The sequence below is a fragment of the Canis lupus genome, chromosome 25, assembly GCF_048164855.1.
Source record: "Canis lupus baileyi chromosome 25, mCanLup2.hap1, whole genome shotgun sequence".
In the NCBI taxonomy this organism is placed as follows: Eukaryota; Metazoa; Chordata; class Mammalia; order Carnivora; family Canidae; genus Canis; species Canis lupus.
The window spans coordinates 36229585-36373763 of NC_132862.1; the positions used below are offsets into that span (position 1 = coordinate 36229585).

Consider the following 144179-nt stretch of genomic DNA (forward strand, 5'->3'; position numbering starts at 1 on the left):
CCTGACTTCCAGTTAAATGTGTAATTGTTCATGATTATGGTCTACCAAATGTGCTATAAAATGTTAAATTGAGTTCATATACTGTAAGAAGAAAGATAATTGAATTGACAACAGGAGAACACTTTAATAAAATCAGTGTAGTTAACATACAGTATTACATTACTTTCAGGATTACAATACAGTGATTCTACACTTCCATATATTACTCAGGGCTTATCAAACCGCGTACTCTTTATCTCCTTCACCCATACCCCATCTTCCCTCCCACCCCCTCTGGTAATCATTTATCTGTTCTCTGTAGTTGAGAGTCTGTTTCTGGTTTGTCTCTTTTTTCCTCTGTTCATTTTTTCCCCATTAAATTCCACATATGAATGAAATCCTATTTGTATTTGTCTTTCTCTGACTGGCTTATTTCACTTAGCATTATACTCTCTAGCTCTATTCATGTCATTGTAAATGCAAGATTTCATTCTTTTTGAATTGCTGAATAATATTCTTATATCTATCTATATCTAATCACCTAACTTCTTTATTGATTCATCTTTTGGTGGGTACTTGGGTTGCTTTCATAATTTGCCTATTGTAAATAAAGCTACAATAAATATAAGGGTGCATGTATCCCCTTGAATTAGTTTTGTATTCTTTTTTTTTTTTTAAGATTTTATTTATTCATTCATGAGAAACACAGATAGAGAGGCAGAGACACAGGTAGAGGGAGAAGCAGGCCCCAAGCAGGGAGCCAGATGTGGGACTCGATCCTGGGTCTCCAGGATCAGGCCCTGGGCTGAAGGCGGCGCTAAACCGCTGAGCCACTTGGGCTGCCCATGTTTGTGTATTCTTTGGGTAAATACCTAGTAGTGTGATTACAGGATCCTAGGACATTTTCATTTAGTTTCATTTTTAATTTTTTGAAGAAGCTTCATATTGTCTTCCATAGTGGCTGCAACAGTTCCATTCCCACTAACAGTGCAAGAAGGTTCCTTTTTCTCCACATCTTTGCCAACACTTGTTTCTGGAGTTTTTGATTTTAGCTATTTTGATAGGTGTGAGGTGATATCTCATTGCTGTTTTGATTTGCATTTCCCTGACGATGATTGTTATTGAGCATTTTTTTCATGTATCTATTGGCCCTCTGAATGTTTTCTTTGGATAAATGACTGTTTATGTCTTCTGCCAAATTTTTAATTGGATTACTTATTTTTTTGTTGTTGTTTGTTGAGGTGTATCATTTCGATCTATATTTTGGATACAACTCTTTGTTGGATATGTCATTTGCAGATATATTTTCCCATGTAGTAGGTTGTCTTTTAGTTTTGTTGATTGTTTCTTTTCTTTTCTGTGCAGAAGCTTTTTATTTTGATGTAGTCTCAATAGTTTATTTTTACTTTTGTTTCTTTTCCCTAAAGAGAAGTATTTAGAAAGACATTGTTATGGCCAGTGTCAGAGAAATTACTGCCTATAATATTTTCTAGACTTTTTGTGGTTCCAGGTTTCACATTTAGGTCCTTCATCCATTTTGAGTTTATTTTTGCGTATGGTGTAAGAAAGTGGTCCAGTTTCATTCTTTTGCATGTAGCTGTCTAGTTTTCCCAGCACCATTTATTGAAGAGACTGTCATTTTCCCATTGTGTATACTTGCTTCCTTTGTCAAAGATTAATTGATCATATCATTGTGGGTTCATTGGGGTTTTCTATTCTAATCTATTGATCAATGTGTATTTTTGTGCCAGTATCATACTGTTTTGATCACAGCTTTATAATGCAACTTGAAGTCTGGGATTGTGATGCCTCTAGTTTTGTTGTTCTTTTTCAATATTACATTGACTATTCAGGGGCTTTTGTGGTTCCATACAAATTTTAAGATTGTTTTTTCTAGTTCTATGAAAAATGGTATTGGGATTTTGATAGGGATTGTATTAAAGCTATAGATTGCTTTGAATAGTATAGAGATTTTAACAATATTTGTTCTTCTAATCCATGAACATGGAATGTCTTTCCATTTGTTTTTGTTTATAGTTTTCAGAGTACATATCTTTCACCTCTTTGGTTAATTTTATTCCTAGGTATTTTATTATTTTTGGTGCAATTGTAAATGGAATTTCTTTTTAATTATCTTTCTGGGGGTGCCGAGGTGTCTTAGTTGGTTAAGCATCTGCCTTCAGCTCAGGTCATGATCCCAGGGTCCTGGGATTGAACCCACATTGGGCTCTCTGATCAGCAGGGAGCCTGCTTCTCCCTCTCCCTCTTCCTGCTGCTCCTCCTGCTTGTGTTCTCAGTCTCTCTCTGTCAAATAAATAAAATCTTTGAAAAAATATTTATCTTTCTACTTCTTCATTTATTATATAGAAATGCAAAAAATTTCTGTACATTTTGTATCTTGCACCTCTTGAATTCATTTATCAGTTCTAGTAGTATGTTGGTGGAGTCTTTAGAATTTTCTTTTTTTTAAGTTTTAAAAAACTTTAAGTTTAAGTTTTTTAAAGATTTTATTTATTTATTCATGAGAGAGGGAGAGAGAGAGAGAGAGAGAGAAGCAGAGACATAGGCAGAGGGAGAAGCAGGCTCCCTGTGGGCAGTCCAAGGTGGGACTCAATCCCAGGACCCGGGGATCACAACCTGAGCTGAAGGCAGTTGCTCAACCACTGAGCCACCCAGGCAACCCAGGGTTTTCTATATACAGTATCATGTCATGTATAAATAGTGAAAGTTTTATTTCTTCCTCACCTATTTTGATGCCTTTTATTTTTTTCTGTTGTTTGATTGCTGTGGCTAGGACTTCCAGTACTATGTTGAATAAAAGTAGAGAGAACGAACATCCTTGTCTTGTTCCTGACCTTAGGAGAAAAATTCTGTTTTTTACCACTGATTATGATGTTTGCTATGGGTTTTTCATATAAGACCTTTATAATGTTGATGTATGTTCCCTCTAAACTTTGTTGAGTATTTTGTTTGTTTGTTTTGTTTTTTAAGATTTATTTTGAAATAGAGAGAAACTATGAGAGAGAGAGAGAGAGAGAGAGAGAGAGAGTCAGAAGTTGGGCAGGGAAAGAATCTTTCAAGCTGACTCCCCACTGAGCATGGGGCCCGATGCAGAGCTCTATCCCATGACCCATGAGATCTGGACCGGAGATGAAACCAAGAGTTGGACACTTAGCCAACTGAGCCACTAAGGTGCCCTTGTTGAGGGTTTTTATCATGAATGGATTCTGTACTTTGTCAAATGCTTTTTCTACATCTATCAAAAAAAAAATAGTATGCTTTTTATCCTTTCTCTTATTGGGGTGATGTATAATGCTGATTAATTTGCAAATATAGAGCCACCCTTGCATCCCAGGAATAAATCCACTTTATCATGGTGAATGATTTTTTAAATGTATTGTTGGATTTGGTTTGCTAATATTTTGTTGAAGATGTTTGTATTTATATTTATCAGAGAAAATGACCTGTAGTTCTCTTTTTTAGTGATGTCTTCATCTGATTTTGGTATCAGGGAATGCTGGCCTTGCAGAATGAATTTGGGAGTTTTCATTCCTCTTCTATTTTTAGGAAAAGTTTGAGAAGAATAGATATTAACTATTCTTTAAATATTTAGTAGAGGGATGCCCGGGGAGCTCAGTGGCTGAGTGTCTGCCTTCAGCTTAGGGCACGATCCTGGAGTCCTGGGTCCAGTCCCACATCAGGCTCCCCAGTGGCAGCCTGCTTCTCCCTCTGCCTATGTCTCTGCCTCTCTCTCTCTCTCTCTCTTTTTCTATGTCTCATGAATAAATAAATAAAATCTATAAAAAAAAATGCTCAGTAGAATTCACCTGTGAAGATAGCTAGTCCTGGACTTTTGTTTGTTGGGTATTTTTTGATTACTGATTCAATTTTAATGATGGTAATTGGTCTGTTCAAATTCTGTATTTCTTCCTGCTTCAGTTTTGGAAGGTTATATGTTTCTAGGAATTTATCCACTTCTTCTAGGTTGTCAAATCTGTTGGCACACAATTTATCATAATGTTCTCTTATAATCTTTTGTATTTCTGTGGTGTCAGTTGTTATTTCTCTTCCTTCATTTCTGATTTTATTCAAGGCCTCTTTCTATCTCTCTATCCTTTCTTTTTTCTTTTTTCTTTTTTTTTTTGAGTCTGGCTAGAGGTTTATCAATTTTGTCTATCTTTTCAAAGAACCAGCACCTGGTTTCATTGATCCATTCTATTGTGGTTTTTTAGTTTCCATATCATTTATTTCTGGTCTAATCTTTATTATTTTCTTCTTTCCACTGGTTTGGGGGTTTTGTTTGTTCTTCCTTCTCTAGCTCCTTTAGGCATAAGTTTATCTTAGGTTGTTTGAAATTTTTATTGTTTCTTGTGGTAAGGCCTGTATTACTATAAACTTCCCTCTTCAAATCATGTTTGCTGCACCCCAAAGAGTTTGGATTGCTGTGTTTTCAGTTGTTTCTTTCCATGTAATTTTCTATTTCTTTTTTCCAAATTGACTTATTCATTTTTTAGTAGCATACTATTTAACCTCCATGTATTTGTAGGTTTTCCATATTTTTTCTGGTGATTGATCTCTAGCTTCATTGCCTTCTGATAAGAAAAGATGTATGGTATGACTTTGATCTTTTTGAATTTTCTGAGATTTGTTTTGTGGCCTAATATGTGATCTATTCTGAGAATATTCTATGTGCACTTGCAAAGAATGTGTATTCTCCTGTTTTATGATGGAATGCTTATGAATATATCAGTTAAATCCATCTGGTACAGTACGTTATTTAAATCCAAGGTTTCCTGTTGATTTTCTGTTAAAACATCTGTCCATTGATGTAAGTGGGGTCTTAAAGTCTCCTACTATTATTGTATTGTATTATTGTATTGCTTTATGTTTCTTATTACCTGTTTTATGTGTTTGGGTGCTCCCATGTTGGATGCATAAATATTTATAGTTGTTATCTCTTCTTTTTTTTTTTATGATAGTCACACAGAGAGAGAGAGAGGCAGAGACACAGGCAGAGGGAGAAGCAGGCAGAGGGAGAAGCAGACTCCATGCACCAGGAGCCCGACGTGGGATTCGATCCCGGGTCTCCAGGATCGTGCCCTGGGCCAAAGGCAGGCGCCAAACCGCTGCGCCACCCAGGGATCCCGTTGTTATCTCTTCTTGTTGGATTGCCGCCTCAATGATTATTTGGTGTTCTTCTTTATCTCTTGCTATAGTCTCTGTTTTATTTTTATTTTTAGATTTTATTTATTTATTCATGAGAGAGAGAGAGAGGCAGAGACGTAGGCAGAGGGAGAAGCAGGCTCCATGTAGGGAGCCTGACGTGGGACTTGATCCCGGGTCTGCAGGATCATGCCCTGGGCGGAAGGCTGGGCTAAACAGCTGAGCTACCAGGCTGCCCCAGTCTCTGTTTTAAAGTCTATTTTGTCTGATAAAAATATTGCTAGCTTTCTTTATACATCCATTTACATGATCAATGTTTCTCCATTCCCTCATTTTCAATCTGCATGTTGTCTTTACGTCTGAAATGAATCTCTTATAGGCAGCATATAGATAAGTCTTGTTTTTTATCCATTTCATCACTCTTTGTCTCTTGATTGGAGCACTTAGTCCATTTACATTCAAAGCAATTATTATAAGCAGGGATTTATTGCAATTTTGTTACTCATTTTGTGGTTATTTTTGTAGCTTTTTTCTAATTATTTTTCTACTCTTGCTCTCTTCTCACACAGTTTGCTCATTTACCTCAGTGATATACTTAGATTCCTTTCCCTTTATTTTTTGCTGATCTATTGCTGGTTTTTAAATTTGTGGTTGTCATTAGGCTTGTATAAAGCATCTTCCTGCTTTATGGCAGTCTATATAAAATTGATGATCAATTGACCTTGAACCCATGCTTTACTTCTCTCCTCCCTGCGTTTTAGGTATATATTGTCATATTTTATGTCCTTTTATTTTATGAGTCCCTTGACTGCGTTTTACAGATATACTTATTTTTACTACCTCTGTGCTTCCTACTTTTCTTGCTCTTACTTATGGTGTTTTTTCCACTCAGAGTCCTCATCAATATTCCCTATAGGGCTGATTTAGTGGTCATGGACTCCTTTAGCTTTTTGTTTGGGAAATTCTTTATCTCTCTTTCTGTTCTGAAATATAGCCTTGCTGGATAGAATATTCTTGGCTGCAGATTTTTTCTTTCCTTTCAGCACTTTGAATATATCTTGCCATTCTCTTCTGGCCTGCAAAGTTTCTGATGAAAATTTCACTTATAGCCTTATGGGGTTTCCCCTTTATGTAAGTGTCTTCTTTTCTCTTTCTGTTCTTAAAATTCTCTTTTCCACTACTTTTTGCCATTTTAATTACTATGCATCCTTGGGTTGATTTTGTTGTAGGTTCTCTCTGTATCCTGGATCTGAATATTTTTTCCTTCCCCGGGTTTAGAAAGTTTTCAGCTATTAAGTTTTCAACTGAATTTTCTCTTCTTTTCTTTCTTTTTCCCTATAATGTGAGTGTTATCACATTTGATGGAATTGCTGAGTTCCATAAGTCTGTTCTCATTTTGCATATTTTTTTCTCTCTCATCTGCTCAGCTTGATTACTTTCCATTGTTCAGTACTCTAGGTCTCTAATTCATCTTTCTGTTTCCTCTAGCCTGCTATTTATTCCATCTAGTGTATTCTTAATCTCATTTGTTGTGTTCTTCATCTCTGATTGGTTCTTTTTAAACTCATTATTAAGGGTCTTGCTGATGTTTTCCACTCTTTTCTCAAGTTCTGTGAGTAAAGTTATGATAAATACTTTAAATTCTCTATAAGATATATTATTTATATCTGTTTTGGCTAGGTTTCTTGTTATGGTTTTGTTCTGTTCTTTATTTTTGGGACATATTCCTCTGTCTCCTCATTTTTTCTAACTCTCCGTGTCTGTTTCTCAGTGTTAAGGAAGTCAGCTACATCTCTTGCTCTTAAAAGTATGGCCTAGTGCTTCAGAGGTGTCTCCTATGTGTGTTGTGTGGGCCTTGCTTTTGAGTTTTGACTGCTTTTCCTTCAGTCCAGTCATTTGGCTCTTTTTCTTTGTTGTGGACAGTGTTTGGCCTTTGAGGTGTTATTAGGGGTCCACCTTGGGTTTGACTTGAGTCAAACCAGGCATTTGCCAAGATTCAATAGCAGAAAATTGCAGGGTACTTTCTCTGTATTATCCCCTGAGAAGTTTTCATTCGTGAGAAGGGCCTACAATCAAACCCACAGTCTGCCCCCAGCCACTGCTGGGGCAGCTCTCTGACTGATATATGTGCTTGTCTCCTTTTATTCCAGGGCAGGTATCATTTTAGAGTGATATTGGCCTATATTTGGGGCTGTTTGCACACTGCCAGCCTTGTGGCTGCAGTTTGAATGGACTCTGCCCAAGAGTGTATTGGAGCAGACATGCCACTGGTTCTGGCACTGGCCAGAGTGGAGTCCAAAGTTTTAGCAATGTGCATACTGGCCTCCTTGCAAAATGATCTGTCTTAACTAAGGCATATCTGTAAAGCATATATGGGCAGGGCACAAAATTTTAACAAAGTGTGTGTTGGTCTTTATGGGACCCACTGCCACCACCAAAGCTGGCCCAGGGTCCTAAAAGTGTGTGGGAGCAAAAGACTGAATGTTGGCCAGGTTTGTGTTGGTCTTCTCAGAGATGCCACCTGTGGTGCTGAGACTGAGACAAGATTACCTGGAAAGGGCAAATCTTCTGAAGCAGTGTGGATGGGTGGATTGCTGTGGGTTAGGGGTATGTGTATTAGCAAATTAGGCACCACACTGGTTCCTGCTGGTGGTCATTCTTTATGCTGAGGGAAAATGGCACCTGCCAGCTACTCTGTTCCTGGGGAAGTCCAACAGGAGAACACTTTTAAAGCTAATACTGCCACTGACCAGCTATGTGACTTTAAAACAACCTCTTCATCTAACTGGATTTCAATCTCCTTTTTATGTAAAATGAGAAAAAGTACAATCAATAGATATTCCCAAAAAGACTGTGCTGACATTCCATGTATATGATGCTTTATACTATGCCTTTGGAGAAAGGAAGAGACTGGTTCTATGATCTCTTCTTTTTTTCATGAAGGCACAGAAGTTAAACCTCATCTACTTGACTGAAGGAATATCTGGTAGATAAGAGACTAGGTGATATATATATATTTTGTCTGATTATTGCTCTGCAGAGCCTCAAGGAATCTCTGTGTGATTATATGAGCTTGCCTTTTTTACACTGTACTTACACAGGAATTACAAATAAATGAACAAAGGAGATTTGAGAAGGGCAACCCTTCAATAATTGTTCAGACAGAGACCGCCCAAATAGAAAACACATGCTATTTCCCCTCTGCCTGACCAATTTGGCCTTCAGAGTACAAGTTCCCAGGAGAGGGGCTGGGCCTCTCCAGGCAGGAACTGGAATCAGAGGCTCCCCCTGCTACTCGCTGGGAGCGAAGAACATTAGGAATGACTTTCAACGCCATAGTTCCTGTACTGTCTCACAGTAGCCACGCAGCTTGGGGACAATCAAACTGCTGCTTAGCCTCACCTCAGCAGGAATCCAGATGCAGGCCAAGTACAGCAGCACGAGGGATATGCTGGATGCTGATGGGGACACCATCATGAGTGTGCAATCTCGAGCCTCTTCTACAACCCAGCAGCCAGAGCTCAGGCACACAGGTACTCTGTCTCTGGGAGTCCAAATTGGTCGGACTCTTGAGCAATCTGTGAGATAAACTATCTTTCTGAAGAATGTGCGAAGTGAGGGAAAGAGAAAGTGTTTTCATGACTTACATTTATGTGTAGCTGTGGACTTCGCACAACTCATGTGCCTGTGTATGAACATCTGAAAATTTAAACTCAGTATATACACAGATGTTTGTTTTTTCTAAGATTCAATTGCTGGCACAGTGGTTTTCTTTTCACTAGCTTTGAATTTATAGCTTTGGAGGAAGGTTTCTAAGCAGACACATCAGCTCTGGTATTTTGTTGTCAGAATTCTGCATCTTAAAGTTGCAAGGCCTTAGGAGAGTCATATTAGGCTTTATCATCTGTGAAATGAGGGAAGGATTAAAGTAAACACTTTTTAAGTGTCCCTTTAGCTCTAAAATTCTGTGATTTGATGATCTAAATAGTGGTCTCAGCTGCAATTATATCCCACCCCACTCCCTTTTATTATTTTTCAGTCCATAGAAGAGAGAATTCCCATATATAGAGAAAGATCTTATTTCCTGGGAAACTCAGCATATATATGTAAAACATAACTTATTAACCTTATACTCCAACCATTTATAAGAAAAGTGTTTGATATATATGTGTTTAGAATAATTCCAGGTACATAATTCTCGGTATATACATGTTTACTATCAGTTATATTTTATAAGTAAAGAAACCGAGGCCCCAAAATACTTGAGTAACTAGTCCGATATCAGTTTGTAAGCGGCACACCTGGTATTAGAACCTAGTCCTGTCTGTGTTCCACTGTGAGGTTTTTCCATTAAAACTCAAGTGACAGGGGATCCCTGGGTGGCTCGGCTGCCTTTGGCCCAGGGCCCGATCCTGGAGTCCCGGGATCGAGTCCCGCGTCGGGCTCCCGGCATGGAGCCTGCTTTTCCCTCTGCCTGTGTCTCTGCCTCTCTCTCTCTCTCTCTCCCCCTATGTCTATCATAAATAAATAAATCTAAAAAAAATAATAATAACATTAAAACTCAAGTGACATTTCTGCCTTACATTGACTGAGTTGCCCAGGAAATAAGATCCTTCTCCATGTATATGAATTCTCTCGTCTAGGGACTGAAAAATATATTTTTAGTACTATGTCAGAGGTGAATTCCTAGAAATAAAAGTATAAGTTGCAAGCTAAGTAACAAATTGAATATATTTTTAAAATATTTTATTTACTTATCTATTTATTTATGAGAAAGAGAAAGAGAGCACAAGCTGGGGGAGAGGCAGAGGGAGAAGCAGACATCTCGCCAAGCAGAGAGCTCAACATGAGGCTCCATCCCACGACTCTGAGATCATGACCTGAGCCAAAAGCAGATGCTTAATCAACTGAGTCACTCAGGCCGTCCACAAATTAAATATTTTTATAATTCAATTCAAATATCTCTCTTATAAGGTGGTTAGAGTAAAAGGTTGATAAGTCCTTGGCATATTGCAGACACACCAGAAATGTGCATTACCTTTCAATATTTCATTCCTCGTGAATTCTTAAGTGTTCTGTGTCAGTTGGCATCATAGAGATGCCTGTTCAGTGACTGTATGTCCTTTCTCTTTTGACCACATTCAGGTGTTCTTCACCTGTATAAATCTGGGCACATATCTTTTCATTGTTCTCTTCCACTTCTTTATCACATAGCTTTTAGGTTTTCTTCATTTTCCCCTGTTAAACCTTTCCATTCCCATTCTATTCATTGAATGATCACCACCTGAGACTCACTGATATGATTTTATTTTATTTTTTGCTTTTTCCTAAACTATGTACTCAGTTGTAAGAAGATACTGGAGATTTCCAGCTTCCTTGATGTGAAGCAAAATGACAATTTTGGGATATCAGTTTCTGTAGGCACCAGATACGTGTAATAAGATATGTTTTCCTCCAGCAAATCCTGTGAAGAATCAGCTCTCAGGGCTGTGGTTTTAAGTGGCTTGTGTATAACTTCATATTTCACCTTTGACTAGAGCCAGGAACTCTCACAAGGATTGGTGATTAGCATAATAAGGAACAGGGTGTACAAATAAGTTCTACTGAGCTCAAGGGTGAAGAAGTAGGTGGGGCAGGATAAAACACTTGCTGAAAGATCTGGCAATCTTTCCATAAGAAGTCAAAACTGAAGAAACAGTAGGAGTAGAGGTTACAAAGAAGTGTCTTGAAGGCCAGCCTCTGAAAATAGTTATCTTCCCTTACACGTATGATACCTTGTTTTTATCTTGTAATAATGCAAATATGTAGAGGAATGCCACAGAAGTTTAATTATTTTTTAGGAAAATGATTTGATATAATTTTGCTGTTTAAAATAACTGAGCAAAAATCACTGCAGGAATATTTTGGCAATGCATAGGATTTAAATTCAACATAATATTGTTGAATAACTTATAATAACCTCATGAATGGAAATTTTTTTTTCTTTAGAATTAGTAAAAACAAATTATGTACACTCATTTGTCTTCTAGATTTTCATTTTTTAAATATAAAAGTTATGTTCATCTTTAAAAATGCTAAACAATTTAGAAGATAAAAGGAAAAGTGAATGACAATGTCCTCATACCTAATTCTGTATTTTTGGAGAACTATAAGCAATGTGTTTTGGCGGGGGTGTAGAATTGGAGAGAGAGGAAGCTGGCAAGAAGGAAGTATGGGAAGTTATGAAGGGCCTATTATGTTATACTCAGGTATTTTGATTCTAATTCAGTAAAATTAACTCATGTAGGGATTTAAGCAGGGAGTAACATAATGACTTTTGTGTTTTTAGAAGACCATCTAGGCTGTAATGAGGAGGATGAGTTGAAGGAGTAGGAAACTGGATGAGCTAATAGCTAGGTATTTTACATTAGTCTAAGCATGAGATTAGAGGAATCTGAACTGAAGTAGTATAGGAATGAAGAGGAGGAATCAGATGCCAAGGAGGTGGAGTTGATATTTTGGTAAGAATTACACTTTCTGAGAATGAGCAAGATCACTGAAGATGACAGTGTAAAACAAAAAGACAAAAAACCCCAAAGGAATAGAGTACCTAGGAGAGAATCTACCAAATGAAGGGAAGGATGAGTGAGAGATTCCAAGAAAAGCTACAAAGAATGATTGGTAGTGATAGAAGCCGACCAGGAGAGAGAGACATTAAGGAAGCCAAGAAATAATAACTTCATGAGAAACAGAAAAGTCAATGATAATAAATGGTGAATTTTAAAAATAATAAACAGTAAATACTGCAGAAATTTCAAGTAAAAGAAAGGCTAAAAACAATTTTTTGTTTTAGCAATAAGGAGAAAATGGATTATTGGTAATTCTTAATAGCAAGGGTTTGAAAGGAACATAGTCAAATAGGAAAATAAATAATTTGTCATTTTCTTTTTTAAAAAAATCTCTCTTTGAGGAACCAGCTATAAAAAGAAAATATAAAGTGTTAAATCTGAGGTAGAATGAGTTTTTGTGAGCGCATTTTAGATTATTTCTTTCTTTATTTGACACAGAGAGAGCTAGAGCATAAGAGAGGGAGAGGGAGAAGCAGGCTTCCTGCGGAGCAGAGAGCCTAATATGAGACTCAATCCTAGGACCTTGGGATCATGACCTGAGCCGAAGGCAGATGCTTAACCAACTGAGCCACCCAGGTGTACCTAAAATTATTATTATTATTATTTTTAAAGATTTTATTTATTTATTCATGAAAGTCACAGAGAGAGAGAGAGAGAGAGAGAGAGAGAGAGGCAGAGACACAGTCTCCATGCAGGGAGCCCAATGTGGGACTTGACCCCAGGTCTCCAGGATCACACCCTGGGCCGAAGGCAGCACTAAACTGCTGAGCCACCGGGGCTGCCCAAATTATTTTTTAAGATGTGAGATTCTAACTCAATTGAAAAGAAGTGCAGCAAGAGCATGTCACAGTAATAATGTACTAGGGAGACAGAGAATAAAATCACTGATAGGCTAAAATTTCTACTGAAGACTAAATATAGACCTATCAAAAGAATATGAAAATCTATTTGGGTTTACAAAAAAAATTAAAACCTTTTAATGATAAATTCAAGTTCTATTTTTCTCTACCTATATTAATTATAATATTCTCAAATTTTTCTAGCTTCATTTCCCCAACTAAAGCATTAACTCTTCTTTGAAGTGTCATGGCATAAATCACATCTAATTGATTCAACAAATCTTTAATGTATGCCTACTTAATATCAAGTGGTACTGCAGGCATAGGAGATCCTTCTCTTTTATTGAAGTATAGTTGACACGAGATGTTAAATTAGTTTCAGACGTGCAACATAGTGATTTGACACCACAGGTGTAGCTACCATCTATCACCATACAGCGCTATTACAATACCATCCATTATATTTCCTATGCTGTACCTTCTATCCCTGACTTATTCATTCCATGGCTTGAAACCTATACCTCCTACTACCCTTCATTCATTTTGTCCATCCTCCCACCTGCTCCCTCTCTTGCAATCATCCATTTGCCTTCTGTATTTATGGGAAGATCCTACTTTTAGGTGTTTGGAGAAATGGAAGGAATAATTTGAATTAGTTCTAAGAAAATGCATTTAATGTTATTGAATATATGTAGGAGACCAAGAAGCAAGTAGAGATGAATAAGTTACCGACTGTGTTTTACTCATGTGGGTATCTTTGAATGAAATGACATTCGCTCTTGTCGGTAAGCCTGAGTCCAAGTTTTTCAGGCAGAGCAAGATGGGCACTAGTTATCAGGCCTATATGTACAGAGATAAAGGTAGATAGGTAGGAGCTAGCTTGGTGCAATGTATTTATTGGTAAAATTAAGAAAGACAAGAGTTCAGAGGGAAAAAATGAGGTGCGAATTTAGAACAGGATAAGATCATTTGGTGAATCATTAGCAGATGATTCAAACACAATGGCAAGGTAGATTATTGGCAGAAAGAATGGTTAGCCATCAAAGGAAGGGGTATACGAGGGGGCATGTGGGCAGATGAGGCTAAAAAGTGGGACTTAATCCTACTATGCAGGCTCTTTTATAGCATGCTAAGAAACATTTTTTCCTTAAGGAAGAAATTAAATTTACACCCTAGAAAGTTCACCTTGGGGATAGAGTGGAGAATGTATAATTGTAGGTGGCTATTCCTGAGATATTTCACAATAAAGAAGTGAAAAGTAGTAAGCAGTTAAAACACCAGAGTCTTTCTACAATTTCATAAGGAACTGGCATGTAAGGGCAAATATTAATGTGGGATTTGTTGGGAGGATGGGAAAATTATTTAAAATATTCAGATCTGGAAGGACAGAATTAGTACTTCTGGCTCCATCATTTACCAGGTGTGCAAACCAAAGGAGACTAAGCAACTCCTAGGTACAGTAGTTTTCAAAAATCCAAACAAAAGTGAAAAATAGGGCTCTCTTAAATATTTTTTGGATGAACCCAATGAAACACTACTGCATCCATAACACTCAGGAGTTGTTATCAGGATCTGTGTGTCCTTGGGTAAGCTCAGCCCCCTAAGACTTGGTTAACTACCTGTAAAATGGTGATCATAGTGGTATCTATTCATGGGGTGTTGTAAGATATGAGATAATGCATATAAATCATTTATCTTAGTAACTCAAGGAGTGTTAGCAATTGTTATTAATAGTCATGTTATTTTTGAATCTTTCATAAATGAAACTCCTTAATTGGAATATAAAATTGACTCACCTAAATTTTACTCTTTTTCTCTCTCTCTACATATATATTTGACTACATACCTATATTTTCACGAACACCAGAAAATACCCTCAACTCATGGAACCTTGAATATTCTCCCATGAGATTTATTATGTGCCATAAGTGAGGATCACGGAAATAAAGAGAAGTTGCTAAACAGACAACATTTAAAAATTTAAAATATATCCCAAAGTCAGATATGCAATCTGCAATATCTCATGATTAAAAAATATTAAAAGTAATTTCCGAAATATTATGAACTTCATCACCAGTCTAGTCCTGATTTGTCTGTGAGTTCTGGTCAAGAGGAAAAATACAAAGTGTGGTGTTAAGCATGACAGTTTAATCCTGGTTCTGCCCCTAGTTTTTGATGTGGCTTTCTGCAAATTATTTAAATTTTCTTGCTTTTCCAGCTTTTATTATGCTTTCTATTTCAAAGTCATACTAACAGACCACGTCTGGTAATACATGCTTCATTTCTCATAGGCCCTGGGAATGGAAGTCTATAAAATTTCCTCTCTCTGATGCCTGATGAAGACTAACTGCTCGTGTATGACAACTCTTCATCTACAAAGTTTCTTATTCTTACAAAGGAATTTGTGTTCAAAACTTAACCTTAGCACTGTAGCCTTTTATAGAATAGTTATAGTAAAAGGATACAGGAATTTTTTTTCTATATATATCTTATTATTCCTAAGGATGTTTATATCATTCCTTGCCCTGTCCACACCTTTTTCTAAACATGCCTCAGGAGACAGCATAGGGGTTCTCTTCTAAACACTAAAACCACAATAAAGCCAAGCCAAACTGAAGCACCTCCCAGGCAGCTTATTTTTTCTTATTTTAGGGTGGGGATGGTCCCTAGAGAGAGACCTCATTATGATCAAGGCACTTGGAATAAAGCTTAGGGATATTAAATCTATAGTTAAAAAATAGTATCATCATCAAAAAAAAAAAAAAGACGTGAAACATTTTTGGGGGGTTTTGTAGCTTCAGATATAGAATTTAGTGATTCATCACTGCCATACAACACCACACAATGCTCATTATTTCAAGTGCCCTCCTTAATCCCTAACACCTACTTAACCCATTCCCCCTCCTACCTCTCCTAGAGCAATCCTCAATTTGTTCTCTGTTTTTTTCTTTCTTCTTCTTTTTTTTTTTTTTAAATGAAACTTTCAACTTCATAGTCTTTCCAACATAGAAGCTGGATTTCCTAGGAAATGACCATATCTGCTATAGAAATTCCTTAGGGTTGTGTTTTTCTGGGTTTTGAGATAGAAAGAGATTGTGAATATTGAGAGAGGGAGGCAGGGAGGGAAAAAAAGGAAGAAGGGAGGAAGGGAGAGAGAGAAGAGAGTCAAAATAGAAAAATTTCCAAATGACCAGGGAAAGATGATTCACTAGAATGGAATTTTTAAAACTTTGTTTCTTAGCAGAAGATATCGTATACTTTTTTCATCTCCTGTCCTAGAGATAACCTTAGGAAGGATAATGTATTTATTCTTTACATGGATAGAATTATTATTAAATAATATTCTAATTCCTTAAATCTGTACCCTCACTTCACAGTAAGGTTTTACGATTATTCTTTTTGATTCTCTGGGCAGAAGATCAGCACTTCTCTTGCCCCAGTATTACACAAGGAAAAGCAGGTTTCTTAAGGGATAATTTGGTTGATTTCTACAGCTGTTCTTTTTCTTTTTCCTCTTATTATTTATAACTTTGGGAAGGGAAATATCAATTATAAAAACGAACAATATTTTAAAAATAGTTTATGCCTGGGGCACCTGGGTGGCTTAGTTGGGTAAGTGCCCAACTCTTGGTTTCTGCTCAGGTCATGATCTCAGAGTCATGAAATCATGCCCTGTTTCCAGCTCTGCTCAGCACAGAGTCTGCTAGAGATTTTTCTCTCCCCTCTGCCCTAAAGAGAGGATTTGTTCTCTCTTTCAAATAAATAAATAAATAAATAAATAAATAAATAAATAAATAAATAAAATCTTAAAAAATAGTTTATGCCTTTCAGATGTGTAATAATATAAATAGGTTTGCGCAGGAGTAGATAGGCATATAACAGATATTTATATATAGGCAACACATTCATTCAACATTAATTGAGTTTTTTTCATCTGATGTTCTAGGTGCTAGAATTGATATTCTTCTAGTGACTAAGCAGACTATAATAATTAAGACAGCTATAAACCAAAAGAAATGAATAAGATATATAATATATTTGATAGTAATAAGATATATGGAGAAAAATAAAGCCATCTTGGTGGTTGGTCCACATATGCACTTGTACTTCTGGAATCTAGAGCCATCCACCTACTTAAGTTTCTTGGGCTATACAGAACTCTCAGGAGACTGGGGATTTAGAAGGGATGTTCAGCTTAAGCTATATTCTTGTTCTTTTCTGTGCTTCTGATTTGAGATACTCTTAAGTATCCTTGAGAAACCAACAGTTTCCAGGAAAAATTTAGACCAAACCATATAGGTCAGCTAATTGAAGGGAGAAAGCAAATCTCTCCAATATCTGTTCATGGTTCAGAATCTTACACAAGTCAGTGAATAGAGACCAGTATGGTTAGAAGATGAATTTAGTTGAGTCCCCCTTCTGCTGTCGGAAATACTGCTGAAAGATCAAAAGATTTTTATAAAAATCAACAGTTTAGATAATCCTCTGTGCCTCTGTAAAAATTATATAATTTAAGTAATATTAACTTTTCACAATTTCATTCTTCATTCATATCTGCATTCAAATATGTATTTGGCCCTCATGTGCCAGGCACTACTTTCCGTACTGGAAATATACTGGTGAACAAGACAGACAAGATCACTGTTTTCATGGAATGTACCTTCAAGGAGGGGGAGGATAGAGATGAAAGAAACAAATGAAAGCCATGAAAATATTAATAATCTTATTTTTACAAAACATATGTAGTGGCTTATATATTAGAAATGAACTCATGGAGCACTCCCAAGGATGGACATTTAAATGGAAAACTGAGTAGCAGAGTGTAACCTACCAACAGCTGCTCTGAGGATTAATTAATGCAGGGCAGAGGCAGAGCTAATGGAAAGGTACTAGGACTGGGACAAGCTTGTTTGTTTCAAGGATAAACAGAGGCCACTGTGTGTAGAGCATTTGAGTGAGGGGAGAATAGTTCAAAAAAAGGATGAAAGAACTAGGTAGGGTCCAGAAGAAAAAGACTCATAGAATTTTAAGTGCAAAAAAAGCTATTTGAAGTTTTTAAATTGAGAAATAATCAAATTTTAATTTTGTTAAAGAGAGAAATCTGAGTCTCCATGAAAAGTGGTTTGAATTTTATTCTATCTTTAATGCAATCCACTGAAAGTTTTTAACGGTGATGATTATTAAGAGAAATTAAGATTCAAATTTTAAAATTTATCAATCTCAATGTCTCCATGATTTTTCCTTATTTTCCTGCTGGATTGTAAATTCCAAAGGATAGTAATCACATTCTCCGTTTCCATACTACCTTTCCCACTTATCATTCCCCATTGGGAAATAATATGTAACACAAATCTCTATACCTAGAATACATTATGTAGAGGACTTTGCTAAAGAGGAGATGAATTTATATGTTTTTAATCTTTTTGTTTTAGAACATGACTTCAATTCCCAAGGAAGTAAAACGCAGGTCTTGGAGACATCAAAATTTTTTTTAGGGTGTTGCTCTCCTTTGTTTCATTTTAATCACAATGCTAGATGCAACAAGTACCTGAGAGGATGAGGGTGGAAGGTTCTCCCTTTCCTCATTGTCATTTAGATTGACAGCTAAACGCACTAGGTGATGGGTTCATTGTTGACTCAGTAGAGCCTCCGCAATTAGCACAAGGCAAACTCGTGGGGGTGTGGCATTTATTATTTAACTTCAAAATTGAGATAGCTTAATTCCACCCTTGAGAAATTGATGATCATGTCTCTCTATAATCCATTTTTGCTGAGATATAAATCAAATGAGTGAATAAAATCCTCACAAAAGAGGAACTTTCAACAAAGAAATCCCAAAAAAAGGAAACAGTAAAATGATCATTTCTCTTTACTGACATGCAATTTTCTTACTGACAGCACATACGGAACTCATTGGGGAGGTGTTTTGCAAAACTAACAACGAACTCATTTCATCTCTTTGATGATGTGAAAAATTGTTCCCCGTTCAGGGATTTCCACGTCTTTTATAACTTAAATTTTGACAAAAAGATGGTTATGCAAGCAACTTTATAAAGATAAGCGCAATGCATAACTTGATTCCATGTGAAGTAGAACTGAGGCTTGTGGGGCTCCGGCAATGGGCAGGGCTTGTGAGGGAATACGGCTGTGGAAGTGAGGATGGCCATTGGACCTTTTGATAGTGCTTCTGAGGCCAGAGGGAGTGTTATCTAGCCCCTGGTTGCTGTTGTTCTTTCCCAGAACCAGGTCTTCTGGCTTACTGGTGGCATAGATCCAAGAGAAAGAAAAAAAGTGAAATCTTGCCGTTTCCTTTGTTCCCTGCAGGGCACCGGTCTCCCTCTTCAGTGTGGCGTCCAGTGGCCCTGACCTTGCTGTCTTTGTGTTTGGTGCTGCTGATTGGCCTGTTAGCCCTGGGGCTTGTGTGTAAGTCTGCACTCTGACTTGGGGGAGAATTCTGGTTCTAAGTTGTATCTAGGATGAAGAATATTTGTTACGGATTTTTTAAACTTTAATTCTGGAGCCTGTGAATAATTCAATGTACCTTATTCTAAAGCACTCATTGAAATGAGTAGTGAAAGAAGCATTAAAATACAGCAATCACTTGCCAGCTAGACTTTTACATTGTGTTTGAGATAGGCAGGTTTTGTCTGTTTGTTTACATGTTGGTATTTAAAATCAGCAATTTTTTTGAGGAGGGCAGAGGGAAGGTCTATGGTGAGGGAGTGGCATGGGGTGTGGGAGAGAATCTTAAGCAAGTTCCATGTTAATCGCACTAGGTTGTCCATCTGAAAACTCTGAGATTCCTGACCTAAGCTGAAATCAAGAGTCAGATGCTCAAAGGACTGAGACCCTAAAATCAGCAATTTTTATGAATTTAGCCCTCTTTCATTCTACAAAAGAGTACAGGAAATGGTTTTTGCTCTTAGTATGCATGACCCAGCAGCTCATACAAAGGGAAGAGATTTCATTTATATCTACTCCCTCAATATAAGAACAGATTAGGTCCTTAATTTCTACAGTATTTTTCCAAAAAGTCCAGGAAATAATAGAATCATTTTGCAAAATCTTGTGAAAACCAAACAAGGAAAAATGCATGTGAAAAAGTCTTTAAATTTCACACCAGTAAAGACAAGTTCAAAAACTAAAAAAGGAAGTGGGTGGATTTGCCTCATGGCATTGACACTACAGTAATATTGCCTGAGCAGGTGAAAAAGGTGGCTTAAGGTAAAAGGTTACATTGAAGAGCAGGTCATTTGTTTTCTCTAGGAAATGTTAGAAATTTTCCTTTGTTATTATAATTTTTTAATTAAAAAATATATTTCTTAGTGTTTCTACCATGGCCCCCCAATTTTTACTTCATTTTGATATAAATTGTTTTATAACCACCATTTTTATGGTACATAAAGCAACTATAAAGCAACTTTCATAAAGGATTTCTCAACTTAGATTTAGAAATCTGGAATTTAAACCTAAATGTTGAAATTTTCCAGTCAAGTGATATTAAGGAAATTGCTTGTTCTCACTGAGCCAAATTGGAAGCTATAAAACCATGGAAATGATAATATGACTATTTTAATGAATGAATAACAATATATAGTACATTGTCAATAATATGTTAATAGATCAATGGATTTGTGGTTTTAGGTTAAGCAGCAGTTTAAGAGCGCACACAAAATATTTATTGAGCAGTAAATATGGTTAAGGAATTTAGTCCTGAAGTTAGAAAGCATTACTATGATTCTACATATTCCGATAAAAAGACAGATGTAAAACATTAATTTGCCTGAGACAATGCAATTTACTATGTGCTACAGTTGAAACTTGAACACAGACAATATGAAATCTCAGAGTATGAGATCTTAAACAATATGAGGTTTTGTCTTCTCTATATGTGAAAAGTAGAAAGACAAATGAAGAAATCAGCTGTCCAGTCTGACTTGGTAACCTGGGTTAGTTTTTCAGATCTACCAGCTTTCCAATACTCAGCAAGACAGCATTTCTCACAAGGAAGAAAGATTGGGGAATCTCTCCCGACAGCTGCAATCCCTCCAAACCAAGAACAGGAAGCTTGCAGAAATCCTGCAGCGTGTGGCTGAAAAACTGTGTCGTGAACTCTATAACAAAAGTGGAGGTGAGTCGTGTGTGATCACCTCTTTCTGCCCTCTGGCTAGCTGTCATTGTAGAGCTGACTTTCCCATCTGTGTGCCTGGGCATCACATGTCATTTAGTTAGTTGTCTGGCAAACTTCATGAAGAATTTGGACACTTAGGTCATCCCCAGTTATTGGAACTGTTTAGTTCGGATATGTCTGTGTTGTAATACATAAAAGGATTCTTCAAATTCAGACATTTTAAATAATAAAAACAACTAACTGCAAATAACCAAAATAACACCGCAAGTGAATAAAATACAGGGTTATTTCTCAATTTATCTTGGCACATAAAGACCTAACAGTAGTATACATTTCATAATGTGTTCATAAATCTTTTCCCCTTAAGAAGTTAATGAGCTCATAACTATAGTTCTCACATTTTAAGAATCATACAGGGATCAGGTTAAAAATGCTCCAGGGGGAGATGAACCATGCTTTGGTAACCACAGCTGGACAAGGCTGAAAACATCATCTCATTCCTGTGCCTTTTCCTCCCGTCGGTTTTGGGTTTCATAATGTCTAACTCTATTCAAGTTAGCCTTTCTCTTCTGTTCTGGTCATCTTGCATGGAGAGGAAGCAACATTCATTCTAAGTTGCCACTTTTTATTTTTCTTTCCAGGACTTTAAATTAGGATAAAGTCTTCCTCTTCCACTTCCCACACTAACCAGACAGCCAGATTGTGTGGTTACCCAGTAAAATAACACCCGCAGGCACACTTCCACTTCTCTAAGTGATTCTTTTCCACATGACTAGTGATCTCACTTGTTACAATTTTCTTTCTTTTCTTTTTTTTTAATTTATTGAGGAATAATTGACGCATGGAGTTGTATATATTTAAAGTGTACAACACGATGATTTGATATACCCATACATTATACAGTGATTATACACTGGATTGTTTTTAAAATATAGACATTTTTATGAAATGATTGAGTTCCCATCTGACCATAAGGGACTTGATAACAAGTCACAAATCTCAAAGGCCCAATGCTGTGTATCCTCATCAGTGTAAAGACCATGGCTCTCAGGGACTAGTTCCTATACTTACAGCCTCTATTCATGTAGTCTACCTCACCCTTCACCTGTGCACTTACTTCTCTGACTTTGGTGCCCATCTTAATTTCTGACACATGGAAATTTACCATTCTAAATCATACTTTACTTAGCATTTATGTCTTTTTTTCTCAAATTTTATTTACTTGTCTTTAGAATGAGAAAAGAGTCCATATCTTATTGGTATACATATACTGCATTTTAAAAATCCTTTGCAATTATATAAGAAGATTTTGATGAAGAAAATTGTGGAAGCTTCAATTGTTTTTTAAAGAAAAGACATAATGAGTTTTTGAACATATGAAAGTTCTTTATGAAATTGAATATGCTCTGTGTGCTGAATTATATAGGGCAAGAAACAAGGAAGTTCCAATCATTCATTGCTAGATTCCAAATTCCATGAAAGCTGTAGTGTCTGCTTTAACTTTCACCATATACTCAGTACCAATTAGTTTCTGGCATATAGAGTGTTTAGTAAACATTTGTAGTTATCATTTGTGGGCAATTAAATATCTAAGAGAAAGGAAATTGATTCTTTTTTGAGTCATCAAGTACCATATAATTTCAGGAGAGGAAAGATCGCACACCTGGATAAAAAATAACACTAAAATTGGTTTCTTTCCAAGAAAACAGATGCAGCCCTTGTCCAGAAGAATGGAAGTGGCATGGGGACAAATGCTACCGGTTCTATAGAGAAAGCAAGAGTTGGCAAGGCTGTGAATATTTCTGCATTGCTGAGAACGCGACCATGCTGAAGATAAACACACAAGAAGTGTTGGTAAGATGCTGATCAGTGTTTGAATTTTTCTCAAAAAGAGATTCTTAAAAGACCTGTACAAAAGAGTCAAAGGAGTCAATGTCCCTAGACTTTTGTACTTACTGCAATCAAGACCTAAGCCTTATTCTTATTGTTTTGAGTGATTCCCTGAGGTACGTACGTAAAAGGAGTTCTCCTCACTACAAAAGGCGTTCTCTCCATACCTTAGAAACATGAGAGGAAACTCTCCAAAATCCCCATCAGTCAGAAATGAAAAAAAAAAAAAAATTCCCTAATTTCTTACCTCTTTTAGTTTGGGAAAGAAGGGCCCAATACTGAGGTAATGTCAGAAAGATGAAAATAACATTTCCTATTCTTCCATTATAAAAGGACAAGTTTTTAATTGAAAAAAATTTAATTAAATCATTACTATAACCTGCAAATAAACATATTGTCCTTCAGAAGTTTAAACCTAACATAGACTAGTCGAGGCAAATGTGAAAGTAAAATTATAAATTGGCATGTATTAAGTATACGTAATTAAGATAAACTTCTAAAATCATGTCATTGTTCTCACCCTTTTAAAAAATATTTATTATTCCTTTGAATTTAATCTCTTAAGCAGTGTAACTGTTATTTATTTATCATTGTTTTAGCAGAAGTCTTGGCACAAAGTAGTTTATCAATAAGGGATTATTTAATCGAAGTAAGTGCCCAACTCACTATGTAAATTCTTAACATCCTTCTAGTTACTCTTAATTCCTACCCACTTTTCTGAAATCTGTGATGAATGCAACTCTGCAATATTTCTCATCTACTAAAATAACATTCTTTATACTTTCTTAATGGCTCAATTTAGGCAGAAAAGGAGGTAATTTATTTAAGACAATGTGTCCCTACCATAAGCCCACCTAGTTTTTCTTATTCTCTTTGTTTCCTCCACTTTTAGCGTAAAAGAGGACTCAGATATATAACTGAATTGTATTACATATAATGGTAGGAAATATTGTGAAAGTTATACAGTGGTTTTGTCTCATGCACTTCAAAGATTTGTATATATTTAAGTAATTTTCATATGATTTATTTTTAAAAACTTTTAATTTGAAGTGTCTACCATACAATTGGAAATATTTTCAACTATACTTTTTTTTGATATACCTACTAGATGACTGTTGCTAAGTGATAGTTTCATATCTATTTCCAATAATCTTTTATTGAACCATATGTCATATGTCATTAATTATCTAAAGGGTTGAGGACATAAAACAAAGTATGTATCCTTAAGGAACTCATAGTATAATGGAAAGGAAGGACATTAAAATTGATAATTATAATAAATTTAAATAATTTCTATGTTAAAGGGTAAGGCTGGATAGAAGGAAGAAGGTAACTTAAAAAATATTCAATATAGAGGGGTGCTTGGATGGCTCAGTCTGTTAAGCATTCGACTCTTGATTTCAGCTCAGGTCATGATCTCAGGGTCATGAGATCAAGACCCAAGTCAGGCACTCCCCTGAGCATGGAGTCTGCTTGTCCCTCTCCCTCTGTTGCTCCCCTCACATCGAATAAATAAATAAAATCTTTTAAAAAATTCAGGATAGATATATATGAGTATAAATGTATATATGAATACTATACAAAAATATAAATGCACACACACATATATATATATGAAAAATTTCCCTTTCTCCCTTTCCTTTTCTGAGACATAAATCATCTTTCCAAATTTTCTCTTACCTCTTTTTACATTAAAGTATAATTCATTATTCTTTCCCCCTTTCTGGCCAGTCCCTTTTGCATATGTTTATAAAGAATACTTTCCCCATTTTTACCCTCTTCTTTCCATATTCTTCCATTCACCCCATGAGTAAATCTGCCCCCATGTTTTTAATATAAATCTTAGTGTTTACTCTGTGACTTGAAAATAATGGGTTATTTATATATTTTGATTGATGTGATTTTGGTTTTAGAATATCAGTATATCTTCCATACTTACAAGATAAATTCTTTAACTTGGACAAACTGACCTCCGCACACACACTTTTTCTCTCAAGTGTACTATGACCTATATGGGGCAGGACTCATGTGTTGTTCTCAAAGTAAAAGTGCTGGCTGGCCCTACACATCTCTGTGTATATATAGTATAACATCTCTAAAGCTAAAGATCTTCTTGTGTGCCTTTCACAGGACTTTGCCATGCCTCAGAGCTACTCTGAGTTTTTCTACTCTTATTGGACAGGGCTATCCCGCAACGGCAGTGGCAAGGCCTGGCTGTGGATGGATGGAGCCCCTTACTCCTCTGAACTGTAAGCCTTCAGAACATTTGATGAGAAAGGCATTTAACAGAGAGCTTTCACTTGAGGGACTGAGTTCAGCAATTTGCTTCAATAAGCATTAATCAAACATCTGCTTTGTATTGGATACTGTGTTTATAAGAGGATGTACAAAGGTGTATAAAAATAAAACACAGTGCTTGCTTTTGAATGGCTTGTGAACCAGTGAAGGAGACATACAAAATGTTAGTAAAATAGTAGGGGCAGTTCTCTGTCTGGGTGCTTTCAGAGTTTTTATTTCAGGGTCTGAAGTCCTTTAGAGCATTAGTAATTAAGTGTCTGGGCTCTGCTGAGGGAGGATGACAGAGACAGAGATAAAGAGAGAGAGAGAAGAAGAAGGAAGAGGAAGAGGAGGAGGAGAAAGATGAGGGAAGAGATGTTTTATGGATGAATAAACTGAAACCTAGATCGGGATGGTAACTGACCTAAGACCACATAACTTCACAACTTATCAATACCCAGAGGTAATATAAGACCTCAGATTTCAAGACACCTGGGTGGCTCAGTGGTTGAGCATCTGCTTTTGGCTCAGGGAGTGATCCCGGGGTCCTGGGATTGAGTTTATATCAGGCTTCCCACAGGGAGCCGGATTCTCCCGCTGCCTATGTCTCTGCCTCTCTCTGTGTGTCTCCCATGAATCAATAGATAAAATCTAAAAACAAAAAACAAAAACAAACCTCAGATTTCTTGGCTTTCTGAGCAGTATGATAGGGCACACATTTTTCAGAATATAGTTTCTGAGGGACCCTGGGGTGGTGTAGGCAGTTAAGCATCCAACTTATGTGAGCGTTTACTTATCTGAGCACTAGATAAGATTGTGTGTGATATCTTTTCAAATAGCTAAATGTATACTTAAATATATTACAATTTGAAGCCATGTTTGGCCAGATACCTTTCTTCCCTATATATCATACGGGATTTATTATCCCAGCAGATGCGACATTCTTAATGTAATCCTTTTTATTTTATATTTAATTAAACTGAATCACAGAGAAAGTAGATGACCTTTCAAATGATGGCAAATCATATGATAAATTTATATTATAGCATGCATCTTAGTTTTATTTAGAAACAATTTTTGTTGTTTTAGATGAACTGATGCTTGCTTCTAGGGAAAAGTATGGACATTAAGGGGTTGAAAAGGAAGAGCGTGGTGACCCCATCTCTCCAGTAAATTCATTCTGCATATCTATTCTATAATTTTATCAATCTAGGAGTACTCCCAATGTACTTTCTGGATATTTAACATTTCATTTTAGAAGTTACCAGTGATCTGATTAAACTTTCTTTTTTTTTTTTTCCTTAAGGTTTGAGATTATAATAGATTTTACCAGTCTGAGAAACAGGGACTGTGTGACCATCCTCAATGGAAAAGCTTTCTCAAAGGACTGCAAAGAGTTGAGGCGGTGTGCATGTGAAAGAAGGGCGGCCACAGTGAAGCCTGAGAGCCTCCATTAGTTTCCCTGCACCATTACATGGAAGTGATTGACTCTCCCATCATAATTACAATATCAAGCTCTCTTCAGGGAGATTGAAGATCAGAACAGAAGTTAGTCTATTTATGTGTACCTGTACTAGTTTGGTTTCAGTTCCTATCTTCTCTCATATGATCCATGTTTATACAAAAATTGAGCAAAAAGGTTGAGCCAAGCAAAGTCAATGCAAAGGATATTTAAGCCATTGGAAGATGGGAGAAAAATAGGAAAGGCAATTTTTCTGACTGGTGGAGGAAGGATTTTCATGTTTCTTGTTCAGGATCACCAGCATTTCTGAGCTTCATGCATATATTTACCAGTCACAGAGAAGTCCTATCTATGTACCAACCAGTCCCAGAATCTCATAAAGTTGTCATCCACCTTCTTGACTCAGAGATAACTTTCCAGTGTTTTTCCTTCTTAGCATCTAATATCATCTCCCTATTTCCATGTCTTCCTTCATATTGAAGGAAGTGAGAAACTTACTGAAATAGAGGAAATAAATGTGTGTGACATCCTTTGTGGCTCAGTCAGTTTAGCATCTGACTCTTGATTTCAGCTCAGGTCATGATCTTAGGGTCCTGGAATTGAGCCCTGCATTGAGCTTTCTGCTGAGTGGAGCCTGCTTAAGATTCTATCTATCCCCTCCTCTATCCACCTTCCTCCAACTCACAACCTCAATCTCTCTCTCTCTTTCTCTCAAAGAAACTCCAATGATTGTGTCCTCTCTCTAGGAATTTCTTCCAGGAAAGAAATATTCTCAGCTCAGTTCCATATCCAAATTACTGTCCTCGATGCTCCTTCAGAAAGACTGAAGACGAGAGCAAAAGTCAGTCTCTTCATGAAGGTCTATAATAAGTTTCAGCTCCTATTCCATCTGATTCATGTTTATGCCTTCCAGGTACTAAAGATTTAATAATAATAATAATAATAAATGTAAATAATGTGAAATGTGTGTGATTTGAGAATAGATTCTGGGAAAATTTCTGTGTAGAGATGTTCTTCAAAAGGCAAGTTTGTCATCAGCACATACCGAAAGATGAGTAAATAAAATTTTAATAGGATGAGTTATCCAATCAGGTCATGGAAAGTGGAAGAGAGACTGTGATACCTGCGCACATCACTGGCTCCTTTTTATAGGTACCTCCTTTCTCAGGATACCCATATGCACAGTCATCACAGGGGGCACTCACTGCAAATAACACCATCACAACCAGTGACTTTGTTGATTTATAGAGAAATCAATTTTAGAGGTTTAATGCTAGTGATGATAATCTACCATAAACCTTTATTTTTCAGCAATGAAAACTAGGGTGCTTCAGTTTTATTTTCAGAAAACATCCATCACATGGTGAAATGACATTAAATTAGCAAACATGATAAAGAGAACATTTCTGTATTCATTTTCATAAGACTGCATTATGTAGCAATCACTGCTTGTGGATTTCTTCCTTATGAATTTTCCTTTCAATTTTCTGTTGATTAATTATGAAATTTCTTCAGTGTTGAACAAATTTTGTATTGATTTATTGTGTCATGCAAAAAAGAATTGTGGTCATAAAATGAGAGTTTTAGGTCCCATAATCTGATCTATTATTGGGCAAATCACTTTACTTCATGAAGCTTATTTCATTAAGTATAAAATAGTGGAAATGTTTATAATTTTCTCATGGTGCTATTGTTAGCTGAAATGAAGCAAATATGAAATTAGTTTTATAATCCAAATTGAAATATATAATGTAAAAATATTAAAAATACGTAAAATAAAGGATTTAGTAATTTTTTTTTTATATAGAGGAGCACACACAAACATAAATAACCCTTTTTGGAGACCTGTATTCTTCAGTTAATTATAGAAAGTCACTTACATTGGGAAGCTGTGGATATTGTCAAATATTTTCTATGATGAGAGCAGATATTTAATGAATGCAGTTTATATAATAAGCATGTAACAAGAAAGGTGGATTAGGACTTCAGCTAAGAAATTAAGTGTAATTTAAGTCTTGTTACTACAGGAAGAAAATGTGGTTCACATAAGCAAAGTCAAATGACTTTGTGGACTAAGTTGTAAATAGGGACAAGGCACATTTGTTGACTCCTGGCAACCTACATAACTGCAGTCTAGTTCAGGTTTGGATGACAAGTTTCTCTTTAAATGCCATTGCTTTAAAGAGTCTAGGTGCCAGGAGAGTGGATGTTGTATAGTATTTAAAGTATTCCCACAAATCTGCCACCTGAGGAAGTGTCACTTTAGATAGTGAAGAGGAAAAAAATAGCATTTATTTGACATTTTTGCTATTCTTGACCTTATTTCTCTCCATCTTTACCCTCAATCCCATCATCTGTATAACAAAACTCACAACACTAATTACAATATGAGCAAATATCTCAAGGTGCAGAAGAATAGTATGGCACATTTTCTCCACAAACTTTTTTAAATTTAAGAATAGGAAATAATCATGACGTGATTTGCTGAGAATATTTTTCCATGGAGAATCAGAGAGTAGTGTCCCATGAATTAATTTTTGGCTTGAGAAGAATTTTTCTCTTCCAGGCTCTTGTGTGTTTAGGTAATTCTGAAGAAATTTCAGGAAAAGTCAAATGAGGCTTTCCTGGTAGATCGGAGTTCCCTACGGTACACAGTGAGCTATTTCTTTTCCTGAGGATACTGAACCAGCTCTTAAAACTTATCAACAGGAAACAGGTCATGAGTTCTTTAATAGCAGGAAGAGTGTGAAGAATAAGGGGAGCTTTTTCTTTGGGGACAGAAGCAATTATGAAATAAGTGGAAGAGTCTAGCAGATTGCCTCAGTTTTGGCCTTAATATTGAGGGGGTCAAATACTTTGCAAAGGAATTCTTGTCCTTTTTGAAGAATACAAAAAAATCATAATCTGATTTAAAGCATACATTTTTACAAGGTTCATTGGATGAATAAATTTTTAGGATCTAGTAATTTTATTATTCTATCAATAATACTATTCTAATTTGTTTTCTTTTTTACACACTTAATGCACTTTGGCCATAGCATATAACACAGCTTCTTTACATTTGTAGAATAGATTTTTCTGTTTCCTTCCCACCCCCTTTTTTAAAAGTTAACTTTGATCTCAATGAGATGGATCAAAGATATCCAATTAATTCTTAGTGAGACCAAGATCTAAAACATGTTAGCCCAGTGCCAAGGCCCAAACTCTTACCAGCGCCTGGAAAAAGAACCTGATAGTTTGGACCCAAGTAACTTGTAAGAAAAAAATCTTCCATCCATATTCGCTATATGAAAAGCAGCATTGCCACTGAGGAAATTTGTAGGAGTTTATGCCAGCTGCGCTGTTGATAAGATTCTGACTTGAGAATACTGCATCATATATTGCTGGGATGACATCAGCCAAAGGATGTTTGCCTTTTGCTTCATTGTACTTTTTCTTAAAAGAGTTATTAAATGCTTCCTATCCTTTCTCTAAACATACTCCCATGACAATGCTCTGAAGGATCTTGAAGACAAACAGTTTCTACTACTAAAAATTTTTATTGTTTCTCCTTCATTCCAAGTTATTATATTCAGCTGCCAGCTGTCAGCTGTGAAAGCCAAACACAAGACTCAACTTATACTGTGTTTTCTGTGCTATTTTCTTTTCCTAGGTTCAGCAGAAAATTAGAGAAGAATCCCTTTTACTGAAAGGTCCACCATTTCAACTCCAGGTCAAGGATGAATTAAAAAAGAAAAAAGAAAAGAAAAAAAGAATTTTTTTTTAAAAATTTATGATAGTCACACACACACACACACAGAGAGAGAGAGAGAGAGAGAGGCAGAGACATAGGCAGAGAGAGAAGCAGGCTCCATACACCAGGAGCCTGACGTGGGATTCGATCCCAGGTCTCCAGGATCGCGCCCTGGGCCAAAGGCAGGCGCTAAACCACTGCGCCACCCAGGGATCCCGAAAAAAAAAAAAAGAATTTAAAAAGAAAAAGAAAAAAAATCATGCCTTTCCCTTCCATAAAGGACCTTAGCCTTTAGAGGTCACCCTTTACAATAGACTTCTAGGTTCATTTAAATGATTTCCACTGCCTCAGTGAATTAGGTTTTGTTTTACTTTATTTTAACAGTATCCTTATTGTAAAGAAAGATGAGAATCTAATGTAGCTTAACTACTCCTTGTGAAAAATGAGATTACTTAAAATTATATTGAATTTAGCTGCTATTTGATGAGAATTTACTGTGTAGTAAGTTATTCTAAGGATGGTAAGTGGTAGAAAAGTAATACAGTAATAATTAGTGATTTTTTCCTTCCTATAAATTGCAAGACACTTTCGTATCTCCTATCTCTTGGGAGCAAGCTAATCTATGTCCAAGGAGCCTGCTGACCTAGGATATAGATCATCTATGGATTTGTCTGAGGAGATTCATTAACTTTAAAACAGATACTCTGTCCTGACAGCTGCTAACATTTCACATATAAACTTTATCTTCTCAATATTCCTATAATATGAGTAGGGAAAAGAGTCATTTTTATCTGGATTACACAAATAAGGTTGATGCCTAGAGATGACTGGTGATTTACTCCAGATAATGGTATTGATAAAGTGTCAAACTCTAGGAAAGGCACTAACATACATTCATAATTTAATCTTCAAATAATAATTTGACATAAGTCCTATAATTATTTTACAGTGAAGAAATTGGAGAACAGGAGATGCACTTGAAAGTGCCTGAGTGTTACTTCTTCAAAAAAGGCATCCAGATGGCCAACAGACACCTGAAAGGATGCTCAACACCACTTATCGTCAGGGAAATGTAACCGAACCACAGTGAGATATCCTCTCATACCTGTCAGAATGGCTAAAATAAAAAACTCAAGAAACAACAAGCATTAGTGAGGATGTGGAGAAAAAGGAATCCCTGTGTGTATTATTGTTGGAAAGGCACACTAGTGCAGCCATGTGGAAAACAGTATAGCTGCCTGTCTTCCTTTTAATTTGAAAATCCATCTCTCTGTCCTACCATCCTACTGGTTTAAAAGAGAAAATGCATAGAAATCTGGCAGGTAGAGACTTTAAATAAAAGGCCACATTTATTTATTTGTTTATTTGTTTAAAAAAATGGCTAGAAATGTATCATCTCCCCAGTGGCTTATAGATTTTTGAGTGGAGTTTATAGTCACTATAGGCTATAAAATTTAAAAAGTACAAAGAAATTATTTTTCTTCATTTTGTTCTCCCCTTTCAGGATTTTGTCCTCTATAGGCTATAAATTGATTTTATTCTTGGCAAATTAAACAATATCAAATAAAGGCCTGGAAAGTATTGAAGAAAACTACCAAGTGTAAATGTAGAGATAGGTTTTGAGTCCCAGGTAGTGAGTTTAGTAGCCCACACATAAGTTTACTTCTGCACTTGCTCTTAGAATTTTGTGGCAGGTTTTCCAATGGCCTATTCAACATACTATCATAATAGATCTCTTCAAGTACAATTTTTTTTCAGTTAGAGGATCTCAATGCATACTTCTCACAGATAAAATATTTCCAAATGCTGCAGTTAGCAGAAGAAAGGAACTTGTCCTTTAGATATCCACAGAGCTGGTTAGTTGATTGCAATGTCTGTACTGGCGACCTGGAGAAGCAAGTCAGTGGATTTGACGTTAGGGTAACTGGTGAGAGGTGGGTAGCTTTTATGTTTTGCTTTGTTTTAATATGGTACCCTCCTGTAGCACTCTCTTTCTTCAGTAATAGAACTGTTTTCTCTCAATAAAAAATATGTTAACATAATATCAAAAAACCTTATAAAAACAAATACACAAAAATAAGCTGTAATGTAGGATCTCTTTCCTGACTCTTAATTCTCAGAATACTAAAGCACCTAATCCTGTTCACCAATCTTCCTAGTTCTATCTAAAAAAATTAATAGGGAAAAATAAATCAAAGTAAAAAGTTTAACAGGGAAATCTCTTAATAGTTCCTATAACTTTTTTCTCCTAGCATTCTCTAGCCATTAAATGATATACGTGAAAATTATATTGTTCATTCAGCATCTCAAATTTTGTTGTGAATGTGCTAGAGCATCATGGCAGCAGGACCGAAAGGAGGAAGATTTGGAAACCATGAAGCTACTCTTAAATTACCTCAGTTTTGATTCCAATCAAAAGCCTGTGGAATGATCATGCTGGCTATGTCTTCTGGAGAATATTTGAGGTGTAAAATAAAATGAACTTTGGAATCCCCTCATGTTCCTAATTTTTCTTGTCACATTTCCCTCAGACACTTACAGGTCAGGGGAGGGAGAGGAACCATCTTGCCAAAGCCAAGGTTTGCTGAGTCCGTCTTGAGACAGTCCCACCCAGTAATCAAAGCCACTTTTGACCTTCTTCAGGCTGCCAGTGATAAAGTCCTAGAAGAAACAAGACCTCAACAGTGAGCTGAGGGGAAAACAATAAACTATCATGAAATACAAAGTTTGGCATTTTGCCTAGACAGACATTAATGGGGACTTGAGAGCTAAAGAATAGGAGAAAGGGTTTTATTTATTTATTTCTTAAAGATTTTATTTATTTAAATTTATTTATTTATTTATGAGAGACACAGAGTGAGAGGTAGAGACACAAGCAGAGGGAGAAGCAGGCTCCCTGCAGGGAGCCCAATGCAGGACTCGATCCCAGGACCCCAGGGATCATGCCCTGAGCCAAAGGCAAATGCTCAACCACCGAGCCACCCAGGTGTCTCAAGAGGGAGGGTTTTAAAGAAGGAATATATCTTATATATTTTTTTTATTGCCATATGATAGATGGTGTGTTAAGGACTATGGGGAAAATAGGTGTCTGGTATTAAAATAAACCTAACAGATCCAGAGTTGGGCAGATAATATATGTCAAAACAGGATGTTATACTGAACCTTCATTACCAGGAAAAATAAAAATATCCTTGACATCATAGACCATGTAGATCACTCTTTCCCAGTAGTCTTCAATATGAGAAATAGTTTGGGAGATTCCAGAGGCAACTTAACTACAGGCATATTTTGTCAGAAAAAAACATTTAACTTTTGTCACCAAATTTGCACAGAATAGTGTAAACCTATCATTGCTATAAGTCCAAGTTGCCTTAGTTTATTTACTCCATATCTTTAACATATCCTTAAATTGTTCTCTCATTATTTTTGGAAAAATGAACTTTAACTAATTATTGAGTATAACAAGTGTACATTTTAATAAGGTCAGAAATGTGTAACTGTATTCTACTTCATACATATTTATGGGTAAAAATGATTTCAGGAAAGCACCGTTTGTTAGGATATTAGTAAACTAAGCTTAATGTCAACTAAACATTTCATTTAGCAAATGCTTATTTTTATAGACCTCGCCATTTCATTACACCATCTCCCTTTTTATACTGCTTTCTCTTTTAATTACAAAATTGCTATTGGCAGTTTACTTCCTTACATCATTGAAAATAACAAATTTGTAACAAATATACAATTATAATGGATGTATATCTAGGGATGGATTAACAAGTGACAAAAGGATATTTCCTTTATTCCCTCTCCTTTCTGATAAACAAAGGACATATCACTAACATATTCCCCTGGATTTCTGGATCACGTCTTGGTTTTCTTGTTGTTATTGTTTGTTCAATTAAAAGGAAAACAAACCTCGGTCATTCCTACTTTGTCTCTTTTAAACCCTTATTATATACAATAAATATACTACTGTTATAAAATATTAAGAAATCCTATCTAATTAGAATCAGTCCTTTCTTTTAATCGGTATCAGGGTATTTTCAGAATGATATGAAACTATGAGATGGTGTTTACCATTTCTTCTTTGCTGTCTATTTGTAGAAGATTAGAGCCCTCCTTCAAACAGTCCTCCTTACTGGTGTGCCAAATTTTCCAGTTTTCAAAGACATGGTAACAACTTTCTCCATTCTGAATCCAGTTGTCAGGACAAGGGCTGCAGTTGTGGGCTTTGAATATAAACATTTTACTTTGTTAAAGTTATTATAATAATATCAGCAGCACATTTCCTCAAAAGAAACCCTTGTCTCACCCCCAGCGAAGCTGAACATTGCAACCAAATGGTTCAGATGAGGCAATACTTACCACAATAAGAATTATATAATTATTTCCAAATGCACTAGGTCTGTAAGAATTAGTTTAAGACAGAATTAATTTCAGAATATTTTCCCCAAACTGTTCCTTTTCTATAATAGTGGAACTGATTACTCTATTTTTATAACTCTTCATCTTTTTAAGTTTACAACACATATAGTCTTTATTGTTAGCTTATTGTTCCATATCTGTAAATCTTACTGGCCCACTTTAGTTGGAATATATACTGGGCCATCAGGCAAGATAATAATAAGTTTCAAGTTGATGTATACATTCTGAGAGTTAAATATGAAAATGTTTCCTATAGGATGCATAGAACAAACAGTGCACTTTGAGAAGTGATTTGAAATATGTGGATGAAGAAAACTGAAGAAAAACATAAGTGACCAATAAGCTTATTTCAGGACTCAGGTATAACTTATTTGTAAGCCATATTGTTTAATCAGTTCTATGAAATCTGTCTTAAGAAAGAATGTATTCACAAAAGAATTGTGCTCAAGAGTATAAAAGGGGAACCAAAAAGCAAGAATTTGACCAAGTGTTTCTTGCACAGAGGGAAAGACAATGAAATTTCCAGAATCCTAATTTCTAGAGAGAGGCCTTCTATCTAAGGTCACAAATAGTTCATTATCGGTGTTCAGGGTTGGCTGTTGAGTTATTTAAAGCTCTTCAATTTCTTTTTTTTAAACTTTTTTTTTTTATTGGAGTTCAATTTGCCAACATATAGCATAACACCCAGTGCTCATCCCACCAAGTGCCTCCCTCAATGCCCATCACCCAGTCACCCCAACCCCCTGCCCACTTCACCCTCACTGATATTTTCGCTCATTTTCTCTCCTTTCCCTTTATTCCCTTTCACTGATTTTTATATTCCCCCAAATGAATGAGACCATATAATGTTTGTCCTTTTCCAAAGCTTTTCAATTTATTTTGTTTGGAATCTATGCTAATTAGTGTCTTAACTATTGTTAAAATTATAGCAAGAGTGGTGTTGACAAAAGCAGCTGAAAGATTGGAGATATATTATTTGTAGATCTCCAAAATGGATTATTGCCAGTGTCTCAAGGTTAATGGCTCAGAGGTGGGCCTAACTTATGCTTGCAAAAATCTATTATATTTAAAAACACTGTTGGGCACACATTGATTCTGTAAACTTTTTTTTTTTTTTTTTTTTTGGCTAAATTTCAACTAGAAGGTAGGTTTTCAACCTCTTTCATTGGTAATTATTTAAATGGTATCCTACAGGGATGATTAATATCAATTAAGCAACCATAAAATACTTGACAAAGTATTTCTATGCAACACATAGAAATAAGGCTGTTTTAGGTTTAAAATTCTAGTAAAAAATGTAAAAGATAAATTTGAAGTAATTTCATAGAATTTTTAAAAAGAGTTAAACTCTGCTTTGTTATAATTTCATGATAGATACTCTGATTTTTAAAATTATTTTTCTGCTGAAAGAGATATCTAAATTTGAATCTAAAGCATTGTTTAAACTAAATATATTGAAGAATTTAAAGCTGTAAAGATATACTTCTAAATTTGAATGATTGGATAAAACAAAATGCTACTTTAAAAAAATCTGATCTACTAATGCTACACATTTCCCTTTGCAATTTAACTGTATGTTTTTTAAATCTGCATTTCTTGAGATCTCAGTATTCTCCACATACTATTGAAGTATATAAACATATAAATAACATTGAACTGGAGTGTGGATGAAAAGATGACTCTCCTAATTTAAAATTCTGTCTGCAATTTTGTAGACAGTAAGATGAGTGCCACTGTTTCTTTTGAGGAATTGGTGCCCATATTTGTATCTGCACCATGGAAACTGATTTTGTATCAATTACCTGAACTGAAAGAGTTTTGCATCAAGGTTTGGCAATATTTCATCTGAAGGTTATGGTTTCTCTCCCATTGTGTGAAATTCAACAGTGCTCTGTCCTGAAGGATGAGCTTTTCTCGCTGTTTCATTGCAATGGTAGATACCTGGAACACTTCAGACAATAACAATAATTCTTAATTAAAAATACTGACAAATTACAACACAATGGTTCTTCCATACAGAGTAAGGACAACTATAGATTACTGATTATTTTGTGACTTTAGTTTGCACCAAGTTTTTGTTTAAAGTTTACACTGTTCAGGGATCCCTGGGTGGCTCAGCGGTTTAGCGCCTGCCTTTGGCCCAGGGTGTGATCCTGGAGTCCCAGGATCGAGTCCTGCATCAGGCTTCCTGCATTGAAGCCTGTTTCTCCCTCTGCCTATGTCTCTGCCTCTCTCTCTCTCTGTGTCTCTTATGAATAAATAAATAAAAATCTTTTAAAAAATATAAAAAAATAAAGTTGACACTGTTCAAGAATCAAAAACTTCAAAGGATACAGAGGAAAAATCCCCTTTGCCACATGGATGGATGTACCCAACTCCACTCCCCAGAGCAGTCAGGCTTATGAATTTCTTTTTTATTCTTCCATACATATTTCGAATTTTATCAACCAATGAATATAAAATGCTTCCTCTTCTCTTTAAACAAATAGTAACAATCTACTTATATGGTTTTTCATCTTTTATCTTACCACTTAAAATATATTTTGGGCATAATTCTGTATCAGTATACAAAGAGCTTTCTCGTTCTTTTATTTTAACATTATCAGATTCCATTATAAGGGTAAATCATGATTTATGTTAGTCATTCTCTACTAACTTTTAGACTATTTGTAATCTTTTGGTATTCTGGAAATAAATACTGTAATAAAGGACCTTAATCATACATAATTTCACACATATGCAAGTATATTTTTAAGAGAAGTTGCTAGGTCAAAGTTTATGTGCATTTAAATTGTATATAGATATTTTCAAATTACCTTCGTGTAGGTTGTTGCAAGTGGTATTTCAATATCATTTGAATTTGCATTTCCATTTTTACTCTTGGTGTTGAAACTTTATTTCATACATATAAGGGTAGTTACATTTCTTTTTCTATGAAGTGTATAATTATATATGGCTTATATAATCACATGCTGTAATTTTTTTCATTGGGTTTCTAGTCTTTTCGTTATTGTTTTATATGAGGTCCTTATTGTGCTATGAGAATTCATTCCACACAGGTCCGGGATCAGCTTGAACAGTGTTTCTAAAGTTCCTGCCTGGCACTGTCGTCTGGACAAAGTATGAGACATACTGAATAATAGTATATAACTTTGTAATCATCAGTCTGAGGATTTTTTGGTCAGATGATCCTGGCTTGTCAGCATTGTTTACTGATGCCATATGAATGATGATTTGCCCCTGGTCACAAGGAGATTCTGAGTAGGCTCTGCTGTTGAAGCTGATTACCTGGCAGAAATATGGCTATGTGGTCAGCATAATATAAAAATACCCAAGCAAGACTCATCTTGGGTTCCCTGCTACCAAAGTGCTCTGTGTTCCTGACTCAAGAGAGAATTCACATCCTGAGAGGACAGTTACAGAGGGAAGACAAAGTGCTTATTTGCACCCGGGCTCTTCAGACCATATCCTTACCTTAATGTGGTTCTTAAACTGTATCCTTTTCTTGTAATAAAATGTAGATTTGTCAACACTGTCATTTCAAGTCCTGTGAATCTTCTCCATTCCTATTTAACTGATTCTGTTACCGCACTTAACATGTTGGTAATGCATGATATGAGCCATGAATCTCCCAGTGTCTTTTGATTTTGCTTTTTGGTAGTTCACCCCACATACATCAGATGCTTTTTGAGTCATTTTTAGCAAAAGTCTTACACCTGAGATTATATTTTTATAAATATATTTCACTTTTGTATTTTGATGTAGCTGCAATTTATTTTATTGGAATGCATAAGATATGACTTCCAAATTATTTCCCTAGATGGCTAAATTGTGCTCTCATATCATTTACTGAACAACCCTCTCCTCATCCTCTTTTAACTGCCATCTTTAGCTTACTGTAATTTTCAATAAACTACTTTGATATATTTATATTATTTTAATTATATTCAATCTACTTGCTTATCTACTCATATGTCAATACCACATAGGCTTCATTATTTTAGATTTATAATTTATTTCTATATTTGGCAAGGGCAGTCCTCTCGTTTTCATATTATTTTTACATTTTTTTGTAGTTCTTTACCTATAAATCTGAATAGCTTTTTAAGTCAGTTCTTTTTTTTTAATATTTTTTTTAAAATTATTTATTTGGCAAAGAGAGAGAACAGGAATACAAGCAGGGAGAGGGACAAAGGGAGAAGGAGAAGCAGACTCCTTGTTACACAGGAAACCCAATGCAGGGCTGGATCCCAGGACCCAGGGATCATGACCTGAGCTGAAGACAGACACTTAACCGACTGAGTCATCCAGGCACCCCAAATCAGTTCTTTTTAAAAATCATATTATAAAGTATCAATTCCTATTTTATTAAATATTTTTTAACATAGATATTAACTTTCTTTATGCTGTTTGGCTTTTATAGAATTCCTTGAATCTGTTGCTTTATATTTTTAATCAGTGTGGGAAAATATTCATGTAATAAGTCTTAAAATAATATTACTTTTGTCTAACTCTCTCTGTCTTCTACACTTGGGTCTACTATTACACATATGCTAATATTTCTCAATATACTCTAGGACTCTCATCCTCTTCTATGTTTTGCTCAAGAGCTATGGACAATGGATGAATATGCCTTATCTATCAGTAATCCTGGTTGCTAGTGGCTTGGATTATGTTCCTTCTTCTTAGCGAAAGGTTGAATGTAACCAGAGTGGGGAGTAAGAGGGTGATGTTATTTATTTATTCTATTTATAATCTGGTATGTTTGGAAATTCCCTTTTAGGAATTTGAAGTATTGTTCCAAAATTTTGAATTTTGATGTTTTCTAGATTAATTATATTCTTGAGTCTATTTCTGTTTTGTTTATTACTACCTGAAAAGGTTGTACTACATAAAGCTGTAATAAAATTGGAGAAAGGGAAAGGAGACTTCTCTTTAGATTCCCCCTAAATGGGAAGCAAGGTATTGTATCTTTACTGGTGTTCTGCTTGTAATCAATTTGCAACAAATGAAGAACAAAGATTCAACAGTGTATTTACTTAGGAGAATATAAAACAAATGTTTTTAAAGCCCTCAAAATAAGAGTATTTTTTATATCATGTTATATGATATATCTAATTGATGAATTAAGAAAATGAAAAAGAACAGTAAAAATAAATGGAAAAATATGACTTTTTAGAAAATATTTTGCACAATAGAGTTTTTAAAATAGAAAGTAATTAGTATAAGTCATATGGTAGGACAAATAGAAAATATAAAATAGTAGGAAGAAAATAAGAAATTACTCCTACTTACATTGAAACCTACCATTCAAATAACAGTTGCTAATAGTTTATATCTATTGAAACTTTTTCCATATGTGTATGTAAAAAACACATCTATTTTACATATAATGTTTATGAAACTGTATTTCATTTCTGACTTATTAATCATCTTATTTCATGGCAAAATATTGCATAACCATATCTGCATGTTAATAACAATAGTTCTAAAAGACTTCTTTAAATTACTGCAGTGTATCCTTTTATATCAATGTAACATGATTAATTTTTACCAGTTATTTTATTTTCAGATATCTATGTATGCACTTTTGATGGTATATAGGAATAATTTATAATTAATTCATTCATTACTTTATTACCATGATACTTTAAACAGGATATAGATTTCCATTCATTGCTCTTTGTGAGAAACATGTCCTCTTTTCTACTATGCATATTAAATTACATACATTATATGTGTTATAATGTATATAGTACATTATTATATATATAATTTAAATATTAGTATTGACTTTTACAGTGAAAATTTTCATGGAAAAAACATTTCACATTCTTTGTTAAAATGGAATGATGATTAAGATAAAATAATTATTAAAAATTAAACATGATTTTTATAGCTCAAAATCTACTGGCTATAACATAATCTATAACTAGGAAGGACAAGCAGTTAGGAATGTTTGAAGTACACAAATTGTTTCTTGTTTAACACAACCTTTTTGTTTCTATAACTAGTTTTATTTAACAAAAGTCCTAAGAATATTTTGAGAATGTATAAGATGACCTTGGTAAATGACAATTTTTGGGGGGAACCCACCACGAGCTCCCTTCCCAGTGGGAAGTTTGCTTGTCTCTACCTCACTGCCTTCTCTCTGCTCATTCTCTCCACTCTCTCAGATAAATAAATGAAATCTTTAAAAAAAAAATGACAGTATCGATAGCACAAAAATGAAAGTCACTATACTTGAACAAAAGCCAATGGTAAAAGTATTTTACATTGGTATAGTGATATTTAAAAGTTTGAGGGATCCCTGGATGGCGCAGCGGTTTGGCGCCTGCCTTTGGCCCAGGGCGCGATCCTGGAGACCCAGGATCGAATCCCACGTCGGGCTCCCGGTGCATGGAGCCTGCTTCTCCCTCTGCCTGTGTCTCTGCCTCTCTCTCTCTCTCTGTGACTATCATAAATAAATAATAAAAAAAATAAAAAAAATAAAAGTTTAAAAAGTATTTATGCTTATTAACACACAACAAAAGAAAGCCAAAACTTTTATTTGTAAGTATGTCCCAGAAATAACTGAAAGTTTTATTTTTAAAAAAGATTTTACTTATTTATTCATGAGAGATACAGAGAGAGGCAGAGACATAGGCAGAGGGAGAAGCAGTTCCTCGAGGGGAACCTGAATGGGACTTGATCCCAGGACCCCGGGTTCATGTCCTGAGCCAAAGGCAGATGCTCAACCACTGAGCCACCCAGGCGTCCCAAGTTTTAAATACTTTATTTTCTGGCTAGCTTTTCTTTATCTTCATTGAAATATTTTCTTCACCCAACTTTTGTTCTGGAAGTTAAAAATATTGTTTAATACATTCCATGGGATTACGACATTAAAAAACAACAAAAAGTAAACACTGATATTGTCACCATATATCTCCTTCTCCTGATCCCATTTTTAGTTACTTCTTATATATCCTTCTGGTATTAACTGGCATATGAAGAAAATATTGGTTCTCAATCAAATTGTGGTGTACTGCATACATGACTTTAGAAGTTGCTTTTTTCACTTAAGGATGTATCGGGAAGACATTTATGTATCAGTCCATAGAGAGCACCTGCTTTTTACTGCTGTTGCTTTTCCACCCTCCCCCCTTTAAAACCCATCTCTCTCCTCTCCCTCCTTCTCCCCTCCCCTCTTCTCTCCCCTTCTTCCTCCTCCTTCTCTATTTCCTCTTCTTTCTCTTCTCCTCCTTTCTTTTCTTTTCCTCCTTCTGTTTCTCTTTCTTTTCCTTCTTTTTCTCCTCTTTGTTTCATGGTATTCCATGGTGTGGATGTAATATTGTACTATTGTTAATTTAAATGATCCCTTAAATGATAGGCATTGAAGTTCTTACAATTTTTTTTTATATCCCGTTGCTATATGTGTAGGTTTATCTATAGGAAAAGTTTCCAAAAGTGGGATTTCTGGGTCAAAAATAATTAGTATAGTTTAAAATAACCCAGAGTTTGTCAGGAACATGATTGTCATGATTTATCTAAACAGATTTCATGAACTATACAGAGAGAAAAACAAAATTAAAATTATATTGACAGCAAGTTTCTTGAGGACATGGAAAATGTAGAGTATGCTTTTACAAACACCCTTAGTATGTACTATGTGTGTTTTTTGGCTATGTAATAATTGGTGATTGGAGACTATAGGTTCATTTTTATATAAAGACAAATTCTATATCCCAATTACTTAATAATATTACTTGAAGTATTGCATCTTTAGATAATCTTGTTTTTAATTGAAAATGTTCTTTATAAACTTCATTTGTTTTATCTTCTAACCCCAGGTAGTTCATATTTATAAAGCAGCATTGAAATTTATTATATCGGTGTGATATTTAAACCATATCTTTTGATATTTGCAATGCCAGTTAAATATGAATTCTTGGGGGATCCCTGGGTGGCTCAGTGGTTTAGTGCCTGCCTTTGGCAGGGGGTCCTGATCCTGGAGCCCCAGGATCGAGTCCCACGTAGGGTTCCCAGCATGGAGCCTGCTTCTCCTTCTGCCTGCGTCTCTGCCCCCACCCCCTCTTTCTATGTCTATCATAAATGAATAAATAAAATCTTTTAAAAAATATGAATTCTTGTACTGTCATTAGAATGAAGTTCAACAATATTCTGTTCAAAGTGTCCAGGTTTTAGAAAAGAAACTGAATCATTAGATGTTAATTGATTTATCAGTTAGTTCTCTTTCAACTCTGGAATCTATTTCCAGTGTGTCTGTTTGATAAATATATATTTAAATGTGAGTTCCTTAAAAAAAAAAAGACTTGGATTTGGTTTAAATAATGCATTTTTATATGAAGCACAAAGAGAGAGTAGGGTGAGATAAGGAAAGCTTTCTGGAAGTGCTAACATTTGCTGTGAGCAGTACAATTTCTTTTGAGATGATAGACAGGGTAACAATTCTTTATTGAGCTTCTAGTAATTCTTAAATCAATTTTCTAAGAAGAATCAGGAAAATAAACTCACAGCTAATATGAACAAGATTAGGTTTCTTGTATTTTGTGAAAGTAAACCTGAACCCATCTCTTTCTCATTGTAGAACTCATAATTCTCCCTCATTGCTAAAGTCTTCTACATAAAGAAATGCTTTGCCAGAGCATATGAAAAGGAAGAATTATCTGAACTATAATTTTTATCTCTGTCTTTCTAACCTTCTTAGTAGTAGCATGAGTGATAATGCAGTTATTAGTTGTTTTTTTTGTTTATTTTTTAGAATCATAGCCCTGTAATTATATTTTATAGAAGTTTCACTTGCCAGATATGAAAACATGTCTTAAATTTAGACTAAAGGAAATAAATGTGATTAAATATGGCCCACATAAAATGCTTAGGTTTGCATTAAACTTATTAATTTGTACTTTGCCTAATGTAAAGTGAAAGACTTACTAAAATAATCTGCATAAAAATAAGTTTAGAATACATACAGTTTTAGAAAAGAAAGCTTTATACTTAATCCTGCAAATTGCCTCCTTTAGCATACTAATATGATTCACAAATTGAATCATAACAATAGGTAATTATTTGCATTATTTTCCCCAAAGAGACCTACAGCATTAGAATTGGGCTAAAAAACATGCAAATGAACATTAAATGTTATTAAAAGTGACATACTAGTGCTTTGTGAGTTATATAAATGTCCCATAATTTAAATTAGGAACACTTGGGGGGTCTGGGTGGCTCAGTCGGTTAAGCATCTGACTTCAGCTCAGGTCATCATCTCATGGTCCTGGTATTACACCCCTTATCAGCCTCCCTGCTTAGCAGGGAGTCTGCTTCTCCCTTTCCCTTTTCCTCTGTCCCTCCCCACTCTCATGTTCTCTCTCTTGAATAAAAAAAAAAAAATCTTAAAAAAATTAGTAAGTCATTATTTTAGATCACTTATATGCATTTACATGTTTCTAATTGTTTCTCTATTTATAAATTATAACATTTTATTTATAATGATATACATAAATAAAATTGTATATAAAGGTATATGCAGGGATGCCTGGGTGGCTCAGCAGTTGAGAGTCTGCCTTAACCTCAGGGCGTGATTCTGGGATCCAGGATCGAATCCCACATTGGGCTCCCTGCGTGGAGCCCACTTCTCCCTTTGCCTGTGTTTCTGCCTCTCTCTCTGTCTCTCATGAATAAATAAATTAAATCCTTAAAAAAAAAGCTTTATTCAGCATATATGTAGGTTTGTAATGTATAATTGTGTATAAAGTATATGAAATATATGTATATAGATTATTTTGAAGATATCCTTGTGTACTTACACTTGAGGCCCAAGAAAACAGAGGTTGCTATTGAGCCCACGCAGAGAATACATGTAATCACCGTCACCAGACACCATGCTCCTGGAGTAGGATGGGGCAATGACAGTGAGTTAGAGAAAGTAGATGAGAGAAATGGGTTGGGTTAAAACTAGACTGAATGAAAGAAAGAATTAGTGTTCTTACTCGAGAATCCTTGAGGCCATGGGAACTGTGATAACAGGAAAAAAGAACTCCAACTTTTTGAAATGCAAGTTAAAACTCAGAACACCTTTGATTTAGAAAGATGTCAAATCCAAGAGGTTAAGTAACATACTCCTCTTACCTCTTATGGTGCTACAATCTTACTAACTAGTTACCTATATTCTATTCTGACAATCTTTTAGAGATTATAGCAAACCAGGTAGCAGGCTTTCATATTTGAAAGTAGAAATGCTGTGGCACATCATCCCTTTTCAGTGCCACTTGAACATGACTATTTCTGAGATATTTCTTTTAAACATACAATTTTGGATGAGGAATACCTCCCCTCCACCCCAAGTAATCTTGCATCTATCCAGGAAAGAAAAATGAAGAATGTGTGGTTTGTTATATTCTTAACACAAATCAGAGAAAAAATAAAACTTACCTTTGGATTATGTGGTAGGCTGAATAATGCCCCTGTCCCAAAAGCCCATGTCCTACTCTCTAGAACTTGTAAATGTTACCTTTTGTGGCAAAAAAAGACTTTACACTGTATTAAGTTAAGGATCTTGAGATGGGGACATTATCCTTTTTATCTGGGCCTTTATAAGTGAGAGGTTAGTGGTCAGGGTGCTACATGATGATGGAAGCAGAAAGAAATTTGAAGGCGTAATTGCAGGCTTTGAAAATGGAGGAAGGGGCCATGAGCCAAGCGGAGCAAGAAATGCAGCTCTAGAAACTGGAAAACACAAATAAATGGAACCTCCCCTAGCTAGAGCCTCTCGAAGGAATGCAGCCCTGTCAACATTTTGCCCAATGAAACCTATTCTGGAATTCTGATCTTTAGAACTGTTAAGATACTAAATTTATGTTGTATTAACCCTCTTGGTCTGTGGTAATTAATTATCAACATGATAGGAATCGAATACAAATGTTACAGAACACCAGGACTGATCACCATAGCATACAGCTTCAGGCTGGTAGGATTTTCAGTTTTTCAACCTCTTTTTTTCTCTTTATTTCCTAGTGTTTGTCAGGTAATTTTCAGGGCATTTTATACAGGAACTAAAATAATAAAAATATATGATTTTTTTCATTTATCTTCCAAATCCAGGAATTCTTTGTCCTTCCAGCAAGAGACAGGGGAAAAAGTTACCATATATTTGTCAAATCCATTGATCTCTTCCTTTTGCACCTTTAGTTACTCTTCCACATCACTTCATTTTTTAATATTAGCATATCATGCACATTATCATATGCATACATATGTGGGTTATTTCATTAGAAAAATCACCTTGGGCTCATCATAGAACAGGAAACAAAACATAAACTGCAAAGTCTTGGATTGAATAATTAGAACTGGTTACCTGAATATTTGGTGGAAGATAGGTGTTTCTGGTAAAAGCTTGGTGTTGGACTATCCCAACGAAGAGAGGTGTATGTTTCTTCCTCCTGCATGTCTGAGATGCTGTGATAGGTAAAGCAGTCCACATGAGAAGCTAAGACAAATAACTCCTCTTACGGAAGGAACAGGCTCGTGAAAGAACTGAAATTGGCTACTTCTCACAGTAGTGGGAAACTATGTTTGGGTTTAATATATAGAATAGATGCATTTTCATCTGGAAAGCAGAAGTTTATGAAGTTTAAGCCAAAGTATAACTTGCTAAAGTAGGAAGTGAGAAAAGAAACCGAATTGAAAGGGCCTAAGGTAGAGTAAGTTATTGCTCTGGGTTCTGAAGTGCAGCAGTTGTTGAAGTGGATTATACCACTGGATTATTACCAAGATGAAAAGAATAGAGGTGCAAAAAAAAATGCACTTCTATTTGGTACAAAACATGAAGAATGTGGATGACATAGACAGCAAAGATCCGAGGTTAGCTCACATTGGACAAACCAGGGTATAAGGAGCTATAGATCATTGTGTATCCTTATCCTTAAAAAAAAAAAGCTAGGAAGGAATTTCTCCCCTAAAATAAATTTACCCACTGTATTAGTTAGGGTAATGCAGTTTCTGTGACAAGTAAATCTCAAAAAAATCAGTTGTTTAACACAATAAAGATTATTTCTTGCTCTCATGACAATTTAGCTCCAGTAATCCTGGTTAGTGGGAAGATTTCCTCCAAATGGGACCCAGGCTTCTATCTTGTGAGACTTTGGAGTCCCTTAGAAAGGAAAAGAGAAGATGGCAAATCCGTGTCTACTTCTTGAAAGCCATAATCAAGAAGTAACATATAGCATACCCACATCAACTAATGCAATGCCTGTTTTAGCTCTAAAAGGCTGGGTCTGATAAATGTAATTTTTGCCTGGCTGGCAAACTTTTGATGACTACTTTGCTCTAAATGAGAAGCATGAATTATTTAGTGGATAGATGGCTATTTCTGCCACATCTTGTGATTATAGCCTTGGTATTAAGAAACTTGATATTTTAATCATCATTCACATATTGGCCATTTGTCCTTATGACCAAGGATCATATCTTGATAATTTATAGTTTGCAAATCTCAACAATCTGCAAAATTGCAATGTTCTTTTTTGTTTCACTATCTCCCTGGATCAATCATTGATCTCTATAACAAAGCAAAACAAATGGCATACTCAAAGAGTAATCTAAGGGCATTGGATAAAGACATTGTTTATAAAGTTTGGGGAAGGGGTAATGGGAACAAAAAGAGGTGCTGAAATATGCATTGGGATGATGTTATCACCCCTAGGCCTGAGGAGTTAAGAGGAGGGTCTTTGAACCTTGTGACTGTCTGATGGGGGCCATGGCCTAAGATACAGAACACACAGCCTTTGTCAAATGTGGCATGGTAGGGAGAAAGCCAAGGGAATGAATACCCTGACCTTGCTCTCCTTTCACCCTTTGATTACTGTGAGTGCCTCCCAATAGCTAAATTAACTGTAAGCCAGAGGAAAGTTGCTCCAAAAAGTGTTGTTCATTTGAGCTCTACCTCCCAAGGCACAGGGTGGGCCTGAGAGGATCTTAGGAGGTAAACCCAAGCAAATTCTCCATACATTTCAAATGATTTTCCTGCGACCTGAGATTCTAACCTGAAAAATAATGTGACTTAACTCTCTGTAGCCTTTATCATGTAATGATTTCTATCCTGAGGAGAAAAAGAGGAAGAAACCATAAGTATACCAAACATGCATAAGACTAATGTTGGGAGTACAGGAAAGGAAATTCAGTGAATTGTCATTAACTCCCAGGTGCTCTCAAATTTTATCAGTACCAAATATAAAGCTCAGGAAGATCTAGTTTTCTCTAATACAATACATTCTCTGATAAGTTTCTTTGGGGGAAACATTGGGCTCTCCCAATAAAGGATTAATATGTTACTTGTATTGCTCTTGTTTTTAATTGAACTACTTGCTATTATTTATTACATTCCAAGCATTGTTTCAATGGGCTTTTATGTGAATTATTTTGATTCTCAAAATAGCTCTCTGATAGAAACACTATTATTAGTACATTGTAACTTAATTGTAAATTGAAGCACAGATAGATCAAATTATTTACTGAAGTTCACTTGGGTAGTAAGTGGAAGAGTTAATATTTGAAACTAGGTGGTCTTATCACAGAACCTGTGCTATTAAAATCTGTACTATTCCAATTTCATGTATAAGATGCTTTTGATCTGAGTACCAGAGAAAAGAATTTTTGTAGGCATGGTTTGATTGGTTTATATATTTTTTAAAGATTTTGTTTATTTATTCATGAAAGACACACACAGAGAGAGGCAGAGACACAGGCAGAAGGAGAAGCAGACTCCAATGCAGAGAGTCCAATGTGGGACTCGATCGTGGATCCTGGGATCATGCCCTGAGCTGAAGGTAGACGCTCAATCGCTGAGCCACCCAGGCATCCCTAAGGTTTACATTTTTTAATTATGTTTTTTTGCCACGAATGAAGATATTATTCTTTGAAATTTACTGGTGCCATAGTAACATATAAACATGTTTTTCCGTTTGTGGGCAATAAAACACTAAAGTCCAGAGATACGGTTGGTTGTTTTTGGATGGTTTTCTGAATTATTAGTTCCTATTCCATTTCTCTAAGTCAATAAGTAAAAACAGTAAAATAATGATACTATACCTCAAAAGCCAAGATCTCAAGACATTTGAAGTAGAAACAGAATCTGAAGCATTTGCATTATTTTTCCTTAGTCCCCCCAAAATCTGCTTGTTGATATTGATAATCTACATCAAGATAAAGATTCAAGTGTCTTTGAGTGTTAGAGCACGAAGGTAAGTAATACAGACTTATTGAATATATATTACATGCTTGGTACTGTATTTAATATTTTATATATTGTACTAAATGATCCTCACTATTACCTGTGAGTAAAGTAATAATATCAAGCCCATTTCATAAGTGAGGAAACAGAGTAATTTAGCAAAAGCCGCACAGGGAGCAAGTTCTAATGTAATTTTTCTCAAAATATATTAAAACCAATTTGTAGCTTTGTCTCAGCCTTCCACTGAGAACCTTATGCATTTGTATTTGAACATCTGTATGCTTTAACAAACATCTCAAGTGAGATGTTTCAGAATCTTATTTATAAATTTTGTTACCACCAATGTAAGAAGAAAGAGTACTTCAGGGAAGCTGTGGGAAAGAAATGCAATTTTTGCCTATTATCCTATGAAAGAGTGCCTCTCCACATATCTATAAATTCTTCATGAATTACTCAGCAAAAACCAAGCATAGAACTGTCAGGAAAAGATAAAACATTTGTACTTGCTGTTTTGTTAACTTGCCTATAGACCTTGTTAAGAAGTATTTTTCTTATTTTTAAGCACCATCAAGTTTTTTGCATAGAAATTTTGTTTTCCTTGTGCAGAAGGAAACTTTATTTTCTGTGCTGTTGAATCTGACTGAAGGTGGATTCCAAATCACAATTGTGTAATGTTTTACAGATCAATCATCTCACACAATTGGAAGCAGCTGTCTTTCTGTTTTTGCTGAGCCGGGAACCGTGTTTGGTGCCAGGCATACAACAGCAAATGGGAAAGTCATGGTGTTGGCCTTCATGGGACTCTGATGTTTTATTAGATTGTACAACTGTAAAATAATGGGTGCGATTCTATCTGAAATGTGAGAAAATGAACGTTAAAGTGACTACATGACTAATTGGTCCACGGTTGTACATTAAGTAATCATACAATCTAGATTATTCTACTTACTCCAAGTTTAGTATCCTTTCCATTACCTTATGCTGTCTTTCAGATTTAGGTATTTTGCACAGCTTAAGCCAATTAAGTTCTAACTTTTCTTATTTCAATTTAAAATGTATATGTTTATGTCTGAAAATGCGCCAAATCATACCATGTTGAGATGATTAGGAATGGAAGAGAAGAAGAAAGAAAATCCATGGAAACAGAACAATTGAGAACCAATGATCATAGGCTTCTGGATGTATAAAGAAGAAACAAAGTTATCTTATCCCTTGTTATAAAGGGATATATATATATTGAAGTGGTATTGTTAGAAAAGATAATGCAAAGGTGACTCCAAGGGAAATAAAGGGAAAATTTTATGGCTAGCGAGTTCTGCATCCAGATCTTTCATTGTAAAATTGAGCACTTGTCTATGAAATCTCTTTGCATTAAAGTAGTGCGTCCACATTCACCATGCCTGCCTTTCTCTCACATATTAAATAATGTTTGTTCTTACAGACGGTAGGGTAAATTTTCCCATTATAAAAATAAGCACAATTCATATTTTCTCTTTCGTTTCCAGAAAGCTCAAACCTGTGAATGGAAAAGATAGAATGAGTTCCTTCGAAAGCTATATAAACAGTCAACAATTAAACTCTGTGTGAAAGTATTTTGTTGCACAAAGTGGAAACAAAAAGTAGGGGGATTAAAGCAAAAAGACACATTCAGATCATTGATGAATTTTCAATCTGCTTCGGAGTATAAAGTATGTACATCTGAGTAACTCAATAGCAATTTACTATAGCAGTGATTAAGCAACAAGTGAGCAGTAGGCAAATAGGTGTCCAGAGAAAGAGATGGATGGGATGTGAAATGATAGGAAAAGCTTTACTTTTTCATCTTTTCATGGAAGATAATGCTTTAGTTCTGCCTTGAAGGAAGGGTAGGATTTAGATCAACAGAGAAGAGGTGAGAGACCCTATAGGTCAAGTAGCTGCACCAAGTGGGACTGCGCTTAAGGAAAAGTAAGTTGATTAAATACTTTTGAAATGAGGATTTATGCTACAAGGTAGCAGAGATAAGGCAGCACACTCTATTGTAGTTGCCTGTTAACTTGTCTATGTTCTCTGCTGTGCTGATTATAACAAGAGAACAAAAAAAAATGTATATATTTAATTTATTCACCAAATACCTATGGGATACCTAGTATGTGCCTAAGTTTGTGTGTGTGTGCTGATATTGATAGAGTAAACAAGGACACAGCCAGTTCTACTAGGGAAGTTACATCATGGTAAGAGGATATTGGTAAGAAGCCAACAAATGGAAAATTTCAGAGAATGGCAAGAGAAATGAAATGGTTGTGATTACGGACTCAAGTGGATGTAGGTGGAAGGAGGTTAATTCAGTTTGTGCAATTTAAGTTGACCTCATTGAAGAAGTGATATTTAAACAGACACATAAATCACAAGGAGGAGCTAGCTCATCATGGAGTTCTGGAAGTGGAGCATTCAGGAGGAAAACAGTAAGTACAAAAGCCCTAAGACAGCGAAACAAGTTTAGTTCATTGAAAGCACAGAGGGTTCACCAGTTTGCCTTCAATATGGTGAATGAGTCAGCAAATGATAGGAAATAAAGCTCAAGATCTAAGATGTTTGCTTATAGTTGCATTATCCTTTGCTCCTACCCATAGTAAATACTTAATATCTGTTGAATAAATTAATTGAAAATTTAAGTAATGATCAGATTGTACAAGTTGTGGTTATCAGTGTAAATTTTAACTGAAGAGACATTACAGTTTTGATATACATGATGAGCAAAGGTCTTGAGATTGGATATTGGAAAGCATATTAAATACTCAGTGTAAATGCCTCCTTTGCTTGGACTGTCTGTAGAAGGATGGAGCCTTATGATATGAACATTAGAACCACCTTGTGAACGGTGGTTGCCTGATTTGTGGAGACCTCTGGGGTGGAAGAGTATGCAAAATGATACTGGAAAGTCAAAAGAATCCTAGAAGTAATCACTTTCAACCATCAAAAACAAAAATGATCATTTTGTTTGAAAAATATGTGAAGAGAATCAGATAAACCTAAACACACACACACACACACACACACACAAATGTTTCAATGGTAAATTTGAGGGTAGAAATGAATGGGGAAAACATCAGGAATAGAAATGGATTGTAACTTAGATTAAGAGTAGAGGAATGGGAGAGTAAGTTAAGTAGAACTGTCTTATTAGAAGTACCATGCCAGTGAGTGTCCTGCTGCATATATAGCACACAGTAGGGCAGAGAGCCACCTACTAACTTTTAAGTAACTTGTCCTCAAGAGGGTAGAGGATCTCAAGAATAAAGTTTTCTAGTTGTGCCTTGAATTCTGAATGTCCAGTGACTTACACATCTTTGGAGGGCACAGAGCCATCTTCCCACATCCAGATCTCATTAGGGTTCTTGCGGGATAATCCAACCCAACGAATAAATCCAGTCCTGGACTTTATGTATTTCTATTGCAAACACAGATATATATATAATGGTCAGCCTGCTTCCACAGTTCTTGTAACGGTGTAAAAACAAAACTTTGTGATAAGATCCTGAACAACAGAAACAAGTTAGATTATATGTCTATGTTAATGCTCATTAATTATATTTGATATTTAGAATTGTGCCAAGTTTATTTGTTTTAGAATAAAAAATTGCTTGTTGAATACAGAAAAAATGTTCACAGAAAGCAGATATTCTAACCTTTCTACACGCTTATCTTCCATCAATTGAAGACAAGAGTTTCAAATAGTGTGCCAAATATCGCTCTTAAATAACATAGTAGTAAACAACTAGAGAAGGAAAATGAAAAAAGAAATATATTGTTGGTGAAACTTTATTATTCCCTAGATTTAAGTTCTACTTACTTTGATTTCATTGCTTAGTTCAGTTTGTAGTAGCCTACAATATTTACATTGGAAGTATTAATTTGTTTTAGTTGATTGAATAAAAGAAATTATATGATGTCTTTCTCAAAAGGATTACAAACAGCATTTGCTTTTTCTAATTTATACCTTTTTCTACTTAGGAATTATCACTACCTACTATAGGGTACACTGTACTTACTTCTCTATTCATTGCCTATTGCTTCAACTAGACTATAAGTTCCCTGAATCTAGAGACTTCTGTATGTTTTATGAAGTGCATTGGTTCAGCTACTGGAATAGTTCCAGTGCATATTTGTTGAATTAATAAATAAACCAATCAATTAGTCAATCAATCAATCTATGGGTAACAAAATTAGAAAGAGTCAAATGTACTCTCAAACCTCCTAGAAAAACAGGTAGGTGAGAATGCATTCTTAGCAAGTAAAAAATGACTTGAGCTTCTTGACAAAAGTGAGGCACAGAATGGCATTCCATAAGAAAGTCACTTTTGACTGCTTGATTTTTATTTATTTGCTTATTTTTAAGAGATTTATCTATCTGTTTTAGAGAGAGAGACAGCAGAGGAAGGGGTAGAGGAAGAAGGAAAGAATCTCAAGCAGTCTCCCTTTTCATGGGTTTCGATCCCATGACCCTGAAATCATGACATAAGCCAAAACCAAGAGTCAGATGCTTAACTAACTAACCCACCTAGGGACCCTGACTGCTTATTTTTTAAAGGTTGAGCTACCCCTCATCTTTCTATTAACTCTTGTTCTTTCTTTAAAATATACCCACATTATATACTTCACCATAAGAAGTATATTCTACTTGAAATTCACCTATTGTTTCTCAAAAATGACATCACTTCCTCTTTCATTTATAAACTTCCAACCTGCCATCAGCTTAGAACAGCAAGATTCAAGACTTGTTTGTACGTCTTCAATTAATCTCTTATTGAAGTTGAGATTTTAGGGTACTCTCATTTTGCTTGATCAGGAAGAAAGTCAATTTATTTACCTGAATATCTTCTCTATGAATTTGAGTTCACAAAAAGAGTTAGTGGGTGGTACAGCAGTTAGACTAACAAGGAGCACAAATGATCATGAGTGTCACTGGAATGATCTCCTCATGTCTGGTCCATTACTTTGGCTCAGGAATGTATAAGTCAATTTTTTAAAAAAAGATTTTATTTATTTATTCATGAGAGAGGGGCGGGGGGCAGAGACACAGACAGAGGGAGAAGCAGGCTCCATGCAGGGAGCCTGATGTGGGTCTCAATCCTGGGACTCCAGGATCATGCCCTGGGCCGAAGGGTGGCACTAAACTGCTGAGCCACCCAGGGATCCCCGTATAAGTCAATTTTGTTGATCAATTACAGCAGTTCTGAAGAATATGACTGGCTTGACTATTTGAGTTCATTTTAATCTCTGCACACAACCCAAATTCAGATCTTCTACTTGCTTTCATTTTTAATATACAGAATGTGAATAATTACCACATTGGAAGCTATCGGTTAAGTACTATAAACAATTTCTGCCTTTCAAAAAATGTTTTAATAAATCTATTATTTGGCAGGAGGGAGACTCCAAGGCTTGGTTTCTGATTTGCTCCAGGATTCACAAAAAAGAGAAAAGCTACCTTAAATAATAAAGGGAGAATGCATGAGTGAATGTGAACATATTTCACTTCAAAACAGAACCTTTGTTAGAGCTGTCCAAGAGGAAAAATGTGGAAAAAGAGACATATTTAGTAGAAAAATTTCAACCGAAATCCTGTGTATTTAACAAATAAAATTGTTCCCAAAACTATGGAAAAGCCTATGAAAAGGTGGAGTCTGAGTCATGGTTTGTTCAAGTTCAACTGTTGAACAATTTAGCAGAAACTGAGGACTCACGTGATATTTGGATGACATTTCTATTTATATTTTACAATGGTATTGAATTTCTTTATACTTTCAGATTCTTTTATGAGTTAGTAAATGCAATTAAAGGAGTGGAGAAAAGTGAAATGGCTTGTCACAGAGATAACACCAGAACTCTAAGTCTCATTAGTTCATTTTACTCTTTTTTACTCTTAAATGTGGTCATTTCTACTGGGCTTGATGAGGTTCTCAGATTAGCAGAGACTGGAAGAAATGAGGGAAAAAAGTATGCATATATTTTAAAGTCAAATGTTTCACTTAAGATTCTTCTCCTTATGACTCCAAAATATTTGACACAGGAATCTCCTTACCAGAACCTTCTGGCTGGTGATCTTCAGCAAAGTAGCATTCACGTTAATACAGTACTGCTTACTCTCCTCCCATGTCAAGTTGTGCTTGAAGAATCCATAGCAACTATCTCCATAGTATCTCCAGTTTCTGTCACATGGGCTGCATTTATGGCCTTAAGATGAAACCAAGCATAGGAGTCCATACTTTTTACTTTTGCTTTTCCCACATGTCGGTGTTTCCTGTAGATTTCCAGGTTCCCTACAGATAATATCACAGAAATACTCCAGGGGGAGGGGAGATGAAAAGGTTACAAAACCATACTTACGGACATTGCTCTTTTGTTCCGATTGTTTTATTAAATATTGGCAGAATTGCTTTGCTAATTGGTTCAGTGTTCCTGAGACATTTTTATTCTCCACTTGTTGGTAGTTTTGCTCTGTAACAGCTAGACGAAAAAGTTAGATAATAATTTATAATCCGGATAATAATGGTGATGTGCAGACTTTTCAATGAACTTTAATTGTAGAATTGTCAATCTGTGAAGTGTTTCCTAGATACACACAAGTAAATGAGTACTGCAAAGGGGTCTGGGTAGTGGGCGGTATAAAGAACAAATTAAGAACTGTGCAAAACTGACACCTGATGGTAATCCAAAAGAAGAGGTAAACTATGTGAAGGAGACAATCACAAATAAGAAAATGCCATGATCAAATTACATGCCCAAAGCAGATGTTTTGATATATCTTTGTTTTGATATTTCAGAAGTGAATGACCTCTGTTATTGTTTTTAAGATTTACTTACTTATTTATTATTTATTTATTTATTTATTTATTTATTTATTTATTTATGAGAGACACAGAGAGAAGCAGAGATAGAGGCAGAGGAAGAAACAGGCTCCCTGTGGGGACCCCCAACGTGGGACTCGATCTGCCAACTCCAGGATTATGACCTGAGCCAAAGGCAGATGCTCAACCGCTGAGCCACCCAGGTGTCCCAATTTTTTCACATAATATGAAAATATCCATTTATTTTAAAAATACATATTGATTTCTTGTTGCACTCAAAATACTGTGATATTCAGAAGAATAAAAAAGATGGCAAACAAAAGATTCTACAATATCTTGTGAGAAAATAAGCAAGCACACAAGCAACAGCTACATAGATGGTAATGTGACATTGGAGGGCTTTTAGATTTATACAAAGAAAAAAATAGATACAGTAGGTGGGATATAAACTGCTTCTGAGTGAAAGTAAATGCATTCATTAAATAAAGTGGGAAGGAGGACATTGTGGGAAGAGGGAATAGAATGAGCGAAATTTAAGACAGGAAAGAGGATGTGTTTGTGAAATAGAAAAGTCCACATTGGCTGGAACTGAAGATACACAGGATAGGGAGAAAAAAATTTGAAAAGATTGTGTGGATCTAGGCTGAGGGGAATCTTGAAGACCAGTTTAAAATTCTTGAAAATAATTTAAATTGATACATCAAAAAAGTGATTTGAATCAGAAGGGAAAAGTCAGAGTTCTCCTTTATTGGGAATGTCTTGGCAGCCATGTATAAGGTGATTGAAGTAGCAACAAATAGATATGTAAGGACAATTAAGCTTAGTGGTATACACCAGGATCCTCAGGTATTTCTTTCCTCAGAACAAATCTTTTGCAGTGAGTCAATACTTACACATTATCCCCAGAGTCACCAGCCCAACAATTAACCCCACGCACAAGATCAGCAGAATCAAAGCCATCACACGCCACAGAGATGAGTTATCAGAGTCAACTGTAGGCATACAATAAAGATGTTAAGGGGCAGGCAGTACGGCACAGCTATGGGGCAGCATCACCCTTACCCCTGCCCTCTCAAGACTTTCTGAGTGATATAAACTGCCTCATTGCCAGATCTTGCTGATGTTCCTTTGGTGATCATCAAGTATAACCCATTCCCATTCCACACATCCATCCTTTTCTAATGGACTAATCCCTGAGTCAAAATACAACTGTTAAGGCTTTGTATGTCTTTGCTTTGTTTTGTGCCAACCCTGACAAAATACTTGCTCTTATAAGCAAGATTGAAGAATCATATCCATTTGCTGACAGCTTAGAAAATGAGGTTATAAAACATTCTTTCCTCTTCTGCTGTTGGTTTCTAACCCTTCTAGGAGTAAACTGTATAAGCCTTAATGTAACGTACCCTGTTTTTATCTTTTGTGCTGATATTCTAAATAAGTCTGCCTAAGCCAATGCAGCTGTTACTCAAATTCTGTAGTGCAGGATGGTCATCAGGAAAATAAAATAAAACTATACGTGCTATTGCTAGTAGAGAAAGGGAAGTAGAGTTGACTTATTTCAATAATTAACTTCCAAATTGCTGGCTCTGGATATTCTTACCTGAGGTGAGAGCTGATTTTCGGGTTTTAATATTTAAAGTGATGTATCCATCTTCGTCCAGCATGGCTTCCTTTGGACTGTAAGTGAGCTCAGGGTTCAATGACTTTGCAAAATTGTGGTGTCCACTTTTATAGATGTTAGTGTCTGTCAGTCTGTGATCCTCTCTCTCTGGTAAGGTGGGGCCGTGTGAGTTGGGGCACATGTTTTTTGTTTTGTTTCATTTTGTTTGTTTTTGTTTTTGTTTTTTGGATTTTTGCTCTTCCAGGAAGCCCTTTCATAACTGTTGTGAGATACATGGACCTTGAACATAAAAACATAAAAATAATAACTTGCAGTAAAGGAGTAAATATGGTATTTGTTTCCTGTTTTCTTATCTTCAACTCTGAATAAAGGAATATCTCTTTATTATGTCCTTTCGAAGAACAAAAGTTCATTCTTCATCTTAACCTTAGTGGAGTGTAAAGCATATTGTTTCAATGAACTGCTTTCTGATGAAAATTCATGGATAAAACATGGGCAGATACATAGTCTATTCCATTGTGAGGAGCAAGTCTAATATAATTTGATCTGATATGAGCTAGAGTAGGTGTTTCAGGGTTTTGTTAAAAGGTGCCATTCCTAATTATGACATAGAATTAGTTCAAATTTTTGCATCTTTCACAAATTATATTTTTCAAAAATTGGAGGACTCCACAGGAGACAGGTTTCATATTGCTTGGGCTTAGGCATGAGAGAAAAACAATCTAATAAAGTGAAATAATAGGGAGTTATTGATTATTGCCTTTTAGTAATATTTTCACTTTAAAGTGAATTTCCAGCAATGCCTGGATGGCTCAGTGGTTAAGCATCTACCTTCAGCTCAGGTCGTGATCCCAGGGTCCTGGGATCGAGTCCCACATTGTGCACCCCACAGGGAGTCTGCTTCTCCTTCTGCCTATGTCTCAGCTTCTCTCTGTGTCTCTCATGAATAAATACATAAATAAATAAAATCTTAAAAGAAAAATAAAGTGAATTTCCAGGAAGGGAAAAATCTTCATTAAGTGAAATTGTGTAATTTCAGGTATAGTGGTGCTTTGATGAAGAGCTATTTGTGGAAGGGATAGGTTCCTAGTGCCCTTCACATCAGAATGTAGTATGTATTCCACACATTTAACTATAAAATGGGTTTTCAAATTGTTATTGTAGCTCACATTGAAAAGAGTTATAATAATAGCCAGAGAAGTCTAACTTCTGTACTAATGTAATAATATTAGTGAGGATGTTTTGTCTATTTTGTTATTAGGATAGCTTTTATATAGTTTTATAGCATATATATCTATATATATATCTAGATAGATATATCTATATATATCGATATCTATATATATAGATATATATTTGTCAAATCTCATAAAAGTACTAAAAATCAAATAACCAAACTTAAACTCCACACCCATTTTTTTTTTTTTTTTTTTTTTGTCACTGGGTTTTATATTTCAGGTAGACTAGTTGGTGATTCTCAAACATAAGAAGGGTAAATTCAGATAGTTTTTCTACCATTAATTTATTTATGCTTCTGTCCATGTCATTTCTGATTCAATCAAGGTGGATTGTTCGCTCCTCCTAGCAGTACATGCTAACTTCTATCTCCTAGCACAGCCTGGGAACTATTCTAACCCTCCTTCTCCTCTCTGTCCACTTTTATTCAGACTCCAAATTCTGAGGCTTCCCTTCCACCTTTATTCCTCTGTTCCATATTCTGTCTTACACCAGTTTTTCCCCCCTAAAATATACAGAAATCCTGAAAAAATGTGACTTAGTGACAGGAAAGAATGTGGAGGGTTTAGTTCAAGCGATACTTTTTCAATAAACCTTTACTCTGTTCTCTTAGTAACCAAATATGTAACTTCTGAAAATTTATAGTTGAATTAAATCAAATATGTAAATTCAAGATCCATGGACATTTGGAAGCTTTTACAGCTATTGTAAACATTTTCATGTTTACATGAAACTTTACAGAAACTCTCAGGAAGTATGAAACATAACAGCTTGCTTTGTTGTGGTTTCCACATTCTCTAGGTCTTGGCTAATTGGTTGAGTTATAAAAAGTAATCCCATTTATTCTTGCAAATCACCAGAAATATACCGGGCTTACTTGATTCATGAATGCTTAAAACTATATGTTTAATACCAGATGTAGGTAAAGCTGAAACCTAAGACTTAGATGATATTCTTCCTATAGTTCAGCCTCTGGACTTTCTTCTTTTTGTTTTTTCCCCTTTTAATGATTACAGTGCATCATTGGTTTTTGGATCTTTGATAACACTAGGCACAGGTTGAGGTTCTTATGTCCAGATCTATGTTCCATAAAAATATATTTGCTCTTATTTGTATCTTCCAAACATGGCTTGGAGTTGTTAGGAAATATGCTGGGTGAATACTGAGTCTCTCAGGGTCAAAGCAGCCCCTCATAACATTAGTCTTCAATCTATTTTCTTCTTCTACACATTCTATAAATACAAGCTGAATTACTCAGCAAAAATTAAGCAGAGAACTGCAGGAAAAAGAGATAAAGATTACCAACTATTCTTTTTCCTTTTCTAAAATCCAGAAGCTTTGCTAGATATCATTTTTTTAAAAGAAAGCTTTACCCCCAGTGGGGGCTCAAACTCACAACCTCAAGATCAAGAGTTGCATACTCTACCAACTAAGCCAGCCAGGTTTCCCTTTGTTAGTTATCTCCCTACAAAGTCTTTAAACACCCTACAAAGTCTGTCATCGGTATGTTATTTCTGTTTATATATTTTATTGCCCCTCTTTTCTTGGCTTAGTAAAGTATAACTAAAAAAGTCCTTTATTGAAAATATTCTGATAAGTTTTAATTTGGAATAAAAAATCTTTGTTTAATATTTTAGAGATTAATAGGCTTTTTTACATAAGTTATCTCTTTAATTTTAAAGCAAATATTCTATTAATTTAACTATTTCAGACACTGAAATTGGCATTGAATATTCATGGAGAAAGTCATGGTACTAGTCTTTATGGAGCAGTCTTAGATTTTAGCAATCTAATCTTTTTTTTATTTAGTGTTTAGATTAACTTCCTTAACCCCACCATATGCCAGCCTACATTCCTATCTCTCTTTCTTTCTTTCTTTCTTTCTTTCTTTCTTTCTTTCTTTCTTTCTTTCTTTCTTTCTTTCTTTTCTTTCTTTCTTTCCTTTCTTCTTTCTTTCTTTCTTTCTTTCTTTCTTTCTTTCTTTCTTTCTCTTTCTTTCTTTCTTTCTTTCTTTCTTTCTTTCTTTCTTTCTTTCTTTCTTCTTTCTTTCTTTCTCTTTCTTTCTTTCTTTCTTTCTTTTTCTTTTTCTTTCTTTTTCTTTCTTCTTTCTCTTTCTTTCTTTCATCTTTCTCTTTCCTTTTTCTTTCTTTCTTTTTTTCAGAGAGAGGGAGCCTTGAACAGAAGTAGGGCAAGGAGGAGGGAGGAGGTAAAAAGGGAGGGAGAAGGAGCAAGAATCCCAAGCAGACTCTGCCCTGAGTGCAGAGCCTAATGCAGGGCTCAATATCATGACCCTGAGATCATGACCTGAGCCAAATCAAGAGGCCAATGCTTAATCAACTGAGCGACCCAGGTGCCTCTCCTGTCTCTTTTACTTGTTTCACTCTTTTCCATTACCTCTCTCTCTCTCTCTCTTTCTCTCTCTCTGTCACACACACACACACACACACACACACACACACACACACACACATAGAGGTATTTTTGTCATGTATCCCCAAAGAATGTATTCTATGCTTTAAGATAGTGGCTGGCATACAGTTACCATCCAGTACATATTTGGCAAATGAATGAACATATGTACAAAGTGCATTGCCATCCTGATAATACCAGGTAGAAAGGGAATGTTAAGGAATGTGGGGACATTTCTATGATCATATTTCTTGTAAAAAGCAGTACCATATACCTAGTTTCCAAGTTCTTTCCACTACATTATAAAGTCTTTCAAATATAAGTATTGCCCAGACTCCATTATCTATGTTTATAGCTGAAGAATGAGTAAAAGATACTAGAATCACAATGACAATGTATAGACTCAATGAGAAATTAGTGGAATTCATAATATTGTGGTAAGATTGTTCAATATATAATGAGGACTAGTGGATGTACAAAAGAGAAAGACCAAAGAAAAATGATGTTGACTATTATGAATGCTATGATATGTCTCTAAACTGAAAAAAAATATATAAAGGAAGGGAGAATTTTGCAGCTGGTGATAATCTTTTTCAATTTTTTGTTTGTTTCAGAGACAGAATTTGATGATTCATCAGTTGCATACAACACCCAGTGCTCATTACATCACGTACTCTCCTTAGGGCTTATCATTCAGTTACCCCATCCCCCCACCCACCTCCCCTCCAGTAACCCTCTGTTTCCTAGAGTTAAGAGTTTCAGCGTTTTAAGGCACATCACCTTTATACTAACCCTTAGGTGCATTTATCAGTGATTTCCTGTTGCCTCTCAGTCCTCTGCATTAAAATTGTTAGTTCACATTTGACTTACTAGCTTTCTACATACATACCAAGTACTGTTTATCTTTGAAAAAAGCTAGAATTTCCTGTCAGGAAAAAAAAGCAAAATTAATATTTTCTCTTTCATTTTCAGAAAGCTTAAACATATGGGCTGAAAAGTGGAATGTTTTACTAAAAGTTAATGAGCTAGGGGCCCCAGGTGGCTCAGTCAGTGAAGTGTCTGCCTTCAGCTAAGGTCGTGATCTCAAGGTCCTAGGATCAAGCCCCACATTGGGCCCTCTGCTCAGCAGGGAATCTGCTTCTCCTTTTCCATCTGTTATCTCTCTGGCTCTCACTCTCTCTCAAGTAAATAAATAAAACCTAAAAGAAAAAAAAAGTTAATGAGCTAAGCAATGAATAGCTATCAGATAACAACTGTGGCAGAGCATTTTGTTACAGAGTTGAGAAAAGGGAAAAATGTGCCAGATAGCATCTACCACACTGAGAAGTTTATATGCACACAATATCTGTAAAGTTAAATAGTAATCAAATGGAATATATAAGCCTTGAGTTAAGATTTGAAGGAAAGGCAAAGGTTACATAAAAAGAGAGAGGAAAGGAGTACTTTTTTATTTTATCAGGCAGGGCACACATCCAAAGTTGTGGAAGTATGAGTGAGTATGGTGCAATCAAGGAAAGCAAAGTGATCAAGTATAGTGAACTGAGGATTCATGTCACAATATTGGGATATAAGATACCCCGCTAAAGTCAGTATAAAACATACACTGCAGGGATCATTAATTGATCTATTATTTGAACACACATTTATTGATCACTTTGTGTGTGTCTCAAGCACTATTCTATTTTCTGATATAACATGGTAAACAAAACATAAAAGTTGTGTTCTTATTGAACTTATATTCTAGTGGAGGGTGGTGAACATAAATAGCAAAGAAACAAAGAAATAAAACAGCAAGATAATTTCAGATCATGATAAGTGTTATGAAAAAATCATATAATAGCTCTTTATTAGTGAAACTTGGGGGAGGCCCTGGTTGTGTTCATTTCACTGGACACATAAATGTTGATCTGATATTTAAGGTAATCAATCTGCCTGTATAGCCCTTTATTTTAACCAGGATATTTGATTATCCTGATTGGATGAATATATATTTCAACATAAATTTTAAAAAAGAATCCCACAAATAAATTCTATCTTGTATTTATCCTCTAGCTCCTCCTTGTGGTCATTTTTTGTTGTTGTTCTGCTTTTATCTTTAGGGCTTTGATCCCTCTGGATTTAATCTTTATTTTCTCCATTCTTTGTTGTAAATAGTTTTGAATTAACTTCCATTCTGCCAAATCTCTATCCAATAGAGACTCCTCTTTAAAGGTGTTCTCTGAAATAGTCCTATAATACGTGAGAATGGAATGATCATGGAAGAATGGAGTTAGAGTATAATTTCTTATTGTATAAACTCAGTATTACTTTTAATGTACCCCAAATCAACAATACTTCCATATTTAATACCTGAATTCCCTTGTTTTCCACAATAAACAGTATTTTCAGGTGGATTTAATTCATATGAGAGCAGCATGAAAGTCAAAGCTGATTCTGAGTTTTGGGCTTAGGAACTGTGTAAAGTTTTCATTTACTAAAATGGAGAAAAAGAGAAACCACTAGGAAAGAGTTGTTTTTTATTTTTTTTATTTTATTTTATATTTTATTTTATTTTTTGGATGTGTTACATAAAAATCCTAAAAAATCCTATAGCATATGTAAATAATATGCCAAGTCTTCAGCAGATATTTGGGCCTAGTGATCAAACCCTGGCATGAAGATATACATTTGGAGATCTCCTATGTATGGCTGTCACTCCAAGCCATGGATCTGGAACATCTCATCCATAGATGAGCAGAAATGGGACAGAGGGCCAGGAACTGAACTCTGGACCACAACAGTATTTTGAAGTCAGATAAAGGGGAAACAGCAAATCTGAGGGAGGATTAGGTAATGAAACGGAAAGAAGAAGATAATGGTGTTTTGTAGAACAGTGTATTTTGGAAGACACCTGAGTGGCTCAGCAGTTGAGTGTCTGCCTTCGGCTCAGGGCGTGATCCTGATCCTGGGGCTGGGGTCTCTGGATTGAGTCCCACATCAGGTTCTCCACAGGTAGCCTGCTTCTCCTTCTGCCTATGTCTCTGCTTCTCTCCATGTGTGTCTCATGAATACATAAATAAAATATTTAAAAAAAGAATAGTATATTTTGGAAAAGAATTTAAAGTTAAAGGAAATAATTATATCAGATCCTGCTTATAGGCTGAGTAAAATGAATCTGGAGAAAGAGCCATGGGATGTGTCAATGTGAAGGTTAATGTGATTTAGGAGAAATGTCCTAGAATTTGGTAGATGACTGCAACAAAGTGTGATATTTGCTAGTGTAATCTGATAGAATGAGCTAAGATATGATGGAAGTTTTATAGGGAGACAAGGATAAGCGGTGATTTCTAAATTAATAAAATTATAAGCTAATAATAGATAATAAAGTCTTTTAGAACCATAATAACAGTAAGTATGTAGAAAGTATGACCAATCCTTTCTCTTATAGAAATTATTAGCAATGAGGTGAGATTCTTCATCACTGTTTCACCCAAATATGATTTCGTATAAGATTGTAAGAGGTTAAATGTTTTCTTAGGGAACTTGAAAGTAAGAAAGAATCAGGGCAATGAAAATGAAAACTCAGTCTTTGCAAATTTGGTGAAAGTGAAAGAGAAGATAGAAAAACATCCTGTATTCTCATTTTCATAATCACATATTCAATTTAATTTTCCTCATGTTGATGGTCTCTGTGTTTACTCAGGTTATGTAGAATAGAAAATATAAACATAGATTTAATTAATTCCACATCTTTGGCAGTGGAGTTTAACTGATTATGACTCAGAGCCTCCAGACATTTTTTTGATGCATCAGTTTGGGAGAAAAAAGAATAGGAAAGAGAAATACATGCATAATTATGTATATAGAGATTATACATAAATGTTAGTAAAGAATTATTATTTTTACATTTTCTTTCTACAACCTATTGGATATTCATTCACACTCCTGAAATAGGTGCAATTTATTCTACTTTAACCAAGATAATCTTTTTTAAAAGATCATTTATTTATTTATTTATTTGGCAGAGAGAAAGAGCACAATTCATTCCATCTTGAGCAAGATAATCTTTTTTTTTTTTTTTTTTTTTTGAGATTGTTTATTATTCTGAGCAGGGAGCCAGATGAGGGCTGGATCCTAGGGTCCAAAGGCAGATGCTTAACCCATCAAGCCACTCAGGCACCCTTGGCTAAGATAATCTTCATACAGAGGTGGATCTTGGGAGGTTTGGGATCAGTCCTCCAGCCATCTGAAAATAAAAACCTGCACCAAATCATCCCCAGAATAGGCATGTAATCTTCTTCTTCCCCCAAAGGAAACTTTAGGAAAGATTCATTCATTCTCTTGTTCAGGTATGGCCCTCAAATATTTTCTGAGTTCTGTTAGTTTGCTATTGCTCCATTAGCCAAATCCACAAATACAGCAGCTTAAACGACACAAATCTATGGTTTCACAGGGCTGTGGGTTAGAAGTCTGACACGATGCGGGGGAGGGGGGGCTCAATCAAGGCTGTGGGCGGGGCTTGTGTTCCTTTCTGAGCGCTCTATGGGAGCCCGCATTCCCCTACCTTCTGGCCCACATTTCTTGGTTCTAGGCCATCTTCCTCCACCTTCAGCCAGCAAAACTGTATCTCTCTGACCGAATCTAGGAAAGGTTTCCATTTTTAAAGGATTCAATTGGGCCCATCAGATAACGCAGGATAATTTCTTCATCTCAAGGTCTGCAGTCTTTTTCACTTCTGCAAACCCCCTTGCCATGTAAACTTACCATATTGAGAGGTTCTGGGGATTAGAACACGCACAATTTTGGTGAGGGAGCTGTTATTCTGCCTTCTGCAGGTTCTCAACAACGATGAATTTTCTTATAGAAATTAGTAAATTTTGCAAGAAGTGATGCTGGGATTAGAAGTAAATGCAGTCCTTTAAGAGTCTTCACAAGAAACAATGCTGAAAGAACAGACTGAGATCTATGATATTCTGATTTTTAAAGAGAATATTTGACTTCTCTAACTTTCTCTGCAAAAAGGCTGATTGTCATTCTGTCCTAACAAAGGGGCAGTGGGGAGTGTCTTGGGTCAGTAGAGTATGTTTATAAAAGCTCCCAGCCTTGAGAAGAGCACTCTGTTCCTGGGCCTGAAGATTTTTGAAACATTAATTACATAATTTATAGTAGTGCTTTCTTCTATGATGTCTGAAGAAGTGACTTACGCGACACTCATGTTTCAGGATTCTGTTGGAGAGAGAAATAACCGCGATAGAAATTACCTAAGGAATAGAGGTAGGAGTTCAGAGACAGCAAGATGTGACCTTGGGGGAATGAAAGGTGGTAAAGTTTCAGTTCCAATGCTAGAAAGTGATATGCTGTGGAATCTCCAAAATAGAGCAGAGTTGTGGAATATATAGTAGAATGAATGTTCCCAATTTTGGTGAGAAAACATGCGACTTCCAAGACCACTTGAAATTGTGTGATGTTGCTATATTTCCTAAAGTTCTGTGTTATTGTGAAACGTTGGATGTAGGAGAAATTGAATTGGAGTTAATAGAATTCTTTTTACAAATTAAGTCGTTGGTATTTATAATTTCTGAGATGTCAGGTGAATATTCTTTTAGTAGCCAGGTTGGAGGTTTCTAAAATAGAGAATGTAGAGGGAATTTTTCTTTTAGAGGTACAAACAGCTGAAGAGAGAAATGGGAGGATGAGAGACTCAGAATTAGACAAGAGACAGTTTCTGTTTAAAAAAAAAAAACTTTTAGTGAGTGGAAATTCCTAGTATAATTAGTAGTGTTGAATCAATAATAACAATATCCATGTAGTACTTTATATGCATTATATATATTTTTATCAAAATATAATTGTGAAGTGGATGGAATAATATTAGCAAAATTGAGTCTGAAAAAAAATCAAATGATGTAATCAAATTCCTACAACTGGTAAAAGTCCAAACTCAGTGCTAGTCTTTTAGCTTGTTCCTTTATACCCTATTGGAAGAAATATTGATCTCTATGGTCAAGAATCAAATTTGATATACCAGACTATATCCCTTATTTTCAAGAATCTGTTGACAGTTCAGGCTGTTTCCCCAAGTCATCTAAAATATTGGAACTACTTTCTCCTTCTCTTGGATTTATTTTTTACAAGTGTGGTTTGTGGGCTTAATTTACTCACTCAAGATTGTATATACAAAGGGAATGAGAATAGGCTTGTCATGGGTCTAATAACAGTGGTTATACATTATTCTTTGTTCGTTTAAATTATAGCTGTAATCCTTGAGAGAAAAAAGTTGTGGGTGTGATGTATGTGATAGCACACCTGGAGATTTGCAATCAATCTGTCTGAAATACTGGGCTAGATGCCATTAGATCCTGAATTAAGAAATATTGTAGATTAGACTGCACATTCATTTCGTCTTTCATTCTCTACTCATTTATTATCTGCTAGATGATAAATAGACTGGATAATAGATAAAAGTAGAATACACAGTAATACTTGCCTTATGGAGGTTTGTAATCTCAAAAGCATGAGATCTCTTCTATTGTCAGGATCATCCAGAGAAGCAATTTCCACAACATCTCATACATGCATTTAGTGAATTTAAAGAAGGGTGTGTGATGATGTAAAACAAAAACCTAAAAATTAAGAGCCACTCTTAAAGGATAGGAGAATGTGGGAAGAGAAATGGAGGAGAACTGATGATGGGGCCCTTATTGCATATCATCTTAGGTATTTTCTAGATGGAACATTGAAGAAGTAAGAGAAAAATCAACAACTCATCTGTAACCACAGTTTCTCTGTTGGCTTTCTTCAGAGTATCCAGCTCCTTCCCCCATATGGCGTCAGGCTGCCCTGAGTCTGCTTACTCTTTGTCTGCTGCTGCTGATTGGGCTAGTGACCTTAGGTATTATGTGTAAGTACATTTTCATCAAACCCAAGAAAAGTGATTAGGGAACACATTTGTAAACTACGTAAATTTGAGTTTGATTATACTATGTGATCATGTTCTCCTGCATTCTCCCAAGGCTCTAAGATAAACAAGCAGAGGACTGATTTTATTATTATGAGGATTTTGCCCTAGATCTATTGTTTTTTCTTTATAAACTAGACTGGGTCATGAAGACAACTTTAATTTTTTTTTATTGGTTGGAATAAGGAGCTTCTATTCTGCATAGACACACATCCACTTATTACCCCAATGGTAAGAAACAGGGAACCAAGAGAGGTGGACTCAAGGAAGAGCATGCTGTTTTATTCACCCTGAAGACTTAGCACAAGACTGGCTTAATTTACTCACTCAAGATTGTTCTAGTATAGAAATATATTACTTGCTATAAATGAATAAGAGATACAAGCAAGGAGGAATAGTGCTTGAGATACCTCACCCTCTATACAGAAAGTGGAACCACTTCCATGTAACAATGGAAACTCCACTCCCAAGCACAGTAGCCAAAAAAGGGTATTCCCTTGCTTTAGACCCATCATTGAGACATCAGGGTTGGACAGGATAGGGAGCCCTGAACTAACAATAAATGGAAGAACGTCCTGAGAATCCATACTCTGTAGGATATTGTTAAGTATATGATGGTCAGAGTAGTGAGTTGGTGCAATTTTCCCTTTGAGGGGATGTGCAGTTAAGAAAGTTTATTTACTGAATGATACTGGCATTTTCCATGCTACTTTCATTTATTTTACATATGTAGGATTTCATGAATAATTAGAATTTAGACATACCAATTTGGATGTATAAATAGGGGCTAATGATGTAGAGTCTGCTTCACCCTTTGCCCCTTCACCCTGCTCATGCTTTCTCTTTTTAAAAAAAGATTTAATTTATTTAATTTGACAGAGAAAGAGAGCACGAGTGGGGGAGGGGCAGGGAAGGAGGAGAAGCAGGCTCCTTCCTGAGTAGAGAGCCCAATGCAGGGCTTGATCCCAGGACCCTGGGATCATGACATAAGCCAGAGGCAGACACTTAACCGACTGAGTCACCCTAGTGTCCAAAAATCTTAAAAAGAAAAAAAATGAAGATACAATGATACATAGTCATTGGTTCACCATGGAAAGGTGAAGACTTTTATGAAGTGCAGTGCTTTTAGTGCAATGACTCTTATATTTACCGCGATGATGAATTACCCAAAGTGCTAATTAAAAAGGCAGATTTTGGGGTGCCTGGGTGGCTCAGTTGGTTGTGTCCAACTGTAGATTTTAGCTCAGGTCATGATCTCACGGTTATTATATCGAGCCCCACGTCAGGCTCCATGCTTAGTGTGGAGTCTGCCTGAGATTCTCTCTCTCTCTCTCTCTCTCTTTCTCCCTCTGCCCCTACCTCTGCTTACTCTCTCTTTCCAATAAATAAATATAATTTTTAAAAAAGACAGATTTTATGGCTCCAGAACTAGAAACATTCTAGTATGGCATCAAAACCTATATTTAAAACAAAACCAAATATGTGTGTGATTCAGATAAAAGTAGTCTGCACACCATATTTTGAGATACCCATTTCCTTAAAGGATTCTGTTCCTATTAAAATAACAATTACATGAACCAAATCTAAATAGATAAAAGGAAAATATTTCCACTAAAAGAATGGCAAAATGCCTGGCACTGCCTTAGGTTAAATGTCAAAGATATAGGATTATAATTCATTATTTTAATACAAGTATAATCATATTTAAAATATTAAAAATTATAAGGATGAGCTCCAGTTTGCAGTCAAAAGGCATCTGGTGTGTTTCTCCCAATACTTCAATTATTGAGAGCTACTCATGAATATTAAATAATGTGAGAAATATTTCTGTGTAAAGAGAATTAGCTGTGGCTATAATGAGAATGGGAGGATATACGAAGTTGTCTCCTGTTATGTCTTGGAGTTTTGCAGACATCTAATGAAATTAACTCAGATTCAGAGAAATTAAGTCAACTTCAAAAAATCATCCACTACCAGCAGAATAACTTATCCCAGCAGCTGAGCAACTATAGAAGCTTTCCCACAGAGGAGAAATTTCTCAAATCACAGATTTCCAGTCTATTGAGGAGACAGGAACAAATGGCCATCAAACTCTGCCAAGAGCTGATCATTCACACTTCAGGTATTTAGCACCTACTTGCCAGTCAAATCTGTTGCCCCAGTTTGCATTGATCATGTGAGTTACCTCGTAGCATGAGAAATTGTGTTCTCCAATGACCTCTAATGATATCACACTAAATCTACAGAAGACAAGAGAATATATCAATTTATTTCATATTTTTAAAAACACAGAGGTGAATTTGGGAAGTGTCTTGGAATGTTACCAACCTGGATACTTCGGCTTCTTATTTTGTGGGCTATTTTTAGGTGACCTTAAGTTTTAAGAAGCTAAAACTAGAGCTGGTAATTCTGACCCAGGAGACCGAGCCCTGGAGTGAGAATTTCAATCACTGTTGTCCCAACCCAGGATTGGAAGTGATTTCATTCTCACAGTCTCCTAAAGCAGTATGGTTCCAGAATGCTGGGTCTCAGATCCCTCCTCAGGTTCAGTTATTTCGTTTTTTGTTTTTTTTTTAGTTATTTCGTTTTTAAAACGCTCCCAGGCACTCCAGTGTTATTTAACTTGTACTAATGGGTGTCATTTCTTTTTCAGACCACAAATGTAATCCTTGTCCTAAAATGTGGCAATGGTACCAACACAGCTGCTATTATTTTGCAACAAATGAGGAGAATACCTGGACTAACAGTAGAAAATACTGCATGGACAAGAACTCCACCTTGATGAAGATAGATAGTTTGGAGGAAAAGGTCTGGTTGAATCTCCTTCATTGGTTATAGATATTCTTTTTTTTTTTTTAAGATTTTCTTATTTATTAGAAAGAGAGAGAGAGAGAGAGAGAGAGGATGAGCAGGAAGGGCAGAGGGAGAGAAAGAACCCCAAGCAGACTCCTCACTGAGCATGGAGTAGAAGGTGGGACTCGATCTCCGGACCCTGAGAACCAAGAGTCAGATGCTTAACTGACTGCGCCACCCGGGCGCCCATTTCCTGGTTATGAAAATTATTCCTAGCATAGAAAGTAAAATAGGTGGAATTTCAGACTCACATAGTAGGCATTCAGTGCTTTTTGAGTGAGAATTAACATCTTACAACTGCATACCCGAATGTGGCTCTCACATAACACTGTTCCTGTTGTCTCTCTCAGGATTTTCTGAAGTCACAGCCATTACCCACACTCTCTTTCTTCTGGTTGGGCTTATCATGGGATCCATCTGGAAGGAACTGGCTATGGGAGGATGGCTCTGTCCCCTCTCCATCCTTGTAAGTCTGTAACTGTTAGGGGGAGAAACAAAAGAAGCTAAGAATACTAAAAATTGGAATACTAAGAAAATCAATGTTAATTGTAAGAAATATAAATCTAGATACAAAAAAAGACCACAACATACAAAGAAAAGAGTGCTTCAGTAAGAAATCATGAAAGCAAGAGTACCTAATTTCGTGTATGTGACAAACTCATGGCAAGACACTGAAGCTTATCAATTAGATTAAATTTACTTTTTTATTTAACAAAAAAAAATACACTTACTTTGCTCAAAGTAGTATATAAATATTAGCCCTATGGTAAAAACACTGTTATATTCCTATTTTATGGATGAAACAGTTGTCATAGAGAGATTAAATAACATGCCCAAGGTCACTAAACTCCAGTGGCCAAATCAGAACTTGAATGCTTTTATGACCATAAGTTTGGGCTCTTAGCTATCCTGGCTCTCCAATACTATGGTCACAAGGGTGACGTTTATCCTAAGAACATACATTAACATGTTTATTTAAATTCAATAATTGTCAGCCATTTTCTAGTAGCAAGTAAGTCTGAATTGATAGAATAATTTTAAGAAATATTTAAAGTACATATAGAATATATGAAACTTTGAAAATTACAGTTTTTGTGACTAAAGTTATAAAAAAAATAGATACCATCTTAAAAATATGGAAAGGAACACATAGTTTATAATATTCTCCAAGCAACTACAAACTACATATCTTGAGGAACACAGTTCATCACAACTATATTAAAATGATTCAATTATATTTGTATTTTTAATATAATATAATAATATAATATAATATAATATAATATAATATAATATAATATAATATATAGTATTTGCCTATCACATGAAATACAAGAGCATTGTCATCTTTCTGGGTGTGTTAAGTTTTTCTCCATCTCCCTTCCCATCAAGTTATTCCCCCATACACATCCCTCCTGATTTACTCAGTGCATGCTGTCAAAGTTTCCTTAAATTGAGTTATAACCATTCATTTACTTCAAGGATTCTGGGCTACAGCTGTGACTCTTCAAATTCCCTGAATAACAATGATATGTCTAGACTTTTCTCCCTAGATATATTTTATCTTCACCCATTTCCCACAATTTTGTCATGGCTTTTTCTACTCACACCAATTTCTCACTCTCTAACTACCACCACTACTAGTCATGTTAAATTGATGAGTCTAGTTTCACGCAAAAAATCATGGTGACAAACATGTCCAAAGTCATAAACACACAATCAAAAATGACAGTTGCTTCTTTGTAAATGGAGCAACACTGGGCATGAGATGATTAAAAACTAATCTGAGGTGTTCTGCTGGACTGCAGATTTACAGAACAGGACTGAGATACCTGTAAGTGCAATTGTTTCCACTTTGGGCTTTAAGAAGATGGATCCCCTCTCCCAAAGGAGTTTTCATCATCCCTCCACTCACTCCTAGTGAAAATATGGAGGAGGTGGCCCCCTGCATCAAGGTTAGGAATCTGTGGATACTGACACCCTGAGGCTATGGGTGTCACACTCAGGGTGGTGGGACTAAGCTTTAGAATCATGTTCCCCCCCGGCACCCTCCCCAAAAAGAATCATGTTCCCTACTGATTAAGGCTGCTTCTGGCAAGTGCATACTCCAAGAGGAAGATTTAATAGGCCCAGCTATGAAGTAAGAAAAGAATATTGCAGATCAGTTGAATAAAAAGGCACATAGGGTATTTACACCTGATAAGTGTAATTTTATAATGATTTTTTTAAAGATTTCTTTATTTGAGAGAGAGAGAGAGAATCTCAAGCAGACTCCCTGCTGAGCATGGAGCCAAGGGAGTCAGACATAGGTTTGATCCCATCACCCTGAGATCATGACCTGAGCCGAAATCAAGAGTCAGATGCTTAACTGGCTAAATCACCCAGCAGTCTATAATGACATTGACTTGAAATGAAGCATTCAGATTTGCCAGTTTTAAGAACTTTGATATGTTATGGATATAGAAGTCTCTCAAAGTTCAGATAGATAGTCTTTGGAAACTGAGAACACTGAATTGTGATTAAATTTCAAATATGAAATTTGTAATTAATTTTAAGTGGATTAATTTTCAGATTCAGCACTAAAGAGTATGCCCAGATCAATGGATCCAAAGGTTGTGCCTATTTTCAAAAAGGAAATATTTATATTTCTCGCTGCAGTGCTGAGATATCTTGGATTTGTGAAAAGATGGCTGCGTTAGTGAAAATTGAAGATTTGGATTAATATACTTCTTCCAAATTCACCAAGATGTAAGGGACTTGTGGTTAAATTCATGTGAAGAAAGAGAAAGCTACTCTACTAGAGCCAAAAACAAATGAAAAAAAAAATGACTGTGTATTTAAACTACCAGGCAAATAAACTTCACAGAACATTTTCCACTTCATTGTCTGATGCCTTCTGGTATGGTGTTCTGGTTATTGCTGGAGACCCTGGGGAAAAACTCCTCTATGGCTCTATTATTCTATCTCAGCATCATTTCACAGAATTCCTTTTCTCGAATAAAGGATTCTTTTCCTGCTTTGTTATTACATATGCACAAGTGCGCAGGGGTGACATGTATATATTTAGCAGCCAGTACTGACACAAGCCACAGCACTGGAAGGGCATTCAGGAGACCCTGCTGTGATAGTGGTCTGAGGGATTCCTGGGTAGGGGTCCTGATGACTAGAGCAGCAGCACTATGCCAAATATTTCAGAAATATCTTAACATCTTAGCAAATGGTACCAAGTGTGTACCAAGTGTACCAGTACCAAGTGTATGTGTGTGTACCTAGTGTACCAGCTTTGTAATATAAGTGTACCAAGTGTACCAGCTTTGTAATATAGGTGAAGTATTACACCATTTAGTATTTATATCCTCATTTATTTAGATAAAGTCATGTTGAAGTTATTATTTTGGTAATCTGGATATTATTAACAGAAGTTTATAATCTTTCCATTGAAATGTTATTGCCTTAAGAAAAGTCCTAAAAATTGCTTGAAGATAGTAGGACCATTATATTTTATTTTAAAGAACTTTTTTTTTTTAACATAGTTGGTCAGCATCCCTGAACTTAAGATGTCAAGCCTTGTAAATCTAGAGCTTGCGAGTTTTTCTGGGACAAAATTGCTGATTTAAGAATATCAGTGAAGGAGGTAGTTTTCTTTTGCTTATCATATAATTGCATAGCTATGTATAGGCCAAAGGAAACAGTAAACCAACCTGCAGTACTGATTTGTTTAAATCAGAGATCTAGAATTTGGAAAAACTGGTATTATCTGAGTTCTAAGTGAGGTGCATTTCAGAATATTTTGACACTTCTTTAAAAGAACATCATCATATGGACATCTGGTAGTGTGTTACTCTTAAACTTTTAAAATTGTGAACTCATGGACATTTTACATATGCACTAAGAGAAACTCTGGAACAAAAGAATTAAAGTTTAATGTGAAAATTATAAGCAAAATATATTTAAGTACAAATATTAAAACCTAGATAAATATTTCATCATAGTTCCAGCGAACAGGCTTTACTAATTATCATATAGGACCAAAATACAACTTACATAAACACAGATATTTTTAAAAAGCAACTTTACTCTTTCATTTCTTTAGTAGCTTACTGTCATTGTCATTCTCACAAAGATAAAATTATTCATTAAAGGTCAACAACTGTACTTGACTCCCACACATTTGGGTTTTTCTTTATTCCCATGGGAAAGATAATTTCTTCTTTATTCTTCTATTTCTAACCATAAAAAGATCTGCTATTAATAGTTAAAATATCTTTGTTGGTTATTTTGTTCCTATAAAGAGGTTACATTTTTTTTTTTTTTTCCCCCTGGTATCTTTTATCTCTTCATTCTTCTCTCATGCATACTCTGGCTTTCACACTGACTAAAAGAGAACATTTCTGTCTCTGACTTCAGAGGGGCTCTGGAGTTCAATTAGATCCTACTGCTCATAAATATCTCCCTGCTTTTCTGCCACCATGATGTCATCTCTGACAGCCTTTACAATGGATGAGTAAACCTAAAGCTCTTCTTGAGGATTCACTAACCTCTTCGTCAGAGTAATTTAGCCCTCATTGCTTTCTGGTGCCTTGGTTTATGAGACATGGCATATGACAAAAATGTCTCTCTATCTCTCTCCCTCTTATGCAAAATACCTAGGAGATATCACACACACACATACACACACACGCACACACACACTCACACACATGTACTGTCATAATTCCTGGGGAAAGGCCACGTTTTGTACTTATTTTGGGTAACTGTCCTTCCTTCATTGAAGAGTTACATGATTTCCAAACTTGTCTTCATGTAAGATTTATACAGATAATCCCCCATAAAAGGACAGATTCCTGGGCCACTTCTTACAGCTATAGACTCAATGACTGGAAGGCAGGACTGCAGAAACTGTAAGTTTCACAAAGTCCACTGCTGATGCTTAACTCAGCCTGGGTATTTGACAATGTTTGGATAAATGACTTCAATACTACCTTCCTTGAGTAAGTATGTTCAGAGGCAAAGGTAGTGGAATCATCCTTGAGCATTGAAGGCTCTTTCATTTCTGTCTTAAAAACATTTATATATTTTTTATTTTATTTTTTCCAGCTTCCTTGAGTTATAACTGACATGTAACACCGTATAAGTTTAAGATGTACAACCCAATGATTTGATGTATGTCTGTAGAGTGAACTGATGTCCGCTATCAGTTTAGTTAACACATCCATCACCTCAGTGGATGGCTCTTTCTGCAATGTTAGCAAAATTAGTTCGGTTCGTGTAGGCCAAATTCGGACAAAGGTAATTACAAACCTCAGCTATTTCATTTTTGTAACCTTGTCCAACAAGTCCTTAATGCGGAGATTGGTTGGGGTGGTCAGGGTAGACAGGTGTCACACAATGTGATCTCTCTGGCCTTGTGGAAATAGTTCTCAAATCAGCTGGACACTGAAATTATACAGAGGAGCTTTGAAGAAATGCTGAGGCCTGAGATTATCTCACCTCTTAAGACTCTGAGTTAATAGATCAAAGGTGTGGTTAGGTTATTGAAAAAAAATTTAAGCTACTCTTACAATTCTAATTTTCAGCTAAGGTTGAAAACAACTGCACTGAAATCATTCTAGAGACTATTAACGTTGGTGTGGGGCTACTGCGTTGGTAAAACAGCCAACCTTCCATCATATATTAAAAGAGCAAGTGAGTTAGTTCCACTGCTGAGGATTCCATGGTGTTGGGACAATGGGCATTATGACTGTTACCCAAAGCTAAGGTCAAGGTTGTAATCGAGGCTGTATACTGACCAGTTTATGTAATCATGCTTGTACACATTTGCTTATGTATAGATAAAGAGGTGAAGGACTTATTATTAATGCTATTTTCCTCTGGGCAGGTATGATGGTAGTAAAATTGGACAGGAAGAGGACATAATTAACTTTAATAATAAATTTAAAAATTCAAGTTACTCTAAGGAAAAGGCCATCTGTAAATTCAGGGGACACATTCTAAGAGAGGACGAGAGGATTGAGTTTAATGTCCCAGTAGTTTTGGGCACAGTGCTGGAGGGTAGAACAGTCCACAGCACTGGTGGACATAAGCTCACAGCTTCTCTGCCCCAGTTCCTGGGAACTGGAAAGGGTCCCTTAATAAAGCAGTGAGCTGACAAGGTAAATCTCCATCTTAAGGGCCAAGTCGTTTCTTGAAGGCCAAACACCTATTTTTTAAAAACTATGCCTGGAGAGAATGTCTTCTGTTTCTAGCTTGGGGAGATAGATGTCTCGGTGGCTTTCCATCCAGAACCTCTATGATTATGCATTGCAGCTGCTGGTACTTGGTTTTTAGGGGAAGAAATACAAATCCTGAAAGACCGGAGGAGGCTTGTAGGCTGCACCAGCAGGAGGCAGTAGACTAGGAAATTGAAATAAGGAATTTGAAATTTTGTTGTTCTATATTTTGGTTGTTTGCTCTACTTTTAATGAATTACCTCATAATGAGAGAAAGGAAGAGATTGTGAGATTTTTATCTCCAGCGTAAGCCAAGGTTATAGCAAAAATAACCATCTCTGGACTATTAAACTAACAGCCAAGGGAGAAACCTGTAGACACTATTCACTGCTTTTAATCTCAGTCCTCGAATTTTTACAGTACTGAGCAAAGGCAAATTATATTGGTAGATAGAAAGAACATCTAAACAATTGCATTAATTTGGTAATGATGACAAGTCATAAGTTTCTGGTCTATTTCCAAGATTCTCAAGTCTTTTATATTTGTTTTTATTAGAGGAGTAATATTCCAAGTTTGATTTTTCCTTAAAAGATTGGCTTTATCATTCAGTCAAATAGTTTATAGTGGAATAATCAAAATAACCTATCTTCATTAAATCAGATAATTCTCCATATATACAAAAAATGTAGATACTTTTTTAAAAAATATTTTATTTATTTATTCATGAGAGAGATGGGGGGTGGCAGAGACATAAGCTCTATGCAGGGAGCTCAATGTGGGACTTAATCCCAGGACTCTAGGATCATGCCCTGGGCCAAAGGCAGACACTTAACTGCTGAGCCATCCAGGTGTTCCCCCCACCCCAAATTTAGGTAGTTTCAAAGGAGACCAATAGCTCCTTTGAAAACATAGGGACATGACTTTGACTTCATTCTTGCATGATATTTTGTAATTTTAATTCAGAAAATAGAATTTAAATACTTGAATTCATGAACTCATTTTATAAACTTGGTTGATAATTTGGAAATGTCACAATGTTTTATTTTGTTCATTTCTAAGTAATAACTGTGGGTATGGAAAGGGTTACGGTATAGGTAGGGTGAGATAGGAGGCCCCTGACTCCCCTGACTAGGCTCACACAGGGGCCTATGTGACCAGGCTCATAGAAATCCCAAATGTGGAGAAATGCTGAGGCCGACAAAACCAGAGATAAGGGAACAAACTAGACCACCTGCCCTGGATGTTAGGGAGTATTTTTTTTTTTTTTTTGGCAGCTACGTTGTAATCACAGAAAATGACCAGACCTCAGAAAAGTGAGCCATGAAAGATGTTATCAATCATCTTTGCTTAAACCAAGATGGCACAAGAATCTCAAAACCACAAGCTTCCCAGTCAGTTCTCAATAAAAGACTGCCAATAGCCCTCAGTGTCAAACTATTTGGGAACTTCCTCTCTCTAGAAAGCTTTTTTTCATTCCTTTCTGCTTTCACCTTCCCTTAATAAGCTTTCATTTCATTTCACGCTTTTGTGTCCATGAGATTCATTCTTCAATTCCTTGAGACAAGAACCAGTAACCCTGCAACAAATGTAGCAAAAACTGAAACTATACTAAAATAAAAGATCTTTTTGAAAGAAAATAAATTTTTAAAATTCTTTGTATTGAAGGAAAACTGGAGGCAAATTTTGACATCTATACCTCAGAATTTTTTCTCAGCCTTAAAAGAAAATACCTAAATTTTACATATAAATGTGGTTTGCTGCATTATTTTTTTCATCTTTTAGTATGGTTTGTGTTTGAATACAGAATCAACCTAATGGACAAGTATTGATTATATCCTCTCAATATCTAGGTTTAAGTTCCTTCTTGTCACTTTTTTTTTTTTTTTTTGGAAATTATGTTCTCTTTTCTTTGAAAGACTCTACTCTATTTTCCAGGCACCCTGAATCCCTTTCCTCATAGCAAAAGAGACAACCACAGATCCGGATCTGAACTTTCTGTTTTGGTAAAACACAAAGGGGTAGTTTAAGGGGTAGACCTATGGTTTAAGGTCTGTAGGAGCAGATCTGTGACCCAAGCAAGACAAATCTGAGTTCATGAATTGATGAATGGAAGCTCAGAGATAGATTTTTTTTTTAAGTTGGATTTTTCAGTTGGGTTTGCTAAGATACTTGTTGCCTTATCAATTTAAAGAGAAGCAGAGACTAGCACAATGCAATTTCATCCATGGTGCCCTGAATTTGGTAGCTTTTTCTTCAATTTTGTGTACCACCCTATTCAGCTTCCCCTCTGTAACATAATAAACACCTTCATTAGTCTAAGCCATTTAAACGGACTCAAATTTCTATTAACCATAACTAAAGAGAAGTGACTAATTCAAAACTGTTTTCTGAATCCTATTGAAGCAACGTTTAGTCCAAATCTACATTATCCTTCAGAGATATTTAAACATTATTGTCCTTCAAATATTTTACTACATTCTAAAGCCTAGGAAAAATTATTTTGGTTATATAACATGGTTATATTACAGTGTTAAGATATATGTAGCTTTCTGTCCTGTATTCCTGTTAGATGACAATAGGGTTGTAATTCAATCGGCAGAAATCCAGCATACTGTAGATCTTAAGTCTGTGCTCTGACTTTGGCAATTTGATATCAAGTAAAGTATGAATATAGCTTTTCTTCTGGTTTCCATGCTAGAAGAGAAAGCAGGCCTTAGGAGATAATTATATATCAGAATAATCATGACATTACATGCTTAATCATGAAATGAATGAAACAGATCACAAAAAAAAGTCTTCTCAGGGATGTGTAAATCTCTTAGTTATAGGAATTCTAACAGCCCCAATTTCATCTCCAAAAATGTTTACAGTAAAGCATACTTCACATTCTGTGTTTTCCCAGTATTTGAAATTGAATAGATCAGAACTTTAAAAACTCAGTCTTAGGTACTTTATAAGAAGAGATGTAAACTAGTGTCATACTAATCATGGCCAAAATAATCTTAGTATTCCCAATATTTTCATAAAATATACTCTGTACAAGGTAACTTCTATTTATTCAGAGTACTGAATGGCAAATCTATTTTATGGCAACAAACCATAATGGTTAGAGCAGAGACTCTAGTTTAAATCCCAGCTCCATGGCTTACTAGCTCTGTGATCTTGAGAAAGATACTTAACATCTGTTTGACTAATTTGTTTTCATATCCAAAGCAGAGATGATAATAGTCTTTATTTTACAAGCTTGTTTTTAAAATTAAACAAGTTAATATAAAATAATCTTTAGGAAAAGTGGCTAGCATACATCACTATTATGCAATAGGAATGAGTGTCATTGGACATTCTGGACAAAATAGAAGTTTGCTGAATGGATAAAGTTAGGTTTCCTAATCAATGTAAACACTGGCATTTTGCATTATTTGTCTACTTTAAAACAGCTGTCAAACGATTTTAAATATTATCAATTTTAATACAACAGTGTGAAATAGGATGTTCTTGAAATACAATTATATATTTTTTCTAAAGTAAAATTTTATCATAATTTGGCATGTGGATAAATACTTCAAAGGTGTATGATAGACATTTATACGTTTTGCTTCAAAGCATCAATAGTATATACTTGTTCTACTTTGACAAAATAGTTTAATGAACAGTGTATTTGCTACCCAGTCTAGAAGAATTTCTACCTTTTAGGAGATACTTTAGATTCTAATTGTGTGTATGATTATATATATATGACACACATGTATATGTGATACAATTGGCTCAGAACTTGCCATTCACACACTCCCACACATATATACATAGTTGAGAATAGTATTTATATATTTAGCTCCCCCCCAATTATGTGTATAAGTTCTTTTTTCATTTAGAGAAGAATATTTTGTGCAGCTGGAAGTTCCCAAGAAGCTTGTGTCCCTTTAAAATATTTCCATTTTAAAGGGGCATTATTTCTCTCCCTCTCTCTCTCTCTCTCCTCCTCTTCTTTCTCCAGGGACTCTCAACAGGGCAAGTATCAGAAGAGGCAGGATCTTGGGAGAACAGGCATCTGCTTTATTCCAAGCTCTATCCTACACAAATGGGCATACATCTCTGCAGGCAGAGCCAGAGATGCTGGACAGTCTGCCAGAGTAGAGGTTGGAGTGGCCTGGGATAGTCTCCAATAAGGAACACCTAAGAGCCCTGGTTGCTGGAGAAGTATAAGATCCCATCAGGTGGCAAGTACAGATAGGGGCAGATTGGTGCCAATTTGCAGTTGCCTCCTGAAAATGATAGGGGATAGGCTCCCTCTACCCTGGAGTCTATGCAAGTGGTTGTGGTTGAACTCTAGTTACACAGGTCTAGGAGGCTTCTGCTATCCAAGGCCTACTGAAGGAGTGCCAATGCTCCCCTATGCCTTATGTATAATGCTAGTCAGTGTAGCCAGGGATCTGGAATAGGACAATGGTCAGGAAAGACTGGATTGCAGGAGAGGGCTATTGAGAGATGAGGTGCATACCTAGTCCAAACCCTAATCTACCCAATGGTGAATGTTCCCCCTGAAAGCAGAGCTCCAGCTTACCCCACTCTTTTGTCAAAGAGGGGCCAGGTGAGATGGCTGGTATAACCACCTATCAATCTAAAATTTTCAGAAGGCAATATTGAAGCAAAAGTATTTATTTAGGATCAAAGAATTGCAATTCAGGGTACACAGGTTTGGGTAGTAACCCAAATAGTGTCCACTAAGAAGCAAAAGTCAGGGGTTCTAAAGTCAAAAAAGTAATGCTTGTTTACATTGTTCACAAAGAATTTTGATTGGTATTGGCAGCAGAAAACTAACCTTGACTAAACATAATTGGTAGCTAAGGCTTTCACTGAGCTAAAGTCCACTATTGTAGCAAGTTCTTGCAGAGTTCTTGGAGTATTTGTCACATGGCCCATTTAATCATTTTTAAATTTGTCATTTTTTTAAAGGTTTTATTTCTTTATTCATGAAAGACACACACACACACACACACACACACACACACAAAGAGAGGCAGAGACACAGGCAGAGGGAGAAGCAGGCTCCATGCCGGGAACCTGACGTGGGACTTGATCCCAGGACTCCAGGATCATGCCTTGGGCTGAAGGCAGGCGGCATGGCCCATTTCAAAGGTTCATGGTTCCACTTGAGGAGAAGAGTATGTGCATAAGGCCCACCTCTTTCAGGGCCACTTCAATTTTAAAACACCTGGATGCAAACGACTTCATTTTATGTCACCTTTCAAAAAACAAAACAAAACAAATAAACAAGAACAAGAAAAAGAGATATCCGGGCCGTTGCTGGAGAATCCCAGGAGCCCCTTCAGGCAGTAAGACCAAATTGAGTCTGTTGCCAATTTGCAGCTGCTGCCTGGAGCAATATTCAAGGCGCAGGGCAGGGGTGGTGATGGTGGAGGGTCAGGGGCCCTAGGGGCTGTACCTTTGGTGCTGGGGACTAGCTCTATTGACCTAACACTGCTGGGCTGCTCAAGGACTACTAAAGGGGTGCTTAATGCACACACAGGCTGGAAACTTTAGCTTAGCCAGGGACCTGTAACAGGGCAAAGGTCTAGAGAAGTCTGGCCACAAAAGGCTTGGGACGAAGGCATCTACCTAATTCCAAGCCTTAACCTACAAAAATGTGCATATTCCCCATGAAAGCAGTACTGGAGAATACAGAACTGCTTGGCCAGAGAAGGGCTGGGGTCCTGGCTGGGGTATCCTTTATATCAAATTTCCAATTCTGATGAATGTATCTGTTGATTTCTAGCTGCTGGGATAAGTTCTTGGGCATGCACTGAAAAGTTATTGAAGTTGTGGTAATATTTGTTTTTTGGGGGTAAACTTTTGATTACTGGAAATCTTTATTTCAAACTACAAAATATAGTTCCTGTCTTCAATCTCTTTGGACCAGGGCTGTTAACAGCCAGCAATAATAAATTTTTGAACAAAATTACAATATTTTATTTCCTAGGGATGTTTAATTTTTTAAAAGATTTTATTTATTTGAGAGAGGGAGAGAGAGAGCATAAGTGAGGTGGGGGGTGGGTAAAAGGTTAGAGGGAGAAGCATACTCCCCACTGAGCAGGGTGCCTGATGTGGGGCTTGATTCCAGGACCCCAAGATCAGTGATCTGACTGAAGGCAGATGCTTAACCGACTGAGCCACTGAGCCAAGTAAGCGCCCCTTAGGGAAGTTTTAGTTGTATAGATTAATCCTGCCCTAAATGTCTAGCACTTACCCCTGGGGGATCCTCAGAGCAATTGACACAATGAGTAGCACCAGGCAGTGTCAACAGAGAAGGCAGTCACACCCTACAAGGTGAAGGACATTTCAGAGGGGACAGGAAATGAACAGAGAAGTAAGAAATGGCTAAGAGGGCCTCTTGAAGGTTATTTTTTGACTCTGTTTTTCTCTCTCCACCCATCAGAGAACATGTAGAAGAGCATTATGGACTGAGAGGCCAACATGGAGAAGAGTAAGGATGATGGCATGATTTACAGAGGCTATCCACTGGCCCAGCACCAAGCCTTAGAGTAATTTCATGTCTTTCACATTGTTTATCTTCCCTGCATTCCAAGAGCTCCTGTCATCATCTCCACTTGCTCCTCCCTGTCCTGTCTCTCTGCACATACTACATCACTCCTCGTTGCCTATGTCATCTTGTACTTTCCTATCACTCTAGATTTGCTTAGAATCTCCCCAGTTCAGGATTCCTTTTTCCAGTTTCTCTCCTAATCACCTAGTCAATGGTCTTCTTAGGAGTTAGACCCAAGTCACCTGTTCATCAAAATCTCTTTTGTTTCCATAGCCCCTCTTCCACTACCAATTGTTCTTACTTTTTCTACAGATAATGTCACCTTTTTGCATAGTATAAAACTTGATTGATTTATAGAACCTCAATCTTGTGTAGATCACATTCCCAGACATTGTTAAGCAACAGAAAAATACTGCTACAGCGGGATATTCTGGGTTTGATCATAATATAGGCCCAAGAGTAGGGCATACATGTATTACACATGTTTGCAAATCATTCAAGCAAGGTCAAAACATTGCGTGTTTAGTAGAATAGCCTTTTTTGACTTTTCCACAAATTAGCTATAAAAACAGAAAATTTCTATTCCCCTTAGAATTAACACACAAACACACACACTTTCAAAATTATCTGTGCCTTTCTGACTTCCCCTCACTTAAAGTTACTAAAATGGAGAAATTTACTTATTCGTAAAGAGTTATTTGGATTATGGTTAGGAAGATGAGATTTTGATTCAACTCATTTCAGTAATGACTTATTATATGATGATACACCATATTTTAGTATCAACTTCCTTTCTCTATCAAAACAAACCCACAGACCTATGTAAACACCACAGTATCCAAAAAGCTGCAAAAATATCTTCATTTACATTTTTATTATACCCTGATTCAACTAGAGGGAAGGGTTAGCATTTAGAACATACGATCAATCTTCAACAGCTGAAAAGTGGGCCTTCTACTAAGAAAGGAAACAGGATACTGACAAAATGTATCCATCACCAGAGAATACCAGTACATTTATAAAATATCACTACAGCAGCTTGTGATTCAATCAGAAAGTCATTATACACTTGAATTTCCAGAAAAAGAAAAAGATTTCCTCAGAACTCATGAACCTTTCATTTTAAACCCATTTGGCACCTAACCAACTTCCTTATTTGAGATAAGGAACAAAAGGAAGAGAAACAAGATAGGAGGCAACTTTTAGTTTCAGCTTCATGTCAGTACTGGTTAATGTATATAATGTGTTGCTTAAACCACCAGACCTGTGAGCTTAAAATATTTTAGAAAAAAAATCTTTCTTTAGGAATTTAGCTGAGAGGACACTTGAATGGCTCAGTTGATTGAGCATGTGAGTCTTAGTTTTGGCTCAGGTCATAATTCATGGGTGATGGGATCGAGCCTTGTGTCAGGCTTCTTGCTCAGTGCAGCAGAGTTTGCTTGAAGATTCTCTTCCCCTGTTCCTCCCCCACAAAATAAATACATAAATCTAAGACAAAAAGAGTTTAATTGAGGAAGAGACATCAGCAGGATGGCAGAATAAGAGGTTTTTTTGTCGCTTCACAGAAACACTAATTTAACAACCATCCACATGTAAAAACATCTTCACCACCACCACCAACAGCAACAACACATCCTCACAAGAGTTATAGAATCCAGGTGAGAGATTATAGCAATTAGAGGAAGCATGGAAATAAGAAATGCACCGATGGGAGTAAGGATAGTCTCACTTTGTACACATCAGTCCTCCTGATGCTCAGGAAGTGCAGTACCCAGAGAGACCTTCTCCACTTGGGAGCTCTCACATGGGGAAGGAGACAAAAGAGCTTTGGTGTCAGGCTGGTTCCATTCCAGTGCAGCCTTCATGGATGCAGACTCCCAACCTACTCATACAGCCTCAGGCTCCAAGCCCATTTTAGCATCAAGTCAGTCTCTCCAGACCCAGTCTTCTGATCAACCACTATGGACATAGGCTCCAGGCCCACCTTTACAGATCCTGGTTCCAGGTCCACACTAGTATCAGGCCAGTGTCTGTGGACCCAGGCATTAAGTCAACCCACTCAAGGACCCAGGTTCCAGGCCTGCCTGCCCCTGGTTCCAGCACCAGACCTACCCAGAATCTCTGTCATGGCTGATGGATGAAGGCCTTTGCCGGCCAGAGCCAATCTATGAAGTCTGGAAGAAAAGACTACTTCTTCATATGTATAGACACCAAGTCAAGGCTATATGGATTGTGAAGAATCAGGGAAACATGATATCACCAAAGAAACAAAATAAAATACCAGTAACCAACTCTAAAGAAATAGAGACACCCAAACTGCTTGACAAAGAATTCAGAAGGGATAGGGAATATTTTTAACCATAGTATATTTGGTGAAAAAAATATCTAATGGCAAAATTGGGTTTTGGAAAATGTTTGAATGGCAGAAACTACTCAATTCATTAATCTTGTTCAGATGAACTGTCATTGTCTTTGTGGAGTCTTCCTTTAATCCTCTTTCTATAAACTTGTCTATTATAGTTTGGGTTTTCCTATGTTGGTGCCAGTTTTTATGGAACTTTCTATTCCTGGGCTTCTGCTTCAGTAAACTTTGATTCTCTGTATCCACTTTCCTGTCACTTCAATTTACAATGCAGTGACCTGTGATTTCAGTTCCCTCATGGATTTAAGAAGAGTTGTTTATTTTCAGTTTATTTAGCTTTCTTTGTTGTTGTATAGATGGAAGTGATAATTGTCAAGCTCCTTATCTGCCAGATCAAAACCAAATGTCCATTATTTCTTGTGTAATCTCATTCATAATCATTTCTGCAGTTAGAGTATCCTCATTTATTGAATGGCTGGATACTGCACAACTAAAAGAGAAAATACAGTAGGAATTAAGTAAAAAGGAAGCAACTAAAGTCATGATGTGACAAAATGTTTTTATTCCTCTAAAAACAACATAAAATGAGTTAATAAAGCAACTTCTTTGTGTGTCTGTGTGTGTGTATAAATATATATAGGATTCCCTAGGAAATAGACTCTGAAGCTCTGAGATATCTGTGTAGAAACTTTTTTTTAAAGATATTCTTTAATTATTTGAAAGAGAGCACAAGTGGGGATGGGGAGAGTAGAATGGGGCAGAGCAAGAAGCAGACTCTTCATTGAGCAGGAGGCTGACTTAGAGCCAGACCCTGGAATCATAGGACCTGAGCCAAAGGCAGGTTGCTTAACTGACTGAGCCATCCAGATGTCACTAGAAACTTTAATGTCTCTTGAGAATGAGAGTATTGAGGGTTAGGGAAGCAAAATTGGGTAAAGGGAGAAGTTCTCCATCCACACAACGTAGTTGCAATAGAGGCCTCAGCTGATTCCGTGGGGAATTGTGGAGCAAGGCTTGTCTTTCAAAGTTGTACTTCTTTTTTTTTTTTTTAAGATTTTATTTATTTATTCATAGAGACACAGAGAGAGAGAGAGAGAGAGAGAGAGGCAGAGACACAGGCAGAGGGAGAAGCAGGCTCCATGCAGAGAGCCCAAGTGGGACTCGATCCAGTGTCTCCAGGATCACGCCCTGGGCTGCAGGCAGTGCTAAACCACTGTGCCACCGGGGTTGCCCTAAAGTTGTACTTCTTGAAGCAAAAAGGCTGTATCCTTATATCCTTCAGGTTGACCAGACTTTTTTTTTTTTTAAAGGCCGAGTAAAGGGATTTCTTCTGCCTGATTGCTTAGCTGGAACACCAGACATTTCCCACCCTTAGACAAGAACTTACAACATTGGCTCTCCTGGGTCTCCAACTAGCCAACTGCATATCTGGACATTTTTCAATCTTCATAGTCATATGAACTAATTTCTTATAATAAATTTATAACTTATTGGTTCTGTTTCTCTAGAGAACCCTGTCTAATATAGATTTTGATACTGAGACTGGTTCTAGAGAAATAGAGCATTAAGGGTAAAGTTTCTAAATTGGTTCTAGAGTTTCTGAAATTGGCTTTCTAACTGGATTTCTAACTGGATTAGATTTAATGGCTATTTCCAATGGTCCGTGGTGTGATCCGGCAATAGATATCCAAAACATCACTCCTGGATACTCATAATCAACCACTTAAAAAAGCAATAACCTTAAGAGACTCTTAACAATAGAGAAAAAACAGGGTTACTGGAGGTGAGTGGGGGCATGGGGTAAGTGGATTATGGGCAAGTGATGAATAACTAAATTCTGCCCCTGAATCTATATTACACTATATGTTAATTCACTAGAATTTAAATGAAATCTTGAAAGAAAAAAAAGCAAGAAGCTGGGTGACTATGATACTTTCAAACATTTTGGTCTAACTAACAGATATAGTGAGACTGGCTGGTGGTTTCTACTGGACATAGTTGGGAAAGAAAAGAGTGAGCTCAGGGATTTGAACTCTCAGCTGAGGTGCTGCCTAAATAATCTAAAAACTTTATGTATACAATGAAGAACACCCTTATATTCTCTAACTACAGGTTTGGGATTGTTAAAAATCAAACCTAGAATTTCATTCTATGATTGTTTGAATTACTATAGAAATTGAACCCTCAGTGTCATAGAGTATTTACTGTTAAAGGAGAGCATTGATTGGGGAAGAATGGGGTCCTATCAGTTGGAAAGGGGGACATGTGGGAAGATCCTGATGAAGCTGGGGATATTGAGCCTTTAAATTCTGATGAGTCTTCTTTGCCACTGGAAGGGATCTCCCCATCCCCAGAGGGAACAGTCTTTTATCCCCAGTGGGAGTAGCCTCCTTAGCCCCTTCTGAGAGGATTAACCCTACAATGCTGAAGAAATTGCATGGACTTCCTGAGACAGTTGCTCTGCAACTAAACTTATAATAAGATTCAAGTCCCAGAAGGCCCCAAAAATAAATGGACAAAGTGTGACCCATGAGAATGTGAGCAATATTTCAAAACAACTACTTGAGTTTTCTAATTTATACAGACAGAAATCTGGGGAATGTGTGTGGGAATGAAATTGGATCGGGCTAAATTTGTTAATATGAGCTCACTAAGTAGAGATTCTGCATCTAATATTGCAGCTTGAGGAAAGAGCTGTAACAATTTGTTTGGTTGGTTGACTAAAATATGGACCAAAATGTGACCCATTGTGAACAAGTTGGAAATACTAGAACTGTTTTGGTTTAATGAACAGAACGAGATTCAGAAGTTGGAAGAGATTGGAATGTTAGAGCGGATTTGTTATTTAAAACCTACTCACCGGGATCCCTGGGTGGCGCAGTGGTTTGGCGCCTGCCTTTGGCCCAGGGCACGATCCTGGAGACCCGGGATCAAATCCCACGTCGGGCTCCCGGTGCATGGAGCCTGCTTCTCCCTCTGCCTGTGTCTCTGCCTCTCTCTCTGTGTGTGTGTGACTATCATCAATAATAAATGAAAATTAAAAAAAAAATAAAAAATAAAACCTACTCACCCACATTGGGAAGGTTCAGGGACATACTTTTAAAAAATATTTTATTTATTTATTCGTGTGTGTGTGTGTGTGCGAGAGAGAGAGAGAGAGAGAGAGAGAGAGAGAAGCAGAGACACAGGCAGAGGGAGAAGCAGGCTCCATGCAGGGAGCCTGATGTGGGACTCGATCCCAGGACTCCAGGACTATGCCCTGGGCCGAAGGCAGGTGCTAAACTGCTGAGCCACCCAGGGATCTCCAGAGACATACTTTTCACCATGAGAAATAAATTTGTGAGGGAAGCCCCCAACATCCTTAAGAACTCTGAGATCACTCTTCTCTGTGGAACTATAGTCACTGAATTGGGAAATCTAGATACAATGGAGGATTGGATCCTAGATCGCAGTGTCAAGGAAGTGTTCAATTGCAAAGACAAGATGAGTATGGTTACTATAATGGATAGCAATGCCAAACCAGTTATCAGAATACTCTGACTCAACATGGACCTGTGGCATTGACCAATTAATGATGGTGTTCCCAGAAGTGAAATATATAGGAAGGCTACTACATCCTCATTTGACTGGTATAAGCAGAAAACTTCTAGATTAAGTGAATAAAAGTCTAACATGAACCATTGAAACATAGAGCCATGGTTCTTCAATCAATTCCCATATTTAAGGAGTTTACAGAGCCTGAATGATAAGGCTGGGTCCCCATGAAGAAGGATTTTGGTACATGGACTAACATTTATACTGTTAATCTTTACTCCAACCTTCCTCAATGAGACCTACAGTCTTTTACTAGGGTAATTGTGCATTGCATAAAAGGAAACCATCAGAACTTTCAAAGACTATTGGACACTGGCTCAGAACTAATTCCATGAGAACCAAGATGTCACTGTCATGTACCTATCAGAGAAGTGGCTAATGGAGGTCAGGTGATCAATGGAGTTTTAGCTCAGATCCCTCTCACAGTGGGCTTGGTGGGCCTCCCAACCCATCCTGTGGTAATTTTCCTTTTCTAGAATGTACAATCGGAATAGATATACTCAGCAACTAGCAGAATCCCCACATAGCAACTCCAGACTTGTGGAGTAAGTGCTATTACAGTGGGAAAGTGCAAGTGGAAATGACTAGAAGTGTCTGTACCTGGGAAATAGTAAACCAAAAGCAATATCACATGCCTGGAGGAATTGTAGAGATTAGTGCCACCCATCATCAAGAAATGGAGAAGGGAAGGGGTGGTAATTCCCATCTCATTCTTCCTATTTGGCCTGAGAAGAAGATGGATGGATCTTAGAGAAAGACTGTAGGTTATTGTAACCATCTGGTGTTGACTATTCCAATTGCAGTTGCTATGCCAGATGTGGTTTCATTGCTTCAGCAAATTCAGTATATCTCCTAATATCTGTTATGCAGCTATTGATCTGGCAATTGCCTTTTCTCCATTTCTGTCAATACGACCAATCACAAGCAATCTGCTTTCAGTGGGCAAAGCCAGTAATATACTTTCATTCTTTTACCTGAGGGGCATATCAATTCTCAAGGCTCATGTGATAATTTAGTTTGTAGAAATATTACCTTTCCTTTCCACATGGTCTTTTACATTAATGACACTCTGTGGACTGGATCTAATGAGCAAAAGGTAGCAATTACTCAAGGTCTATTGCTAAGACATTTGTATGTCGGAGAGTTTGACAAATTTCAGAAAAAAAATTTGACAAAAATTCAGGGGCCTTCTTCCTCAGTGAAATTTCTAGGGGCCCATTAGTGCAGGGCGTATTAAAATATCTCTCTGAGATAAGATTAATTATTGTCTCTGGGCTTTCTTACAGCCAAAAAAGAGGCAGGGGACCTAGTGAGCTTCTTTGGATTTTGGAAGCAATGTATTCCTCATTTAGGTATGTTGCTCTGGTCCATTTATTTTTGGCTAAAAATAAAGATTTGAATATTTTCTGTATTCTGTTTTTTTGTTTTTGTTTTTGTTTTTTTAATTTTTTATTTATGATAGTCACACAGAGAGAGAGAGAGGGGCAGAGACACTGGCAGAGGGAGAAGCAGGCTCCATGCATCGGAAGCCCGATATGGGATTCGATTCCAGGTCTCCAGGATCCCGCCTTGGGCCAAAGGCAGGCGCCAAACCACTGCGCCACCCAGGGATCCCTGTATTCTGTTTTTATAGTCACATACAAAGATGAGGACTTCAAGAGAAAATATGTAATAAAAAGAGCAAAGAATATGCTAAAACTCTGAGCCACACCACCACTTGAAAGGCTAAAAAAGGAAAATACTGTAAAAAAGCCGAAATAATTGAAATGAAAGAAAATGGATGAAAACCAGTAAAGAGTGATAATAAAGAAAAAAAAAGGTAGGCGAGAGTCACAGCTTGTTTGATCAATGATGTTTTATGAAATTAGGTAAATGTACTGCTGACACCAGTAGACATGGATTTGCCAATCTGGAAATCATTGATGCATTTGAAAGCACAGTTTCAGTCTAGTGATAAAGGCTGAATACAAAATATGGTATGTAAATGAGTAAAATAATTTTGAGAAGTAGAGAAAGCAATAAGGTGCTTTCCAGATTCTTGACTCTAAGACTTTACCTATGTTTCATCTGAACTAATCTTGTATCCCCATGCAACTAATCTTGTATCCCCATGTAATACACTTATGTTATTACTGAGGTTTTTAGTCTATGTCAACCTCTATTCTTTTACTAACTATAGACATTTTGTAACCTATGAAACCTATGTTTCATCTGAACTAATCTTGTATCCCCATGCAACTAATCTTGTATCCCCATGTAATACACTTATGTTATTACTGAGGTTTTTAGTCTATGTCAACCTCTATTCTTTTACTAACTATAGACATTTTGTAACCAATAACAAAAAGCCAGGAGATGCAAGATCATTTTACTGAGTACAGATTTCAACTGAGTGAATCCTAGAACTTTCTAAATAAATACTTTCTTAATAGACTTTTTTTTCCTCTTTCATAATAATCTTCATTTCTATTGATTAAATGGAATCATGGAGGGATACATAGTTAAATGCTCCAGTTACTCCCATTCTGTAAATTAGTAAAGTGGTAAAGACAGAACATTGAATTATAAGACATCTTGGCTTCATTGTGTCTTAAATACAATTTTAGGCATAAAACCTAAATTGTGAAACTCAATTTCTTCCCTTTAACTGTGAGAATGATTAAGATAATCTATGCAAATCATAAGGTTCATGTAAGACAAGAAGAAAATATCTAAAAATCCATTTTTTAAAAGATTTTACTTATTCATTCATGATAGACATAGAGAGAGAGAGAGAGGCAGAGAGAGCCACAGGCAGAGGGAGAAGCAGGCTCTGTGTCCCAACGTGGGACTCGATCCCAGGACTCCAGGATCACACCCTGGACCAAAGGCAGGTGCCAAACCACTGAGCCACCCAGGAATCCCCTAAAAATCCATTTTTGATGTCACATTCTTTTCATTAATGTCACCTGCTACTCCACCCTTTGATGTAGTGCTTAAAAATTACAACATGTGTAAAATTCTAGCAAAAAAGATATAAAATTAGACTAATAGTTCCTGGTTTTGCATTATACATGAAGCTAAACTTTAGACAGATTCAAATCTAAATGAGAAAATTAAAATATTAGAGAAGAAAATGCAACATTAAGCATTCCATGTCAAAGAACACCATAGAAAATAATTACTACATGATTGATAAACTGGGAGAATGTATGTTCAATGTTTAAAGATACAGAGGGTGCGGATTTTTGTCTGTTTAACTTACTATTGTACTGCAAAATTTTTTCAGATCTTATTTATCTTTGCAGGTCCTCAGCAAAGTTCAGAAACTTCACTTTTGGGACACCTACCTGAGTGGCTCAGTGGTTGAGTGTCTGCCTTCTGCTCAGGGTGTGAACTCAGGATCTGAGTCCTTCATCAACCTCCCTGCAGAGAGCCTGCTTCTCCCTCTGCCTGTGTCTCTGCCTCTCTCTGTATCTCTCATGAATAAATAAATAAAATCTTAAAAAAAAAAGTTTCACTTCCATGCATCCATCCTTAGTTCTGATTTAAATTTCAGGTTGGTCTTGTAATCACCTTTCTCATCAGTAGTTCTTCACACTTTGTTTCCTTCCACCTTTTTCTTTTAGTCTATTCTTTATGAAAATAGGGAGGACAGTCTTTATTTAAGAACAAAGGACTAAGATCTAAAATCAAAGCTAATCACGGCAAATACATTTTCTACTTTCTCTGAGATCAGTTTTGTTCTCACTTCATTAAAACTTAGTATCAGTAAAAAATTCTATTATCACCCAACTCCTTAGAAAAAAATATCTTTTATTATCCTGAAAATTTTTTCCAAGCTCTGCTAAAGCAATCATGAATATGATAGAATCCTTGGATTTTATATCTCATGACTCTTAACATATAGGACTGAAGAGTATAAAGCAGAAGATGCTACTTAAGAAATGTAGAGTAAACTCTATGAATTGCAATAGTTGGAAAGAAAGAAATGAGAGTCATAGATATAGCCTTCAGAGAAAAACTGTGCAAAAGTTTCCTGTAAAATATATCCATGTAAAATATATCCATCCAATTCTCTTATTGAGAATGAGATGCTCAATAAAAAACTTATTATAAAGATTTCTAATTTGTAGAAAAAAAGAAAAACTGTTCTTTCCAATCTCTTATATTAAAATTTTGTATTTTTATATCCCAAAGAAAATTTATTTTGTTCACTTACTGTATTTGAAAGCAATACAAAGTCATTTGCAACAATTTGTTTTCATATTCTTCTTTAATGTAGCCTTAAATATTTATCTCTGTATTTATTCTAAATTATATGCATACCGTAAAGGAATTTCCTCAAACTAAAGATATTTGGTGTGAGAAAAAGATTGAGTCATCAAAGGCATCATCTGTGGTAATTCCCCCAAATTTCATAATACCTTGAGTAAGTGTCTTTCTTCTGTCTTCAAAACGGTTCTTTGAGAAACAAGTATTTCTAGAGGACTCTACTGGATCTGAGTAAGGCAAACATATAGTAAACATTTTCTGGACTGAACTTAAATACATGTTCTATATTTCCCATTTTTAAGAATTCAACTATTAGCAACAAAGTTGTATCTAGCTATTTGCTTATAATCAGCAAACAGCTTGCCTGAATTAGGATAGTTGGAAGGTAGATATGTAAAATTAAAATATTTAAAAATCTTCTTTCTTTATTTAGAAATTAAAAGTGAAGTAAAGTTTTTTTGTTGTTGCTGTTGTAAGAGATCATCACTCTATCTTTTCTCAAGCATTAATTAATAATGTGATTTAAGTTTATTTTGATTGGCTACATTATTTTGATATGTTCCACTAATATTAAATCACCTTCACTAGATGTGGAAGGATGATTAGGAATTAATCAGGCAAATACAATATTAAAGTTGCAAGGAGCAGCATAGGCAAAGGCTTGGATGTAAGGTATCTTTTTGGTGGGCTTTAGGAAAGTAAGCACAATAAGAACTTATTTTATGAAACAGTGTGGTATCTAATAGCTTTGGAGATTTGTTTCTTTCTCATATGATTGAGAGCTTTATATACTATATGTGCCCAATGTTCTGGAAGAGGAGACAAAAGAGTGGAAGACAACAATACTATTTTTTAAGTTTATTTTTTTAATAATCTCTACACCCAGGCACTTGGGTGGCTCAGTTGGTTTAGCACCTGCCTTGGGATCAGGTCATAATCTCAGGGTCCTGGGATGAGCTCTGCATCAGCCTGACTGCTCAAAAAGCAGCAGCTCCTCCTTCTCCCTCTACTCCTCCCCTATTTGTGCTCTCTCTCTCTCAAATAAATAAATAAAATCTTTTTAAAAATCTCTACAACCAATGGGGTTTTCAAATTCACACCCTGAGATCAAGAGTCATATGCTCTTCAAATGTGTCAGCCAAGCACCCCAGAAATCAAAACTATTTTACACTAGAGTTGTATGTAGAATGGAAAATAGGGAATAGCTAAAAAAAGTTACAGAGGTGTGAGATAGCTCAGACTGATGGTTTATTATGCCAACAGCATAAAGACATTAAGAGTAAGAGGATCTTGTGTACTGATCATGGGCATTTACATAATTTAATATGCTTGGGCAGAGTTCCTTCCACGTATTGATGTCATGGTACACTTTAAAGTCTGTATAAAACATACTAAAAATTAACCTATATCCAATGAAATGCATTAGGGATTTTCTGATTTTTAAAAGAAAAATTAATAAATGGGAGTTAGGATGGAGGAGACATGAAAAACTGCATTATTAGTGGTGAGTCATGATTAGGGCCTAGAATAAAGTAAAATGGGGAATGTGATTAAGATACACAAGAATAGAGTAAAGTTCCTAAATTAGATACCATCTGGATTGCTAGAGGAGAGGGTAAAATTGAAGTAGGAAACAACGCTTCTCATATTTTTACACTGAAAAATAGGAGCTGGTATAATAAACTTGTCTTTATTTAGTCTGGTGTTCCTTTGGATTAATGAAGCAATTGTTCAATTGGGTAGGTAAAAACTTGCTCTGGCTGTTGGGAGAGAGAACTGCTTGAGATAATGATGTGAGCTTCACCCACATTTAAATAAATGTTCATGTATTTGGCATTTGAAGAAAATAGCATTTGTAAAAAGAAAGTCTAAAATAGAACTTCAAGGAAAGACTGGAGAGAGAGAGAGATCCAAGGAGATAAAAAAAAGTCATCAGTAAAGCAATATGACCACCATGAATGAGGTTAAAGATGAGAATTTCAAAGAGATATGAGTTATCTATAGATTTCTATAGTTTGAAATGCTCTAGGACTGAAAATTGCCTAAATAATTGGCAATTTTATGATCAAAGGTGATCTTAAGTATGTTGAATTTCAAATTTCTCTTAATCTTACTTTTAAGAATTTTAAAATTTTTAGTTAGCTTTTAGTATTTCTCAGATTTTTATGACTACATAGCCAGTTATTACTAGAACCTGGAAATGTCTTTAGAAAAAATTTTAAAGTACATTTTTCATGAATATAATTTTCAAGTGTGATACTCCAGTTTATAATAAATATATATTTTGGTCTTCCATCTACAGTTTCTGGCTTACAGCTCCTAAATTCCTTGGAATTTCCTAAGTGACAAATGCAATGAGAACATCTTTTTAAAAAACATTTGGTCTCCTGTCCTCAGTTCCTGAAATCAAATCACCTCAGAGCCATAAAGATGAAATGGGTGTCTTGTCATTCATAACAAGTCAGAATCAGGACTTGCAAGACACAGTTTATGTTAATGAGGTGATTTTTGGAAATCCCCTGGCCAACGCGGGTGGTTGCCAGAGGAACCAACTGGTGAAATGATTTCTGGGCAGGGTGACAGGCTGGAGGTGGAATGATTTAATGGTCAATGATTTAATCAAGTATGCCTAAGCAGTGAGGTCTCTGTAAAAACTCAAAAGGAAGGAGTTCGAGAACTTTCAGGTTGGTAAATCAGAAAGCTTCCATTTTCCACTGTTGCCTGGTTCTAAACACCAAATGCCACAGGAACAGAAGCTCATTTGTTAGGGACCTCATCCTACATATCTCTTCATCCAGCTGTTGACCTGTATCCTTTAATATGCTTTGTAATAAACCAGTAATCTAGTGAATAAACTGATTTCTTGAGTTCTGTGAACCACTCTAACAAGTTAATGGAACCCAAGAAGGGGATTGAGGCAACCTTTGATTTACAGCAAGCTAATCAGAAGCATCGGTAACAACCCGGGCCTGCAGTTAGCATCTGAAGTGGAAGTAATCTTGTGGGACTGAGCCCTTAACCAATGGGACCTGACAATATCTCAGGACAGATAGTGGAAGAATTGAGTTGAATTGTAGGACACCCAGTTGTTGTACAGTTGCTTGTTGGTGTGGGGAAAAACCCCACTACGTTATTATTGGTGAGCAAAATTGTAATAAATATGCTGTAGTTTGGGTGGTTATCATCCTGAAGGACACTTTAGTAGTCTTGAAGATAATAGTGTTTTAACTATCACAAGTCTTGTAGTAGAATCATTTCTATGAACATATTTCTTAATAAGAAATTATCCTAGCAGGACTAGAATGAAACACATGTGGTAACAATATCTTTAACTTTTATGATTCTGAAGGATTGCATTTGCAAATGCAGCAGAATTAAATTTTCATATGAAAAAAATCAAATGTGTGAAAATATATCTTCCTATAATTTGACTAAATTTTCAAGCCTTTTTTCCTCTAAAATACCCAGAAATTTCAATCATTCCAATTTGCCAAACAAATGAAAATATAACTAGACTTTTCTCACTATCTTACTTCTCATTGACAAATATTCAGTAAATTCAAAATTCTCTCATTTTTTTGTTATATCTTACCAGGGAGGTACACTCAAATACTCTATTTTAATATCACTTAAAATAATTCTTGTCTGGGTGCTTATCAGCAAAACTGGTATATATTTAAGATTATTTACTTCAGTTAGGTCCTTTTTTTTAAGGAATTGCCTTTTTAATTTTCATATAAAAATATTTATGGGCCCCAAATCAAAACTATAATGCAAATCTAGCTTTCATGATATTCTCCTATCTCTTTCCTTCATTTTTATTAGTTGTGGTTTATCCTATATTTATTTCTTTTAAAAATATGTAAGAAAAGTACTGATATGTATCTGTATATGTATGTATGTATCTAAATTGTAGCCCTCCCCACACTTTCTTAAACAAAAGGTTGCATCCTATAAACATTGTTCTCCTTCCTGCTATTTTCATTTATAATATTTCTTGAAGTTAACCTATAACCACATAAGGATTGGGCTCTTCCTCATTGCTTTTAAGTGGCATATTACTTCACTGTATGAATTTACAAAGTTTATTCAACTAGTCATCTATTGATGCACATTTGAGTTACTGTTACTTTTCTTAGTGCAAAGAACAAACAGTGCTGTTAAGTGTCAGTTCTTTTTTTATTTTTTATTTTTTGGCACTGTACTTTGAGTACAGATTCCTAAGTAGAATTTCGGGGTCAAAGAGTAAATGCACATGTCAATTTGCAAAATTCTCACTGGAGATTTCATCACCTTTCAGTTCCCCCAGTCAAGTGTGAGTTTCCTGTTTTCCCCACGATCTCACCAGGGGAATATTTGTCACACTCAGAATATTTGTTATATGCATTTTTCTTATTAGCTGTGCAACTGAATTTTCTCATATGTAAAACTTAATTTTAGTGAATGAGTAGGATGTTTTCACCATAAGAGTAAGAGAGAGGATTAGGGAGAAGGGTTAGGGCTAGATCAGAAATTCCTTAAGTATCAATCTTATTATCTTGAGAAAGCCTACATAGATTTCTCATGGATGGAAATATATAATGGTCTGGAGAAAAAGAATGACATGATCACAAAACAGAGCACATCTCAGATGTAAACTTTTATTTATTATTTGAACTTATTTTTAAATATAAGAAATAACACATTTACTCTCGAAAATTGTGGGAAATATATGTGATGTTAATAAAACTAGTCCTCTATGTAACAGGCTTATTTATAACTTAGTTATAAAGTTGAACTGCTGAAATGTGTTCACAGAAGCATTTTGACTTGCATTAATGTTTTATGTCTCCTCATTTATATTAAAAATTCACACAAAAATGAAAATGAAGAAACTGCCAATACTTGATTTCTGTCACCTACATTTCCATCTGCAATCATTTACTTAGGTACCTTTAGACCCCATGGGAAAAAAATATCTAATCTTCAGAACTATCAATAACAGGAAGAAGAAAATTTTTTTCTTTTTTTAAAGGAATGAAATGTTTTCCATCCTAGTGGATTCTTAAGTACTTTGTCCAGTAAAAAACTGGAAAAGTAATGTTAATTTTATGGATGTTTTCCAAAATATATATTGTGATTGTACTTCATTTATTGATGAATCTGAGAGGAGTAATACTTTTAGAAATTTGAAATTTCTACCTAAAAAAGAGTTACATTACTGTTTTTGTTCAAGTCATCTTGGTATTTTTTACTAGAGTTTTAAATCTTCATCATTTCATATTCACTATTAATTTTTCCATATGAGTTTTATATATTTGTTGTTATGTTTGGCAATGTCTTTTCTCTCATTTGAACAATTTGCTATTCTAACAGATTTTACTTGTATATAGTAAAAAATAGGTCATGGGCATTTGTCATGAGACTGGCCTAAGATTACTAAGTTATAATCTTATATCATATCTTTCAGCTATTTTTTTCAACATCACATTTTCTACAAAGCCATAATTAATATTTTATCTTTGATAATCAGATTTCACTAATTTCTTTTTAAGATTTTATTTATTTATTCATGAGACATAGAGACATAGAGATTTTATTTATTTATTCATGAGACATAGAGACATAGAGAGACACAGACAGAGACATAGGCAGAGGAAGAAGCAGGCTCCATGAAGGGAGGACGACATGAGACTCGATTCTGGGTCTCCAGGATCACGCCCTGGGCCGAAGGCAGCGCTAAACCGCTGAGCCACCCAGGGATCCCCAGTTGTCACTAATCTTTTAATATTGTCTGTTTCACTTACTAGACTTTTGGGGCAATGTTAAGAAATAAAGGTGATAAACTCATTTTGGTGATTACAAAATATATAATCACTATTTTGTTTCATTTTAGCACTAATTTTAAATGGATATCATTTAATATATTATCCAATCATTAGCATATTAAGGAAATATTCTACCATTCTAATTCACTTAGAGTGTTCTCCTTTTTCTCTTCTTCCACCAGCTTCTCTTGCTTCTTCTTAAATCAGGAGTAGTTATTTACGTCTATCAATTTTTTTCCTTACTTATGAGCATACCAGATATAATTATTCAGAAAGACACATTTAGGAAATGAATAGGTGCTAATACAGTAAGACATGAGGAAGAAGTATGATTCTGTAGAAAATGTGAGAAGCCCTCAGTGTCCTGAATTGTTTACCTGAGTTCCTAGGAACATAAATTTATGAAATTTCTAGGAAGTTTGCAGCAGCACAAAGAATGTTACTAAAAGGAAGGCTAAAGAGAAGTAAAATACTGAGTTAAAAGTAAATATTTTTTTACTAATACAGGTGCACACTGAGAGCTTGAGAGAAGAGGTCATTATGTCTATATCCAATATTCTATACAAACATACTAGTGAGAGTAAGATAGATATTAATTGAATTTAAAAGTTGCTATAATTTCAAGATTCAATGGAAGTACTCAAATTATACAGTAACAGATTGTATTGGAAAAACACATAGTTCTTGCTTTGCAAATTTCCCATAACACATTTTTCAGTGATCATGGTTCACTGAAATAACACCAGTCCCCCAACAACAGAGTTCAGTTTCTATTTACTACAATATATTGTGAGTAACTGCTGCTACATAAGTAACAGATGCTCATTATGATAGAAGTGACCACGCTTGTCACTTCTTTCAAAGTCTGTCTGTGATTGGTCACTGAGAATCTCTTAGTTCATTCACCTATTGATGGTAAGGCATATAGTTGTTTTCCCTCTTTGCTTCTCAGCCATAGAAATGCTTTAGGCAAGATAATTAAACTTCTAAAACACTTCTACTGCTAGATAATGTACTAGATCAACCTGATTTTTGTAAGGTCTTGAGAGAAAATGAAAATTTGCTTTTTACCACCAAATACAATTTCATTAATCTAAGGAGTTATTTCAGCTTTTAAAACCTTGTAGACTATTGACACTGCACCTGGAGATCATGCAATTTCTCTAGCTGGGTTTTAGAAGAAGTAGTATAGAAAGCAGGCAGCTGAAAATATTTAAACGGCTTGGCTGGAGGTAAGAGAATATCCTTATCATAGACAAGAGCTTTTTCTACACCATGTGAATGACTTTGCAGAATGGGAATTAAATCAAAATAAAGTTAAAGATAAAATAGCTGTCAACTGTACCTCAATTAAAATATTTAAAAAATAATAATAATAAAGAAGAAATAGCTGACCATGAGAATATTGATACTGCCATCATTTCAGAGACTTAGAGGATTCCAAACTTACTGAAAAACTGAGGAACTTGCTGAAGACAATTTCTTGGCATAGATGAGGAGAGGATATGTGCTGGATGAGATGAAGCTGCCTACAGAAGCGATGTTAGTAAAAAACCTTCACATTAAAGGAACTGTTGGAAATCTTTCATGTCTTTGACATCACAAAGGCTAAAAAATGTCAAAAGCTGATTCTAACTTAGAAAGGAGCATGACAAGGGATAGAAAAGATGTTCAATCTGTATAGTAAGTTGTGTCACAAAAAAGGAGTTGTACCACTCTTCTTGCTGCTCCAGATAAGTGAAAGAAACCACTTTAATCCTCAGTGCTTTTAGTATTTTAAGTTACAATGTATTAAGTAATGTTAATTTTACTTTTTGTCATTTTCCTACACATTTATAACCAACAGTAAGAAGTTCTTAATGTTTTGACAAAAAAAGTTTTAAGGGTCCCCAAATAATCAAAACTCTTTGTTTTGGATTTTGAGATCAATTGTTCAAGGTTTCAGCTTACATGGTCACTTTTATCTTGTATAATATTACAGTAAACTAGGAGTGTTTGCATTTTGCTACAATTGAAAATTTGGTATAGTTAGTTTATTTTTATAAATATGATAACTATTAGAGTCATTAGATTTTCCAATCATTTCATTTCCTTTGAATGTTGCATGCTTCACTGGTTTCAACACTTGAAATCTTTATTAGGGTGTCAAACCTATACGAAAAACAAAAAAGAATTGTGTGATTTATTTTGAAAAATAAACAATTACCTCATGAGTCCAATCTATTACTGCCGAAACTTATTCTTTTCTTGTCAGATTATATTAGTTAAAAGAGACCAAAGTGAAAACAACTCTGGTGATTTCTTACACTACTTCAAGGATTCACCAGAACCCTCAACTGTCTAGGGCCCAAAGTCATCTCTTGGCCTTTCATTAACAATTTCACCCAAGAGGTCACTGAAAATCCGGGGTTGCCCAGGACACTTCTGATTTATGCCCGGTGCCTTGTGTAATTATCAATAGTGCTTCCTTGTATTCTCAAAGTCTTCTGGTTTGGACAATAAATCATGTGGTCACCCTGCACAGGGTAATATACTAGACCCTGATTTGACTTTGTCTTTATACTTCTGCTTCATTCCGTAGGGCCTTAGGAAAGCACAGAATCAGATTGTAAAAGGAAGTATGGAAGCATGGCAGAGTTTCTGAATCTCTACCTTCTGTGTTCTCAATTCCATGAGCTTCTTCAATATAGAACAGATTTTTTTGCTGAAAAAGAATTGCCTGAGCTACAGGCAAATGCTCCTGGAAATTTTTTACCTTCTCTTGATACATTTTGACCACAAATGGAGGATGGATGGCTGTCAGAGAAACATCCTCAAAATTAGCATATTAGCTTTCCTTTATCATTGACAAGAAAAAAGTGGCAGGTTAACTCACAAGTCACAATGCAAAGTTTTAGAACACTTCCTGCTGCCTGATTTGCCTTCTTGAGAGTGCAATTCAGATTCATCCAGGAGATAGGTGATGTAAGACATCTGAAGAACAGCTATAAACAAAGAAAACGTCAGGTATTGTTCCTTTCCACCACTGGGAGCTAATTCAAATGCCACAGAATCAGATTCATATCATCAAAATTCCACTCAATAATCATTTCATTTCTTGGTTCCTTGTCCCCTTTCCCTCAGTGAAGTTTTAAAACCTTTATTCTTCTCAAGCTTCCTCATGGCACCATCCCTGCACTCTTAACATTGGGCAGATGATAAGCAAGAAGAAAAGTAATCAGATGAGCTAAGTCCCCATTCCTCCAGAAGCCACCATGCCTACATTGGCAGAGGTTCTGCATTTACAGTGGAGAGCTTTCCCATTCATTCAGAGACCTTCCACTCTTTTCCAATTTACCCATCTATATCCTATTCTCTTAATCTTTCCCTCTTTGCTGAGCCCTACCCTGAAGTGAGTCATATATGTCTTTAAAACTCTTCCTAGTACCGTGAATTTGTTCTTTTTTTTTTTTTTTTTTTTTTGTCAATTTGTTCTTGAAATATAAAAAAGGAAGCTTGTCTTCCTTAACCTTCAAGATGCTTAAGGAAAATCTGGAATTTAACCTTAAATATCATTTTATTTGGATTTCAAGTCATTTCTATTTTTTAAAAAGATTTTATTTATTCATGAGAGACAGAGAAAGAGGCAGAGACATAGGCAGAGGGAGAAAGAAGCAGGTTTCCCATGGGGAGCCCGATGAGGGAATCAATCCCAGGACCCCGGAATCATGACCTGAGCCAAAGGCAGATGCTCAACCACTAAGCTGCCCAGATGCCCCTCATGCCATTTCTAAATATCCTTTTTGAGCACTATATTTGTCTTTTTTTTTCTATGTATGTAATATCTCAACCATAGTTAAGTAATAATTTGCTAATTACTGATGTATTATTTTGATTCACCTTAGATTATAGCATCTCTTAAATTTATATGGGTAGGGCTTATTGTTATATCCTCAGCATGTAGTCCATACTGCAGACCTTAGTAAACACTTAAGAAATATTTTTTTGGGGATCCCTGGGTGGCGCAGTGGTTTAGCGCCTGCCTTTGGCCCAGGGCGTGATCCTGGAGACCCAGGATCGAATCCCACGTCGGGCTCCCGGTGCATGGAGCCTGCTTCTCCCTCTGCCTGTGTCTCTGCCTCTCTCTCTCACTGTGTGCCTATCATAAATAAATAATAAAAAAAAATTAAAAAAAAAGAAATATTTTTTTGGAAGAATAATAAAATGTTATCAATATGTGCCCCATATTACTTCATTGGTAATACTCTTGCCAGAGTCATCTTTTAATTGTCAACTAGCTTTTACTTTTATTTTTTTTATTTTTTATTTTTTTATTTTATTTTATTTTATTTATTCATGATAGGTACACAGTGAGAGAGAGAGAGAGAGAGAGAGAGAGAGAGAGAGAGAGAGAAAGAGAGGCAGAGACACAGGCAGAGGGAGAAGAAGGCTCCACGCACCGGGAGCCCGACGTGGGACTCGATCCCGGATCTCCGGGATCGCGCCCTGGGCCAAAGGCAGGCGCTAAACTGCTGCGCCACCCAGGGATCCCTAGCTTTTACTTTTAAACATATATTGGGCTCTAAAGATAAGCAGACTAGGCTTTGAGTCTTTGTTTGGCTACTTATTCAGGTGACCTTAAGAAATTTGCTTATCCTCTATGAACTCTAGTTTCCTAATATGAAATTTAGGTATGATGCAACTTATATTACACATTGATTTGTGCTAAATAAAACATCTTTTTTGGTTTGTGACTTAGAGTAAGCATGTAATAAATAGTATTTGTCATTACTTGTATACATTATTTAGCCTCTTTGAGGTATTCTCACTGCTGATTACATTATTCTTGAAACTCTTCTCTCCATTAGCTTCCATGGCATCACACCTGCTTTTCCCCCCTTACTTCTTGAATCGCTTATTCTTAAACCATTGTGCTAGTTTTCCTATTTTCCTGCTCCATTTATGTGTGGATATGTAGGATTCCATCCTTTGTCTTCTTTTCTTCATCTACTAATTTATTTTGGATATTATCACCTAACCTATAGATTTTATTTTTATTGATCAAAAGCTACCAGGCTTAAATTCCCCTTGCACAAAGTCAAAGGACATAGTAATTATGAATAAATAGTTGATAATTACTGTTTAAGAAAATTGCATGTGGGCAATTTTTTAAATTCTTCCATAAAGCCATCTCCCATTCAGCTCCAACTCGAAAGGCATTTTATGTCCACATCATTTTCACAAGCACCATAATCTGACCTATTATAATTTACACACACATCAGCCCCAAACACAAAAATACCATACATACATAAAAGTGATCATTTTTCCTTGTATAAATTCAAGACAAAAAACTTAAAATGGTCTGCTATCTTTCTTTCATATCTCACTCCTTGTTACACTGTAGCATGAAACAATTTTATTTTTTCTTAACTTCTTAATTGTTTCTTAACTTTTTTTCTTGATTCAGATGCTTCTTTTCTTAAAAATGTAAATTATCTAAATAATACATTAAAACAATAAAAAAAATCTCTGTGACATTTTAAGTACTCCCTTTGCATACAGCAAAAAAAAAAAAAAAAAAAAAAAAAAACAAAAAACAAAACCAAAACCAAAAACAAGAAAACAAAAACAATTTTTAAAAACTCAAGATACTGAGGAAAACTTGAATCTCAGCCAGGCTAAAGTTTGCCAGTATCACAAGTGGATATACAATAATGAGCAAGACACGTTTTTTTATCTTCAAAGAGCTAACAATCTAACAGAACAAACAGACTCACTCATAGTTGTTAACTATGTTTTAACTATGTTATGCTGAGGGAATATGAAACAGAAAGCCATTAATTGAGCTTATTGTGATGGCACCAAAATTTTAAAGAAGCAATAAGACTGAAACTTGAAAACTGAATTGGATTAATCAAGTTTAAAGGGGACAGAATAAATATTCAGGTAACAAAAGTATAAAAATGGCAAAAATCACAGAGGCATAAACCACATTCAAGTTAATGCTGATGACAAAATCTGTTCAGTTGGAGCATGCTGTATATTACAGTAATTTTTTTTATTACAGTAAATTTAACAGACATATTTTCCTGGGAAGTAAGGGCTTTAGCATTCTACACTTGGAAATTTGTTATTTTTTCTACACTCCTATAAAAAAAACAATAGCAAAATAATTCTGAGCAACAACTCTAAGGGAGAAGAGAATCCCTGATTTAATTTGTATCAGTGGCCAATTAAAATACACCTCACAACTGGAAATAAATCCTTGCTCTCTCCTTTCTGATTCTATGAGAACCAGAAAACTCAAGGAATAAGAGATACCAAGGAAATATAGTTCCATAGCTTGCCTCTTGTGACATGGCTCATGGACCAATCACTCTAATCATTGTACATACTTGCCATTTGAACCTGTGATAGGGGAATTCCCCAAGAACTCCACTCAAAGAGAGGAGGCAAAGATAAAAGACATAAGGGCCATAAGGGCCATTTATTAGGATTAGCCAAGGACTAACGTCACCCAAATTCTCCTTACCTAACAATACCAAAAACTTTCTGTACATGTCCCCCAAATCATAACACCAACCTGGGTTGAGTTGTAACTTATATTCTTGTCCATATTCATCTGGGCATGACATTTGTTTGTATTTCCATTACACATCCATGACTCCGGGCATGAGCTAAATCCAACATCTGAAAAACATAAAAACATATGAAGAAAGTCTATAAAGATATGATACTGATAAACACATAAGCATAATATGTATGTGCAGATACAGTATAAATTAGCATATTTCTTAGAATTTACAAACATTTTCATTGTGTACTGAAATGACTAACAAAAGTCACACATTGAGTGAAATGGCTACTTTTAATATGAGAGAAGGAAGAGAATGGCATCTGAAATGGAATGGGATTTGGATCTGGAATAATCTGAAGCAGAAGGAAAATCACAGATACAGAGAAAGAAAAATGATGAAGAGATTATTAAAAGCAATCAGAGAATTCTTCAGTATGTTTGGATTGATGCAAAAAGACCCTAGTCTGTCTCAAGTCTGCTAATTTTTTTTTTTTTTTTACAGGAACCCAATCACCTCCCTGTTTCCAGAGATCTTTCTATAAGATTCTGCTTTAAGTGGTCACAGTTTTCTGTAGCTCTCAGGTGGAATTTCAAACCCTCTCCATGCTCTATGTGAACACTCATCACACCACTCCAATCGTATCTGTTAGTTTGCTTAGCTTCTTGTCAGACATTCACTGAGAATTTTCAAAGCACCCCATGCTATCCCTCACTAATTTTATTGCACTATGCCTCCTCTCCCAACATTCAATGTTATACTTTCACCCAATCTGAACTGTTTCTTCTAACTGTGTAGTTTCTTGCACTACTTACTTATATTAATGAGCACTTATTACACTGACTTGTAATTTTCTGTTTACTTGTCTGCTTCTTCTATCATACCTTGAGTTATTCAAGACAAGGGATAGTTATAACTGTTAGGCATAAAACTTAATATTCTCTCTTTTTTTCTTTTACTGAAAGAAGGTAAGAAAGGAAAGAGTCAAGAAAAGAGGGAAGAAAAATCAGTAAGAGGCTATAGAATTTTCAGGAAAGGAAAGGACATAGTTCCTTTCTGAAGAATTTGGTTGAACTGTCTGGCAAAGTATAGGTTTCCACTGTGAATGTTGCGATTGTTGTTTATATCCAGTCTCATTTGAAAAGGAAAGCTGCCTGTTCATACACTTCATCTTAGTCTTCCAGAGATGGAAAAATATCCAGAAAGATTTCTCACTTTTTAGAGATATGTAATAGAAAAACCATCCTCTTTACATAGCAAGGGAGTCAACCCATACCAACTACCTATTCTCTCTTAGCAAGCATGATAGGGTATACAAGAACACCTGTACATGAAAGAGAACTTGTACGAAAAGAATTTTAAAAAGAAAAAGAAGAAAAATAAAGGTATGTAAGAAAGAGGAGTGATATTTTAAATACTCTTTTAGTTAATATACTGAGAGGACTCCTAAAGATATTATTATACCTGAGGTCAGAATAGGATGCTACAAAAACCAGAATTCTCAAGAATCATTTAAGGTTTTATCAAGTTAAACATACGATTGTTGAAATAATAATCAGTATGTCAATTTTAAAAAGGAGTCTAAAACCAGAAAATAAAATATATAGAAAAGATGAAAATTTGCATTCCTAACATTTGAAGAAGAGATGTCATGGAAAGTGTAGGAAAGAGAGTGGAGAAAAATGAATGTAGAAGTAAGAGAGTGCATTTTTCTTCATTTGAAAGACACAAACTTTCAAATTGAGGAGGTATTCAGATTGAGTGCACAAGCAAATAAATGATTAAAAGGCACTCATACCCAGAATATCCTAAAACTTCAGCTCTCCCAAATGAATATCTTAAATGCTGAAGTCAGGTCATTTCTATGGAATGAAATGACACTTGGAATAGACTTCTTAACAATGTTGTTTGCTAGAAACTGTGAGGCACTTCTAGTACTCACAAAGAAACTAATTTTTAACTTTTGAATTTATACCTAACCAAAAAAAAAAAAAAAAAAAAGACCTTTTCAGACATATCAGAAGAAGACAGAGAATTCATCTCCCATATACCCAACTAAACTCCATTATAGCTGAACTCTATAAAAATGCGAGTGTAATATGTGAAGGTAGAAGACGAAAGAAGGAATTAAAAAACAAACAAATGAATCTAACCCAAGTAAGAGAGAGATTAAATTGATAAAAATAATTATACATATAAAGAAACTAAGTCAAAAGAGACAAAAAGTGTTTTTTTTTTAAATAGGAGAATTTGTTAATGATGACTGTATCTCCATCTTTTCTTTATCTCAGATATATTTCAAGATTTCAGATTCAGTAATATATCCAGGGAAAAATGAATGTGCTTATTAATAAGATTAGACAATCAAGAGAGCATTTCACTCACCATTTTCTTTCTGCTTTAGGTCTTCACAATATTGTGAGGTAAAGTTGTTCAGCTCTTTTATTGTGTTTTGTGTCATGTTTTTAAAAATGTTATGCTCATTTGAGACATTATTATACATATTCATCCATATTGTTAGATTTTCCTCCAACTGTTGTATATTGCTTTGTTGAACATCATACTCTGTTCTGTTGCCCAAGATGAGTTTCCAGTAATCTATAATTCATATCAGGAAATTAATAACTTTTACACGGTCAAAGTTTTCCAATAAATTATGTTAATATCACAATGATTATTTCCAAATTTAATGGAATACTCATATTAAAATGATACCTACATATGTGTAAAATACTAACCATTGTGCTTTAAGATTAACATTTATTCGAGATTAAAAAGGTTTTATTTTACTCAATAGAGCACTTATTTCCTGTTGAAAGAAATGCCCAACAAAGTCTAAAAATAAAATATAAAAGAGATTCATGTGAAGCAGAGATTTCAAAATAAAAGATGATGCAATTCAGTTAGTTTATAGAAATCACACTTTTGAGATTAGGACGCACCATAATATTATTGATGAGCCTATGTGTTGTGATTTGATTTTCTTGGACAGATATAGCCATGACTTAGGATGGAGATGGTAAACATCAGCCTCAGGATTAAAAAAAATCAGAACACAGGGATCATGTCCTTAAAAACATCAGAAGATTCAGAAAACTTCATAACTTCTTCATTTTGTGGATTGTTATAACATGTTTTGGCTTTTCTATATAGACTCATACTAGTTTACCTGAGAACCCTGCAATTTACTAGAATCTTTCATTTTTTAAGTTTTATGAGGATCATAGATAAAATTACAAAGGATGTGTGCTCAAGCAATGTTAGTAATTATTATATATAATCTTCCTCTTCTTTCCTCAGGATGCCTTTGTACTCACTGTTATAGGAGAGAAATAAAGAGGGAAGAGCATCATCCACTAGCATCCAGGATTGAGAAGAAATGCTCCCAAAATATGGACTGCTTAAAATAACCCTTTAATTATCAAATAATTAATAGGCATTTAAAGAAATAAATTGTTATAGGGCTTGGTAATGTAGTTGAAGAATAGAAGACATGATCAATATAGCAAAGCAGAGAAACATGAAGGAAAGACAAAGGGGCATTAAAACCATAAAGTGTAAAATTAAATGGTAGATGTATGGTCAAATACTTTACCCTGGTCACTTATAGACCACACAGAACTGGAGAAATATTTTAGGTTCTCTTACCTGGAAATTGAGTGTAAATATGATAAAATATGATGTGGGTAAAGTTGAATGAAATCATGCATGTGAAGAACTTGGGAAAACATTAGTATTCAAAAGTGTTAAGTGATATGTTATAAGAGTATTTAAATTATCAAACAAAATATTGATATAAGTGATACTACTATATGACTTCAAAGATATTAATGCATGTTTTTAATTTTAATAGCTTTTACCTCCTATTGGCAGATACCAATGGCTTTCAGTTTCTCCTCCTTTTCTATATTTTGAAGTTTTGGCAATGTACATGCATTATTATCTTTATTGAAAAAAATAAATTTAAAGTGTTTAATATCCTTTTTCATTAAATGTGGAACAAACTTCTGATCAGATCACAGTGGATTTAGAATTTTCCTTCTCTTTTTTTTTAAATAACATAAAGCAGCCCTTTAAGTATTAAAAATACAGTTTTGCTATCTTAAAGAGAATTTTCCTTTTCTTATAAAGAACCAGCTTTGATGTTCAAAAGGTTACTCATTTCTGTTTATTCATTTGTTGGTTCATGAACCTACTTATTATTCATTCAAAACCTACTTATTGTTCATGAACCTACATATTATTCATTCAGTCAAAGAATACAAAGGATGAATAAGACACAGTCTGTGTCTGTTAAAGCTTATGTTATATCAGAGGAAAGAAATTCTGCTCACCAATTATTATGCTAATATTAAGAACAGTTATAGAAGTTTCAAGGGGAAAAATGATCATTTGGGAGAAATTATATTTCAAAAGATTAGCAGCATGAAACCAGCTTGTACTTATCTGAAGCTGATGTGATTACTAGGAGAAAATAACTGGCTATTAATTAAGGAATTAGAAAACAAATCAAGTTGATAACGGGATTTTGAAAGATATCTGCAACTAGAATGACTTCGGCAAGAAGAAAATGCATGAAAAATGGAGAAATTGCTTCAAGTATATGAAATAATCATGAAAACTCTCAGGATATAATTAGTTGTATTTTTATTGTTGCATTGATTTCACAGTTTCTAGAATAAGACTTTACATTACTATCATTAGCATCATTCTGCCATGAGTAGTTGCCACTGAGGGCAGTTGATGTTAAAATATCCTCAAGACAATGACTAATATGATATAGTCATACATAAATGATATGTGTTTTCTACTCTATTAATCTGGAAGTATTATGTGGATATGTCTTAAGACTTGGATTCTTTTGCAGTGTGCCTGATAAAACCAATTGACAGGTTCAGAGAAAAGGAGAAACTTACTTATAATGCCTAGGGTCCCTAGGCCAGCCAGCACCACCAGGTTCAAGATCAGCGAAATGAGAGAAACAGCACACCACACTTTTGACAGAGTGCTATGTCCTATGAAGAAGCACCAATTCATAAAAATGACATGAAGCAACACATTTATGTGTTTGTTCTTTCCCTAACCCCTAACCCTCTCCATCCCATGGCCCTTATGTATAAAAGTATTGGAATTTTTTTTTTTTTTGATGAAAAAAATTGCTTGCAAGGTCAGGCAAGTCCTCATTTATGTTCAGCCAACTTGAATATATTTTTGCATTCACAACTAACATTGAAAATACATAATTCTAAGTAAATGTGATCATAGGACATATTTTGGATACTTTCATGGACACTCTCTTGTCTACATTTTAGTAGTCTTTTTTCCCCATCCTGCTTCCCATCTTGCTGTTTCCTTGTTCTTCCCATCCTCAGGTAATTAGTGTTGGCCACCTGATGGATATTCTTTCCTAATTTTTCTATGCTAATATTGAGATACATTATTTAATAGGATTTATAATCCATTCTCTTGATGATTGATCTCTTCTAGGTTTTCTTTAATATATTATTAGGAAATCATCTACTTCCTTTAGATTATCAAATCTATTGCCATGAAGTTACACAGGCTTTACTCTTACATGTATTTATTCTCTCCCCTATTTCAGGCTAGATATTTAAACATATTCCTTTTTAAATTTTTATTTATTTATTATTGAGAGATAGAGAAAGAAAGGGGAGGTAGAAGAAGAGGGAGAGAAAGAACTCAAGCATATTCTCCCAGTGAGAGGGGAGCCTGATGTGGGGACCCTGAGATCACGACCTGAGCTGAAACCAAGAGTTAGATGCTTAACCAACTGAGCCACCTAGGAGCCCCAGACTTAATATTTGATAATTTTGCTCTCTCTATTCTCCCTTAATTTGGCTACTAGTCTTTTTTTAATGAAACCAGTCAGCAGATTAATTTTTCTCTTTAAAACCTTTCTGTTGGGGATCCCTGGGTGGCGCAGCGGTTTGGCGTCTGCCTTTGGCCCAGGGCGCGATCCTGGAGACCCGGGATCGAATCCCACATCGGGCTCCTGGTGCATGGAGCCTGCTTCTCCCTCTGACTATGTCTCTGCCTCTCTCTCTCTCTCTGTGACTATCATAAATAAATAAAAAAAAAAAAATTAAAAAAAAAATAAATAAAACCTTTCTGTTTACTGATTTAAGGTTTTAAATTTGTCAACTCTCTCTTAATTTGTCTTGTGATTTTATAATATATACATTAAGATGGATTATTATTTTTTAAGATTTTATTTATTTATTCATGAGAGACACAGAGAGAAAGAGAGAGGCAGAGACACAGGGAGAGGGAGAAACAGGCTCCATGCAGGGAGCCCAACGTAAGGACTCGATCCCCGGTCTCCAGGATCACACCCTGGGCGGAAGGTGGCGCTAAACCGCTGAGCCACCGGGGCTGCCCCTAGATGGATTATTATATTCTTCTTCTTTAATCATGAAAAAGAGGGATGATAAATCTTTCTTTCATACTTTTAGCTGTTTCCAAAAGGAAGTGTTTTCCTTTTCATTGTATTCTAAATGTACGTAATTTTATTACAGATAAATTTAGACTCTCCAACCTAGACTTTTATAATACTTTAATTCCCTCACCACTTCTAACCACTGAGTTTTACAGTGATGGATTAGTAATTTTTGTTCTAGACTATAATACTAAGACTTTCTCTTGCAGTATATCCATTTCATTGCAAAAATGATTTAGCATGGTTATTATTACAACTTTCATTATAGTGATTCCATTGTCAGCTATTACATTTTGATTTGCCCCTAAATTTCTCCTTACTTTGAGGTCTGATTAATTCCTTGTATGTCTGAAAAGTTTCTTGAATATTTTCTTAGAAGGAGTATATGATAATTTTTTATTTTGTTAAAATGGATGAATTAATCTTTTCTGAGTTCAATACAGGTGATGGCAGTTTTTTACCCCTCCATCTCTATTCAGTACTAGAGAATGTCTAATTATTCTTTAATTATTTCCTTGTTTATATCTGTTCTTTTTCTTCTCTATGAAATCTTATTATTTACATATTGGATCACTTGAATAAATTATCCAAGCCTATATGATTTTCATTACTTCATAAATTTTGAATGATTTTTTCTATATGATCTATGAGAACATCCAATAGGACATTGATGGTCTTCATTCTTCCTTTTAACTCAGGATGAAATGGATGAAAAAGGATGAAATGATGAAAAGTGGTAGGAAATAGGGGTCCCTGTGTGGTGCAGTTGGTTAAGCACCCATCTCTTGGTTTCAGCTCAGGTCGTGATTTCAGGGTCCTGAGATCAAGCCTGGCATTGGCCTTTCCTCAGAGGGGAATTTGCTGAAGTTTCTGTCTCCCTCTCCTTCTTCTTCTGCCCCTCCCCCTCCAAATAAATAAATCAGTCTTTCAAAAAAGAACAACAAAATGGGAGGAAATAAGATTATAAAATAAAAAATAAAATTTTTCTTATAAAATAAGAAAAATTCAGCAAAACATGAAAATACTGGTCAGTAGATGGAGAGAATAATAAAAAGGAGATGGTTTCCTATAAGTAAAGGATATCAGCTTTATCACCTTTTGTTTATCCTCCTTTGTTCCCTTCTCAGAAGTTTTCCATCTTTTCGCTTTAAAGATAATCTCTGATTGTTATGTCCCAGTGTCTACCACAAAGCTCTTCTTAACTTTGTCCTGACTCAGTGGCTGCATTTATGCACATAGGACTCACCTGCCACAGCTCTGCTCTCTGCCAGCTCAGCTGTGCTCTCAACTCCCTCTGCTCTACTTTCAGCTTCACCATCTATCTCCATTTCAGGCACTTCGCGATTCTCTTTTCAGGGAAAAAAAAAAAAAAAAGGTAAAATTGTTTAACAATAGTCCCTTTTCTCTGGTCTTCTTTACTTTCTAGCTATCCATATATTACCAGTGTTCTTGGTCTGATTCTGATGATAGATATTTTAAATAGACAAGCACTGGGGTGCCTGGGTGGCTCAGTCATTTGAGTATCAGACTCTTGATTTCAGCTCAGGCAGGTCATGATGTCTCAGGATGGTGAGATCAAGTCCCTTGTCTAGCTCTGTGCTGGGCGGGGAACCTGCTTGGGGGTCTCTCTCCTTCTTCCTCTGCCCACCCCCATGTTCACATGTCCTGGCTCTCTCTCTGCCCCTTCTAAAATAAGTAAGTAAGTAAATAAATAAGTAGAGAAACTTTGTGTGGTGTTTTACAAAAATAAATTTTAAACAACCTACCCAGCTGTATACAAAGGGATAAAGTTGTATAAGGAAACATGTGTTGGAGCATATGTAACAGTACCTATATTACATCTCCTGGTGTATAAGCACCCTACTTCAGTTGTTATATGTCATCCCATTATACTAACTGGATGGCAAGTATGTATTACTTCTCCCCAGTATATACAGTGCTTTGTCAATATCATAGATGCAGAAAAAAGGACTCTGCTTGGAAGAACTGGTCCCTAAAATATTATCTACCAACCTGATGCTTCAAATTATATAAGCAGAGACTTATTCCTGAAGTGATTTTTCTTCCTCATCTGAATATAAAATTGGGGTAAAATTTGGGGTAAAGTCATAAATTAAAAACTCCACATATACATAGAAAGCATAATTTTATAGTAAGATCAAAAGGACTTAAACACACACACACACAAAAAAAACACAAAACACACACACACACAAAAGGACTTAAACACAAAGGAATAAAAATAATGTAAATAACAAAATATAAATAACAAAAATAATTCCAGGGAAGGCACAAGAAACCAATTACCCTATAGTAATACAAAAATTTTAATCAATATGATTTTGATGTTCCCTTTAATCATTGTTATCTTTAATTTTCTAGAAATTGAACTGCGGGATAAAACAGACTGGAATTATATGGCTTGGAATGATATTATGTAGAGATAGGAACCCTCAGTCTTGTTCCTTCTCAGAAAGAAGCAAATGTTTATCACATCATCACTGACTGGAATTCCAGGGTCCTATAAATCTCATACACAGCGTATGTCTATTTTGTATCCTTTAGCCATGAAATAAAAATCCTGCATGGTTATGTTCTTGCTATTACTGATTTCCTTCCCATAAAAGCCTGTATGTGAGACCATCCTAAAATGTCTAAAAAACATAAGAAATGCTATTTTGGTGACACTAGAGATCTGGATTTTCAGAGACTTAGCCTACCATCTTCCCCCAACACACACACACACACACACACACACACACACACACACACACTGTGATCTTACAGACTAAATAAGACACACAACTAGGCTCTGGCATAGGAACTTCACAATGTTCCGGGATTCCATAACTGAGATCTTAGGAGTCTCATAGCCTTGAGGTGAAGGCAGGGAGAACTCACCAGGGTAGTTAAATAGTTCTCTTGTTGTGTGTCTGATCCTACATAGAGGCACTTACCTGCTCTCCTGAGACTGTAGCTCTCTTGGGATATCTTTGACTTGGAAAGATTTGGAAATTTGAGAGTAGCATAAGTCACTTCCTCAGGCATTACTGAACCTATAAAGCACAATTGTTCACTGTGTGTGATGCATGTCACACAGAAGCTGCTCTTGTGGCAGGCATAACCTACACATGTGGAGACTGAGTTCAGTGATCTACCTTTGTAAAAAACAAGCAAAAATATAGTGTCAGAAAACAGAACTGTTCCACTGAGAATTTCAGAATTGCTTTATTCTCATCTGTACATACATCTCTTCTCTTTCCTTTCATAACTTCCTCCAGTAAACGGAACTTGAAGAGATGGTCCTGAGAGAAACCTGTGAGTTTTAAATGAAATATTCTTTAAAAAAAAAAAAAAAGTTGTGGAAAATGGCAGGAATCTCCCAACTTGAGAGGGCCCTGTGAAACAAAACAAATAAAGTATCTTTATTTCTGCATATATAAATTTGTTAACCAGCATGTGCCTGTGAGAATAGTTACAAAGGCATGCAGTTAACCCACTACTGATTCCCAAACAACCACAGGTGAGTAGTTCTCACCAAAACATTATTTCCTTTCTTCTTTCTTCCTATTTTTGTGGATTGAAAGAGTCTTTAGCAGTTAAAAGAAAGAAATTGGGGCAGTTGGGCGTCCAGCTCTTGGTTTTGATCAAGTCATGATCTCAGGATCCTGAGATCAAGCCCTGTGTCAGGCTCCCTGCCTCTGCTTGGCATTCTCTCCCTCTGGCCCTTTCCTCAGTCTCTCTCTCCAAGATAAGTAAATAAAAGAAGAATATTAACTAATGGATCCATACAAAATCAGAAAAGTGGTACTAAGAAAAGCAGAAAAGGCTATACTTGAGCTACACTAGAGATTGTCCTCCTAACTCCTACCCTCCACACAGAATAGCCACTGAATAGAAGGGAGATATATTTTAAAAGTGGCATTTTTTTATTTAGAGAGTACTCATCAGGTTAGGATCTGAATTCTAATAACTTGAATTGGGGGGGGCAAAGCTAGGTATACATGTATATTGACCTATTTTACAGGCTGAGGAGTGTGTAGTTCAGGGAGCTCAGGTGTCTTGGTCAGAATTCAGCAAAGATTTTTCAGAAGACAGCATCCTCTGTTTCCTGAATATCTAGCATAGTGGCAAACACATAACAGATATTCAGTCAGTATCTTTAAGTGGGTAAGTTATTAATTCATTCAGAAATAATCATAGTATTGCTCAGTGAAAAGTAACTGTTAAATACTGTTATTAATAAGAATACCTTTACTGATTTTTAAGAAAGATTGGGATATTGTGCAGTAGGCACAGTGTCTGGGTAAAAATGGGGTAAAATAAAAATACTACAAAGGTACAGATTAAGGAATATTTAACTGTTGTTGAGAAAGGGAATATATTTCTTTTTAGGAAACCACAGTCTGATATGTAAACTTTGATGAAATGAGAAAGACTAAAGACTCCCGCAATGAAGCTCAGAATTTTCACTGACTTTAATTTGCTCTGGAGCAACAGATATTTCTCACATATCATAAATGTGCTTTTATTAGTAAGGAATTACCTCAGGAAAAAAAATATCATTTACTCTCTTAATCTTCCTTCGGAAACCTTACGTAGCAATGTGTACCCTAAATCTTCAAAGCTCAGATTTCTCCTCACAGGTTCAGAGTTTAACCCCAACCCAATCTGATCACAATATACTTTGTCTCCATAAATATAAATGCAGAGCAGTTTATTTCATAGGTGGTTTCCAACTATTTAACTTTGAAAAGTAAAATGAATATTCTCACCTGGGAGTTCAGGAACATTAACTTATTTATGTCTTCATTTTTTTATTCAGCAATTTAGTCAAGTATTTACTCTGTACTATGCATTATTCCAGAGCAAATGACAGAAACGTTTTTCTTCCTTACTGTAGTTTACATTTTACAATTCATATATTTGCTTGTCCATATACTTACATGCTAATGTTTTGTGTTACTTATTTATGAGTTAGTAATAAAATGTGAAGTAGTAAAAGTGTTGTGGATAGGAATAGATTAGGGAAAGGTAGAGTGGCAGAGGAAGGAGAAGGGGCTTTTATGTTAAACAGAGTACTCCCAGAAGGCCTCTCTGTGGAGGTGGCATTTGACATAGAGAATAGTAACAGCAAAAATATCATTCTACAAAAATATGCTACTTTTTATTTTTTTTTTATGATAGTCACACAGAGAGAGAGAGAGAGAGAGGCAGAGACATAGGCAGAGGGGGAAGCAGGCTCCATGCACCGGGAGCCTGACGTGGGATTCGATCCCGGGTCTCCAGGATCGCGCCCTGGGCCAAAGGCAGGCGCCAAACCGCTGCGCCACCCAGGAATCCCCAAAATATGCTACTTTAAACTGTAATGTTTACTATGTGTTTCAGTTAGTGAAATCACGGGTCAGAATTATTTATTCATTTATTTTAAAAAGTTTTTTTTAAAGATATTTATTTATTTATTTACTTATTTATTTATTTAATTTATTTTGAGAGAGAGAGAGCAGGAGCAGAGGGAGCACCAAAGGGAGAAGAAGAGCAGACTCGCTGCTGAGCAGGGAGCCCATATGGGGCCCATCCTAGGACTCCTAAATCATGACCTGAGCCAAAGGTAGACACTTAACTGACTGAGCCACTCAGGTGCACCTCAGAATAATTTTTTAAAGTAAATTATTTGTTCTTTCGATTTCAGAGGCTTCATTTTAAAAAAATTTCCCCTTTCTTTCCAGTTTCATCCTAATATGTTCTCTATTTTCAACACCTGGGCCAAACTTGATCCCTTGCCAAATCTGACCAAGGAAGGAAATATGTTCAATACTCTCTTTACTTGAATGAGAATTAATTAAGTTCTCTGTCTCTGGACCCACTGGTCTAGTTCCAGTAACTTGGTACACAGGACTTCCTGGGTGAGTTTAATTACCAATAATGCTTTAACCTGAAATCCTGAATCAGAGCCCCTTCATCCCTGCTTATAGCCACAGTGAATAAATCACAAACAAAGCACCAGCTGAAAAAATTGTAACAATCCAGCAGAAGTAGACGCACAAACTGACAGATGTAGGACCTGGCTAACAATACTCAGAGGAGCAGTGACAAAATGTCCCAGGATGAACATTGTAACAGCTATTACATGATGTGAGTCCCCAGTGGATTGGAAGGACTGGAGACTCAGAGAAGGATGACTCTGAGAAAAAAGGACACTCCACAGAAAATATAATAAGGCAAAAGAATCTAAAGGATAAAATCTGGAGGATATTTTATAGGTAACTTAAGGAAAGAAGAAAGATTAGATAGTGGGACAGAGCAAATAACTATAGGATAACTATGTCCAAATATGGAGCAAACAGAAATTTGGGATGACTTGAACAATTATTGAGGCAAAATAAGAAAATTCCATCAAACTTTATGTTGAGAATACTGAGCTTTGAGTGGCATGTTGGAGATGTAGAGAAAGATTTGTAATTATTACAATGGAATTCATCATTATCCAATCGTAACACAGTCAATAAATAAATGCAGTTTTATTTTTTTTATAAATGCAGTTTTTAAATCCACTCTTACAATCAACCAATGATAAAATCATGAAATGATTATGTCTGTGGAACATAAGCATACTTCTCTATTAGCAGTGTAAAGGATCGAATGACAGAGGTTAAGAGAGGAAAATGAGAAGAGAAAGGTGGAGAACAGGAGAAATAGAAGGAAGGGTGATTGCACCAATCTTCACCTCCTATGCAGTGGAGAAATTAGAGGTTTGCTCTGTGGTTTTCTAAATAAGAACTAAAGGTTTTTATTAAAGGGTGAGGGAAAAGAAGCAAGACAGAGTGGTCTTAAATCATCTGTCAAAACGGGAAGGCAATAGATAATTTCTGAAGTTGATAAATCCATATGGAGTTGTACCAACATCTTATTTAGAAACATAAAGATGATCATCATAAGAAATAAAAACAAACAATTGAAGAAACTTGCCCCTAAGGAGCAAGAGAACCATTTGAGGAGACATGTTTTTATTGTCTAATAAGCTCTTCTGAACTCTTGTTTAAATTTACACATATATTATTCTGAAAAATGAAAATAACAATGTGTTATTCATGGCTATTCACGTGGTATGTATTCATGAAGATTAATCAAATTTCTTCCTCCAGTTTCATAATTTGTCTTCATTTAGGTGCTGTCCCAACTGATTTCCTTACTGTTGACACTGTCCTCAATTTAAAACCCACTGATTAGCATATTGTACTTTCTGCAGTGAAGTATGGCCATAGATTATGAATTTTATATTTATTTCTGTATATAGGAAACTGTCTATTAAACTGTCTAATTAAACTGTCAATTTAATACTGTAGTATAGATAATTAATAACAATAGAAATGTTATTACATAATGAATAACTTTTAAACATAAACATATCATTTTATTAAAAACATATCCTTTAATGACGTGGTTATTTGATATATTTAACAATATCTCATAAAGATAACTTGTAACCACATAAGCCATGGGCTCTTCCTCATCACTTTTTAAAAAAAATTTTTTTCATTATTATTTTGAGAAAATGATAGAGAACAAATGAGAAAGAACAGGTGTGACAGAAAGGGGGCAGATGGAGAAGGAAAAGCAGGCTCCCAGATAAGCAGGGATCTTGATACAGGGCTCGATGCCAGTACAATGGGACCAAGCCCGAGCTGAGACAGAAGCTTATCCAACTGAGCCATCCAGGGCCCCTGTTGTTTTTATTTGAGAGAGAACAACTGAGTGAGCACAAGAGAGGACACAAGGTAGGGGTGCAGAGGGAGAGGGAGAAGCAGGGAGCTTGGGGTGGGGCTTAATCCTAGGATCCCAGGATCGTGACCGGAGCCCTGATTGGAAGGTAGATGCTTAACAAACTGACGCGTCTAGAAGTCTCTATTCTTTATTACTTTTAAGTGGCATGTTACTTCACTGTCTGAATTTACAAAGTTTATTCAACTAGTCATCTATTGCACATTTGAGTTACTACTACTTTTCTTAGTGCAAAGAACCTACAGTGCTGTTAAGAACAGTCTGGCCATAGATTATGAATTTTATATTTGTTTTATTTCTGTATATGAAACTGTCTGTATTTAACTTACAGTTTAAATAATATAGATTTTATGAAACAATAGAAATGTTATTACATAATGAATAACTTTTAAGCATAAACATAACATTTTATTAGGAACATATCTGTTAATGACATTATTTGTATTTTCTGATCTAACTTATCTCCTACATCCTCCTCTCATTCTAATATTTGACATATGAAAACTATTTCAACAATAGTCTGTTAAAGAGGTAATTAAATTGTACATGATTTATTCTTCCTTTGAAAAGAGACACATTGACTTGACAGAAAATCAGCAAGTATATAGTAGACTTGAACAAATCTATCAACCAACTTGACCTGATTGACATCTAAAGAACAAATTACAATAGTCAAAACAGTGAAATATATTGAAAATCACATTGAGAAAGTAATATAATTTGGAATACTTACTCTACGTAAGACTTATTATAATGCCATAATATGTGAGACAGTGTGATATTATTGTTGCTTTAGACAAACAGGTCAGTGAAAATTAAGAAAGCCCATGATAGACCCATATGTATTTGGTCAATTGATTATTTTTATCAATATACAAAGGCAATTCAGTGAAGAAAATATACTATTTTCAAAAGTTGGATATTATTATGAAAAATGTTTGATTTTTATCCATATTTTGGTATCATAGAAAATAACAAAAATATGGATCAGAGACCTAAATGTAAAATCTAAAACTATCAAACTTCAAGAACAAAAGGAGAAAATCTTTATTGTTTTAGGTTAGGCAAAGATTTCCTACATACAATACCAAAAGTGTGATCCACAAAATAAGAAAATAAATTTACAAATTGGACTTTATGAAAATAAAGAACTTAAAGAACTTCTGTCTTTGGAAAAAACCCTATGAGGATATGAGAAACAAAAACAAGCCAAACACTTGGAAAAAATTGCCATTCACATATTTGACATAACATTTCTGATATCCAGAATATATAAAGAACTGCCAAGACTCAAAAATAAATAAAAAAATTCAAATTGAGTAAAAGATCAGAACTGGCACGTTATTAAAAAAAGTTGTAAAAATGACAAACAAGCATAAAAAAAGATAGTCAACAACATTATTGATTAAGAAAAATGCTAATTAAAATCACAAACATGTAATAGAATCTCATCTTTTTATGTCTGTGTAATTAATATTCCATTGCATATTTATATCATGTTTATATACATGTTTTCTAGGTCGATTGTGTCTAAGTGTTTATTGAGGGACTCAGGTTGCTTCCATATCTTAGCTATCAAAAATAATGCTGCAAGGGCAGCCCTGATGGCCCAGCAGTTTAGTGCTGCTTTCAGCCCAGGTCGTGATCTTGGAGACCCAGGATCGAGTCTCGCCTTGGGTTCCCTGCATGGAGCCTGCTTCTCCCTCTGCCTGTGTTTCTGCCTCTCTCTCTCTCTCTCTCTCTCTGTCTCTCATGGATAAATAAATAAAATCTTAAAAAAAATAATGCTGCAATAAACATAGGGGTGCATATATCTTTCTTGTAAGTATTTTTGTTTCCCTGGCAAATACCCAATAGTGTAATTATTTGATAATGTGCTATTTCTATTTTTAATTTTTTGAGGTACTTCCATACTGTTTTCCACAGTAGCTGCATCAGATTGCACCACCAACAGTGTAAGAGGGTTCCTTTTTCTCCACTTCTTCATTAGCACTACTTCTTTCTTTCTTTTTTTTTTTTTTAGCACTACTTATTTCTAATCTTGATTCTTGCAGATGTGGAGATATCTCATTGTGGTTTTGATATGCATCTCCCTGATGATTCATGATGTTGAGTATCTTTTCATGTGTCTGTTGACCATCTGCATATCTTCCTTGGAAAAATCTTTATTCAGATCTTCTACCCATTTTTAAAACAGATTGTTTGTTTTTTGATTTTGCAGTGTGGAATTTCTTTATATATTCTGCATATTAACTCCTTATCAGATATAAAATTTGCAAAAATCTTCTTCCATTCAGTACTTTGTCTTTTTCCTTCCTTGATTGTTTCTTTTTCTGTGCAAAAGATTTTTTAAAATGTTGTCCTAATAGTTCATTTTTGCTTTTGTTTTCCTGCTTTCGGAGACATATAGAGAAAAAATGTTTCTATAGCCAAAGTCCAAGAAATTACTGCCTATGTCCTCTTCTAGAATTTTTATAGTTTCAGGTTTCATGTGTAGGTCTTTAATCCATTTCGAGTTTATTTTTGTGTATGGTGTTAGAAAGTAGTCCAGTTTCATTCTTTTACTTGTAGTTGTCCAGCTTTCCTAGCACTATTTATTGAAAAAGAAGTTTTTTCCTTACTATATATTCTTGTTTCCTTTGTCATAAATTAATTGGCCATATAAATGTGGGTTTATCTATCGGGTCTCTATTTTGTTCTCTTGATCTGTGTGTCTATTGATTACTGAAACTTTGTAGTATGTCTTGAAATCTGGACTTATGATTCCTCTAGCTTTGTTCTTTCTTAGGATTGCTTTGGCTATTTGGGATATTATGTGGTTCCATACAAATTTTATAATCACTTGTTCTTGTTCTGTGGAAAATTGTTGTTCATATTTTAATAGAAATTGCATTAAATATGTAGATTACTTTGGGTAATATAGGTATTTTGATGATATTAATTTTTCAAGTCCATGAACATGGAATATTCTTCCGTTTATGTAATCTTCAATTTCTTTCAATATTCTATAGTTTTCAGAGTACAGTCTTTCCCCTATTTGGTTAAGTTTATTCCTAGGTATTTTATTCTTTTTAGTGTGATTATAAATAGAGTTGCTTTCTTTTTAAAATTTCTCCTTCTGTAATTTTCTTGTTAACATATAGAAATGCTACCAATTTCTGGGTATTAATGTTGTATCCTGCCACTTCCCTGAATTCATTTATTATGTATATTAATTTTTTGTGGAATCTTTAGGATTTTCTATGTATAGTATCATGTCATTTGCAAATAGTGATAGTTTAACTTCTTTACTTCTCATTTCTGTTTCTTGTCTGGTTGCTGAGTCTAGGACTTCAGTACTATGTTGAATAAAAGTGGCGAGAGTTGTCTTGTTCCTGACCTTAGAAGGAAAGCTCTGTTTTCCACCATTGAGGATGGTTAGCTGTGGGTTTTTCATTTATGGCCTTTATTATGTTCCCTTTAAATCTAGTTTGCTGAGAGTTTTTATGATTAATGGATGTCGAATCTTGTGAAAGTTTTCTGCATCTGTTAGATGGTCATATAATTTTTATCCTTTGTTTTATTGATGTGGTATATGACATTGACTGATTTGTGAAAATTGAATCATCCCCTGCATCCTGAAAATAAATCCCACCTGATTGTGGTGAATGACCTTTTAAATGTAATGTTGTATGCAGTTTGCTAATATTGTATTGATGATTTTTGCATTTATGTTTATCAGGGATATTGATCCATAGATTTTTGTTTTTGTTTTTGCTTTTGTGGTGTCTTTGTTTGGTTTTGGTTATCAGAGTAATGCTGGCCTTGGAGAATATAGTTGAAAGGTTTCCTTCCTCTTCTTCTTTATGGAATAGCTTGAGGAGAATGGGTATTAATTCTTCTTTACATGTCTGGTTGATGGGGTGCCTTCTGTGGCTCAGTGGACTGAGCATCTGACTCTTGCTTTTGGTTCAGGTTGTGATCTCAGAGTCATGAGATCAAACCCCATATTGGACTCTGAGCTCAGCAGGGAGCCTGCTGGAGATTCTCTCTCTTTCTCTCTGTCACTATCCCCTACTCATGCTCTAACTAAATGCAAAAATAAAATTGTAAAAAAATGTCTGGTGGAATTCACTTGTGGATCCATCATGTCATAGACTTTTATTTTTTGGTAGGTTTTTGATTACCAATTCAATTTTGTTATTTGTAATTAATCTGTTCAGATTTTCTCTTTCTGGTTCAATTTTGGAAGATCATATGTTTCTAGAAATAACCCATTTCCTCTAGGTTGTCCACTTTGTTGGCTTTAATTTTTCATAGTACTCTCTTATAATCTCTTGTATTTATGTAGTGCCAGTTGTTACTTCTCTCTTGTTTCTGAATTTATTTGAGTCCTTTCTCTTTTTCTGGATGACTCTGGCTAAGTGTTTGTCAATTTCATTTATATTTTCATAGAACCAGCTCATGGTTTCATTGATTTTTTCTTTTTCTTTTTTTTTCCAGTTTCTACATCATTTATTTCTGCTCTGATTTTTATTATTTTTTTTCTTTTATTCATCTTGGGCTTTGTTCTTTTTCTTGTTCCTTTAAGAGTAGGTTAGATTGTTTATTTGAATTTTTCTCTTGTTTCTTGAAGTAGGCCTGTATATACTTCCTTCCCAGAATGTTCACTGTGTCCTAGAGATTTTGGACTATTGTGTTTTCATTTTCACTTGTCTCTATATGCATTTTTTACTTCTTTGATTGCTTCATTGACCCAATAGTTGGTTAGTACCATGTTGTTTAGTCTGCAAGTGTTGTATTTTTTTCCAGTTTTGTTCTTGTGATTTATTTCTAGTTCCATACTGTTGTAGTCAGAAACAATCTATAGTATGATTTAAATCTTCCTAAATTTACTGTGGCTTATTTTATAGCCTAATATGTGATATATGGAGAATGTTCCATGTACACTAGAGAAAAATGTGTATTCTGTTATTTTTGGATGGAATATTCTGTCTATCTCTGTTATGTTCATCTAGTTCAATGGGTCATTCAAAGACATTATTTCCTTACTGATTTTCAGTCTGGATGATCTATCCATTGATATAAGTTGAGTGTTAAAATCCTCTACTATTTTGTATTACTATCAATTTATCTCTTTATGCCTGTTAATATTTGCTTTATGTTTTCACATTTCCAATGTTGGGTGCATCAATATTTGCAATTAGTATATCTTCTGGCTGGGTTGATTCATCTATCATTATGTAATGCTCTTCTTTGTCTCTTCTTACAGGCTTTGTTTTTAAGTCTATTGTGTCCGACAAAAGTATTGCTATTCTGACTTTCTGGTTCTTTTCCATTTGCAGGGTGAATGCTTTTCCATCCCATCATTTTCAATTCACATGCATATTAGGTCTGAGGTGAGTCTCCTGCAGACCGCATATAAATGGGTCTAACTTTTTAGCCATTCTGCCACTCTATGTCTTTTTACTGGAGCATTTAGGCCCTTACATTTAATGTAATTATTGACGGTTATATATTTATTGCCATTAAAAATTTTTGTTTTCAGGTTATTTTTGTTTTTCTTTGTTCCTTTCTTTTTCTCTTGCTCTTTCTTTGTGACCAATGAGTCTCTACCGTGTTTTTTTTTTTTTTTTTAAGATTTTATTTATTTATTCATGAGAGAGAGAGAGAGGCAGAGACACAGGCAGAGGGAGAAGCAGGCTCCATGCAGGGAGGCTGACATGAGACCTAACCCCAGGTCTCCAGGATCAGGCCCTGGGCCAAAGGCAGGCATTAAATAGCTGAGCCACCCAGGGATCCCCTCTATAGTGTTTTGTTTGTTTTTATTTCTCTCTCTTTTGGGGGGGATCTGTCATAAATTTTAGGTTTGTGGTTACCATGAGGTTCATATATAACATACTAAGTAAATAACAGTATCTATTAATTTGATAGTCATTTAACAGCAAATACATTCTTTAAAAAAAGACAAAAACAAACAAAAAAAATGAAAAATCTTTCTTTTTCTTTTTGCCCTTCTCTTTTTTCCTTTCTCCAAATTTTAGCTATTTTTTGTCATATTTTACATCTTTTTGTTCATAGTTTTTCTTTTTTGAAAGATTTTATGTATTTATTTGACAGAGGGATCCCAATGTGGGGCTCAATCCCAGGACTCCAGCATCTTAACCGACTGAGCCACCCAGGCATCCCTCATATTTTTCTTATGTCTAATTATGGCTGTGTCTTTTCCACTTAAAGAAGTCTCTTTAACATTGCCTATAAGTCCTGTTTAGTGTTGATAAACTCCTTTATCTTTTATTTGTCTGGGAAGTCCTTCAAACCTGAATCACAATCTTCCCAAGTAGAGTATTCTTGTGTAGGTTTTCTTTCCTTTCAGCATTTTAAATAAATCATGACACTCTTTTCTGACTTGGAAAGTTTCTGCTGAAAAATCAGCCTCATAAGATTTTCCTTGTAGGCAATTTTTTGTTTTTCTCTTGCTGTTTTTAATATTTTCTCTTTAGCTTTAATCTTTGACATTTTAATTATTATGTGTTGTGTTGTGAACATCCTGGGTTTTATCCTCTTTAGGATTCTCTGTACTTCTTGAACTAGGATGTCTATTTCCCTTCCTAGGAAGAGATATTTTCAGTCATTATTTCTTTAAACAATTTTTTTCTACACCTTTCGTTCTCTTCTTTTTCTAGGACCCCTATAATGCAAATGTTTGTATGCTTGATGTTGTCCAAGTATTCTCTTAATCTACCCCTTTTTTGAAATTCTTTTCTCTCTTTGCTGTTCAGCTTGTGTGCTTTCCATTACCTTGTCTTCCAGGTCACTAATACAGTCTTCTGCATCCTTTTAACTATTGCTTATTCCCTCTAGTGTGTTTTTTATTTCAGTTATTGTATTCTTCAGCTCTGATTGGTTCTCTTTAGCATTTTCTATCTCTTTATTGAATGTCTCACTGAGATTTTCCACTCTTTTCTCTCAGTATCATTATAATCATTATTTTTTATATTTTTTTTAGAATTTAATTTTTTTAAATTTATTTATGATAGTCACAGAGAGAGAGAGAGAGAGGCAGAGACACAGGCAGAGGGAGAAGCAGGCTCCATGCACCGGGAGCCCGACGTGGGATTCGATCCCTGGTCTCCAGGATTGCGCCCTGGGCCAAAGGCAGGCGCTAAACTGCTGCGCCACCCAGGGTTCCCATAATCATTACTTTAAATTCTTTATTAGACATATTGCTTATCTTTGTTTCATTTTGCTCTTTCTGAGGTTTTTCTTACTCTTTCTTTTGGAGCATATTCCTCTGTTTCCCCATTTTGCTTGACTTTCTGTGCTTATTTCTATGCATTAGGTGAAATGGCTACTTCTCCTAAGTTGAAGGAATGGTTTTTTAAATGGTATCCCCTGTGCAGACTACATGTGCTTGGTAACTTTTGCTGTATATACTAGTTACTCTTTTAAATTGTGGCTTTTTTACAGAAAGAATAAAGAAAAATAATAGTAAAGTAGAAAAGAAAAAAGAAAAGATATAAATTAAAAAGAAAAGAAAAAAGAAACAAGAAAGAAAAGGACAAATTCAAAATGAAAAAAAATTAAAAAACTAAAGCAAAACAAGAAAAATTTCAAAAATTAAGAAAAAATTAAAACACATGCTCACATGCATACTAAAACCATGCTTTGTTTTCCATGCCCTAGCACCACAGAATAACTGATATGGACTTGTGGATGCTAGGTTCTCTGAGGTCACACACTCTCTATGAGCTGGACCCTGCTCTAGTCTGTGCTTTTAAGTAGAAAGAGGAGAGAATGTTCTTTCAGTTCCTGGACCCTTCTAAGCTCGGTTTTAAAGTGTCCCAGTGAGCCTAGGGCTGGTATGGTCTTGGGACCCTGGGTTTGCTGAGGTCATAAGTTTCTAAGCCCATCTGACACATGAGTTATGGCATCAGGACCCAACCCATGCCTTATAATGTCCAGGCCATGCTTTACTCTGGGCTTTTAAGGTAGAGGAGAGAGCTTTCCTACAGCTCCTTGGCCCTTTTAAGCCCCAACTTCTTTTTCTGTGCCTCAGCACAACCAGGGCTTGTGGACCATGAGTCCACTGATATAACTGGACCTGCCCATTATGGTGTCCAGGTCCTGCTCTGGTCTAGGTTTTTAAGGTGGAGTGAGAACACAAACTGTGTGTTTTCTGGTCCCTCATACCTGGAGAGTATTCCTTCAGTTACTCCACAGCTTGGCAGAATTCTATTGTTGTCTCTTTTATTTTATTTTATTTTATTTAAAGATTTTATTTATTCATGAGAGATACAGAGAGAGAGAGAGAGAGAGGCAGAGACACAGGCAGAGGGAGAAGCAGGCTCCATGCAGGGAGCCCGATGTGGGACTCGATCCCCGGTCTCCAGGATCATGCCCTGGGCCAAAGGCAGATGCTCAACCGCTGAGCCACCCAGGCGTCCCATGTTGTCTCTTTTATACTCTCTTTTGAACAGCAGCTTTTTTTCCTCCTGTGCCCAAGGACAGAGGGATCTGTTCCCAAATCCTCAGTACTGTCCCTCACCACTGCATTAGCAGCCTCCGGGGCGGGGGGCGGGGGGCGGGGGGGGGGGTTCCGTTTGATACTGTGTCTCCATCTCATTTGCTGCGCTATTGCTATTCTCTCTTTGCTCATTCAGTAGCTGTTCAGTCAGCCCTTGGTTCTTCTTCAAGAGGAACTGTTCTATTAATGGGTATATTTTTGTGTGTTCTGTGGAGGAGGTGATTTCAGAGGGTTCCCGTGTCACTGTCTTGAACTGAAACCCTCTCATAATAAAGTTTTTAAAAATTAACTGTATCAAGTCTTGATAAAAATGTGGTGTATAAATGGAATTTTTCCCCAGTTTTTTGAGATATAATTGACATATAGCACTAAGTTTAAGATGTATAGTATAATAATTTGACTTATGTATGTTGTGATTACCTCAATAGGTTTAGTTAACATCCACCATGTCATATAGATACAAAAATAGAAAGAATAAAAAGAAAGATAATGTGTTTTCATTGTGATGAGAACTCAAGATTTACTTTTTAAATAACTTATAAATATATCATACAGCCATTTAACTTCAGTCATTATGCTGCACATTAGATCTCTAATATTTATTTATCTAATAGTTACAAGCTTGTGCCTTTTAGCCACTTCATCCAATTTCTCCTTCCCCAACCCTCTGTCTCTGGTAACCACAAATCTGATCTCATTTCCCATGGGTTTTTGTGTGTATGTGTTTTCTTTAAGATTCCACATGTAAGTGAGATACATTGTTTATCTTGTCTTTCTCCCTCTGACTTATTTCACATAGTCTATTGCCCTGACATTTATCCATGTTGTCACAGATGGCAGAATTTCCTACTTTTTTATTGTTGAATAACACTTCATTCTACACACACACACACACACACACACTTTCTTTATCCATTCCACTATCAGTGAACACTTGGCTTATTTCCATATTTGGGCTCTTGTAAATAATGCTGCAAGGAACATGGGGGGATGTATATCTTTTTGACATAGCATTTACATTTCCTTCTAATATATTCTTAGAAGTAGAATTGCTGGATTATATGTTAGTTCTATTTTTAATTTTTTGAGGAATCTCCAAAATGTTTTCCACAGAGGCTCACCAATTTTCAATCCTACAAACAGTGCACAAGTGTTTCTTTTTCTCCACATTCTTGTCAGTATTTCTTATCTGTCATCTTTTTTATTATTATTTTTATTATTTTTATTCATGAGAGACACAGAGAGTGAGAGAGGCAGAGACACAGGCAAAGGGAGGAGCAGGCCCCATGCAGGGAGCACGACGCGAGACTCGATCCCAGGTCTCCAGGATCAGGCCCAGGGCCGAAGGCAGGCCCCAAACCGCTGAGCCACCCAGGTGTCCCCCCAGTCCTATGTCTAAAGGGCAATGCTGGTCTCTGGGGTCTGACGGCTGCAGGGTGAGAACGGGGGCGGGGAGGTGAGCGGGGGGGGGGTGCAGCCCAGAGCCCAGGCCAGAGACACCGGTGGTTGGGCCCGAGGGGTCGGGGTGCAGGGGCCGAGCAGCTGGCAGATCCGGGGTGTATTCTGAGGACAGCGGGGAAGACGTGCTGACGGCTGTGGAAAGAACAAGCAGAATGGAGGATGACTTCAACTTCTGGCCTCCAAAGCGGACGGAGCAAGGTGTTGAGTAGGCAAGGGCCTGGTGATGAAACGCCTCTCGGGCAGAACTCAAGACCTTGGGTTTGGACACGTTAGGTGGTGATGACGTCGAGGAGGCCGCCAGGTAAACCGGCCTGCCTGCAGCTGGGGCGCAATGGAGGCTGGAGGCAAGCAGGGGAGCCAGCAGCAGCGGGGTGGGATGTGGGCCGTGGGACAGAGTAGAGCACCCAGTGCGAAGAAAGGAGGGCGAGGGACTGGGCCCCGGGGCAGTCCAAAAGCTAGGTGTCGGGGGCAGGAGAAGTGTAGTCTGCAGAGTAGAGGGGAAAAGCAGGGGAGGCTAATATCCCAAATCGAAATGAAGAGAAAAGCTTTCCAGTAGAGAGTGGTCCACGGAATCAAAAGCTTCTTTAGAAACCATTACTCAGGCGCTTAGTGGCTCCTTCCTCCCAAGCTCCAGCTCCTTAAGGGGATGAACCCTATCTTGCACGTGGGGTTTTGTACGGGCTTCAGTGCCAGAAACATGGGCTCATGGCTCATTAGTGCCACTCATGAGCTGTATGACCTTAGGTAGTTACTTCACTTCTCCGGGCCTTGATAGACATCCCCTCCCTGCTCATCACTACACCCCGGCGAACTACTCCTCCAGTAGCCCCTACGCACCTCTTACTCTGTCACTTTTGTGTTTTGGCTTCCTTACACCTCTATGTTGGGACTCTCTTGACTCATTAACGGGACTGTTTGAGTCTGTCCCATACTATGTCCGATCTAAATAACCAGAGGCCTCTTGCTTCATCTTTGGGCAGACGTCTCTGCTTTCCAGAACAGGGATACTCTGTGCCTCATAGATGGTTGGTTATGTGAGAATTAAATCAGATAATGGGTATGCTTGGTAGAAGGAAAGCTCATAAAGCAGTATTTATCATCTTTGTTTCTACAACACCAATACTCTCGATGCCTATGGACGGACAGATAACTCGACAAGGTCAGGACACAGCAAACCCTCCTTCCATTCAGCTAGGATGGAGAAAGAGTGAGATCATCAGCTGCTACTCACATCTGGGGAACCTGGACATGGCTCATTATTCTGGGGAATAGCAGGGATGCCTTCCCCTTCCATATTTCGTTGAGTAGATCCCCACCATCCACATCAGCATTCCAGCCAGAAATTCAAGCATTATCTGAGAGTCTGTCTTCTCACTCATCCCCCACCATCTTATTAGTTAATAAGATGTAATCTACTGTAGCTTCAAAATGCCATTCTTCATCAAATCCAACATGCCAGCCATTGTAAGACACATAAGACACGCCATCATGTTATGTTGTTCTAAGAAAGAAGAAAATGATGCCACTTAAACTATGGCATGCCATTGATTTTTAGAAGCACCCAAGTTTCACAGATAAAATGTGGGGGAAGAAGAGTGCATCTTACAAGTGATGAAATTGTACCTCTCATTCCATCACTGCTACCTTAGTTCAGATCACTTGTCTAGACTAGGGATGCAAATGCAAGTTCCTAATGCTCTTCCCTCCACTCATCCTCTGACGCCCAAAGAGGTTTATAAAAGGCCAGTATTAGCAACACCCTACCCCCAAATCTTTCCATTAGCCCTTCTCTCATAGCCCCTGGCCCGCATCCTTCACTTTAAATTGGCTGCAATTCCCCAGATGTCATATTGTATCTAGTCTGGAATTCCTTTTCCCCTCATTCTTCACCTACTTACCTCCTAGCTATTAGAAGTAAGAGTCACTCCAGCCCTCCTACCTGCCAGGACTAGTTTGGTTAATACGGCTTGTTTAAAGGATATCCCTTTCTTCACTCACAAATTAACTCCAACCAAAAATGAACCCTACTCCAAACTCCAAAGACAATCCTCCTATAGAGGACAGTTGGAGTCTCCAAACAAGCCCTAACTCTTGTCTGTTTGGCAACACCTAGGTAGTTGTCTGCTCTTCCAAGAAGTCTTCCCAAATTCTCCAAGCTGAGTTAGACACCCTTCCATGGTACCTAACTTCCGTATCCCATGCCTACGACTCTCATGGCCTTTTATATGCTACAGTGTAATTGTCGACTTGGTTTCTCCCCCACTAGACTGTGAGCTCTTTGGACACAGGTGCCTGTTTTGCTCAGCTGTGTGTTTCTCCAGAACCTGGAACCTACAAGGCACTTACTGCTTATCGAATGGTTGACTGAGTAAGTGGATGGGTGAATGGAAAATGGTGACTGTATATAACCAGTGGGTGCTAGTTCCCCACCCTGAGATGCTACCTCCAAAATCACTTCGCATTGCCACTGACTCTCCCTAAGCTTGGTAACGGGCTGACACAGCAAAGAGCAATGGCACTACCTGGTGGTCGGCGCCGGGAGCACACCTTATTGCACAGAAGGAATTTTTTTTGAATCACTGGTTTTTGTTGTTGTTTTTTGGGTTTGTTTGTTTGATTTTTTTTCTTTTTGCTATGGTAGTTTGGAAATGTCAAGAGTAATGGGGATTTATTTTTATTTTATTTTATTTTTATTTTTTCCACTTTATTTATTTATTTATTTATTTATTTATTTATTTATTTATTTATTTATTTTAGGTCCCAGTGTCTTTTTTTTTTTTTTTTTTGAGTTCAATTTGCCAACATATAGCATAGCACCCAGTGCTTATGCCATCAAGTGCCCTCCTCAGTGCCTGTCACCCGGTCACCCCCACCCCCCTACCTCCCTTTCTACCACCCCTTGTTCGTTTCCCAGAGTTAGGAGTCTCTCATGTTCTGTCTCCCTCTCTGATATTTCCCACTAATTTTCTTTCCTTTCCCCTTTATTCCCTTTCACTATTTTTTATATTCCCCAAATGAATGAGACTATATAATGTTTGTCCTTCTCTGACTGACTTATTTCACTGAGCATAATACCCTCCAATTCCATCCACGTCGAAACAAAAGGTGGGTATTTGTCATTTCTGATGGCTGAGTAATATTCCATTGTATACATAGACCACATCTTCTTTATCCACTCATCTTTCGATGGACACCGAGGCTCCTTCCACAGTTTGGCTCTTGTGGACATTGCTGCTAGAAACATCGGGGTGCAGTTGTCCCGGTGTTTCACTGCATCTGTATCTTTGGGGTAAATCCCCAGCAGTGCAATTGCTGGGTCATAGGGCAGATCTATTTTGAACTCTTTGAGGAACCTCCACACAGTTTTCCAAAGTGGCTGTACCAGTTCACATTCCCACCAACAGTGCAAAAGTGTTCCCCTTTCTCTACATCCTCTCCAAAATTTGTGGTTTCCTGCCTTGTAATTTTCCCCATTCTTACTGGTGTGAGGTGGTATCTCATTGTGGTTTTGATTAGTATTTCCCTGATGCAAGTGATGTGAAGCATTTTCTCATGGGCTTGTTGGCCACGTCTATGTCTTCCTCTGTGAGATTTCTGTTCATGTCTTTTGCCCATTTCATGATTAGATTATTTGTTTCTTTGCTGCTAAATTTAATACGTTTTTTATAGATCTTGGATACTAGCCCTTTATCTGATAGGTCATTTGCAAATATCTTCTCCCATTCTGTAGGTTGTCTTTGAGTTTTGTTTACTTTTTTTTTGCTGTCCAGAACGTTTATCTTGATGAAGTCCCAATAGTTCATTTTTGCTATTGTTTCCCTTGCCTTCATAGATGTATTTTGCAAGAAGCTGCTGTGGCCAAGTTCAAAAAGGGTGTTGTCTGTGTTCTCCTATAGGATTTTGATGGAATCTTGTCTCACATTTAGATCTTTCATCCATTTTGAGTTTATCTTTGTGTATGGTGAAAGAGAGTGGTCTAGTTTCATTCTTCTGCATGTGGATGTCCAATTTTCCCAGCACCATTTATTGAAGAGACTGTCTTTTTTCCAGTGGATAGTCTTTCATCCTTTATCGAATATTAGTTGACCATAAACTTGAGGGTCCACTTCTGGGTTCTCTATTCTGTTCCATTGATCTATGTGTCTGTTTTTGTGCCAGTACCACCCTGTCTTAATGACCACAGCTTTGTAGTACAACCTGAAATCTGGCAATGTGATGCCCACTGCTATGCTTTTCTTTTTTTTAATATTCCCCTGGCTATTTGGGGTCTTTTCTGATTCCACACAGATCTAAAGATGATTTTTTCCAAGTCTCTGAAGAAAGTCCATGGTATTTTGATAGGGATTGCATTGAATGTGTAAATTGCCCTGGGGAGCATTGACATTTTTACAATATTAATTCTTCCAATCCATGAGCATGGAATATTTTTCCATCTCTTTTTGTCTTCCTCAATTTCTTTCAGAAGTGTTCTGTAGTTTTTAGGGTATAGATCCTTTACCTCTTTGGTTAGGTTTATTCCTAGGTATCTTATGCTTTTGGGTGCAATTGTAAATGGGATTGACTCCTTACTTTCTCCTTCTTCAGTCTCATTGTTAGTGTATAGAAATGCCACTAACTTCTGGGCATTGATTTTGTATCCTGCCACAAGACCAAATTGCTGTATGAGTTCTAGCAATCTTGGGGTGGAGTCTTTGGGGTTTTCTACGTACAGTATTATGTCATCAGCGAAGAGGGAGAGTTTGACTTCTTCTTTGCCAATTTGGATGCCTTTTATTTCTTTTTGTTGCCTGATCGCTGAGGCTAGGACTTCCAGTACTATGTTGAATAGCAGTGGTGAGAGTGGACATCCCTGACTTGTTCCTGATCTTAGGGGAAAGGCTCCCAGTGTTTCCCCATTGAGAATGATATTTGCTGTGGGCTTTTCGTCGGTGGCTTTTAAGATACTGAGGAATGTTCCCTCTATCCCTACACTCTGAAGAGTTTTGATCAGGAATGGAAGTTGTATTTTGTCAAATGCTTTCTCTGCATCTAATGAGAGGATCATATGGTTCTTGTTTTTTCTCTTGCTGATATGATGAATCACATTGATTGTTTTACGAGTGTTGAACCAGCCTTGCATCCCAGGGATCTTGGCTAGTATCTTGTTGAGAATTTTTGCATCCATGTTCATCAGGGATATTGGTCTATAATTCTCCTTTTTGGCGGGGTCTTTGGTTTTGGACTTAAGGTGATGCTGGCCTCATAGAATGAGTTTGGAAGTATTCCATCTCTTTCTATCTTTCCAAACAACTTAAGTAGACTAAGTATGGTTTCTTCTTTAAACATTTGATAGAATTCCCCTGGGAAGCCATCTGGCCCTGGACTTTTGTGTCTTGGAAGGTTTTGGATGACTGCTTCAATTTCCTCCCTGGTTATTGGCCTGTTCAGGTTTTTTCTTTTTTCCTGTTACAATTTTGGTAGTTTGTGGTTTTCCAGAGATGCATCCATTTCTTCTAGATTGCCTAATTTATTGGCATAAAGCTGCTCATAATAAGTTTTTAAGATTGTTTGTATTTTCTTGGTATTGGTGTGATCTCTCCTTTCTCATTCATGATTTTATTAATTTGAGTCTTTTCTCTCTTCTTTTTAATAAGGCTGGCTAATGGTTTGTCTATCTTATTAATTCTTTCAAAGAACCAACTCCTTGTTTTGTTAATCTGCTCCACAGTTCTTCTGGTCTCTATTTCATTGAGTTCTGTTCGAATCGTTAACTCTCTTCTTCTGCTGTGTGTAGATCTATTTGCTGTTTTTTCTCCAGCTCCTTTAGGTGCAGGATTAGCTTTTGTATTTGAGTTATTTCCAGTTTTTGGATGAATGCTTGTATTGCGATGTATTTCCCCCTCAGGACTGCTTTTTTGTATCCCAAAGATTTTGAACGGTTGTATCTTCATTCTCATTAGTTTCCATGAATCTTTTTAATTCTTCTCTAATTTCCTGATTGACCCTTTCATCTTTTAGCAGGATGGTCTTTAACCTCCACGTGTTTGAAATTCTTCCAAACTTCTTCTTGTCATTTAGTTCTAGTTTCAAAGCATTATGGTCTGAAAGTATGCAGGGGACAATCCCAATCTTTTGGTATTGGTTAAGACCTGATTTGTGACCCAGTATGTGGTCTATTCTGGAGAAAGTTCCATGTACACTTGAGTTTGGATGTAAAGTTCTGTAAATATCTGTGAAATCCATCTGGTCCAGTGTATCATTTAAAGCTCTTGTTTCTTTGGAGATGTTGAGCTTAGAATATCTCTCAATTGTAGAAAAAGCTACATTCAAGTCACCAAGTATAAGTGTATTATTATCTAGGTATGTCTTACCTTTGGTTATTAATTGATTGATATACTTGGCAGCTCCCACATTAGAGGCATAAATATTCATGATTATTAGGTCCTCTTGTTGGATAGATCCTTTAAGTATGATATAGTGTCCCTCTTCATTTCTTACCACAGTCTTTTGGATAAACTTTAATTTGTCTGATATGAGGATTGCTACCCCTGCTTTCTTTTGAGGACCATTTGAATGGTAAATGGTTCTCCAACCTTTTATTTTCAGGCCGTAGGTGTCCTTACCTCTAAAATGAGTCTCTTGTAGACAGCAAATAGATGGGTCTTGCTTTTTTATCCAGTCTGAAACCCTGTGCCTTTTGATGGGGTCATCAAGCCCGTTCACATTCAGAGTTACTATTGAAAGATATGAATTTAGTGTCATCATGATACCTATTCAGTCCCTGTATTTGTGGATTGTTCCCTTGGACTTCCTCTTTCTATTACACAGTCCCCCTTAGTATTTCTTGCAGAGCCGGCTTGGTGGTCAGATATTCTTTCAGTTTCTGCTTATCTTGGAAGCTCTTTATCTCTCCTTCTATTCTGAATGAGAGCCTTGCTGGATAAAGTATTTTTGGCTGCATGTTCTTCTCATTTAGGGCCCTAAATATATCCTGCCATCCCTTTTTGGCCTGCCAGGTCTCTGTGGAGAGGTCTGCTGTTAATCTAATATTTCTTCCCATAAAAGTTAGAGATTTCTTGTTTCTTGCTGCTTTAAGGATCTCTCTATCTTTGGAATTTGCAAGTTTCACTATTAAAAGTCGAGGTGTTGAGCAGTTTTTATTGATTTTAGGGGGGGGGGGATCCCTCTATCTCCTGGATCTGAATGCCTGTTCCCCTTCCCACGTTAGGAAAGTTCTCAGCTATGATTTGTTCAAATATATATTCTGTACATCTGTCCCTTTTGGCACCCTCGGGAACCCCAATTAAATGTAGATTTTTCCTCTGAGGCTGTCATTTATTTCCCTTAACCTCATGAACTTTTAATTGTTTTTCTCTTTTTTCCTCAGTTTCCCTCCTTGCCATCAACTTGTCTTCTATGTCACTCACTCGTTCTTCTACCTCGTTAACCCTCGTCGTTAGGACCTCTAGTTTGGATTGCATCTCATTTAGTTGGTATTTAATTTCTGCCTGATTAGATCTAAATTCTGCAGTCATGAAGTCTCTTGAGTCCTTTATGCTATTTTCTAGAGCCACCAGTAGCTTTATAATAGTGTTTCTGAATTGGCTTTCTGACATTGAATTGTAATCCAAATTTTGTAACTCTGTGGGAGAGAGGACTGTTTCTGATTGTTTCTTTTTTTTTCTTTTTTTCTTTTTTTCTGATTGTTTCTTTTGAGGTGAGTTTTTCCTTCTAGTCATTTTGCTCAGTGCAGAGTGGCCAAAAACAAGGTGTACTAGAAAAAGGAGAAAAAGAGAGAAGAGAAGAAGAAGAAGAAGAAGAAGAAGAAGAAGAAGAAGAAGAAGAAGAAGAAAGAAAGAAAGAAAAAAAGAAAAAAAGAAAAAAGGGGGGAGCAAACAAAACAAAAAACAAAGGGGAGTATCCTCTTATTCTGTATACTGTAAATCCCTCGACTTCCCCTGGAACTTTCCAGTGCTGCTTGGTCAATAACTTGTTTTTCCCCTGTCTTTCTAGCTGGTCTTCTGGGGGAGGGGCCTGCTGTGCTGATTCTCAGGTGTGTGCACCTGGGGGAGCTGCTCAGCCCCCTGCCTGGTGCCTGGCTCAGTTTGAGTTGTGTATCCTGTTTATCCGGTGAGGCCACTGTGAGGCTCAGTGGGAGTTGTTTATCCTGTGAGGCCACAGGAGGAACACCAACAGTGGCGGCGGCCAGCTCTCCAGCCCTAGAGTCAGCTCCTGCAGTAACTACTGCAGCTCCCAGTCCGCAGGGGCCTGGATGCTCCGGGGCTGGGGAGCTCCGATCTGCACAGCTTGGGCTGCCGGGTGGCAGGAGCGTCCTTGCTGTCCTGTGCCCTCCCGGCATCTTCTTGTCCCAGGGGAGCATTGGATCTGGGGCTGTGTCCTCCGGCGCACTGGGCTCCTGGGCCTGCGCCACTGGAACTGCGCTTCCTGCCTGCGCAGCTTCCTCTGCCGGGAGCCGCCTCTGAGCTGCTCCCGGCCGCCAGGCCCATGCTCCAGCCATTTAGGGAGCTTGGCCAGTGTGTGGCCAATCTCCCTGGGGCGCAGGTGCTCTGTTACTGCCCCTGGGAGCCTGAGGGCATCCTCGCCCCTCCTGGGATCCTGCCAGAACTCCCTGCCAGCGCCTTTCTGTCCGGGAAGATTGGTGAAGCTTCTGCTCCTCCGTTCCTGGGCTTTCCTGTCCTGGGGGCACTCGCCCGGGCCTTAGCCCGGCTCCTCGTGGTGGGGTGAGGGGGGGCCTCCCCCTTGGACGCTTTTTTATTTCTTTATTTTTTTTCCATCTTCCTACCTTGATAGAAGTGCAAACTCTTCTCACTATAGAATTCCAGCTGTTCTCTCTTTAAATCTCAGACCGAATTTGTAGGTTTTCTGGATGATTTGAAAGTTATCAGGTGACTTGGGGACCCTACTCTTCTGCCATCTTGCCCCCTCCTCTTATCTGTCATCTTTTTGATGATAGACACTCTCACAGTGATCTGTCACTGTGGTTTTTATTTCCATTTCTCTAATAATTATGGATATGCAAATGAAACTCTTATACGCTGATAATGAGAATGTCAAATTATACAATAACTTCAAAAAAGTATTTCGTAATTTCTTAAATTGTTAAGCCTACACTTACCATCTGATCAGTTACTGCACTCCTGGATATTCATCAAAGATAAATTAAAATATGCCCAGAGAAAGACTTATGTACAAATGACCTAGTAGTGTTCGTTGTTATAACAGAAATAACCTGGGTGATCATCAGCAAATGAATGTATAAATATATACAAACAATGGGAGAGTACTCAGTAATAAAAGGAATGAACTGTTGATATAAACAGCAACTTACAATAATCACAAAGTAATTATTCTGATGAAAAGAAGTCCAACAAAAAAGTGCACATAGTCTATAATTCCATTACTCAAAATTTTGGAAAATACAAAGTAATCTATAGTGGCAGAAAAGATGTTGGTGATTACAAGGAGATAGTGTGGCAGAGAAGGTTGAGAAGGAAAGAATTCACCCAGGCAAGAATTCACCCAGGCACAAGCAAACTTTTGAGGGTGTGGATAAGTACCAAATTATAAATGTAATGATTTCATGAGTTTATACCTATGTCAAATCTTAATGAATTGTTAAATTTAAATATGTTCAATCTATTCCATATGAATTATCACTCAATAAAGCTATTATTGCAAGGACTTTTGCAGAATATTAAATAAGTTTAATGAGCATTATTTAAAAGTCTTAAAGAAAAAGATATATCATGTTCCTGGGTTAGAATACAAAATATGTAAAGTGGTCAATTCTGGATTTTACTTAAAATTTGATATAATAGGCATCAAAGTCATGCTAAGTAGCTTACATAGTTATTGATAAGGTGCTGCTAAAGTTCACTAGAAATCTTGATAGGTTTTCATTTTCAGTTATAGGGAGTAGGTTATATTACATCGGATATCTTAACCAAAGCAACTCTAAGGATAGATAAAATACCAAAATAGCTATTAGGAGACACTGAATATAAACCATATCACCCAGACTTAAGGGTATCAACGTAGTGCATCTAAGGGAACACTTTATGGTAACTGTGATATTCATATTTCTGCATAACTTGCATTTTTGCTTAGGGCTAAATACCAAGCAGAAACAAACAGCTCAAAATTTGAGATAGTCTCATTGGGCATAGAGAGATGAAATGAGTCCAGCAAAAGACAAGATAATCAGGACTCAAGGAGACAAAGTAACAGAAAGAAAAAGAACTACAGAGAAGTGTCTGATATTCTGAGACGCTTTTCTCCTCAGAGTGTTTCTCTTTAAACCCATCATGTTTAGGGCATCAGGTCAAGAAGCCAAGGAAAACAATAGAAAAGAACCTTAGACAATACCTAGAGCTTATTAGTTTCAGAGTGTGAAAGTAACAACAAAGACAGAATCTTGAAGCTAAGACCCATAAAACTGACACTTTAGAAAACGTATCTTTTGAAGTAAAAATCAGAAAGATATAGCTCTTTACAATGACTGAACTACAACCTTACACATTTCAATTCTTGATTGGGCAAAGTGATTCACCCCCATGAAAAAGCTCTGTCAGAATTAAATACATTCTGAGGAAAGATAGCATCATCTATAGCTTCTACAGATTTTCATTCTGTAGGACAGCAACTGAGTGAAAAGTATCCAGGCTTCAAGTCAAACTGACAGAACATAAGAAAAAAAGACAACAGAAAGAGACCCAGGGGAGAAATAGATATTAGGGTTATTAGGCATAGATTTTAAATTTCTTTTCTTATTGCAATATGCAACAATATTGGTTTTAAGATGGAGAATACTACTAAGGAAATGAGATCTCTATAAAAGGATCAAATAGAAATTCTAAAACTAAGAAGTATAAAAACAAATTAAAAACTCAAAGGGTGCAAAAGATAGAATGTTTCTATTAGATAAGCCAATGAAAATTATTCAGGTGGATACAAGGAGAACAAAAAATATTTTAAAAATTTAGAATAATAAAAAAAATTTAGAAGAATATAAGAAATCTACAGAATAGAGTAATAAGTTTTAATAGATATTTAATGGAATCTTATAAGAAGTAGAGTAAGACTGGTAGAAGCATTATTAGAAGAGAAACTGTCTAAGAATTTTCTGAAAGCATTTTAAAAATTCAATTTCAAGAAACTTTGTAAATCTTAATCAAGGAACAAACAACAAAAGCAGGAAAGTCTTATAAGGTGTCCGCAGAAGAGGGAGATATATTATCTTTAAACATAACATCAGTAACACTGACAGCTAGGCTTTAAAAGAAATAATGTGTTTAGTATTTTTTTCTGTATAACAATCTCAATATTTTAATATTTCAGTGTCTTAGGATCACACTTCTTTCTTACTCGTGGCTGTGGGTTGTGTATGCCTCTGGATGGTTCTGCTGACCTCTACTAGCTTTGATTATGTCTTTGTATTTTAGGATCCAGACTAAAGGATCACTCCCTTCTACATGACTTAGGGAGAAGCAAGAAAGTGAAGCAAAATTTACAAGGATATTTAAATTTTCTGATTGACATAGCATATACTAGATCTGTTTATAATTCATTAACTAAATCAAGTCACCAGGCTAAGAGTGACAATGGACTGGGAAAGTGTACTCCTACTAAGTACAGCAAAAGTGAGGACATATAATATCCATTGGGAACAATATAATATCAAATAGGATAGAAGCTCTCAAATGATGTGATTAGATTTTGGGCCTACCTGGATAATCCAGGATAATCCCCATGCCAATATCCTTACCTGTATCTCATCTGCATTGATCTTTTTTCCTTATAAATTAATATGTGTGAGTTCTAGGGATTAGGGCCTAATATCTTTGGTTTGCTGTTTTTCAGTTTACCACAATCTAGAAGGGGTAAAATTTCAAATGGTTATGTTCATCTGGACTCCACAATGGAACTATAAGAAGGGAGTTTTAGGAGAAGGCTATGGAATATACACTTTTGTGGAAGCCGCTGCCTAGAGGAGAAACTTGTCTGTGAGGAAGAAGTTGTCTCTGTGGAATATGGTTTCTCCACAATGGCCACTGTCTCTCGGGAATCACTGTTTCTGTGGAAGCTGCAGCTTTGTGGGACTGTAGCCACACACCTGTGGGTAGACCTAGAGGTACTATGGGTTGGCAAATTAAAAAGTCAGAAAGATGAAATAACTAGGTGTGAAGAAGGAGGAGATAGATGATGTGGGATCCACTGGGTACTTAAGCATCCACTTGTCATTCTGTTTGACTTTAGCATCCTTTTGAGAGTAATGATCTCTGCTTCAGTTTTATCTTCGATTTATTCCATGAGTTCCCCTCATTCCCCAGTTCCGACAAGGACATAAGCAGGGAAAGGGACTCTGGGAAACGTATTTCCCAGACAGGAATTTTGGTGCTAGTTTGACCACAGAAAATCCAGCATATTCCAGATTTCTGCTGACTTTTCGCATTGCCAGCCTTTAATTTTAGTCATTTTGGTAGGTGTACTGGTACCTCAACATATTTTTATTTTCAGTATTTTTATGGTGAATAATGATGTTTATAGCACCTTTTATATGCTTTTATGGTCATTTGAATATCTTCTTTCATGAAGTGCCATTTCAAGTCTATTGCCCTCTTTTAAAAATTTTATTTATTTGAGAGAGATTGAGAGAGAGAGAGAAAGAGAGAGAGAGAGAACAAGCAGAGGGAGAAGCAGACTCCTCGCTGAGCTGGGAGTGCAACATGGGGCTCCACTCAGGACCTGGAGATCACAACCTGAGTGGAAGGCAGATGCTTAACCGACTGAGCCACCCTGGCTCAGTGGCCTGCCCACTTCCCATTTTTTAACTAGAGTTCTTGATTATTGATTTGTAGGAGTTAATCATATTCCAATTACAAGTCCTATGTAAATTTGGATTTGTATGTATTATACTAATTCAAACTGAACACATGTATTTCCAAGGCTTTAACTCTCATCTTCTCTCTCTTAGCACTTATTATTTTGAATGAAGTCTAATTTCTCTAACTTTTTTATTGTGTTTATTTCATCCTGTTTAAGAAATCTTTGTCTACCATAAAGCCATAAAGATATTGTTATATTTTAACTAGTAGCTTTATATATTTTTTAAAAGATTTCTTTATTTGCGAGGAGAGCGAGCATGCACAAATAGGCGTAGGGCAGATGGGGAAAGAGAATCCCAAATGGATTCCCTGCTGAGCTTGGAGCCCCACTTGGAACTCCATGGGGCACTACATGGGACTTGTCAGGGGGCTGGATCCCATGACCCTGAGATCATGACCTGAGCTGAAATCACCCTTGGACACTTAACTCACTGAGCCACCCAGGCACCTCTAACTAGAAGCTTTATATTTTGAACTTTCATATTTAGTTCTATTATTCATTTAAAAATAATATTTTTGTATGACATAAGGTAGATATGACGTTTTACTTATTTCCATGCAGATATCCAATTGAATCAGCTCCCTTTATTGAAAAGACCATCACTTTCTACCTCTAATGGCAGTAACAACTTTCTTATTTACATAAATAGACAATTGTATGTATGAGTCTTTCTTTGCTTTGCTTTTTTTTTTTTTTTTTTTTGGCTCCATCTGGTTCTGTGGATGTATATCTATCCAGGTATGAAATGAAATTATTTTTATTATTATGGCTTTAAAGTAAGTCTTGATATTCAGTACCATAATTTCTCCAAACATTCTTATTTCCAGTGGTCCCTTGGCTATTCTAAATCCTATGCATGTCTGTGTTAATTTCATAATTAGCATGTCACTTTTCAAAAAAAAAAAAAACTCAATCTATATATTCAGAAATTGTATTCACTCTATAGGTAGATTTGGGAGACTTTACATCCCAAGAATATAGAGTATTCCAAACCAAGTACAGGATTATCTCTCCACGTCAAGGTTTTCTTTAATTTTGTTAGTTAACACTTAAGACTTGGTTACCCAGGAAGCAGATTCTGCAATCAAGAATACGGTGCTGGGGGGCAGACAGGGTGGCTCAGCGGTTTAGCGCCACCTTC

The 144179-nt window shown here is 36.1% G+C and overlaps 4 protein-coding genes across 13 annotated transcripts; 2 read left to right on the plus strand and 2 right to left on the minus strand.

The window, feature by feature from the left end:
- The first annotated feature begins 8360 nt into the window (after positions 1-8360).
- On the plus strand, positions 8361-38045 carry CLEC1A (C-type lectin domain family 1 member A). 6 transcript variants are annotated; one of them, XR_012017743.1, is made up of 8 exons: positions 8361-8675; positions 18914-19012; positions 20544-20720; positions 22423-22574; positions 24741-24859; positions 26194-26435; positions 27096-27262; positions 30002-38045. XR_012017743.1 is itself a non-coding variant. In XM_072799074.1 (6 exons), exons 1-6 carry the CDS (start codon positions 8561-8563, stop codon positions 31156-31158), a joined length of 789 nt encoding a protein of 262 aa, XP_072655175.1. In that variant the 5' UTR covers positions 8361-8560; the 3' UTR covers positions 31159-38045. The 6 variants fall into 6 exon arrangements, 2 of the variants coding, with proteins under 2 accessions (XP_072655175.1, XP_072655174.1); XR_012017744.1 differs by having other exon boundaries at positions 31032-38045; XR_012017741.1 differs by having other exon boundaries at positions 26194-27262.
- On the minus strand, positions 31408-76295 carry CLEC1B (C-type lectin domain family 1 member B). Of its 4 annotated transcripts, XM_072799068.1 has the most exons (14): positions 76185-76295; positions 75925-76059; positions 70929-71101; positions 57168-57467; positions 56461-56559; positions 55107-55226; positions 54802-54953; positions 52061-52167; positions 45864-45964; positions 44317-44397; positions 36313-36459; positions 34163-34314; positions 32622-32743; positions 31408-31969 (listed from the first exon to the last, which is right to left on the minus strand). In XM_072799068.1, the coding sequence occupies exons 4-14, from the start codon at positions 57367-57369 to the stop codon at positions 31837-31839; spliced, it is 1416 nt and encodes a 471-aa protein (XP_072655169.1). In that variant the 5' UTR covers positions 57370-57467; positions 70929-71101; positions 75925-76059; positions 76185-76295; the 3' UTR covers positions 31408-31836. The 4 variants fall into 4 exon arrangements, with proteins under 4 accessions (XP_072655169.1, XP_072655167.1, XP_072655170.1 ...); XM_072799066.1 differs by having other exon boundaries at positions 75925-76281; XM_072799069.1 differs by lacking the exons at positions 70929-71101; positions 75925-76059; positions 76185-76295 and adding an exon at positions 65577-65913.
- On the plus strand, positions 65905-73500 carry CLEC12B (C-type lectin domain family 12 member B). Of its 2 annotated transcripts, none has more exons than XM_072799072.1 (6): positions 65905-66086; positions 67615-67713; positions 69674-69892; positions 70424-70578; positions 70974-71089; positions 73282-73500. In XM_072799072.1, exons 1-6 carry the CDS (start codon positions 65993-65995, stop codon positions 73343-73345), a joined length of 747 nt encoding a protein of 248 aa, XP_072655173.1. In that variant the 5' UTR covers positions 65905-65992; the 3' UTR covers positions 73346-73500. The 2 variants fall into 2 exon arrangements, with proteins under 2 accessions (XP_072655173.1, XP_072655172.1); XM_072799071.1 differs by having other exon boundaries at positions 65907-66086; positions 73195-73500.
- Positions 76296-98209: 21914 nt separating the features above from the next.
- On the minus strand, positions 98210-115613 carry LOC140616890 (uncharacterized). The gene is made up of 7 exons (XM_072797573.1): positions 115362-115613; positions 113651-113752; positions 110864-110962; positions 108333-108545; positions 105956-106062; positions 102266-102374; positions 98210-101541 (listed from the first exon to the last, which is right to left on the minus strand). The coding sequence occupies exons 1-7, from the start codon at positions 115450-115452 to the stop codon at positions 101528-101530; spliced, it is 735 nt and encodes a 244-aa protein (XP_072653674.1). The 5' UTR covers positions 115453-115613; the 3' UTR covers positions 98210-101527.
- Between the last annotated feature and the right edge of the window lie 28566 nt (positions 115614-144179).

Excerpts from the sequence above, each read along its gene's own strand:
- CLEC1B (XM_072799068.1), bottom strand. The coding sequence starts at position 57,369 with ATGTGCCCCAACTCACACGGCCCCACCTTACCAGAGAGAGAGGATCAC. Across the intron at positions 52,168-54,801 it reads TCACCAGCCAGAAGGTTCTG|AAATACATAAAGTCCAGGAC; the intron begins GTAAGGAGATTC and ends TGTTTGCAATAG. Across the intron at positions 45,965-52,060 it reads TCTGTGCCCTCCAAAGATGT|CATCTCAGACATGCAGGAGG; the intron begins GTAAGTCACTGG and ends TACCTATCACAG.
- LOC140616890 (XM_072797573.1), bottom strand. The coding sequence starts at position 115,452 with ATGCCTGAGGAAGTGACTTATGCTACTCTCAAATTTCCAAATCTTTCC. Across the intron at positions 113,753-115,361 it reads CTACAGTCTCAGGAGAGCAG|AGAATCGCGAAGTGCCTGAA; the intron begins GTAAGTGCCTCT and ends TTCCCTGAAAAG. Across the intron at positions 110,963-113,650 it reads AGAGAGCAGAGCTGTGGCAG|GACATAGCACTCTGTCAAAA; the intron begins GTGAGTCCTATG and ends GCTTCTTCATAG.
- CLEC1A (XM_072799073.1), top strand. The coding sequence starts at position 8,561 with ATGCAGGCCAAGTACAGCAGCACGAGGGATATGCTGGATGCTGATGGG. Across the intron at positions 22,575-24,740 it reads TAAACACACAAGAAGTGTTG|GACTTTGCCATGCCTCAGAG; the intron begins GTAAGATGCTGA and ends TGCCTTTCACAG. Across the intron at positions 24,860-26,193 it reads GCCCCTTACTCCTCTGAACT|GTTTGAGATTATAATAGATT; the intron begins GTAAGCCTTCAG and ends TTTTTCCTTAAG.
- CLEC12B (XM_072799071.1), top strand. The coding sequence starts at position 65,993 with ATGATGTCTGAAGAAGTGACTTACGCGACACTCATGTTTCAGGATTCT. Across the intron at positions 69,893-70,423 it reads GCTGATCATTCACACTTCAG|ACCACAAATGTAATCCTTGT; the intron begins GTATTTAGCACC and ends TTTCTTTTTCAG. Across the intron at positions 70,579-70,973 it reads TAGATAGTTTGGAGGAAAAG|GATTTTCTGAAGTCACAGCC; the intron begins GTCTGGTTGAAT and ends TGTCTCTCTCAG.